This window comes from Helicoverpa armigera, chromosome 27, assembly GCF_030705265.1.
Source record: "Helicoverpa armigera isolate CAAS_96S chromosome 27, ASM3070526v1, whole genome shotgun sequence".
Taxonomy (NCBI): domain Eukaryota; kingdom Metazoa; phylum Arthropoda; class Insecta; order Lepidoptera; family Noctuidae; genus Helicoverpa; species Helicoverpa armigera.
The window spans coordinates 6,614,234-6,722,074 of record NC_087146.1 but is presented as its reverse complement, the minus strand read 5'-3'; the positions used below and the strand labels follow the sequence as shown (position 1 = coordinate 6,722,074).

Genomic DNA, 107,841 nt, shown 5'->3' with positions numbered 1-107,841 from the left:
AATTTGACAACTTTGATGAGTATGATATGTAACAGAAATGAGCAATTAAAATTAAATGTAACACTCGTTATTATAAAAACAAGCTAGTAGACGCCATATTGAAAATGAAAGACCACTAGCGCCGCGGTGGGTGAATGTTGAACTAATTAAATAAAATGGCGGCTTAACAATCAGCTGTTATGTTGAGTGCATATAAATATAGATAGATAAGTTAATGTATCATAGTTCTAAGGAAATAAACGATTTTTATACTGTATAACTGTGTTTTATTTTTCACATTTTAAGCCTAAAGTAATATGTTCCGATAGCTAATGCCAGCGATACTATCCCGTAGCGAATAGGTACACCGCGCACCCGAATAAAATGTAGCTTACAACCTCCCGCTGTACAGGCTGTATTAGGTACTAATACTGAAAAAAATCTCGAGGTTAAAATTGAAAACTAAACCTATACTTTTTACTTATCTTCTTTTACACTCTGTCTCTAATGTAAATAACCTAGGTACATATGTACCTACTAAAACCTATCTCCACAATGATTTTATCTCAATCGGTTTAACTGTATCACAGACAACGTAACAAACAAATTCACTTCTTAATGATGAAACTGCAGAAACAGCGGCGTAAGTAACAACCTTTCGGTCGACTGTCATTCGAACGAACACATCCACGAATGTATAATAGTATGTAATGATCCGTTGAAAAATAAAGAGGAGATAATACCCGTGCCGATAAAGAATGGGATTAGAAATCGCGACAGCTGTATTTACCTCTCGCTCATACACTATAGCACAAGAGCGAGAGTTGAATACAGCTGTCGCGATTTCTAATCCCATTCTTTATCGGCACGGGTTGTACATATATTCCACCAGTGTGTGTCGCGCCCAAATGTATAGAATCTTACAAATACAAATACAAATACAAATATTCTTTATTGTGGTACATAGGTAAACAGTGAGTTGTTACATGGTTTTATTAAATTGTACACAGCTATGACCCGCCATAATGGCATACAATAATTTTAAGGTAACATTTTATAACATTAGATTAGATTATAGATTAATTCACATAATGATATCAAGGCTGCAATTGAAATTATAAGCATAAATTATAAACATAAACATAAATTATAAACTCAATCAAAATTAAATAACATCATCCAAATAATCCTTTAGAGTATAGTAACATTTGTCTATTAACAATTCAAATAATTTCTTTTATAATTATGTAACTCTAAGTCTCTAATTGTATTTGGCAATTTATTATAAATGTCGGGTATAAGATAAAAACACTTTTGTGGAAAAGAGCAGTTTTGTGGGGTTCACGTGTCATTTTGTCTTCTTCTTCTTTTACTCACTAACAAACAATAACAAATTGCGTGCAGACATCTAAAACCTAAACCTATCTAATACGCTAAATTATCAAGATATCGAGTTTTAAGAAAAGTAAACAAAAGCAAATAGATACCCAGATGCGCACACGGTCGAGTAAAAACAGTAGACGACCACGATTTTACACACACCATAACGTTTGTTTGCGCGGGCCGAACTAAACTCCGTTTTTAAATTCGCTCGATTTAAATAAGCATTACCTTTGTAAATTCTTTCTTTCCTGTCATTTTTCTTTATTATTTGTGTGTACAAAAATTTGTAAATAAATAAATAAAATTCAGTTCTTAGATAATTCCTATTTAGCCCGCCCCTACCATCTTACCATCCCTCCCTACTCATTATTAACATAAAACTGAGCCCTAATACTTATCCATAAAAAACACCATCGCAAAAATATAGTGCTATAGCTTTGTTAATTACCTAGGTATTACCGCCCTACAGGAAACGTCAGGCAAACAGGTGGCTTTGTTACGTAGGTAAAGTGCTAGGGTTCCCAAACATACCTACTGATTTTCGATACATTATAGATGCTGTTAAACAAAAAAAGAATTCAAAGTCAAAATCAAAGCATTTTATTCTATGTTCATAGATTACAGAGGTAGAAAACAAAATAGTTACAAAATTGCGTTTTTATCAGTTGGTATCCGGCCCAAAGTGCAAAGCCTTCGAATATCTTAAAAGTAACACTAATTTGTTAACTTCTACAAGAACATAAAAAAAGTCTTTAAAAGTTTTCAAAATTAATAAATATAAGTACCTACTTAAGTTTTTACGTGAAATACTGTTTTATATCTTCTCCAACCCTGATACTTACACCTACATTTTTCTTGAAAACTTGGGAACCCTAGTACCTAAGTGCTTAATTGCCAGTAATAATAAGTAATTAGTGGTCAGGCGCCTCCTACAATGTGATTAGCAACACGCTAGCTGACGTCATTGGTAAATTAGTTAATACTAGCTGTTTCTTGCGGTTTCGCTCGCGTCATGAGATACTTAGATAGATACCTAATTATTTCGCGTATGCGGTTGGAAATAGGTGCCTTTATAGCTTTGTTATAGACTGCCCAGATAAATGTGCTATATTTTTTTATTTGCCTATCCTTTTCCTGACTATGGGGTTGGCTTGCCTTCCAATTGAATCGTTTGCAGATGAGTAGCTAAACCCAATTACCTTGGCTATCCAATACCCCTAGTTAAGACTGGTTTTCTAACTTAGGTACCTACGGGCTTCTGACTACTCGTAACGAATGCCAAAGATGTTCAAATGACAGCCAGGACCTACAGTTTTATCGTGCCATCCGAAAAAGTTAATTGATCCACAGTTTCATTAATGAGTCACTTTTAAGGTAATTATTACAAATGTTCCCTGTAACTTCTTTACGGGAGACATTTTCACAGGTTCTGTGGTCCCCAAACTAGGCGCTGCCTGTATCTTGGTTACATCGCAATTACCTAATCATAATAATACATAGAAGTACCTATAAACAGAAACGTGATGACTAGAAGAGAAGTGAGCTAGTTATTGTGACAATAACAAGAAATGTGGCCTAACAATAAAAATATCTCCTTCATTTTGCATTCTTCTTCTTACTGACCTGTTCTCAATTAACAAAGACCTCCATTCCCATTCCTCTGTCAGCTGTCATACTAACATTCACTGCTTCGTAGGTTCTAATTAAAATACTTATAGTATAATACTTAATTTATAAGCTATCCTAGTAATTCATCAATGGAACTAAGAACTTAGATAAGTTCATAAGCAAAACAAAATACCCACTTTACCAGGCATTTTTTATAAAGTGGTCTTGTGGGTATATTGTAAAATTGGCTTGGTTTGCATATAAAATGGAGTTTTGGTTCAAACTGCACTTAGTTGTGTTTTGCGAATGGTATGGGCTGCTTGTAAGATATTTTATGTAGCTTTCCGACAATGTTTTTCAAATTGGTTCAGTAGTTTCGGAATGTTTGGGGTACAAAAAATATATTCTTTATTATATTAGTAAGTACCTATAGGTATATGGATTTCACCAAATAAAATAACTTTATCGATGAAGCAACACTAGGTACTCGCAAACTACAATGGGTGGATAGGTATAGATATTTTCATGGTAGATTTTCCATACTTAGTGATCTTCGAGTACTTAAGTTTTTCGTAGAAAATGACATGAAGTTAAAAAACCGGCGAATCAGACTTTTCTAGTTTTGGTACCGTATATTTTTCCATACAGAAATTAAAAATGACAATAGAACAAGTTGTCTATCTTTCGATAGGAAGCATTTGCTTTCATTTTCCTCGATGAAAAATAAGGTACCTACTAAAGAATATCAGGCATGAAAAACATTGTCTCATTTTTGAGAGTAGTGTACCAATCTATATAAGTAATTAAAACACTTAGGTAACTAATATTTTTACTAGCTATTCCCCGCGGTTTCACCCGCATTCCTAAAGAACTACTGCTCGTACCGTTGTAGGTATGTCAATGCATTCTCTTTCTACCAAGACACCATAAACCTCAGATCAAAGAAATAGATCAAATAAATATATATAAAATAAATTACATAAAAAAAATATTTCTTTGATCTGAGTGATACCTAAACTATATTATAACTATATTTTTAAATATTGTGAGTAACTTTTCATTTTTTTATACTATACAAACCTCCTGACTACAACAAACACAACAAGAAAAGTGTTATCGGAATACTTAGGTAGGTCCAGCCATTCACGCGTGATTCGATAATCAGATAAATTAGGACGTGAATTATATATAAGATTAATTTATAGGAAATAAAGATGTAGGTAGAAAGGTTTATTTACATAGATATTTAAGTACATAGGTATTTACAACACATATAGAAAATATTCTAGTAAACAAAAAACACAAAGTATAAAACCTATATAAGATTAATTAATTTAATTTAAATATAGCATTGTTTGTCGCCAGGTATAGAGACAAATAGACTATATATTAATTTCGTACATTATTTACCTACCTGGCTTCATATTAACTTCATACGTGCTTACTTAACAAACCTCATTAACAGACTAAGCCAATTCGGACACAAACGTCCAGTTTATACGCAAACCAAGCTGATTTTACAATAGACCCACTACACTTTTATATGCACACGAACAGAATTTACTATTTACCCACATTTTCTACTTCATTGTTATAGGGAGATACTTTTCGTACTAAAACTTTTATTTTGCTTTTAAATTTTTACTTTTATTTTCTCCACGTTTACTTTTAAGTCTTCACTGGTAAAACCTAACTTAGTCTATTTTTTTACATAGGTACCTAAGTGAAAGAGCGAGATAGCCCCAACACAAGTATTATTACCTAATTACTTATGGGGTTGTCACATTTATAAAATTGTTCTGACTGTTTTGAGACAAATATCTACTTAAACATTTTATTCATTTAATTTTCGCCTTGTCTTGCAACGGTGTATCTCTATATATACTGTTAAAAATAAAAAATAAATGTCTAAATCTCGTAAAGTACCTACTTATAGATACAATTATTACGGGCGCCAAAATTTCAAACGTTTATTTATGACGTTTTGGTATAGCATAGGTAATAAGTACCTAATCACTTAGGAGTTAAGAATTAAGTATTTAAAATCTAACGAATCTAGAAAATGTTTAAAGTTCTAACGCTATCTTGTAAAATTAATTTAAAATGGTCGTGAAAAGGAACGTAACCAATCAAATAATTTCTCAAATCAGTTCAGTAGTTTCGGAGCCTTTAGAGTACAAAACAAACAAAAAGTTTCCTCTTTATTATATTAACACGCTTATTACTACTAAAAATATAGTAAATGTGGACGGGTGTGTCGTACCTAATCACATTAAATTAGATACGTTAGTATACTGGTTTTTATTTTGCGTATTTAATTTTGTTCTTTGTGCTAATCAAAATATACCTATTAAGGTATTTAATTTAATGTGATTAGGCATGATAGGTACACCCGATATAGATAAATACAGATTAATACTGTCGTTAGGTTGAAAAAATAATATAGGTAATAATCATGGATAAGTACTTACTCGACAAGCAGATGCATACGACTAAACGAATTTGAACACAAATTCCCATTTATACTCAAACCAAGCCGATTTTACAAAATACCCACAACACTTATTATGCACTCGGATAGAATTTACTTTTACCCAAAATTTTCAGGTCTCATAAAGTTCGTAAATGCTCTAATATTAGGTATTGGTACTTATATTTTAATTTTGTCTTAGGTAAACAATTTCCTCTCTCAATGTCGTTTTAATTTAGTTTTATCTAACAGGCAGTTAGGTACGAGCCGTTTTTCCGCGGTGTCACAAAATATAGCCTGTTTTATACGGGGACATGACGTCAAATGGAAAGAATTTTTCAAATCTGTTCAATAGTTTCTGAGGTTTTAGTGTACAAGCAAACAAAAAATCTTTTCTCTTATATTGGTAGGTAAAGAAGTAAATGTAGATACTATAGATAAAATGTCTTTAGTCAGGTTGAAGAAAACGTGTCAATAATAACTTCATAGATACTTACTAGCCAACTAGGTGCATACTACTGAACTGATTTGAATAAAACCCTCAATTATACGGAAACCAAGCAGATCTTACAATATAGCTCATAACATTGAAATATGCACATGAGCAGAATTCACTTTTACTCACAAAATCAAAAGTCAATCAAATTCAAAGTAGGCTGAAAATCAGCACTATTTAAAGGTCAAATTTACATAAGACAGCCCCCACAACGCCCGCCCTTCACCACTTCCTATGTGTTTTGCTGGGAGAAAAGTGGTGGACCGAACTCCTAGCAACTTTCACACAAATACTTAGGTAAGTATCGTCTATACTTAATACCTATTATAAAGCTGAAGGCTTTGTTTGTTTCAACGAGAACTACTGAAATAAGGCGTTTTGCTTACGTAAGTATAAGAAATTATAGTTCGGCCGTTCAGAGAATGCGTTCCTGACACCTATCAGTTAGTCAGGACTAGTGATGGGCACAACATAACACTGAGTTCGTTACCGTTCCCCAAAATAAACCGCCGCATTATTTTAAGATTATTTTCGTTTTAAATTGGCGGAATCATTTAAAATTTATATTTTAGTTATTTAAGTGGAAACCAAAAAGGTAATATTCATATAATTAAATCGTTTTATTTATTCTTTGTTACAAAGTTACAATCTGTATTTCTATGCAATAAAGTAAGTACATTGAATTGAATGTGCGTACAGAATGTTAATCAGACTCCGATTCGCTTGAGGAGGTGGTGTCTTCATCATCATCTTCGCCTACGTGTATATTACGTGTATATTAGGTATTATCAATAACAGAATCAATCCTGATATCTCGGTCAAAATCTTCCAAAATCAGGTTTTAGAGCTCTACCTCACTGGGACGCCATGGCGACGTCGCCAGCAGCACAGGTCTGGCTACTTCTGGCATCCAAATGTCGCCAAGTCGAGTTACCATGGCGTCTCGACAGTCAATTGTTTACGTCGTCGCTCAAGAAATTGCAAGCTGACTGGCGACCACATTGGCGACTGTGTGAGGGAGGTGCGCTTTACCGTATACATTATAGTGGCTACTGTGGCCACGTCGCCAAGTTGCCACGGTAGCCAGAAGCCAGAACTGTAGCTCGTGGCCACGCCTCCAATTTGGCGACGTTACCAAACCGTCGCCAAGTGAGTTAGGTTCCATACATTTCAATACTAACTGCTTGGATACGTAGCCGGCGACGTCGCCATTGGCGTCCTAATGAGGCAGGGCACTTAGTCTTAGCGCACGAAACGACAACAAATGACTATTTAGCGTCACAAAATGACGGCCCATGATGCCATTTGGGGTTACCATTTTCAACCTAAAATGCTACTTTCTTTCGCGCGTTCAGTTTGATCATAGTTTTATTTTTATATTTCATAAAAGTTATCCTATAGTCCATTATTTTCAAATTCTTAAAAGAAAAACAAAACGTATTATTTTATATTATAAGTATAACTGTATAAGAACCATCAACCAGAACAGATTACGATACTTGCCTGTTAATTTTAGCACAGCACTACAAATATAAAGCGCTGACATAACCTTGTAATAGCGCAGCATAGATTTAGAAAAATATTGTTTACCAAGTTATTTGACACTCAATTTGGGACAAAATTACAACATTCATTGATTATTATTGATATAATAATGTTGTTTTAATGCTCAACAATTGTTAAAACGATAAACAACCAGCAAAATATATTTTATCGTACTGCAACGCCATTACAAAGTTACGTCGTCAGTTCAATCGCGATGTGTCAGAAACGCATTCTCTGAGCGGCCGAACTATAAGTAGTAAATTATCCAAAGTAAGAGGATAAAAATACGCTTTATCATACAATAAATGAAATCGGACATTATAACATTTTTTCTCTCTTTTAAGTAGGTACTTAGAATATAATAGAATCTTAGGGATGATACTTTACGCATGAAACCAAATGTGTGCTAAGTATAAATGTAGATGGATGGAGAGGAAGAGGAAGACCTAAGAAAAGATGGATGGATTGCCTGAAAGATGACATGAAGAGGAAGGGAGTGAGTGTCAGTATGACGAGTGATAGGGAAAATGTAAGAGGATGACATATTGCCCCGACCCCAAATAAAATTGGGAACAGGGCAGGAGGAAGCAGAATAGAATAGAATCTTAGAATCTAATCTATATACTTAAATATAAGAATTATAATGTTGTGGCAAATGTGGCAATCATTTAGGTGCACCTAGTCGAAAAATAAACAAAAACGAAAACTAATTCAGCAAGAAAAACAAAACTGAAATAAAGTAAAATGCTATATAACCTATATATGATATGATTAAATAACTTATCTAATTTTTGCCATTTTAGAAGCACATAGTGCAGGTGCCTAAGGTCTTGTGGTGTGCGTCAAATGCTTTATATAAATCGTTTCGTTACATAACTTCATCATCATCATCATCTCAGCCATAGGACGTCCACTGCTGAACATAGGCCTCCCCTTAGATCTCCACAAATACCTGTTGGAGGCGACCTGCATCCAGCGTCTTCCGGCGACAAAAGTAGCTTACCTAAGTTAAATTGTCAAAAGTACCTTACCAACCAACGTAAAGGGATATCAAAATCAAAATCAAAATCTTTTTATTTCACATAGGCCTTTGCAGGCACCTATGAAACGTCACATTAGTTGCACGGTTCCAAAAAGTTGGTCTCATGGAGAAGAGCCGGCAAGAAACTCCATAGACACTCTTTTTAAAAAGTAATATAGTCACAGTACAAACAGTCTATTATATAACAATAGTAAGCTCACAGAATTATACAATGCAAGAAAGTTAAACTGTAAATCTATACAATGCAAAGGGAGAAGAAAAAGTCGTTTAATTGCCAGGAAGCCACACATGGAGAGATGAGTTATCGCCATATAATATCTTTATCGTCAACAAAGTCTTGAATTTTATAATAAGCTTTTAATTAGGGTGGATTTTAAAGTGTTCTTAAATTTTATATCCGTGAGATCGGTTACACACTTAGGCAGCTTGTTGTAAAAACGGACACAATTCCCTAAAAACGATTTATTTGATTTCGTTAATCTGAATCTCGGAACTACTAGCTTGTGCTTGTTTCTTGTATTAATGGAATGTAACGGGTGATTTTTAAGAGGTATAGGATTTGATTTTCAAAAAGCACAAAAGCTTGAAAAATTTGATGAAATCTTTATTGGAATCGATGGAACGATCAATATAATTTAATGTTTGAAGATGATTTCATGCAAATGCTGGCCGCGGCTCCGGTTTAGATGGCCCATTCGCAAGGCCCAATTTCGGCACTCTCTCCAACATATCAGCCGGTATATTACGAATAAATGCTTCAATATTGGCTCCCAGTGCGTCAATCGTTGCTGGCTCCACAAGAAATAGTCCAAAGGCGTTAGATCACACGATCTAGGCGGCCAATTGACGAGCCCAAAACGTGAGTTAAACTGTTCACCGAAGCCTGCTCTCAATTAGGCCATTGTTTCGCGTGCCGTGTGGCATGTGGCACCGTCTTGTTGGTACCACATGTCAGGCATGTCCAATTCTTCCATTTTGGGCAAAAAATTGCCAATCATCACACGGTAACGCCCGCCATTCACAGTAACGTTTCGGCCATTGTCGTCTTTGATAGTAAAATTCAATAATTTGCAAGCGTTGTTCGTTCGTAAGTTGATTCATGGTTAAATTATAGACCATACTGAACAAGTTTCATAATGACACAAGACACGATTCACGCGTGATCTACCAAAACAGTGTTGCCAAAAGATACCAGCTAAAAATCACCCTTTATATCACTTTTAACACTAAATTGATTTAAGTTTTGCGTACGAACATGATATTTTCTAGTATATAAAGAGAAGGTAGTGTAAGTATATCAATTTCTTTAAATAATTCTCTTAATGACTCGCGAGGGATATCATTTCTTAATAACGCAAACGCCAAAATTTACTTAACATCCTATTTATGTACTTCAAAAAAGTATCGAGATACTCTAGTAAGTTATCGAATACTAGAGCTACTTTTGAAGTACCTACGCCTGCACGAACTTAAAGTGGTCAACTAATAAAATAACATGAAAATCATTTAGTTCTACGAACATTATTATCTTCGTTAAAATCATACAACGCACCATACCAACTGAACTCATGAACCAATCACAACTAAAAAACAACAGAACACCAGTTTTATATGCAAACTAAACCAATTTTTCAACGTACCGACATTTTTAACATTTTAACATTTCCTCAAATTACGACCGCTTTGTCGCTACGGTAAAGTTTGCGTTTACTTAACCTCCTATTTACTTATGGAAAACTACTAAAATATATTTTAAAATACACAATTATTCTTCGTAATCGTCCAAAATGTCTGACGAAGGTTCAGATATCGAATTACAATCAGCTTTACCAAAAAGTCCAACAAGAAAATGCCGCCAAGTCCTTCGGATGGAATGTTAATTACAAAAGCAGAAAAGAAACTAACCACGAAGATAATGATTAATCAAGCTTTGATGGATCTTAATAGCAGGAAAGGCGTCTCTCTTTACGCAATTAAGAAGTATATACAAGAAAAATACAACGTTGATACGGAAAAGTTAAACTTTCATATGAAAAAGTACATAAAGAAGGCAGTTGAAGAGGGCAAAATCGTTCAAATGAAAGGAATCGGCGCTTCTGGGTCCTTCAAGCTAGTTCCAGTAAAGGAAAAGAAACCTAAACCCAAAAAGATGTTAAAGAGAAAAGAAAAACGAAAATCCAGAAAAAAGAAGAAAACTAAAGAAATATCTAAGACTAAGGACGAAGCAGAAAAAAGTTAAAAAAACCCGTCAAGCCAAAGAAAGTAAAGAAAATCTACTAAGACTGCCAAACCAGTGAAAAAGATGGAAAAAGATACAGAAAAGAAGACTGTCAAAGGAAAGAAAATGGCGAAGAGAAAGTGAAAAGTTAGAATTGCTAAAGGCATGCAAACTCCTTCGAAGAAAAAAGTATGATGCGAAGAAAAAGTATTGGTTCTATCATTAAACCACCAAAAATGAAGCCCAGTAAAAGCGCGAAAGCTTAAATAATGATTTTAGTGTTATTCTTAATTTCTGTTTTATACTTTTTAAAATTGTTAATTAATAATAATAGGTAATAAATGATTATGGTTTTATGTACGCTGTTTTATTTGTTAATCCCTTTAAGGGCTGCTGCCTAGTGGGTTAAACCCTATTCCAAGACTTTACTGTCCATCTATCTATCTGTCCGTCTGTCACCAGGCTGTCTCTCATAAACCGTTTTGTTATGCTATGTGTTTCTGTTGCCACTATAGATAACAACAAATGCTGTATCCATGAACCGTTATGTTGTAGGTACTAGGTTTGTGTTTCTGTTGCCGCTTTAACAAAATACTGAAACCTAGAATATAATCAATATTTTAAGGTACCTACTCCCGTACAACAAAAGTTATATTTATATCTACGGAACCCTCCGTAAAATAACTATTGCCACTTTATAAAATGTGGTCCTAAAATGTACCAGCCTCACTGTTAGGTTTACCTTTTATCGGGACGATGGCCTAATACTAAAGCTGGTACTTTTTAAAGACCACATCTTACGTAACTAGAAGTTTTCCAGTGGTTTCAGTCACGTCCCGTAGGAACCTAAAATAAGTATAGCCTATGTTACTCGGGAATAGTGTAGCTTTCCAACAGTGAAAGAATTTTCAAAATGAATTCAAGTGGTTTCGGAGCATAAACAAAGAAACAAAAATGTTTCCTCTGTATTTTACTTATTAAGTATCTATAGATAAGGTAGCTAATGTTCTGAGTAGCTGAGTAGTTATACTGATGATATACCTTTGACGAAGAAACTCAAACACAAAATCATTTATTCAAAATTGGGTTTCAAATCATTAGTTTTAGAACATCAACATTTACTAAACACAGCCCCAAAACACCAACCGTCTTACCACAAAACTTTAAACGTCAGTTTATGCCTTGTCTAAAAATGACAAAATATGACGTTGACATGGTTCATTTTGCAGCCAAAATTTTATTAGACAAGTGTAAAACAGGATTTAAAGTTTTGTAGTAAGGTCCCAATAATTACCATTCAGATGGTTTTAAGTTACCTTAGATTCCATTACATAGTTACCATACAGGTCGACCTAATAAAAACGTGTTAAAATCATACAAACACAACTTACTGAACTCATTAACCGATCATAACTAAACGAAATTCAATGGAACTCCTCTTTATATGAAAACCAATGCGAGTTTTCGTTGTACCGACATGTTTTAACATTTTTAATAAATTACAAAATGTAGGGTAATATTAATATGACAGGATTGCTTATTTTCGAGTGCAAAGCTACCATTGGTGAATAATAATTTTGTTCTGCACTACTTTGACTAACCTCATATGCTACACTATGTTTTGTAAAAGGTTTTATTTTAAGCTAAGTAGGTACTTAGCTTTCACCAGTAGTTTCTCCTTCTTCGTGAGATAAAGATATCCTTAAAACAAACAGACTCTTCAGTTTTATAGTATTATCAACATTGTGACGTAGTTACACCATCATCAGCCTTTTCTATCGTCTCTCACTGCTGGGCACAAGCGCCGTTTCAAATAGAATGAGCATTATATTTGGACTTTGTATTGTCTCGATAAGAAGATCAGAACTAAATACATAGATAGATACCTACCTACGTTCCTACTATCTTTGGAAGATTTTAGTTAACTTACATTCCATTACATAGCTACAGGTCGATCTAATAAATACGTGTTAAAAATCATACAAACACAACTTACTGAACTCATTAGCCAATCATAACTAAACGAAATCCAATAGAACTCCGCTTTTAAGCATATGCAAACCAATGAGAATTTTCATTCTACCGACATGTTTTAAATATTTTGATAAATTACAAAATGTAGGGTGATATGCAGAAGATAGGATTTTTATTTTCGAGTGCTTTGCTACCATTGGTGAATTATATTTTGTTTAACTCGAACTCTACCTAATACCGAATAGGCTATCTAATACCAGAAGAAACTAATCAAACTCTTCAGCTTTATAATATTAGATATTAAAATACAGGAAAACTTCCGCAAATTGATAAATATGACCGAAGTAAAATAATTAACTTTCGTTCTCATAATTTTCGTATGAAATTACTTACCTACCTACGTGACACCGATGGGGAGTTTTTGACACATTTGTCGCTAAAATACAGGAGATATTAATAGCTAATATATAAAAATATCATTTACGTAACAAGAAATAACAAAAGTATGGCATTTATACTTCTTAGACGTTCATTATTTTAATTTAGTTAAAACCATGATGATACGATCCTTGCAAACTTATTTAGAATTGACATGTCGAGTGAAAAGTAAAATATTGGTACTTTTTTAATAAAATAATGAACACGTATTTTTCTTTTCTCTCACAAACAAATAACACCGAAGATACACAATTGAATTTGTGTTACGAAGTTTTAGTAGAAACATAAAACAAAAAATGTAATACATACGATTGACGTCTCCAGCCCCTACTCTTAATCTTTATTGCGTTTATTTTAGTCAATATTTAATGTTGTATAAAAATAAAAAATCGTGTCAATTTTTTCCAAATACGGACTAATTTTTAACCCTGTCACGCCTATTCCACAGTCATCTATGTATTCCACACTCAAAAACATAGCTACTTTTCCCGCCTTTTACTTATAAAAAACGTCTTGTAATTTGTACTTTTTCGCAACAATTTATCGTTTAAATAGAGGGCCATTAAAGTCTCTATGGGCGTTGACGTTTGAAAGGTCAAGTCAGAGCGGCAATCAAAAGGGGAGATAGGGTCAAAATGGATACTCGTTTTGAATAATAAATAGTTTTTTGTTATTGTGGTGTTAATCAATGTGTTATATTGTTATTCGTGATCTGATAGGGGTAGAATTGAGCTTATGCTGTTTATTTTATAAATGAAGTGAATTGATTGGTAATTTTCTTAATTATATTGTCCATGACTTAAAATAGTTTTGAGGCTGTTTCTGAACTAGCAAGAATAGTAAAATCGAAATAAGTAACATTACTCATAAAAAATAAGAAAGAGAAAAACATTCACAATTACAACATTTTTAATTCTTTTTAATTTTTAATTATAACAATTTATAATAAATATTGAAAAATTGATTTTTTCTTTTTAATTATATCTTCAATGCAAATAAATTATTTTCATTTCTCTTCTACACTTAGATGCTTTCGTAGGAAATTAAATAAATGTATTAAATAAAAATAAAATGGAAATCTTCAAGTCTTGCCTAAACACGAAAACTTTTTACAGTAGAGACATTCTAGACGTAGGTATCAAAAACTGGGCCTCTTTTGTTACAAAAAATAAAACTGCAATTGATTCGATCGAGAACCATGACTCTCAAGCTTGTTATTCAAAACGAGTCTGTACGAAAAAAATACAAGAAGAAAAACATTGAACATCAAAATTAAATAGAAGGCTAACCCATCTTCGATTTCAAAATATAATTTTAGCAACCCCATTTAAATTACAAATAAGAATCCATCTTTCTGTGCGAATGTCAATCATAACTTCCCGTCGGAAAGCATCAACGGTTAGAATCCTAATAAAAACATTAAAATAACAACAAAATAAAAGACATAGATGCCACAATTGAATATATATTTAAACAATATAATGCTGGCGTATTATAAATAAAACTATAACAATGTAATGTGAGCTATAAGTCGACAAATAGGCCCAAATCGTGTGAATAATTCATTATATCGGCCATTCTACTTGAATGACATCACTGCATAGCTACACCAAACTTACAACAGGATTATCAACCTTACTCACTTAAAATAAAGCTGATTATAAATCGATTAGTTTACAAAAATAATTTCTTAAGTCGACTCTACGTTTAAATCTGAAAAAATGCATCAGACGTCTCACTCTAACATACTCCTAATCCACGTGCGTGTGAGAGAGACGTGCATACATTTGTTCAGCCTCATCGTCTCGTAGAGAGGATATTGGGGTCATGGAACGTGTTTGAATTTCGAAACACGTTCCGTCCAATGCGGTGCGTTGTTGTTCACTGTTTTATCATTGGTTGTGCGACCCTCGTACCAAAATGTCGTCGGTTTTGTAAAATCGATACGGGTTTGTATGAGACGTATCGTTTATCTGTCGTTCTCTGGTGTCGATACGGGTTTCGTGGTAGTCATGCTATACACTCTGCCTGTATCTTTTATGTTATTCGTGCAGCCATTTCGTTTCGAAAGATGTCCGGAGTGACTTTAATCGTGACGTTTTGATACGTTTTCTATAGTTTTTTGACGTTTAAGAAGACACCATTGCTGTGGATCTGTGAAGGTAAGTTGTTTGCACCGTATTTCATTTAGATATTGATATGAAATTGTATTTTAGTGGAGATTTTGAGGGAAAACGTCAAAAATTCCATTTTAGTACCAGAACTGTGTTGTAACACTGAAATAACTTCGAATTTCGTGCGTGACGTCACAGCCATTTGAAATTGGAACTCGATTACGGGTTCCGTTAACTTTTAATCGATTTGGTTTTAGTGAATTGTGTTTTAAGTGAAAAAATGTTTTTGTGAATTGTAAAATGTTTTTGAGGTTTTGTTATTGTATGTTTACATATATTTTCGTGTAGATATAGTTAGTAACATATAATTTGAGTATGTAAGATGGCTTCAAATGACAATTTGCGCTGACATATTGATAACATAGTTTCTTATTACTTCACAGTAAAGACTAAAATGCTGGTACTGCATATTTTGATTGGATTTTGTGTGGTGTCTCTTTCTGGCTTTGTTTGTTGTTGTGTTGGCGTCTCTTTCTAGTTGATGCGACTTATTTATAGAGAACTCGCCGTGTACGGTGTTCCCTGTGGCGCCCTACATTTATGCTAGTGTTGTAATTTTGTCGTCGCATTTTTATCGTCGTTATTTATGACTATCGATAACTTTGTTATTTTTATATGGAGTGCGATATTATTTTATTTTTGTGATTCTACTGTGAATAAGTTCAATGCTTATTTTGTTGGTTAATATCATTATGGTTGACAAATTGATTAGCGACTATACAAGTTAGTTTTCCTTGCTGAATATTTTATCCTATTGCAGTGGTCATAAAATTGCAACTAAGATATGAGTGAATTATGATGCCTCGTCATCAATATAGCATCTTAAAGTTAAATAAAGAAGCTATAGTTTTATATTTTGAGTGGGCCTACGAGCTGAGTTTTTAATAAAAATAAACCACTCTCACTCTTAACCTGGGTATAAAACTAGATTATTCAGGAAATAAGTATCATTAGTATCCATCTAAGTAACTGCCTCGTTAGTCTAGCTGTCGTCGCAAGCGCAGTTATGAGTGCACCTGTGTCTGCGCAAATGCTGATGGACTATGATATTTCGTGCGCAGTTGGCTGATCTTCTTATATGTATGAGTACAGCCGCCATGGCTGATAATCGAGTAGGAGAACATCATCTATCTAAGTTCTTCTTCTTGGATGCAGTCCTCATTCTGAAAACCCTGATCAGGGTTACATCTGGAGCAGATCATTTGACTCTATCAGCTGTCCTGCATATCGTATACAGTCTTGTGGAGTCTTGATGTGGTAGTTTTTACTTGATCGACCCATTTTGTTAGTGACCTTGCAATATTTAGTCGTCTAGATTTTTTTAATAATAAAACGATACCCAAGTCTGGTCATATTAACGCTTATCAAGGTTTTATACTATTTATACTATCTTTTCATTGTTATAACTTCTTGAACTGTGGTGGCAAAAGCAAAATTTGCAAATGCCTTCTAATTGTGTCCGTGGCAGTAGGATCCACTTCTATAAAAATAACAATGTTTCTAACACAGAAACTTTACAATTATGTACCTAAAATATAATATTCTCTAACGTCAGAAAACCTTTTTCCCTAGACATCTACACAAAATCTCAAAATCGATAGTCGATAAAAACCTCGCACAAAATAATAATAATAATTACGTCTATCGACTCTCACCACATCACTATCTAAGATAAAAAAAATAAAATGTCTGCCGCCATCCGCTGCGCAGGGATTATTATTACCAACCACCCTTATATACATAATAAACCTTATTTACTAAGTACTAAAGTCCATATTCTATTGGTGGCACATGAATACCTTTGTCGCCGAAGGGATATTGGGTACGACAAGGTAATTTCGACTCTGTAGCTAAGGTATAAGGTTGAAAATAGGAAGAAAATGTTAATAATAAAAGCAAATAGTGCCGATCCATTGAAATATCTTCGTTTGATTTACGAGGGGCTAAAGATGGTGGCGTAAGAAAGCTTATTTTGATGTTTTTATCCACGTTGGGGTCTGTTTGTGTGTGCCTTTCTCCGAAATAGCTGGACTGGGTTCGACAAGTCGTTAACTGCTCTATTGTGTGATTATCACTTTGTCTTAATATCTTTTGTATTTTTGTTACTAATGCATATTAGAAATGATTGAATTTTTATTTGTCATGGCGAAACGACTGAAGCGTTTGTGATGAAATTTGTAACGGAGTCAAGTAGTAACCTGAAGACAAATCTATAGGATATTTTATCCGGGTGCGGGAAATTGCGTCGGGTCGCGGGCAAAACCTTGAGAAACAACTAACATATTATATCTATGTTATTAAAACAATGACAGTTGTTTTGAGATACTCAACTATTATTCTTCATTCTGCTTCTAATTCCTTATCAGTCTTGCGGTCGTAAGCACGGCTGCCGGACGTGACGTTCTGGGTTCGATTCCCGGGACGAACTGTTATCAGATGTTGTTTGATAGATCCTAGACTGACAAATTGACTGTTCTATAATGGACATGGAAATAAGTTATTTTTGAGGCATGCAGATATGTAAAGTAGGCTTAAAATATACTATTGTAAACATAAAAATATCTAAGAATATTTCTCATCATGATAGTTAACTTTTATTTGCAGTTCATGAACACTAATTTATGTTTAATTAAATAAATAATCATAACTACAATAGTAGTACCTATGTAGTTAAAAACAATATCGACAAAAAAATATTAACATACATCACTACACTAAAAATAACACGTGACATTTTTCAAAATCTTTAAAGAAACAGCAATTCCGATTAAAAGAGATCATGATACGTTTAAAAAAATAAGCACCCTTACTTACTTAAAATTTTGCCCTCCGGCTTGACTAGCTTCGGCTTCAAATCACGACGATCCAGTTTTTTTACATCGATAAAAAATGATCATCCCTTAGCACCTGCCCTTTATATTTTGTACAACAAAATAATGTATCAGGGTATTTCATTTCGAGGGGCTCGTGGCTATATGAGTCAAATATTGATGAAGTAATGTCGTGCTTGCCGTGGCTCGTGCTTGGATGGGTGACCTAGGGTTACACCCTCAAAAACTGGAAGGAGTTTTGTATATTTGTTAAACTTTTGGTAATACGGCTGAATCAAGGAAACAGTTATACATATAGGCCTGTTTTTGTACAACCCGTATTATCAAAGCAATCCCATCGGGACGCGGATGAAACCGCGGGAAATTGAAAGTTTCTTAAAAAGTCTCTACTACTTACTACACTAAATGTGTATTAAATTCATATGTCTTAAAACTTCAAGAGTACGCAGTTATTTAATAAAAACTTTGCTCTTGCCTGTCACAAACTAGCCTAAGCAGCCCTTTGAAATGCGAGTATTCTCGGGGACCAGAAATCACCATGGTTTGAAACGCATAATGCAATATTAGTAATTACAGATAATAGAAGGGTTCGCTCTATTCTAAAACTGCCCGGAAACCGTATGGTTACATTTTGCACGCGATATTGTAAAATAATTGATAGTTCGATTTTATTGATTTTTATTGTATTAAGTTGGAGAAATAAATTCTTAAAATAATGGTGTTGTAAAAATAAGAAAAAGTATTTATAAAATACGGTGTTAAAAATGCAAGTGTCATTTTCCCCACTCTCCCTTTGTCGTTTTGTTCGAAGTGTGTTTGTGATTATTCGTAGTAGGTAATTATTATTTAATTACTACTGCTTCTAAAAGTATGACGAGATAAATATATAAATACCTATGTTTATGATAATAAAGATTGTGAATATACATTTTATGACACTTTTTTTAAACACTTAGAACATAAAAAAATCTAACAAAGAACTATTTTGCAAGTTTTCGCAAAGGGGATACACGACGAAACCTTTTACCTGGGTCATTGTTTGTTTGCTATTTTTCTTGAAAAATAACATCGAAATAAGCAGAACCCGGCTTTAATCCTTACTTAAGAGTAACTAGTCTGTCTGTGGCGGTTCTACTCCTAATCTACTAGACCGATTTACTTGAATTGTATTTAATACACATATAGTGTAGCGTCCTCAGGCACGGTGGAGTGATGACTTGCGCAAGACGGCTGGCAGGAGCTGGATGCGAGAAGCCGAAAATCGTTCTCAGTGGCGTGCACTTGGAGAGGCCTATGTCCAGCAGTGGACTGCGATAGACTGATGATGATGATGATGATAGTGTAAAGCTTGAGAAAGGACATAGGCTACTTTTATACTTATGCGGTGAAATAGTTCCCTCAGGACGCGATCGGAACCGTGGAAAAAGGTTATCTATTTTAACTAAGTGCACAAAAGTAAGTAGCAAATTATTGTAAATTGAATGATATTTGGAAAACCGATCACGTGCTAGTTGCACTCGTAAACGAAGGGTTCTGTACGGATAACGAAGTCTTAGTAAAAGTGTCCCGTTTTTCCCTTTTGTACGGAACCCTAAAAGCAAACTTCCCGTCCTAGAAAAAGGTTGGCATTTTAATTCACCGCGAAGTTACTTTCCTAAGATTTCTGTCAAAACGACAATGATTTAGAACAACTTTCATAGACAATTATGTTTTGTTTCGTGCTTCTCTATAAACCAAAGACAGTGCGAAGTGCATAGACAAGGATTTCTAGGATAAGTTGATCGTTGGTTTGCAAAATACACAACATTTTGCAGAGCATTTTTAAAGATACCTTCTACAAAATATTGAAAAAATCATTAGAACTTATTATTAGTAAGTTACCTATGATAGGTACCTCATAACATAGCACTGAGCAATGGGCGCGAAGGGACGTAAGCGCGAGGTACGGTAGACTGCACATCAGTGGTAACTGTCATGCACCTTAACTCAATAGTAATAAGTACGATTTTCCTATAAAACTGTTACCACTGACCTGAACTTGACTGTACTTTGCTCGGAAATTAGTTTCGAGACGACATAAAGTTTGGCGTGTACTTTGTGAAGAAAATAATTGATGACATTTTGACTACTGCTTAGTGTTTTTTTATATTTTTCCTTATTTATTTAACAAAAACTTATTTTAGATAAAGATACAAAATACATACCTACTTACACACATGTATTTTATATCGATAAAATAAACATTTAGGTATGTATTTTACTATTATGTCGAACATAATTATGCCTATATTAGGCTATCATTTTATTCATACCTAACTAACATTTTGATTTATTTATCCTGAAACCTATGTAATATAGGGAAAACCGTTATTTAACAAAGTACCTAGATATTCCAAGCTGTGCAAGCGATTCCAAGAAAAATACTGCACGTGAATCATAATCATAACTATGTGTGTTCAAATTTCAGTCAGTTTTACCGTTCTTCTTCCTGTCCTGTTCCCAATTTTATTTGTGATCGGCGCAAAATGTTTTCAATTCCATTCCTGTCTATATTAGGTTATATCAATAGTCACCCTACTGGCACGCACTCCTTCTTATTCATGTCATTATCAGACAATCCAACAGTCTTTTGTTCGGTCTTCTTCTCCTTCTCCACTCTCTATTTCTATCTCTAATTCCTTTTACTATTTCTATAGAAATACTATAATTATAACACATGTTTGTTATTTGTTCACAGATGCAGCAACCACTGAATCAGCCGGAGTCGATAGGGTGAGTGAATTTTTTATGTCCATAATTTTGTATCAATACTAGATGCGTAGAAGCATCTGGATTTCTCTCACACTCTGAACTGTTTTTCTCAATTAGAGTATTATAAATAGTCAAATTGTGGATTCTCCCAGGTGTCCTTTATAGGGACAGCTTTGGCTGTTTTACGGGTATTTAAAAGCCAGAAAATCGAACAACCAGCCTTACCAAAGGGTTGCCCGGGAACACTGGTACTCAACTTCATCCTATTAGACTGGATGCCGATCCCAACATAGTTGGGGTAAAGGCTCCAGTCTTCTGCATCTCTTCTCATTAACGAATTGTTCAAGACTTTACCTTTCTCGTTTGGCCATCCTGTTTCTCAGATCTTAGTTCTTCTTCCAAAATCTTCAAAAGTCTCCACAGAAGGTATCATGATATTTCTGTCTGCAGGGGTCAGCAAGGAGTTCAGCAGCAGATGGTACTATGTCCTGTCAGATTCGTCTACGAGACCCAAGTGCTGGTGCAGCCTGGTGAGTGGCTGAGCAATGTGGCTCTGTTTCTTAGATTGCTATTTTATTTTGAGCTTTAATGATGAGGAGATAAGGTTCAGTTTAGACTGCAGTTTGTTTCTCGTATTTGATTATGAGATTGGCCACTACTACATGTGGTTCATGAGGTTTCATGGCAGAATAGGCTATTAATCTAGCATTTTGTTTATTAGATGCATGTAAAGAAATGAATGTAAATGTACAGTAAGTGATAGTCCTAAATCTGTTCCAGGAGACCAGATCCAGCCAAACCAGACATTCTTCATAAACCCTCAAAATCCACCACCATGGATGCAAAACAGGCCAGCTCCCAACCCTGTGGTGTACGTCCAACAACTACCCAACAACATGGTTCAGCCAGTCCAACAGCAGATAGACCCAAACCAAATGTTCCTGCAACAGAACTTCGCCAACTTCCAACTCCAACAACACATGTTGGCGCAGAACCACCAAGAGATGAGGCCAGCCATGCAATTGGCCAACATTGTGCCAAACATGGTGCAAAACGTGCAACAGAATATACAAACGAACGACAGAAATATAAATCAGAATCCTAATACAGGACAGATGCAGACAAATGCGCAGAATATGATGCAGAATCAAATGAATGTAGCGAGACAAGTCCAAAATACTAACAACCAGGCTGTTGAGGTACAGAGACAGATGTTCATGAATGTCAGGCCACAAATGGGACAACAGATGAACATAGCTAGGCCAGTAATGTCATTAAATCAACTACAGAACATGCAAGCAATGGCGAACATGCAGAACATACAAATACAGCAAGCGAATGCTGGTCAGCAATTCGTGCAGAACATTGGACCACGACTCCCTCAGAACGTGAACGCAGTACGACCTCAGATGATGGGAAATAATGTGATAAACGTACAAAATGTTATGAAACAACCGCCACAACAAAATATTCAGAATGTGAACGTGCAAAAGCCTCCTCAAGAACCGAATAAAGTCATGAACAGTAACGTCGCATCTCCCGTGCCAAATGTTAGGAACTTCGCCCAAAATTACAACTGTAGGCCAATACAGCCTAGACGTCGAGTAGAAAATAACGCTAATGTACCAAAAATGTTACCACAAAACGTTCCTATACAACCACAACATATACCAGTCCAAACTCCGCCTACACAATATAACCAGGAGAAAGTAAATAGCCATCAAATTGTTTCAAATATAGCAGCGAACACGACCTATTTAAATAACCCTAGTATTAGTCGGAAAAGAAAGAGTGAATCGCCTGACGAAATCCAAAACAAAATGGCTGTGCCACCGGCGTCGAAGCCAATTTACAAGAATCTTCAACAGGGTATAATAATCACTAAGATATGCAATGAAATGGGTACGAACACAAGTCCGGTACATAAACCTAGTGTAAATGTAGCTAGTCCATCTATGACAATGATTCCTACTACACCTATGGCTGTTGTAGAAAGTAAAGATCAAAAGGATGTAAATGTGACAACTAATGTAACGGAATCTAGAACTGTGATAACCCTGTGATGGCACCAAGTGAACGTGATAAATTAATTAGAAACACTGTGTTCACACAAGCTCGAGGCAGAGTATTACAGGATAAAATTAGTGATTCAATACCACCCCAAGTTTTAGATGTTAAACCACCTGAAAGTGTTCAAATACCGACTGAAAATATAGTAAAACAGCCAGAAAAGGTAGTCAGTGCTGAGGTAAAGACTGTTAAAGATACTGTAATGACTGAAACGCCGACTGAAAAGCTATAATTGCTCCTGTACAGACTGAAAAGTAGCAATACCTGTGGCACAACCAGCTCCGCCTAAAATAGAAGTAGAAAAAGAAATAAAAACACAGGAAAAGCAACCAGAAATCAAAGAGAATAAAGTTCAAATTCAGCAAGTGAAAACTGAAATCAAAATAGAAGTGACTCAAGAAGAGAAAATGGAAGTTGTAGAACAAAAGCTGAGGTTAAGGATGAAAAGGTAGAAGCTACTGAGAAAGTTATAACGAAACAAGATATTTTAACTCATGTGGTCGACGGATATGTTATACAAGAATCAAATTTTGCATTCCCTGTAAGTATAACAACTTATTGAATATTCAATTATAATAAGAAATACTTAATACCTCACTTAGCTTGGAATTAACTTCAAGACTATACGTACCTTTATGTGGTCCTACAGTCGGAAGAATCTGCAAAGCTATCTTTTAACGACGTCAAAATCATCAAATGTTCCCCTCGCTGTGGGTTAGCAGCGGTGAGGGAGTGTCGAACTCTACTGACTAAAACCGTCGTGTTCCGTCGTAGACCATTTATGGACCAGGGGTCGCGGTAACTCTTTAGAATAATCCCGCAGCCCCGGACCTTTATGTGATCTTAGGATTCGAATAGAATCTCTAAAATCAATATTCTGCTCGTCACAAAATCATCTGCCTCGACTTTAAGCTTATATTTCTAAGGTCTAGCCCTGTCCTAAAATATTCAATTTGGAGACAATTGGTTAGAAGCATAATCTTTCTCTATTCGAGTACCTAAACTACTATTCTGTAACTACAGCTTATTAATATTTGAACCGTTGTCAATTATTTACAGATCCGAAAACCACTAATAGAAAAAACTCTACAAGCAAATTCTAAACCAGAAACGGAAGCCCCAGACGCTCTGAAAGAATGTATGAAAGAAGAAATGAAGAATACAGGGTAGATGTACAATTACTACCTTTCCACTACTTGCTTCTCCACTGCGAGAAGAAGAAGGAGGAAGAGGAAGAAAAGAAGATAGTAAGAAGAAGAACCCGTTCAGTGATTTGGTTCATAGTACTGTTAAATCTTGGACGGTAAGTTGAATTATTGATATTATTTTAACTGCATTCAATAGTTTACGCTTTAAATAAGATTTCTTTGGGTTCCATATTTTTGAAAATTTTGGTGATTTAACGAGTGTACAAGTTTCAAAATTGATGTCCAGAGATCATCATATACCTCTCATCATCATCATCATCATCATCTCAGCCATAGGACGTCCACTGCTGAACATAGGCCTTCCCCTTAGATCTCCACAGATACCTGTTGGAGGCGACCTGCATCCAGCGTCTTCCGGCGACCTTTATAAGGTCGTCTGTCCCTGTTGGTGGACATCCTACGCTGCGCTTGCTAGTCCGTGGTCTCCACTCCAGTACTTTTCGGCCCCATCGGCCATCTGCTCTGCGAGCAATATACCTCTACGATCTCTTAAATCTCACTCGGCTCTCGATTCTTCCAGAAATATCACTTGCACCCCGTGGGAACTACTGCGCGTACCCGGATAAATAGGCTATCTAACATTGAAATATTTTTTCAAATCGTTTCAGTAGGTTCTGGGATTAGTGTGTTCAAGCAAAACAGACTCTTCAGCTTTAAATCATCACTAAAGATTCTGATCAAAACCTATATTACAACAAAGGACCTAAAATCCTTTCTTTAATAAAATGTCCTTTTCTTATTTTCCAGGTTGAAGACTTATCAAACCACCTCCTAAAATACAACTGGGAAGAAACAGTATCAGTTTTCCAAGACCATGAGATTGATGGAGAGTCCCTATTCCTGGTCTCGAAGACACAACTCGTTAGCATAGGGGTTTCAGAAGAAAATGCCGACACCATCTGTGCATTCGTTCGGAGCTGATCATCAAAAGATTGTGAGGAACAAGACTTGGTAGACTATGATAATTTGATAAAATCAAATGTCATTAATACATCGTCCAGGTTTGGAAGTTCCTCCAATCAAGGTTTTAACGCTAAGAAGTCGTATTATAATCGGTATTCTAGACAGTTTAAAAACAAGGCTTATAATCATTGCAATATTTTACCTCCAAATAGGTCTTATTTTAACCGACATCGCCAAAATCTAAATCATGATAGGAAACTGCTTGTCAGCACGGCAGTATTCCAACTATGTAATTTAAAAGCTAAAGATAAATATCAAAGGAAATATAGCACAGCTTTTAGAAACAAAAGACGATCGTCTAATAATTGTGATTGCAAACCAATACACAAAAGAATAATGAGATATCAGTTTTACTTTAATAGTAATAATACAAAATACGGAATCAAAATATAGCAAATGATAGCACTATAAACAAGTATAAAAGAGCATTCATAAATAAAGAGATAGAAACTCCTGAAACTGATTCTGAAGATGATGAAGAAATAATCAAAATATTTGAAGGTAAATTACAAAAATTGAAGTTGAAAAGTCTGACAATCATGAAAAGACTGAAATAGAAGCAAAAGGAAATGATGAATTAGACGTTGTTAAAGATATTACTGAAATGAGTAAAGAAATTGTTGATGATGACAATAATATAACAGTTGTAGTAAACCCTGAACTGGAAAAAGAGGTCGTTAAAGGAACTAATAACTTTGAACAAATTATCAATGATAATCAAGCGATCTTAGAGGAATATACCGATAATGGCAGAGAATTAAATAACAATTCAAAACACAGCGTAACACAAAACATCGCTAATGAAAATGATAAGATTTCAGCTGAAGTAGATGACTCTATTAACGTAAATGAAAATAAGCTTGATGATTCTAAAAGTGATGAGAACAAACCATTTGATGATTTCAAAATACCTAAAGAAATACCCAGAAGGAATAAGACAAATAAGAAAATATCTTTAAAGCCAGAACCTCGGTTTGTTCTTACACATGTATTAGAAGGACACATCATTCAGGAATCAAATTATCCCTTTCCGGTAAGTACCTACTTAAAAATATAATTGACACACCTACATAATTTTTCTTTGTGGAAATCATCCCGCTGTGGGTGCAGCGTGAGGAGTGTCAGACTCTTACTGACTAAAACCCACCATGTTCGTTCTTAAACCCTTTATGTACCAGCGCCGCGGTAACTCGCGCGAACAATCCCGCAGCCTGGACTCACGCCGCTGCGTAATTTTCTCCACTTCTTCCTGCCCTATGCTCAAGTTATTTGGTATCCACGCAATAGGCTTTTCGCCTCCATTTCTCTCTGTCATCAGTCTTTCTTACTTCCATGCATTGCAAACAAGCCACTTAAATAAAATAAATAAACAATTACAGATCAGTCAAGCTAAGAAAGAAAATCCGCCAGAAAACTCTCAGACAGAAATAGCAACATCATCAACATCAGCAGTAGGGATACAAGTCCAGAATCTTCTAGAAGAAAGTGGGAACGTCAATCCGTTTGCGCGATTACAGAAGAGCACCGTCAAATCTTGGACGGTAAGACTTTGTTATATGAAACTTCGTCTTCTTCCATATTCATCTCACAATTTAAGTTACATGCATTCTTTCCTTGTCCTCTTCTGACCATCCATCATTTCTTTGGACGCCCCTGCATTTATAATTACGTTTAAAATCTTTAACATCTCGCTTTATTCACGGCATCCACGGTTTTGCTCGCGTCCGGAATGCAGATATAATTACTTTTCGCACCCGTAGGCCTTTTTCCTAGACGTGGACTTCTTATTCTTATCGGTACCTGGTACAACTGGTTATTTTTTCAAATCGGATCAGTAGTTTTCAAGACTCTGCCAAACTACCTCCTTAGCTATACACTTAGTACAAGTTTCGACATTCTCCCAAAATTAAATAATTCCCTTCACATAATAAAGAAATCTTTCTTTCACCACAGGCTGAAGACCTATCAAGCCACCTAGCACAATTCAACTGGTGTAGCACGGCCGCGATACTCAAGGACAATGAGATTGATGGACAGACCCTGCTCCTGGTCTCCAAGACTCAGCTGGTCATCATCGGAATGGATGAGGAGGAAGCTGAAGTTATCTGCGAATTCGTTCAAAGGTCCTAGCTAGACTGTCACAGATAGAGCGAAGTGGAGAAGAAAAATCGGAAACCTGACCCTACCACCATGTGGAATTCATAATAGAAAAGAGAGTCTAGCTGTACTGAAAATATTAGAAAAAACAGTCAAAAGGAAGGAACCTTTTGTATCCGAAGTCAGGGTTAAAAAGAAGTGAAGAGAGCCAGAAACTCGGTTTTACTCATATTTTTCTTGGTGGTAAATCATCAAATTACCTCTCCCGTGCAGCGTGCAGCGTGAGGGACAGACTGTTACAGACTCAAACCCATCATGTTCCTTCTGAAGCCCTTTATGTACCAGCGCCGCAGTAACTCGCGCGAACAATCCCGCAGCCCGACAGGCTTTAGTCCTGGTGGGTCTCATTCAAAGAAATTCATCGCTTCAAATGTTTGAAAAGTTATAATGTTTTGGGTAACTAGCCAGACAAAAGCATTCTTTCGCATTTATCTTCGTAGTAAGTTGAATCTGTACCAAAAGTCAAATGTACTGGACTACTTTTGTAACCAAATGTGACCATTTTGATATCTTGTGAAGCGATTTTGACGCAGACAAATTGCATGGATACCTAAGTGTATGTAATTTAATCATATAAATCAAATAGAACAATTCTTTTGTAAATAATATTTAGGCAACTAACGCTTGCCGCTTGCCACATCTCTACTAAATGGAATTTTGACAACTTTTTAAATATTTTACCCACTATTGAAGATTTTTTACAATCAGCATTTGTTTTATAACATTGAAAGAAAATACTTCACACAAGTGTTTATGTGGTGTATTTTCTTTTAATCAATTGTTAAAATACATATATTAATTGCATTTTACTCTTACCTGGCAACTTTGTACAGAGGCCAGCTGGTCAACCTACCCGAGTCTGTCAATTTTACCAATCGAACATTTACCTTCCACTATTGTGATAAGGTTGAAAATCTATTGAAGACATTTGACAGATTGAGACAGACTTTTAACGCATGTAGCCCTGTAGATATATGAACTAGTTAATGAATTGTTTTAAGTCCACTTATTAAATACTGCACAAAAATACCGATTTAGCGACAAATAGTGTAAGAACTTATAAACAAAATATTATCGAAATGTAATTAATTAAAATAGTTTTAATTTTAAACGACTGCAATTTTAGACAAAGGTATTGTTTATAATGATTTTTTGTTACTAAATTGAATAGTGGTGTCGATAAAATCGACTAAATCTCACGAATAATTGTACAGTAAGTAAGTAGTTTTAGTTAATTTAGTTATTTATACCTAAACTATCATTTTAACCTCATTGTATTTTTATATCGAATGTAAATAAAATAAAATATCGATAATTTTCCAAACTTTTATTTTAAAAACACTGTTACAAAATATATTATTTTTAACCAAAGCGGTCATTTATAATATTACATGTTAACCTTGATGTTCCATTAAACAGTAAAGACGACAATCATAATATTCTATATATTCTTTTAAGAAATAATAGTAAATAAAATGAACCTCCCCAACATGTTTACCGCTAGTCATTGTTAAAAAAACAACACTATTAGAAATACAAACAAAACTACAAAAAATATAAACGAAAAATAACTCGACTATAACGGTTCGCGTCACGTAACTTTACCGTTCTGAACTTAGTCATTTGACACCTCTATCAAGGCTGCGTTTTTGTTCACATTTTTTCCACTCGTGAGAAGTCAAAGGCAACTTCAGACCAGCAAAATCTGTACGAACAAATGCGAGTCAAACAGCCAACTTCAGAGCAGCAAAGTAATATGGCGCGAACCACAACCTACCAGTTGAAATACAATCGATTACCATAGCACAGAACTAATTTCTCCTGGTCGTCTTTCCCATAAAATTTACGACTTGTGCAAATGGCGCGAACTTGCCTCGCCTATTACGCTTTTTTAGGCCCAATTCCTGTAGCACATCGTCTGACTCGACGAGCGAAGAATCCATATGTTTGGAAGGCATGTCTTCCGAATAATCTTCGCTGTCCTTCTCTGTGTCAGATACCTCTCTATACTTCCTATATTCTATTTTACTTCTAGCTAAACTTGGGTCCCGTCGTTTCATAGACTCTGGAGAGCCGAATTTCGGATGATCAGCCTGTTGGCACATGAGGGTCTCGTAGAAGTACCTGTCGGCTCGGCCGTCGGCTTTTGTCCTAGGTTTTGGTCTTCGTCTGAGCTTTCGTTCGAGGAGTGCAGCTGAGGGGATCCGGGAACCGATTTTTGTGCAACCTTTGGCTGGAATTAGGTTAACGAATTAGTATCTAACAGCATCTAGCAGATTTAGATCCTCAAAGCATTTTTTTTACGAAAAGTTTCGAAAAGGCAAAATTCCTATCATCTAGTTAGAACCTAACAGAAAACATTTGACTCAAAGGAAGTCAAGAGCAACATAAAGCAAAGGGAACAGGGTCAGTGGGAATTGTAAAAAAAGGAAAAGAAATTAGGCATTGGTATTCTCATCTTGCCAAGCCAAGTTTCTTTCCTAATATTTTGACCATTCATTCAAGCTACATATGTAGGTACATAGAGAAAGCAATTTTACGTGTAGCAAACATTACTGTTATCAGAATCGACTACCACCGATAGCGCTGCTAGATCAGCGCCGGCTGCCAACTTTCTTTTTATATGCAGCCGTAAAGCTTATTGACAATGAAAGTTAAGAATGTGTAAGTCTCTCACCATCGTTTGATATCGCCAGCTACCATGGTGGGTCGAGGAGATTGTGGCTGATACGCGCCTGGAGCGCCACCGACGGCCTCATCGCCTAGTGCCTGAGAAATATTCAGATTTATAAATATAACTTCAAAGACAGAAGAATTAGTAAAACTTAGCTGCAAAGCAGCTTTTTGAACGTCAACGAAATTTACAAAGACAGCCAGAAAACTACCCAACTTTCAGGGCTTCCTATGTATTTTGATGGGAAGAAATGGCACAATGAACTCCCAGCAATATGCATCGCGCCAAAGTTAATGGCGGCTCGGGAATTGAATTTGATACACAAACATACATACTCTTCACGTACAAGCGGCTAAACGGATTTTTGGCAGGCATATATTCGTAGCTTATATGATATGATATTATAGCAGATACGAATTAGTGGCAAAAGCTAGCTACATAATACCAAACTAACCTTATTTGAGAAATGGAAGTAACAGTGTGTAATCCTTTCGACGTCCGCATAAGCAACGATAAAACGGGCCATAGTCAGCGGTATCTTGGGCAAGAAGTTGGAGGTGAAACTTGCCCTGACAGTAGATGGTGATCACGTCTGTATCCTTTATCTCGAATATTATGCGGAATATCGTTCCTGGGGAAGAGAATTGAGGGAAAAAGAATCATCTGCCTAACCTTCTCCGGTTAGACTGGAAGCCGACACCAATATAGTTGGGAAAAAGCTCGGAAGATGATGGTGATTTGCCTAAAATTGGCCCAACTATTATTGGGGTCGGCTTCAATTCTAAATGGATGCACCTGTGCACTGATTTGCCACATGGAGCGACTGTCTATCTGACCTTCTCAATCCGGGATACCCGAGAAACCCGATTGCCTTTGGTAAGATTGGTTGTCAGACTTTAGGTGCTTTGGACTACCCATAACGATTGGCCAAAATGTTCAAATCATAAGACTGGTTGTGTTACCAGGTACTTTCTGGCTTCTGATTTGGCAAAATGTCTTTAAAATATCTACAAATGAGAATTTAAAGCACTTTGCAACTAAAATGAAGGATCTTAGTTTAGCGTTATTCGTTAGCCTCTCATGGACCGGGCCTTCCTCGAAATGAGATGTGGTGAAAATGGGCGTGGCTAAAGTCAGCAAAAGTTGTCGAAATATTTCACAAACCTGGCACAAACATATTATAGTTGGTATCATAGTTGCCGCTGCCGATCCAGATGCCGTTCTTCCGCGACAAGGATATGATGTTGTCCCGGTGAAACCTCACGTCGAAGTGTAGCACCACGTCGCGTGGTTCCTCCCCTCCTGAGCGCATAGGTTCACCGACATTCTGGGGGTTAAGGGCATTTGTGGGCATGTATCTTTACCAGTTAGCTCTGAGGGCTCGTGGTAAGGTCCCAACGATAGATGAAGACGACCTAGTTACTACCAGATAACGTGATAATAAAGACGTCCGGGGTAAAGATCAGCCAGCTGTTTACATAGTTGCGTAGATACAGGTCCTATCCCTATTCCTTCACTCTCATAGCACATGACACGATACAGTAAACGCGTAACAACACGCTGACTCGTTACTTGGTAGTAACTAGGAGTAACATTTTTGTAAGTAGGTAACTATGGCCTCCAGAAAGTTGTTTAGTTTCCCGATTCTTAGTAGACGGTAGGTATATACTACTCCTGTGTTCTGCCAGGCATGCTTTGATCCTAGGTCAGGAAAGGGACAGGTGTCCTGGGCCCCTAGACGATAGATTTATATCAATTCAGACAAACATTAGCAGCAGACGGAAGATTAGAAAACGCATTCAGGAGACACCCTTCCCTTGACCCAGGACAACATAGTTTGTTAGTCTTCTCAAAGGTCTTGGAGGTTATTAGCTCACCACTCAATACCAACATAAAACATAACAGAAACCACATCTTACTTGCGAGCATTCTCTTTAATTTTACCACCAATTTCGATTCTGTCACCAACTTTGAGGGTACCAGGTATATTGGCAGTAAATACGGGCATTTTATCCAATTATTGTTTATTATATATCTATATATGCCTGCCCCAGTGATCGCTAAGTTAGGGCCAGTTATGAAAATGGACATTTTGAACGACAAATTTATACATTACACAATTGTTTATGTGAATGTTTTGGAAGGCTCAGATAATTTTTATGGTTATAATTGACGTATGCCAACGTGACGCAAGGTCTGCCTTCTTATAAAATCTTTTTCTTTTATTTGTTTGTTAATGGCGTCCTTAGTTTGACGGGAGACAAAGCTGCATGCTTGCGTTTATTCTCCTTTCTCATTTTTGAACTAGGTACAGTTATAAATAATCAGGTAAGAACTTTCTGCGGACAGGCTGTGAGTATTATTTCTGTAAGTTGATGAGGATTATCCTCATTTGCTACAAAATTGGGAAACTTGAAGAAAGAAGAAACAACATTTAAAACAAGGTAACAGTGATTTTGATCTTACATGCAATTTAACATGAATATGGTCAATAAATAAAATTAAAGAAGAAAAACTTGATGAAGAATGACCTCAGAACGATAGTCAGTGTGTCTGCATATTTCTTTTATAGACGAAATAAAAATCTACAAAAACTAGACAGTATGGTCGAAAGACCATAGCCAGCCCTGTTAGCAAATAAAAATAAATCGTTTGACAATTGACATTGACAGTTGTGTGGTGACCGTATTATTTGACATAACCTTATTTCTCACTATTTTTAGGTAAATATCACGTTTTTTATTATTACTAACTTATTTCACATGAATAATATCTATTAAAGTAAAGTTACTATCTCCAAGCAAGTTTAGGTGAGTTGGTTATATTTTGTGTCAACTTTTCCCGGAAGGCATGATGCAAGTTTGATTCCAGTTAATGCAATTTTAAAACTATTGTTATAGTATTTGTAGTTGTTTATCCTTATCTTGAAATACGTGTCAAGTTGCATGTTTGTTTTGCGAAAATATTGTTCTTCATTTACTTTATTTTCTCACTCAAATTCAGTGTTATTATTCCGCAAAGAAACCGGTAGGTCCACTACAAAAGAGATTTCAGTAAAAGTTTTAATACATCGTGTAAAGAGGTAAGGTTTTATACTGATAACCTCTACACGTCCGATTCGTTGCGGTTTCAGTGATAAAACAGTATAACTATGCACATAATGGATACAATTTATGTTCTTGTTAAAATGTATGATGTCAAAATTGAGGTAAATAGGTACATACATAGTGTATAAATGATGTAATTAGCAACTATATGAGAAGGACAAAAGGATCATGTTATCTTTTAACTGGAGTTTAGAGTTTATAACTGTTACAAATAGCTATTTTTGACCTGTTTGCTGCAATTTTATAAAAATATCATCATCTGCTTAGCATTTCTTCAACTATGTTAGGGTCAGCTTCCAGTCTTATCAAATGCAGCTCTCAAACTCATTAGAGTTAATTTGATTGAATGAAGTGGACTAAAATTCATAAAAGTATATAAACTAAAATAACAACTAACAAATTAATATGCCTTTGCTTAAACATTACACACATGATTAGTCATACCTTGTAGGTAATTGAATTGGTTAAAGCAATTTTCTACTCAGTCATGAGCAATAGCAGCATAGATCATAGTTTTGTCTGTTTTGACCTTTCCTTATAAATTAATTGTAATTTTACTGATTACATTATTTTAATCATATATCACATCAAAGATTTGCTTAAAACAGCATAGTTAATTTTCATATATAAAAAGTCTCTAAAGGATAAAATAAAATGATAATGATGATTCAAAAGACTTTCGTATAGAATAGACCAATCACAGATAGACATTATAACACCTAAAATCTTAGGAGCACAATTTAAAAATCCGCTCTAAAACCTAATTCTTAATTAACTCCTTGACATTTACTTTACAGTTAACCAATCAAAATGGTGGTATCTGAAGAGCAGCCCCGGTAGTGGAAGGAGGCAGCGGCCAGTAAGAAAGCGGCGAAGAAGGCAGCTAAAGCTGCTGAGAAACAACAGAAGAAGGCTGAACATAAGGTGAGAGATTATTGTAATTCATAAATATTTATAAATAATCATCTACCAAGTGTTTCCTTAAATACATATGTTGGGGTTAGCTTTCAGTCGAACCATTAAGGTATGTGTTAAATATAAGTGTCATTCAAACAGGTGTAATTGGTATTATTCTATACCAATTTAATGTTGGTATAAAATTGTGACAACAATTGTACCACCTACATAATGTACATAACATTATAGGTTGCAATAAACGAATATGAATATAAAGATCTGAGAGGGGATTTATTGTTCATTCTTTTGAAACTCATCAGGTCACCTGAAAGCTTAACTCTATAAACAATTGATCTGTGTGGCTGTCACCTATCCACAAGCTCCTTTGGCGAAGAATATAAATAAAAACGCTAAGTAAATTAGCCCACAATTAATATTATCCACATCATGTCACCAGGCAGCCTCCAACCAGCCCCAGCCTGAAGCTCCGGAGACAGATGTCTCAGTTGGTCGCTATGGTGTACTCAAGATGATCCAGTCTACGGAGAGAACCGTGACCGAGTCTACACTGATGTTAAAGACTTGAACGTCAAGCTGAACGGACAGAATGTTTGGGTTAGAGGTGAGCGGAGTTTTATAAATAGGGGAATGTGAATTTGGGTCATTTACTTATTTTCTTACATATACAAGTCCTTGCTTAACCTATTTATTCTATGTCTATTTATTATTCTAAAGGTGAAAGTTTGTATGTATGGGTGTGTCATCCCTTACACACAAAGACACTGGATGGATGTTGATGAGACTTGGCACTCTTATATATTATGTATCAAAATAACATATAGCCTACTCTGCATCCCTGTCTGGAAAGTAGTTCCTTCGGGACGCGAATGAAAACGCTTATAGAAACTACTCTAACTAAAGATCTCCTATCACCACAGATTAAAGTGGTCTAATCGCCAACATTCATTCCAGCCCGTCTCCAAACATCTCGAGCTAAAGGCAAGCAGTGCTTCGCAGTGCTGAGACAGAGCAGCAGCACTGTGCAGCTGCTCATCAGTGTGAACGAGGAGCGAGCAGTCAGCAAGCAGATGGTCAAGTTTACCGGCAAGTAAGTGTGATACAATCATCAGTCTCCAAACATCTCGAGCTAAAGGCAAGCAGTGCTTCGCAGTGCTGAGACAGAGCAGCAGCACTGTGCAGCTGCTCATCAGTGTGAACGAGGAGCGAGCAGTCAGCAAGCAGATGGTCAAGTTTACCGGCAAGTAAGTGTGATACAATCATCAGTCTCCAAACATCTCGAGCTAAAGGCAAGCAGTGCTTCGCAGTGCTGAGACAGAGCAGCAGCACTGTGCAGCTGCTCATCAGTGTGAACGAGGAGCGAGCAGTCAGCAAGCAGATGGTCAAGTTTACCGGCAAGTAAGTGTGATACAATCATCAGTCTCCAAACATCTCGAGCTAAAGGCAAGCAGTGCTTCGCAGTGCTGAGACAGAGCAGCAGCACTGTGCAGCTGCTCATCAGTGTGAACGAGGAGCGAGCAGTCAGCAAGCAGATGGTCAAGTTTACCGGCAAGTAAGTGTGATACAATCATCAGTCTCCAAACATCTCGAGCTAAAGGCAAGCAGTGCTTCGCAGTGCTGAGACAGAGCAGCAGCACTGTGCAGCTGCTCATCAGTGTGAACGAGGAGCGAGCAGTCAGCAAGCAGATGGTCAAGTTTACCGGCAAGTAAGTGTGATACAATCATCAGTCTCCAAACATCTCGAGCTAAAGGCAAGCAGTGCTTCGCAGTGCTGAGACAGAGCAGCAGCACCTGTGCAGCTGCTCATCAGTGTGAACGAGGAGCGAGCAGTCAGCAAGCAGATGGTCAAGTTTACCGGCAAGTAAGTGTGATACAATCATCAGTCTCCAAACATCTCGAGCTAAAGGCAAGCAGTGCTTCGCAGTGCTGAGACAGAGCAGCAACTGTGCAGCTGCTCATCAGTGTGAACGAGGAGCGAGCAGTCAGCAAGCAGATGGTCAAGTTTACCGGCAAGTAAGTGTGATACAATCATCAGTCTCCAAACATCTCGAGCTAAAGGCAAGCAGTGCTTCGCAGTGCTGAGACAGAGCAGCAGCACTGTGCAGCTGCTCATCAGTGTGAACGAGGCGAGCAGTCAGCAAGCAGATGGTCAAGTTTACCGGCAAGTAAGTGTGATACAATCATCAGTCTCCAAACATCTCGAGCTAAAGGCAAGCAGTGCTTCGCAGTGCTGAGACAGAGCAGCAGCACTGTGCAGCTGCTCATCAGTGTGAACGAGGAGCGAGCAGTCAGCAAGCAGATGGTCAAGTTTACCGGCAAGTAAGTGTGATACAATCATCAGTCTCCAAACATCTCGAGCTAAAGGCAAGCAGTGCTTCGCAGTGCTGAGACAGAGCAGCAGCACTGTGCAGCTGCTCATCAGTGTGAACGAGGAGCGAGCAGTCAGCAAGCAGATGGTCAAGTTTACCGGCAAGTAAGTGTGATACAATCATCAGTCTCCAAACATCTCGAGCTAAAGGCAAGCAGTGCTTCGCAGTGCTGAGACAGAGCAGCAGCACTGTGCAGCTGCTCATCAGTGTGAACGAGGAGCGAGCAGTCAGCAAGCAGATGGTCAAGTTTACCGGCAAGTAAGTGTGATACAATCATCAGTCTCCAAACATCTCGAGCTAAAGGCAAGCAGTGCTTCGCAGTGCTGAGACAGAGCAGCAGCACTGTGCAGCTGCTCATCAGTGTGAACGAGGAGCGAGCAGTCAGCAAGCAGATGGTCAAGTTTACCGGCAAGTAAGTGTGATACAATCATCAGTCTCCAAACATCTCGAGCTAAAGGCAAGCAGTGCTTCGCAGTGCTGAGACAGAGCAGCAGCACTGTGCAGCTGCTCATCAGTGTGAACGAGGAGCGAGCAGTCAGCAAGCAGATGGTCAAGTTTACCGGCAAGTAAGTGTGATACAATCATCAGTCTCCAAACATCTCGAGCTAAAGGCAAGCAGTGCTTCGCAGTGCTGAGACAGAGCAGCAGCACTGTGCAGCTGCTCATCAGTGTGAACGAGGAGCGAGCAGTCAGCAAGCAGATGGTCAAGTTTACCGGCAAGTAAGTGTGATACAATCATCAGTCTCCAAACATCTCGAGCTAAAGGCAAGCAGTGCTTCGCAGTGCTGAGACAGAGCAGCAGCACCGTGCAGCTGCTCATCAGTGTGAACGAGGAGCGAGCAGTCAGCAAGCAGATGGTCAAGTTTACCGGCAAGTAAGTGTGATACAATCATCAGTCTCAAACATCTCGAGCTAAAGGCAAGCAGTGCTTCGCAGTGCTGAGACAGAGCAGCAGCACTGTGCAGCTGCTCATCAGTGTGAACGAGGAGCGAGCAGTCAGCAAGCAGATGGTCAAGTTTACCGGCAAGTAAGTGTGATACAATCATCAGTCTCCAAACATCTCGAGCTAAAGGCAAGCAGTGCTTCGCAGTGCTGAGACAGAGCAGCAGCACTGTGCAGCTGCTCATCAGTGTGAACGAGGAGCGAGCAGTCAGCAAGCAGATGGTCAAGTTTACCGGCAAGTAAGTGTGATACAATCATCAGTCTCCAAACATCTCGAGCTAAAGGCAAGCAGTGCTTCGCAGTGCTGAGACAGAGCAGCAGCACTGTGCAGCTGCTCATCAGTGTGAACGAGGAGCGAGCAGTCAGCAAGCAGATGGTCAAGTTTACCGGCAAGTAAGTGTGATACAATCATCAGTCTCCAAACATCTCGAGCTAAAGGCAAGCAGTGCTTCGCAGTGCTGAGACAGAGCAGCAGCACTGTGCAGCTGCTCATCAGTGTGAACGAGGCGAGCAGTCAGCAAGCAGATGGTCAAGTTTACCGGCAAGTAAGTGTGATACAATCATCAGTCTCCAAACATCTCGAGCTAAAGGCAAGCAGTGCTTCGCAGTGCTGAGACAGAGCAGCAGCACTGTGCAGCTGCTCATCAGTGTGAACGAGGAGCGAGCAGTCAGCAAGCAGATGGTCAAGTTTACCGGCAAGTAAGTGTGATACAATCATCAGTCTCCAAACATCTCGAGCTAAAGGCAAGCAGTGCTTCGCAGTGCTGAGACAGAGCAGCAGCACTGTGCAGCTGCTCATCAGTGTGAACGAGGAGCGAGCAGTCAGCAAGCAGATGGTCAAGTTTACCGGCAAGTAAGTGTGATACAATCATCAGTCTCCAAACATCTCGAGCTAAAGGCAAGCAGTGCTTCGCAGTGCTGAGACAGAGCAACAGCACTGTGCAGCTGCTCATCAGTGTGAACGAGGAGCGAGCAGTCAGCAAGCAGATGGTCAAGTTTACCGGCAAGTAAGTGTGATACAATCATCAGTCTCCAAACATCTCGAGCTAAAGGCAAGCAGTGCTTCGCAGTGCTGAGACAGAGCAGCAGCACTGTGCAGCTGCTCATCAGTGTGAACGAGGAGCGAGCAGTCAGCAAGCAGATGGTCAAGTTTACCGGCAAGTAAGTGTGATACAATCATCAGTCTCCAAACATCTCGAGCTAAAGGCAAGCAGTGCTTCGCAGTGCTGAGACAGAGCAGCAGCACTGTGCAGCTGCTCATCAGTGTGAACGAGGAGCGAGCAGTCAGCAAGCAGATGGTCAAGTTTACCGGCAAGTAAGTGTGATGTATACTTTACATACAGACTCTACCAAAGTGGAGAGTCTTTATACAACCAATAGGATTTTTGATCAAAGAAATTGTCTCCCACCACATAGATCTATTTAATATCTATATTTCTTAATTCTATGTCAATATATCCAGCCGTATGTAGACTTACAAAGGCAAGCTTTGCTTGCCCCAAGATGGCTAGAGTATTTGACGATATTTGATATAGATGCTTTATCTCACAAAAGTCCGGCCACTTTTGAGCCATAATTGTATGTAAATGTATATTATTGTATATGCATATTGTCTTTGTATGTAATGCAATATACCAACCATATTCCATGTAAGTCCCTCTGTAAGCAACTTTTCATAGAGACAATCTAATACTATAAGGTCGAAATTCCCCATGCACTGTAAATGCCGTAGTCTTTATTTTTTTCAGTTTCAAACGATTTTTGACAAAATGGATTATACATGTCAATGGTTGATAGACTATATATATATATTGATCCTGGCCGATTTCGGCCACAGCGACTGGATCTGCGCTTAATTTTGAGAGCTTCGCTGGTGTGCTCTCCAGTGACTGACAAAGCCAATTTTGCAGTGAATGTCCGTCCACATTCACTGCAAGTCAGCACTCCTCCGATATAGGTGTATTGTATGGCCGCGGGTGGTCGGGCCTTCAGCTCATCTCGCCTAGCGTCGAGCTGTTCTCTCCGCCGGCTCTCAAACTTGCACACCTTGTCCTTAATAGTCCGCCTCCATTTGGTCTATCTGCCGCCATAGCCTCCCAGTGTGACGGATCTAAGTCACATCTCTTCATGTGGCGTTTCAGCACATCTTTGTACCGCAGACGTTGACCACCCTGCTTACGCTTGCCAGTCTCCAGCTCTGAGTAGAAGACGCGCTTTGCTACTCAAACTTTTGCTTTGGTTGATAGACTATTTCACACATAAGCATGGCCACTTACGCGACATAAAACCTACCTGCATAATACAGCTTTTAGCTCAATTTAATTTTACTTTTTCTTCCTCCCACAGCATAACAAAGAATCAATAATAGACGTATACGCGACCGTAGTGAAGACTGCCTCCCCTATAGAGTCGTGCACAGTGCGTGACGTGGAGCTGGCGGCCGCGGAGATCTGGCTCGTGTCTGCCGCCAGGACACAGCTGCCGCTGCAGATTGACGATGCTGCGAGGCCCGAGAAGAATGACGTGAGTAGGATTTTTAGTGAACTTTGGTATGGCGTAGATCGAGTTTAGATATGGTGTGGACCGGGTTTCGGTATGGTATAGACCGGGATTCATAATGGTTTAGACTGAGTTTTGGTTTGGTTTGGTATACACCGAGTTTCGGTATGTTACGGACCGAATTTTGGTACAGCATGGACCGAGTTTTGGTATGGTATAGACCAAGTTTAGGCACAGTACAAGCTGAGTTTCGGTATGATATAGATCGAGTATTGGCAAGGTAAGCGACCGTAGTGAAGACGGCCTCCCTATAGAGTCGTGCACAGTGCGTGACGTGGAGCTGGCGGCCGCGGAGATCTGGCTCGTGTCTGCCGCCAGGACACAGCTGCCGCTGCAGATTGAAGATGCTGCGAGGCCGGAGAAGAATGATGTAAGTACTGTAGTAGTTGGACTGGGTTTTGGAGTGGTATAGACCGAGTTTTGGTTTAATGCAGACCTAGTTTCGGTATGGTATAGACCGAGTTTAGGTATGGTATAGACCGAGTTTTGGTATAGTAAAGACCGAGTTTTGGTTTGATATTTGTTGGACCGAGTTAAGTACTAGATATGTTGAGTCCGAGTTTTGGCCTAGTATATGTTGGGCCGAGTTATGTAGTAGATATGCTGGTCCGAGTTATGTACTAGATATGCTGGTCCGAGTTATGTACTAGATATGATGGACAGAGTGTCGGCATAGTGTAATATGTTGAGCCGAGTTTTGGTAACCTATTAGATATTTTGGACCGATCAAGTGTAGTGCCAGGTATTTAATCCCGTCATCATGTCTAACAAAACTGTAACCAAATCATTTTACTTCCCCAGGACCCAGAAGCCCTTCGTATCCGCGTGAACCAAGACACTCGGTTGGACAACCGCGTGCTGGACCTGCGCACCCCCGCCAACCAGGCCATCTTCCGGATAGAGGCCGGCGTCTGTCGACTCTTCAGAGATATACTCACTAAGCAAGGTGAGATATTGAAAAACCACTAAATTTTCCACATGAAAAAACTTTCTTTGAAAAAAACTAATTGTTAAAATTGGATCAGATGGGGTCATAGGAAGTCATAGGGGTCATATGGTTGCTAATGACCCCTATCACTTTGAAATCTGATGAAGTTAATAAGTCCGATGTAAAATAAGGCATAAAACAACTCGTCTAGGCAATATTAGGTATGAGGCGTAATCATATCATTCGCCGTAATAATATACCTCAAAGTAATTTTTGGTGACTTTGTTTAACTCCAAAGTTAATTTTGATTGATATTCGACAAATAGTAAATAAATAAGTGTATGTTATTATTAAACTGATTTATTGATTAACTACATTGTTCCTAATTTGGAAAGAATTGTTTAAATTATTTTTATTGTTTTGTATTGTTTGAGCAATTTTGTATGTATAGAATTGTAGGTACCTACTATGTAAACAAATTTGCACGCTGTAAGGCAAAATGTATCAGGTAAAATATTATTATCAGCTCATTTGTATACCTAGATTTGGCAAATAAATAATTCTTATTCTTACCCTTTTACATTATTTAATAACAACACTATTATTTTTCGACAGGTTTCGTAGAAATCCACACGCCGAAGATAATCTCGGCGGCGTCAGAGGCGGCGCGAATGTGTTCACCGTGTCGTACTTCAAGTCGTCCGCCTACCTCGCGCAGAGCCCGCAGCTGTACAAGCAGATGGCCATCGCTGCTGATTTTGATAAGGTATTTATTTATTTATTTATTTACTAGAAGGAGAATCAACAGCTGTAACAAAGGGATAACAATTCTATGTTATGAATTGTTATTGATATTGTATGTTCTGAAGTATTAAGAAATGGATGGTGTAAAATAATAATGTAAGAATATCATTTTTTACCCGACTGCCAAGAAGGACTTACTACTTTATCGCCATAATTTCCTTTAAAATAATAATTGCATTGCAGTTTCAATCAGGTTCTGATGCAAATCTGGTATTGGTGTAACTTAGTACAAAATTTCTAATATAAATAAATATTACTTGCGTGTCTGTTTAACTAATATAGCATCGTTCTCCTGCCCTTGTCCTATATGCATATGGATGAAAATTTGGTGCACAGGCAAAACAACATTTTTATTAAAAATGCTTGTCGATTTACTCGGCTAATTTCTGAAAAGGCTGAGCCAATTTTGACTGGATTTTCACTGCCAAATAACTTAAATAACAAGGAATAACTAAGGCTACTTTTTATCTGAGTACGGGAAGTTCTCTTTGGTTAAAACGGCGATTAACAGTTAGTTTTCAATTAAAAGCTAAAGGTGTACTTATATACCTTGTTTCTGATTCAACAATATATTTCCCAGGTATTCACAGTAGGCGCAGTGTTCCGCGCGGAGGACTCGAACACGCACCGCCACCTCACGGAGTTCGTGGGGCTCGACCTGGAGATGTCGTTCAAGCACCACTACCACGAGGTGCTCGACACCATCGCCGGCAGCCTCACGCAGCTGTTCCGCAGCCTAGCACAAGAGTGAGTGTCATTTGGGGGTCATACGGGTGTCAATTGGGAGCCAAATCCCGCATTAAAGTGAGGTCTCGTTGAAAAGTGGGGTCAAGCTCGTAGTAACGTGGGGTCAAGCTCGTAGTAAGGTGGTGTCAGGCTCGTAGTAACGTGGGGTCAAGCTCGTAGTAAGGTGGTGTCAGGCTCGTAGTAAAGTGGGGTCCTCGGGAACGGGGTCCTGGAAAAGAGTTACAAATCCCATAATGATTGCACTCGTTGACCACTTTATGATGAAGTTTGATAAAGAATACTGCTAAAATCCAGTTCATTTCACACTTTATTCTAAAATATGATTTATTCACAAAAGAGGTTTTATATATCTTTTATATTAAAAACTTTATATGTTGGACTGGACGGTTAGACTGGAAACCGACCCCAACATAGTTGGGAAAAGGCTCGTAAGATGATGATGATTAAGCACTATATATTTTTCCAGGTACGCATCAGAGATAGCGACAGTAGGTCAGCAGTACCGCGTGGAGCCGTTCAAGTTCCTCGAGCCCCGCTCGTGCTGCAGTTCCCTCAGGCCATACAGATGCTCAGAGAAGCTGGTAGCTATCCTTATTTGGCTAGGCTTTTAGTTAAATTAGGCAGTCAGATAGTGAATTTATGAGCTCAGGCGTTATGGAGTTATTTTATTTGTGAACAAATAAAAAAATACAACAATTCTTTATCCACATACATCGTCGCGTCGGTCCAGGTTTTTAATGAATTTGAATATTTTTAATTAATTTAAAAAGGCTTTCAATTTAGATGCGGCTATTAATATATATTTCTATAGTCTTTTTCAAACATTTTAATCGAATCATATGTGAAAGTAATAATTTTGTCTACCTTTCATATAATATTATAAATGAAAGTAGATGAATGAAGAAATAAAGAGTATTACTGCCAAGTGTCATCAAAACTCACTCAGTAATTTTTGCATGAAAGAGTAACAAACTCATAAGTGATACTTTTACATAGATATTTAACGCATTTTAATATAAGTACATACTTACTTGTCAAATATGTTATGTTTGTTATAAAATACCCGTTCAATATATTATTTTTAACAATTAATTTCCCTATCCCAGGAGTGACAATCGGCGATGAAGACGATCTCTCCACTCCTGACGAAAAGCTGCTCGGCAGACTAGTGCGAGCGAAGTACGACACCGACTTCTACGTGTTAGACAAGTACCCGCTAGCTGTCAGACCTTTCTATACCATGCCTGATGCTGACAACCCGGTGAGTTCATCCTTCAAACCATTTTCCCAACTATGTTGGGGTCGGCTTCCAGTCTAACCGGATGTAGCTGAGTACCAGTGCTTTACAAGGAACGACTGCCCTATCTGACATCCTCAACCCAGTTACCCGGGCAATACAATACCCTTGGTTAGACTGGTGTCAGACTTATTGGCTTCTGACTACCAGTAACGACTGCCAAGGTGACATCCCGGTCTAACTTGATGCAGCTGATTACCAGTGTGCCACATGGAGCGACTGTCTTATAATAATAATATATTGTATATATAGAATAAGTATATTGTCTGTGAAGAAAAGTAAATCTTATTGAAGTGTTTTGGCCTTATCTTGAAAAAATTCTAGCCTGTTTTTATGCACGAAAATTCTAAGATTGGTTGTCAGACCTCTAACTTCTACCAAAGGTGCTCAAATCTCAACCGGGACCCACCAATTTAATATGCCTTCCGAAACGCGGTAGAATGCGTCATTACTAAATGGTCACGCATTCAAGAATCGACAGCATCAACTTTTCATTTCATCATCATCTGGCTGGCCTTGTCCCAACTATGTTTCGGCCGTAACTATGTATGGGTCGGCTTCCAGTCTAATCGGATGCAGCTGGGTACCAGTGCTTTCAAGAATTATTTTTTATAATTATTTTTTATTTATATTTTGTGTTACAGAAAGTATCAAACTCATACGACATGTTCATGCGCGGTGAGGAGATCCTGAGCGGAGCGCAGAGGATACACGACCCCGAGTTCCTTACCGAACGGGCTAAACATCATGGCATCGGTACGTTTTATATTGTTATACTCGTATTTATTCATTTATCAGCTTACAAGCTTCCGTCCGCAGCTTCGCACGTGAAGAGTTCGGTTATATCAAGTTTCCAAGAGAATTCTTCAAAAGTCCAGGATAAAAATTATCCTATGGTCTTTCTCAAGGTCAACTCTATCTCTGTACCAAATTTTATTAAAATCAGTGGTTTAGACGTGAAAGCATAACAGACAGACAGAGTTAAAATCAGACCAATAATTCCAGAGATTATTAACATCTTCAAGCAAACAAACATACTCTTCAGCTTTATAATATTAAGTAGTAGCTGTTCCCCGCGGTTTCACCCACCTCCTTTGAGAACTACTTTCTGATTCCAGCCATTAAAACCTTTTGCAACACACATAAAGTCCGTAAAAGCAAGAAGTTCGTTTTGCTAAAGAGTTTAATAATGTTTATTTATTATATTTCAGATATCTCGAAGATAGCGGCGTACATTGAATCATTCAGGCTGGGATGTCCTCCTCATGCGGGTAAATTATTCAACTTTCTACATATAAATTAGCCAGTACACTCTATGTACTCCCTTATGCACAGTCTATGTACTCCTTATGTATTTCCTTATGTACACTCTATGTACTACCCTATGTACACTCTATGAACACTCCTATGTATTTCCTTATGTACACTCTATGTACTCCCTTATCTACACTCTATGTACTCCTTATTTATTTCCTTATGTAATCTCATTCTTCTCTTTTTGTCAATACCTATGTTTTACAAATAAAATATTCTATTCTATTCTTAATTTACAATTCCAGGTGGTGGTATCGGTATGGAGCGAGTGGTCATGTTGTACCTGGGACTCGACAATATCCGCAAGACTTCGATGTTCCCGCGCGATCCCAAGCGAGTTACGCCTTGATTTGTATAAAAATCACAATTAAATAATATATAAAATGTGCTAAATAACTTGTTTGATTTTTATTATAAAAGTGTGAAGTCTAGGTGTAACTTTTATATGAAAAAATAATAATAATAATGTCGGGACACCTTTTTCACACACGGTCGGTTAGCTCCATGGTAAGTTATTAAATATAAAATGTTTTTAACACGTTTAACTCAAAAATGTAATGGGCAGTAAGTATAATTTTGTAATGATATTATGCATTTAATATTCGGTTGAAAGTTACGCCAAGATGGTCATACATAGGTAAATAAGAAGCTACAAAATATATTGTATACAGTTTTAAGACAACTCGATCATTATAAAAGTTTATTTAGAAGTTATGACTTTTATTTAGTAGTTTTACTAGTTTCCCGTTTTCACCTAGTATAGAAAGGAATAATATAATTATTCAATCTTACCTAATCAAACCAAAATAAAGAAAAATTATGTGAAATAATGTTGACCAGTCAGCCTATTGAGTATCACACCCCACCCTAGAGGATTAGGTAAAAATAAAACCGTTAAAAATTATGAATTTGAATTATATTTTATTACAATATATAGCAAAGTATGTCCAAGTTTCATTTTATCACACATAGCTCGCATCGCGATCACATTTTTACACATTTCCTTGATATCTTACAAAACTGAGAATCGGTCAGTTTGTCGATATTTACATTCTCATCAAACATGATTTGCAAACACCAATAAAATCAAAAATCGCTTAAAAATAACTTAAGAACGTACTTACAAACTGCTTTTCTATAGTTACTTTTGTTTTATTCAACTTTTAAATATTTGTCCATGAATATTGTTGAAAAAAGTATCTATTAGGCCATAGAACATCACTATAAATAATTATAGCATTTTTAAAATATTAATGAACAGATATTTCAAAGGAATTCCACACATACAATGGTCCATAACATTTTAAATAAGTTAGCCTCAATTATTATCGACATCGATAAATGAAAGCTAGTGATGCGACTATCATTTATCGATAATCGATATCAAAACGCAGCACTTTACAGACAAAAAGCAACTTATTTGTGTTAAATATCAACTTAACCAATTTATTTAAAAATGAAATGCATTTTAACGTTTTTCTAATAAAATTAAACGCACCTTTATTAACTTTTGTTGAGTTTTCAATTCTTTTTCCACCGTTGTATCAGATACAAAAATTATCAAAAGATGAAGCAAGAAAAAAATGTAATTATTTACAACAATTTTATTTTTGTATTTTGTATCGGATACAATGGTGGTATTTAAGTAGATATTAAGTAACACTTATTCACAATAATTCATATACGTAAGTACAAGTTTAGGAACAAAATACAAAGAAGAGTCTTTGTGATAAAATTTATTCTAGTGTTGTAGTACGGTCGATGTTTCTTGGCTAGCCTGAAGTTAGGATATTAGCTGCGCAATACAAAATTTTAATACTAAAAGAACTAGTGCGCATCCAAATATCTAAACTTTAGACTTTACCAAAGCGAAGATTTTAAATAACCAATACAATTTAGTTTTCAAACACTTAGTAGTATCCCTAAGGAATAGTGAGTGCACCTGTATCTGCGCAAATGCTCGTGCACTATAATATGTCTTGCGCAGTTAGCTGATGTCCTTACATGAGAACAGCCGCCGTAAACGATAATCAGCTAGGAGGACATCACATCAGTATACCTGAGTGGAGATATTTCATTGGTCGTAAAACTTCTCTGCTTTGGTAGATGCTAGACCAAGGATTGTCGACCGTACTTAATGAATCCCATAGAGAATTTTGAAATATAGTTTTCAAAACTTGAGTTTTAGTAAAAGCCACAATTTAACGATGATATCAATGTTTTTTGTGAAAATAAAGCCTGCTTTCTGATTGATTTTCAAGTTGAGTAGGAAAATTCTGGCTTTAACATACTAGAAACCCTTTACTAATTCCGTCTATTGTTTAAATAGAAAAAGTTTTGAAATTACAAAATCTACACATAGTGGTAATTTTATAACCATTCTGTAAGAAAAACCGAATCATTTTGAATATCTATTGCATCATGATAAAATGTAAAAAGAAAAAAAATAAAGACGGGAAAAAGAGGTAGTATAACTAATAACTATAATTTAATTTTGTTTTCAATATGGATTTTACAGAATGGTTGTAAAATACAGCTAATTAAAGCATTTACAGTAGGAAGATTCATATTTACATGTTATGTATGAAAAACTGACTTTATCAGGCTCAAGAGTTTGTTGGCTCGATTGCACTAATCTCAAGAACGGATCAGTAAGTCTGATTTAGAAAATATTTAACGAAGGCTATTTTTATCCGCATTATGAATATTATGATATTAGTAGGATGGTTTATGTACGTACAACCACAATTTAGTTTTCAATGTAATATTAATAATTTTATATTTAAAATTAAATACTGGTTTTACCCAACTTTCAAGAAGGGTAATGTGTTTTCCATGTTTATTTGATTTAATAAGCTGCAATTTGCAGGTTGGTTTTGGTCAAAAATGTATTATGTCTATTAATATTTTTGTATGTCCTATGCGTGGAATATACTAGTTAATAAAATTCCAAAGAAATCCATAGTTCAACAGTTATTTTAGTAATAATATTTAGTCGAAAAACGCATGTAGTTTATATTAACCATTTAATTAATTTAACTGTTCACTTAAACATTCTACAACCAGTTTCACAAAGTATTCGAGTGTTAAAAATAATAATATTTTAAGAAAATTTCGAAGTATAGCTTTATCACAATTTATTTATTTCTCATTTAATTTTATTTACACTATTTATAAGTACCTTGAAATCATGTTTTAAGTAGACACCATAACTTATTATTTATAATTAAAAATAAAAGTTAAATTCCATAGACAAGGGGCCAATCTTTTTCAGTTTAAATTGTACAATTCTTTCATTGGTTTTATTTTAGCAAGTCAAGTAAATCAAAATTAATTTTTGAACATTTTACAAAAAGTATTGGCCACTATTTATCCTAGTAGTCAGTGTAATTTTACAAATAAAAGGTGCAATTCACTAATGGAGAAAATTCCAAAAAATATGCTCACAAGTATTTTCGAAAAATCTCAAAATCAGGTGACAAAACATAGCACCAGAAAACGTCGACATAAAATTAATTATATTCGAGATCTAACCGTCAATTACATTTTGCAAAATTCTCATTTTCCCTTTTTACACTATGGTCATATTCTGTACACTATGGTCACAGACCATAAACCGTTTTGCTTATAGCCACTAACACTTGATAAACATGTCCCATTGGCACTTATCACTGGTTTAAACGTTTTCACAAAATTCATGATTTGCACAGGTTGGTACTATTTTGCACAGGTTGGTACTATTTTGCACAGGTTGGTACTATCTTGCACAGGATTTTCCTATTTTGACAGGAGGCTATTCTGCAGTTTAGCCGAATAGCGTTTTGAGGTCGTGCTCGTAGAGGGCAATGACCAGCATTATGCCAATGCCGGTAGCAAGCCCCATCAGCTGCAGTATGCACTGGCAGAGAGTACCCTCTTTGCTGTGCGATGTACTTAACTCTGGCATCTGTGGAAGATAATATTATTAGTAAATAGTTATAGATATAGAAAGTAGTTATATTCTTTATTATGTACAGTAAACCAATATAGATTACAATTCAAAAGGCTATGTGATGCAATGGGCTGTCTTATCGCTAAAAGCGATCTTTTATATACAACCCTTGGATGGATGTAGCAGAGAATAAATAAAAGTTTTATGATGGGTCCAAAAGGCATCGGGTTGTCCCAAGTTACTGGGTGACGAAGTCGGAAAGGCAGTCCTTCCATACTGGTTGCTTTTCTGCATCCGATTAGAAAAGGTGTTCAATCAAGTTCTAGCAAGCGTTGTAGTAAATTAATCCACCCTGTTATGCACAAAATCATTCCTACTGTGCACAAAACATACTATACCTGTTACTGGGAAGTTTATTGCTCCACTTCTTCCCAGCAAAGCACATAACCTTCACCACTTGAAGGGTAAAAGTTTTAGGTCTTTAGTAAATTTTGACATAGAAAAACTGCTGTTTCTAATATAATTAAATTTTGAATAAATAAATAAGTTTCAGCTTACCATATCAACGAGCGCAATATACAGGAACATGCCGGCAGCGGCGGCAAACAGCCAGCGAGTAGCCGACGGCGCGTGGCCGGCTAGGACGCCGCATACCATGCCGAGAAGACACAACCAGATGAGAGTATGTTGTAACAAACTGCCCGTTTGACTGACATACCCGCTTTTAGGAGGACTGCGAAGTCACCTAGGGAGGAAAAATATATTTTTAGTTGTTTTTGGAGTTAAAATACATCTTGTGTGTGTGTGTGTATGTAAAAACACAGACATATGAGGATTTTTGAGCAAAATTGTATACTGAATCTAGTCTCAGCGATTATGTGGTGTGGCGGTGTCCAATGATTAGTCAATTATTAAGTTAGTAATTTGTATTGTAAGTTATCTTGCTGACGAGGCTTTTTGGGTTCTTAATCTGCTTTAAGTCTTCTATGAGAATGTGATCGTGTAGGGAGATGCGTGGAAATCGAAGTAGGTAGTAGTAGTGTCCCAATTTTATTTGGTTAGGCAGCACAATATCGGCTTTATTGGCAAGGGTGTTATTATTTTCGTCAACTTACCCAATTCATGAGGCAGCTCGTGGCACAACACCGCGATGGCTGTTGAGAAACCGCCCGCTATGTTCGAAGCGAACGCGGCACCTGGAAAAATAAATGAATATTATAATAAATGCATCGCGAAGGAAATAAAGTAATTAGACTGTCTTTTGATTTTGCAAATCTAAAAGACAGACGAAAATTCTCTTCGGTCGTGTCCCATCGGGCTAGAACAGGAATAGTGAGTGCAAATGCTTGTGCATAATATATCCTGCGCAGCTGGCTCATCTTCGAGCCTTTTCCCAACTATGTTGGGGTCGGCTTTCAGTTTTGGCCTGCGCAACTGGCTGTCGGCCTTATGTAAAACGTACCTATAGCCATGCCATCAGTGAAGTTGTGCAGTCCGTCTCCCATGATGACCATCCAGGCGACGGACGCGATGGACGAGGGCGGCGCGTGCACATGGCCGTGCGCGTGAGAGTGCCCGTGGTGGGCGCGAGTGCTCCCTGGAAATATGAAGATATATTAGTGAAGATACATAATATACAAAAAAATGGTAACGTGTAAAAGTGGGTATTTTTGCTCTTTGGCATGGAAATAAGGACGAAGACAGATAGATTAGAAAGAAAGATAGAAGGTATGAAAATAAAAACTAATACAAATTAGGAAAAATAGAAGACGGTATTATTACTTATTATATTAGACTAGCTTCTGCCAGCGGTTCACTCGCGTCCCGTGGGAACTACTCACATACCCAGATAAAAAGTAGCCTTAGCCTTTCTCAATAGATGGTCTATCTAACACTGAAAGAAATTTTCGGACCAGCAGATCCTCAGAATAGCGCGCTAAAGAAACAAACTCTTCAGCTTTAAAACATTAGAATTTATAGATTCCTTAAAAATGCCAACTCACCTCAATATAACAGTATAACTATCACCATCCTTCAGATCCTTTCCCTCCTCTTTATGCTTAATATTATTCATCTCCACAACCGCTGGAGTCGACTCTGCCTTCAACAGCCAGTCCTTCGCTGTAGGCTCCTCCTTACCTTCCGCGTTCAGGGCATTTGAAGAAACCACACTCACTGAGTTGTTGTGTTTCTTCCCATGTTTAGGACTAGGCGGTATACCGTCCCTCAAGTGATGGTCATCATGCGTATCAGTATCAATTTCGTCATAACAGTAGGGGTATTCAGAGTACTTGTGCTTGCAAGTCTTTGTTGTAGGATCCCCTTTTCGTCTCGCTTGAAGATTTTCATGAGAGAATTTGAGGTGGAGTTTGTAATTGGGGCTTTAGCGCCTCCTGAACAGCCTCCTACAGTCTCGTCTTTTAGGACACGGACTCTTGAGGGAGTTTGTCTTCCTCCAGCTTTTGGCGACGTTTCCTCCACTCTACTACGACTGTTAAACCCTTTTCCGTGAAGTAGAAGAAGACCACACCTAACATAGCCGCAAGTCCCTTCCACATTCCATCGTCGTGGGACGCTCGAATTTCGAGTTCTGTTTCCCCATGGCTGTCGTGGTCATGAGCAGGACTCATTGCATGAGGCATGAGATGTAGTAACGCATCACCGCATAGTGTACCAACAGCTAAAGCTACTAGAAACTGCAGTAGATGATTGTAATAAGTCTTATGCATAATTGGGATCACGGCTACTCCGAGAAGACCGCAAGCACTGATTGCAAAATACACAACGATGAGTACAGCCATACGGCATACATATTTTGGAGTACGCCATTTCTGTGGGCACGTGTTTAGGAGCTACATCTGTTCTTCTGCCTATCCTAGTTTCTTTGACACATCCAGTTCTTTCTATGGAAGTGCTGGCTAGTTTTTGGTACAGGAGTATGGGGCACATGGTCTGAAGAGTGGATTCCGTGATGATCTCATCAGCTTCGTGCATGTGGTGGTCGGTGTGTTCGTGAGCGTGGTCATGTGGCGGTTTTAACCTAGTGTTCACTGTTGTGATTAGTTCTGAGCTGTTCATACACTGGAAAGAGAGAATTTTGCTGTTAATTAAATGTTCATTGTAATGATGGAACGGTCTATAATAGTTAGCATCGAAAAGTATTGCAAAAGTGAGTAACTAATAAAATGTGTTTGTGGTTATCCACTTAATTAAAAAGTTTTACGTTTTGATCAGCTGCCAAACTTTGGGTAGGTACTTTAACTGCAACTGCATATATGACCTCCACAAACTAAATACTTAGGTATATTATCTATATAAATAAAATGAATTGTTGTTCGTTAGTCGGATTAAAACTCGAGAACGGCTTTGCCGATTGAGCTGATTTTGGTTTTAAAATGTTTGTAGAGGTGCAGGGAAGGTTTGAACGATACGAAGTTCGCGGGATCAGCTAGTCTTGAATAAAACAAAACATACTCACATTAACAACATCATTTTAGCATCTTGCGCATGGTCTCCGGGGTACAGCCCCCTACCGGTACTCTCACTCTTCTGCCCTCCTTCCACCAGCTCATGCAGGTCCAACTCGACCAACATCTTATTGAACCCGGTCAAATTCATCGTCATATGCTCAGCATCACCATAAAGCCTAAAGATCTGCTGTACATATGTATCAGGGTCAACTTTACCTCCCTTTTGGACCTCCCTGTCTAATTTTCTGCAATTTCTGATGGTATCGGGCAGACCGTTTTCTTCTAAGTCTATATTTAAGTGATCTGGTTCGTTGATGCTCGCATCGTATGTGAGGATTCCGTTGCTTTGTATGTCTATGTGTGAGCCACAGGAATGGGCTGCGCAGAGCAGGCAGAACATACAAACGGTGACTATATGACGAGTCATGGTTATGCTTAGGCTAAATATGATTGGCTTATATTATAATATAAGGCTAATCCATTTGTTGTGTAGCGGCGTGTGGTTGGCTGCTGTTGATCTGTGGACAAGCAAAAGGAAAAATGAGTTACAAATCACAAATCTTGAGACAAAAGACGAAAAGTTGTACACAAAAATTGCCAAAGAACACCACTATTTTGAGTCCATTAGAATCACTGGTCACTCCCAATGGCAACTGGAAGCAACTAGGTAGCAACTCTCTATTTTGAGATATAATATGGAGAATGACTAGTGGTTCTGATGGACACTCTATTTTGCTAGTTTTCAATTTGCTTTGACTTTTCGGTTTTATTGGTCTTATATCATGTACCTTAACTCTTCTTAAGATGGATTAACCGTTTAGACTTCAGTTTGTTTTGTCAGCCATTGCAAAATACTATTGCAGCTTAATAATTGTTCTAAAGGTTTGCAGTTAAGTACCTGCATTCAAAAAACTAGTTAAGTTGACCAAAAAATTAGTTAAACGGTTTTGTCTCGGGTCAAGTCAATCTGTGAGTAATTGCAGTACAAACAAAAACTAATCTATTAGAGATGATTTTTTCGGTTAATTTGAAGACCTTGTACTAGATATTCATTTGTGGGGAGTTTGTTCCTATTGCGACTTGATGATAGCACCATTTGTAAAATTCGTTATATTTGTCTGGTGTCTGTAGTGTCTGGAGTTTAGGCAAGATTAAAATTATTATTTTTATAGATATTCCTAGAAAATCGCCTGTTATTGTCCACAAATTAAGAGAGAAATATTCATTAAGATGTTTGTTATTCTTTTAACTATGTACATTATAATAGAAAAAATAATTACACCGCATAGCGGACATAATCTATGTTTTAAGCTTTTACTTTTAAGAATTGCAGAATAAAATGAATTCAGCCAGGTTTTGACCTTATCGGTCATGGGTTCGATTCCCGGATCGGTAAGAAATCAGACGATGAATAAGACGGATTTTCTATCTACAGTAAGATAAAGTCATAAAATAACTATACTAAGATATAAGTTATGTAGACAGAACACAAAAACATTATAATATCACTAACTATATTAATAACTGTTGTAGATAACAGTTGTCTTTGTTCCTATTCGTTTATCTAACTTCCTCATTATTATTTAATTACTATTGAAAATGGTTGCATCATACTACTTAATTTACTACTCATCGTACCGGCCCCGATAAATGGTCCATTTAATACTGATTAGTTTTACGAAATTGGTTTAGTAGTTTCTGAGTTTCGAGCGTTTGGAACAGACTCTTCGATATAACGGATAAAAATAATTTAAATTGTAAAGAATTTTTGAAATCGGTCCAGCCGTTTTCGAGATTATGCATTGAAAAAAAAATGTATAGAAATATAGGTATGTGCCAAAACTGTACATTACATAATTCTGCCATTACCCACTATGCAGTCTTGACGCAGTATTGCACATACGAGTATATAACAAAACAGTCGTTATTGGCTGACTGCCAGAAATAACGGCGTAAATCACTGGCGTTGTGTGTTGATTTTCGGTCGCTTTTGATTGAGGAAAATTGTGTAATGTATATTTTATAATAATTAGTTAGGCTTAGGCAGATATGGTAAAAGGATAATTTTATTTAACTACAAATAAATCATGCTGTTATGAAATTCTTATGAATTAGTTTAAGAGCCAATTTACTGACAGACCTTTATATAACCATTTTTTACTACTAGGTTAAAAGTTTCATAAAATAAAAGATATTACAAACAATTTTCAATCACAAAAGAAGTATCAAAAAAAAGACATTTGACACGTGTTTATACAAAACCAATATAAAAATACATTTAAAACATATGTCAAACGTCACTATAAATCTCTAAATAACTAAGAAAAATAAAACAGGAACTAATCGTCTGATACTAATAAGAGTGGAACTATAATCGCCACGAATTTGACAGTGAATCAATTCGATACGGTGTCGACAGTTTACAGTATAAAAAGTTAGTAAATCTATTATTATTGAGTATAAGATTATTTTTCAGGATTAGTAGCAAATATTTTGTGAATGGAAAGTTAAATAATTTAGGTTTTATATAAAGATATTTCGTCATTAACTAGCGTCCTGGAAGCCGACCCCAACATAGTTGGGAAAAGGCTCGGAGGATGAGGATGAGGATAGCGTCCTCGGAGCTTATTCGGATAAAAAGTAGTGATATATATTTATGCTATATTACGGAGTAGCCAAGTTTTGTCAAAATACATTCGGCAGTTTTACGTGAGAGAGTAATAAATATACATAGAAACACAACACAACAAATGACGTATAGCAACCCATAGCTAACTTCAGATAGGCAACGTTATTTGACGAGAAATATAGATTTCACTTTTCTTTAGCCGTGAAAATAAAATTGTGTAATCCTATTTTATAAGCGTAGAATATTTTTGTACACGGCAGATATCTAGAACAAAATGCACATTAACGTTTGACCATCAAAACTATCTAAATATAAAGACTTTTACGTGCAAGTTCAAGGCAAAAAGCGATCTGGCCTGATTTTGCGCGAAAACATGTTTTCTTACATCATTTATTTAATACTAGCTCGCTAGCTAGCTAGCTAGCGGTTTCACCCGCGTCCTGTAGGAACTATTGCCCGTACCGGCATAAAATATAGCATATATGTCACTCGAGTGTAGCTTCTCAAATTGGTTCAGTAGTTTCAGAGCCTTTGACAGAGCCTTTTAGAAGGTACAATCAAACAAAATAACTGTGTCTCCTTTATTATATTAGTATAGACGAATAGCGTCCCCGCGGTTTCACTCGCGTCTCAATTTAATCCTTACTAATATTATGAATGCCAATTGTCTCTAAAACTATTGAACCGATTCAAATGAAATTTGGCACACAGTATAGAGAAAAAAGGCCAGGGGATACTTTTTATCCGAGTGCAGGAAGTTACTTCGGGAGTCTGACGATGTCCAATATATTATATTTAGCAAAAACGTTGTTGTCATTGTAACGTCAACTGACGGTCACCGATCCATTTCTAGACCTCGTAGGTCGTACGTGAGACTATGAGAAAGTGTTCTACATACTTATAATTTGGTAGAGGAAAAGCAACTTTAATATGCTAACTATACTACGGTTAAAATGTCGATAATTATTGTAAAAAACCATATAAATAAGGCGTTTTCATATACATTTTGTCTGAAAAATCTAATTTATTCTTAAATTTATCAAGGCTCGAAACTATAGAACCAATTTGAAAAATTCTTTCACTATTGGGAAGCTACTAAAACCCCGAGTGTCAAAGACAGTAGTTTATTAGTTTATCCATGTACGGGAAGAAGCTCCCTGGGATTAGGGTGAAAGCGCAAGAAACAGCGAGATATTTATAAAATGTAGGTACTTCCGCCCGCGGCTTCGCCCGCGTCAAGTTCAGTTATATCGCGTTTCCAAGAGAACTCTTCAAAAGTCCGGGATAAACTACTATGACTATCCTATGTTCTTTCTTAAGGTTAACTCTATCTCTTATCAAATTTTATTAAAATCAGTTCAGTGGTTTAGACGTGAAAGCGTAACAGACAGAGTTACTTTGGTATTTATAATATTAATAGTAGGGATCAACTAACGACATATATTAAGTCCAAACAAAGTCACGGGCAAAAACTAGTTCATTACATTACATAAAAGTAAGGTCATACTTTTATTACTTAAGTACTTAAAATTCTAAAAGGACTATTTACATCAACGGACACAAAAGTTCACGTTAGTAGTAGATGAATAAGAAATGTTTTAACCTTGGACTGTCCCAAAATACTTCATACATAAGTAAAAGTTATTGATTAATTTTCGGTTAAACTTTTCCATATTATGTATGTTAAAGTCATGGATAAGCTTTTATCCCTACTAATATTATAAATGCGAAAGTAACTGTCTGTCTGTCTGTTATGCTTTCACGTCTAAACTACTGAACTGATTGTAATTAAATTTGGTACAGAGATAGAGTTGACCTTGAGAAAGAACATAGGATAGTTTTATCCTGGACTTTTGAAGAATTATCTTGGAAACTCGATATAACCGAAATCTACGCGGGCGAAGCCGCGGGCGGAAGCTAGTTGATAAATAGTCGTGGTGGCCTGCTGGGTAAAGGTCCAATCTCAAGTATGAGTACACACTCAGTTTGCTTCCAGGACAGGCAAGTACCAATGCAACTTTTCTAAGTTTGTAAGTGCTTTTAAGTATGTCTTGAACACCAATGCCTGTGTTTCGGATGGCATTGAACGTCTTTGGCAGTCGCTACGGGTAGTCAGAAGCCATGTCTGACACCAGTCTAACCAAGGGGTATCAGGTTGCCCGGGTAACTGGGTTGAAGAGGTCAGATAGGGCAGTCGCTCCTTGTAAAGCACTGGTACTCAGCTACATCCGGTTAGACTGGAAGCCGACCCCAACATAGTTGGGAAAAGGCTTGGCAGATGATGACTAGGTGAAAAATGTTTTACATATTGAAGCTCTATTTCTTCGTTAGTGAATGTTTTAACTATTGAAAGACCTTGACTGTTGAACTACCCGAATACTGGGCGATATCTCTGACTTGAACTTAGTTGTTTGGGTCTATATGTAGATATTGTGGTGTTTGACTGCATAATAATAGGGTTGCTAAACATTTGTAGGTAATATTGTGCTTGCAACTTTGTATAGGTACGGAAAATACGGAATTGGGATAAAAAGTTTCTTTTTGTCGGTATTTGATTAAAATTAGCAGTTCTGTTAGTTTAATAGCTACAGAACAATACTTCCACGTTTTACTTTGTCATAATGGTTTAGAACTAAAGAAATAGAGAATTAAGAAAGGAATTTCTGTAAAACGTGGCATTCAAAGTTTCTCATGAAATCTCTCTATATTCATAAAACAAGTTAAATAAAAACAATCGAAATCAGGCAATAAATTCAAACAAAATCATCCAATCTCTTCTATTCTCCAATCAATTGACTAGGAAATGTACTTAAACTACGTTTTTACAAAAGCCACGCCTACACCACTGAAGCGTGAAGAATCGACATTTATCATCAATACTTCCTTAACAAAAAACTTCAATAGAATGTAATCAAAAGAAAAGAGATAAAAGACTTTTACCAAGTCAAAAAAATATAGACAAGCTGAAAAGCCGACTGTCACACGCTTCAACAAATAAACAAAATAAAAGTAAACTTCCTGTGCCTAAAAAATATAGCAAAAAACATCGGAAGGAAATTGATAAAATTTAATCGATGTATCGATATGAATGTTTGTTCGATTTAATCGATAAACGATTATAAGTCCACAGGTTTGTTTTGAGCACTCGAGGAGTGTCACAATGATAAGAAGAAAAAACATGTCAAAATCTTGTTGTGAAATTAAATTGATTTTACTGATAATTACTTTAAGCAGGTCAGCTACAAAAATCACACACAATATTACATTTTCTTTGGAAAACAATGCCTTGAATTAGTACTACTTATTTCATGTTCTGGTGTATTTTTATCTCCCTGAAAAACTTTAACGAGATCAAAAACTGTTTTAGAAATTTTGATGGGTGAAACCGGAGTAAGAAGCTAGTGTCAATCAAATTATCAAACATATTTTTGTAAGAACAATAAACTTAAACTCTAAATGATTATTTACCCTACTCATACGTCCTAGATAACATTTCGTTACAATAACGGGTTATCACAAATAACGTGTTATCAAGTAACGGCATCAAAACAAGGTGAAACTATTGATAACGTTACACGTTTTCCGTCTGTTTGTTCGTTCTAGATGTACTTGTTCACGTTATTCTCTGTTTGTAATACTTTGATTAAGTAAATAAACATGTCTTGTTCATAAATCAAAAGAATGTACCGCTTTTATCTGTGAACTAGTTAGCTATTTTGCTGCGGTTTCACCCGCGTCTAGGGAACTTCTGCCCGTACCGGGATAAAATATAGCCAATGTTTTCAGGAAATAGTTTAGCTTTCCAACAGTGAAAGATTTTTCAAATCGGTTCTGTGGTTTCGGAGCCTTTACATAAATATTTTTTGTTTGTCAATTTTGTGAACTTTTGGGAAGCAGTGATAAATTACAAAATTAGCCTTAAAAGCCAGCTTATCAGTCTGCAAGCCTTTCTTTAAATGTTTCTATTATTTTTATTTCTTCTGACCTGAATAATATAAAAGCTGCAACTCGAGTGCCACGCATAAAGTTGTTAAACTAAAATTTACACTCGTAATATATTAATCGATTTGATATCGAATTATCGATACAAAATATCGATAAACCTATGTTTACTGTGTTATACAATTTTCGCGTACGATGACCCAATTATGAGGCGAGGTCAACGAACTGTAATCTCATGTTGACTTAAGAGTATTAAAAGTTAATATTGGTGCGTTTAACCGATAAAAACATTGGTAAATAAGTATTTAACGATAATTATGTAGTAAGTAAAACTTCGTGGAAGAGGACGACCAAACAAGGTGATTGGATTGTGTGGAAGTCGATATAGTTAGAAAAATGTTACTTGTGAGATGACGGCAGATAGAAGAGTATGGAAGGAGAAAACATGCTGCGACGACCACATAAAATTGGGATAGGGGCAGGAGGATGATGATGAGTTAAGAATACTTCTTAATAATCATCATCATTAGCTTTATTCAAATCTGCTGGGCTGCCCTCACACAGAGAAAGATTCCAAGATTCAAGAGTCCAAGATATACTTAGAAAGTATGTATGTACAAACATAGAAAAAAGAAGTTTTTCCTATTAGTTATAACAGTTTAGAGAGAATCAAATTATAAATGAGCAAACAAACATGAATACATCTTGTGGCTTTTCCTCATACAAAAAAAACGTAATATAGGTAATAAGTAGTTAAATAATCGTAAAAATGTACAACAAAAGTACCTACGTGGTTTACAAGTATAATATACAATAAACCGCATTGTTAATTTTATCAAAAGATATTATTCATCCAAGCCGATAGCTAATTTGCGAATATAATGAGTGAGACTTAGCGCACTTAGATAAAAAGTAGGCTATAAGGCATCGTTAATAAATGGACTATCTAACAGTAAATCAAATTATTTACTTTCATGTCGGTTCAGTAGTTTCTGAGAGAAGCGCGTTCAAACAACCTCTTTAGATTAAAACCACTACGTTGCGTGGACAGTCCATAAAAAAAATAATAAGAAAAAGCACATACCTCTTCTTCCAAGTCGGCAAACTCAATCAATAAACAAGACAGAGGAACAACAATAACTATATTGAATAGATAACGCCTTATCTAACAGATAAACGTACACTTTATCAACGCTATCTGCAAGCAGCGAACGCCGCTAACGTATAACGCCCGTTACACTAAACGAAAAATGAGAACGACACAAAAGTATGCGCAAGAGCATATAAAAACTCACTATTGAAAACACACCTTAATACTGGCCACATACAGTCTAATATAACAAAAACAAAACACATTCAAATAAAGAACACATTAAAAACCGGCTAAGTGCGAGTCGGACTCGCGCACGAAGGGTTCCGTACCATCAAACTATTATTCTATATACATACATATATTTATAGATATCGAGCAAAAATGAGTATGGGCGCCCCGAAATATTTATTTTATTCTAGTATTCAGTATTTGTTGTTAGCGGCAACAGAAATACATCATCTGTGAAAATTTCAACTCTCTACCTATCACGATTCATGAGATACAGTCTGGTGACAGACCGACGGACGGACAGAGGAGCGAAAACAATAGGGTCCCGTTTTACCCTTTGGGTACGGAACCCTAAAAGAATCAAATATAAATTTCAAACGCCGAACACACATACACAGCCATATTCAAACGTGTTCAAATCATGATTTAGTTTGCGAAACTCATGCATTTGACATTGAACTGTGTTTTCAACTGAAATCCGACTTTATATTTCGTATATATAAGGTTTATTTTAGCTCGTTTTGGCTACTACAGGAAACTTGTATGGTTACGTCATATCTATTTCTGTGGTGCGCATGATTCAGTGTCGTATAACGAAATAACGAATAACGTGGATTCGTTAGGGCGGAAAGATATGTGGTATTGAAACGTGCCTTTGGCATGTGCAAATTAATGTATGGAGATTTTTGACTGTGTGAATGCCACATACTTCATACCACAAAAGAGACCCAATAAATTACTTTTGCGCAGGTGAAGGTCAGAGCTGAAGATTCGTGCCGATAACTATACTGGGGATTTTTATCCTTATTATTAAGTACGTGTTAACATTGGGTATATGAGTTTGTTTGTATCGCTTTCACGCTAGAACGGCTGAATCGGTTGAGATGGGCCTGGAGAAGTTCCCACGGGACGTGAATGAAAACACGGGCGAGAACTAGTTTTAAATAATGTTTTTTTTCAAACAAAATATTCTAAATCTATAAGCGAAGGCTAAAATCATTGTCCCATACTAATAAGGTCGAACAGCGGAAAATATATGGGTGTCTGCTAAGGGCACAGGGTCAAAACCTTACCTTTATAGACCTTAGGACGAAAATAAAACAGGCAATCTATACTAATATATGTATAAATGGTAAAGGAAAACATCTTGAGGAAACCTGGACTTTAAAGTCTGAAATCAATATGCCTTGCAAGCGTGGTGATTAACGCTCAATCCTTCTCTGTGTGAGAGGAGGCCGCAGCCCAGCAGTGGGACAGTAAAAGTCTGATGATGAAGAATATATACTAATATTATAAAGGTGAAGAGTTTGTTTGTTGTTGAAGTATTAGATAAATTATGTCAGTGTTTGATAGCCTATATGTCCTGGAAAGCAATACGCTATATGTTTAAAGAGACGCTCTGGCGCGACCGGGGTAGAAAACCAGTGATCTATGCTTATATATTAAAGAGTAAACATTTTTGGCGTCGAAGTTACTAAATCTGCCGGGGCTACGGGATTGTTCGAAAGAGTTACCGCGGTCCTGGTACATAAAAGGCCTACGACAGAACACGACGGTTTTAGTCAGTAAGAGTCTGACACTCCCTCACCACTGCTAACCCACAGCGGGAGGTGTCATTTGATGATTTTGACGTCGCTAAAAGTCACTAAATAGATTTAGAAACTACATTATTCCCGAGTAACATAGGCTATATTTTATCCCGGTACGGGCAGTAGTTCCACGGGACGCAGATGAAACTACGGGAGGAAGCTAGTTATAATATACATCATCATCATCCGAGCCTTTTCCCAACTATGTTGGGGTGGGCTTCAAGTCTAACCGGATGTAGCTGAGTACCAGTGCTTTACAAGGAGCGACTGCCCTATCTGATCCCCTCAACCCAGTTACCCGGGCAACCCGATACCCTTGGTTAGTTATGATATACATAGATATTAATACGAGACATAAACTGAAACTGTACATGACTAGGTCATTTGCTGTCTAAATATAACTGTAACACTAATGAACAAACCACGATCTTTGGCGAAAGGGAAAATGAGCACTCTTTAGAAGTACTTAATCATCTATACTAATGATATAAAGCTGAAGAATTTGGTAGTTTGCTCTTTGTGAAACATTGGTACTCAGCTGCATTCGGTTAGACTGGAAGCCGACCCCAACATAATTGGGAAAAGGCTGAATCATTAAATAACTTCAGACTACAGCGTGAGGGAGAGTCAGACTCTCACTAAAACCCATCATGTTCCTTCTTTAGCCCTTTTTGTACAAGACCGTGGTCTTTCAAACAATACCACAGCTCTGTTAGTGTATCTTCAATGAGAGTTCAAAGTCCACATACCTAAGTACTCTATAGTGGTCTCATTCAGCCACTAATGGGTCTAGATTTAACTGAATTGATTGTTCCAGTCTAGACTGTAGGTAATTAACTGAGACGGTGATGTAACCCGTCATACATAGTTTTAATGTAGGTAGGAACTTAGGAACTGCTTGTAGACAGAAGTTTGTACGATGAACCAGTGTGCAAACGGAGCCACTGCCTATCTTATGTCCTCAACCCAGTTATCTGGACAACCCGATACCCTTGGTTCTCTGATATTCTGGCTTCTCTGACTAGCCGTAACGACTGCTAAAGACGTACAAATGACAGCCGGAGTCACTACTTTAGCTCGTCATGACAAGATGGTCATCCATCCACGGACTGCCGCGACAAGCGTTGCTTAACCTTATGATTGGCTGTTATTTAGCCACAACCTGAGTTACCCGTAAATACAAAGTTCATACGAACAGGTCTTTGCAAATAGCGCATAAACATACTTTCACTTTTAATTATAAAGTGCACATTTTTGTTGCACAAGCTGACAATGATTCTCAAACTATGATCTTTAATAGCCGTTGATTTATTACAAGACAATCTAGTTTGTATGTATTGTCAAGATTTTCAACGAAAATGGGAAAATGCTTCGTATGTTTTTACAATAGATTCTGAACTACTTAAGACTCTACTTACATCTGACATTATGCCATGAAACCTATTGTCACTACAATCAAATGAATAAATATAACTTTGACAAACGCTGTCTGTCTAAAACAGTGCACTATACAAATATGTATTACGTTGTAAGTAGTTCCACGAATTGTTATTCGTTATGATAAAAATAAAATAAGATAAGTATGTTTTACGAATGATGCTGCAATAAAACTTTGACGTACAAGTTATACTTAGGTATGTAAGGCTGCTTAAATCAAATGCATATCAAATTATTTTTGAGATCTTCTCTCGAAACAATGGGTCTCATCAAGTGCATAGCCTTTTCCTAACTATGTAGGGGTCGGCTTCCAGTCTAACCAGATGCAGCTGAATACCAGTGTTTTACAAGCCCCAACATAGTTGGGAAAAGGCTCGGAGATGATGATGGTGTGCATCAAGCACCCAAAGATGGTTTCCATGAAGCGACTTGCGCAATGGCTCGTGACGACAGAAAGTTTGGCGAGGCCTATATATCTTAAGTGGACCAGCTTCCGTAACTGGGTTTAATCCCTAAGCTTATTTCAGTATTTTTATTGACAACTTCCAAGATAAGATTACACATTTAGGTTTATCGGTAGACCTACCTACCTATATGATCGTGTCCGGTTGATTTAAATACATATCATGAAAAATTACCCAAAATTGTTATGCACATGGAAATCCCAAAAAGTCATATTCAAATAAAACATTTTCTGCATGATGGAGATAACGTATTTTTAGCAAGTATAAATGCGAAAATAACTATATCTGTCTGTTGCATTTTTAGTCCAAATTAAATAAGGACTAAAAAAGCTCTGAGAAAAGATGTTAGCTACATTGTACAAAAGAGTTTAATTAAATTAAGAGACATAATATGAATAAGTATTTCAACGTCAAAGTAATATATCAAAGTTTGAGATACACATCCCATTTACTTTTAATACGAAAACATAATGACTCATAAATATTTACAACAAAACTGTCTTGTATTAACACAATGACGCTTTATATTAGATTACAGATAATGACAATAATATGATATTAATGTATGTAACATATAACTAATTAGATTTACTTATGTGCATGAAAGAGGACACTGTCATCTCTTTAGATTTTTGCGTTCTTCATGCATAATTAGGACCTGTTTTCTAAGAATTCACAAATGATGTATTATTTACTGCCTCTATACATCAAATACTGAAAACGATGTACAGTAAATAAAGATTTTATCTTCCGTACAATAAATACGTTTTTTTGTCAATTTTATAAATAAATATAATTGTACGGAACTCTTCAAGCGCAAGTACGACTCTCATTTTTTCGTTTTATTGGTCTTCATAAGATAAATATGACAAATATCTACTTGGTTTTCCCATAACGTCGCTTCCCACAACAGTGATTATAAAAAATCGTTTAGACACCAATGCACCTAAAAGTGCTTGTGTACCGGATGAACTAACATACGATATTTTTCTGATATTTATATTTAGTACAGATAAATATAAATGTATGAAGGGGAATACTATCATATATATTTTAAGCCATTGCAAATAAGTTGAAGGTTACAGAGGTTAATGCCTTGTTATTCTAAAATATACTTTAATATTTGCTTAAACTAACTGCACTTTAGATATATTTTTATCAAGCTATCTTCCGCCAGCGGTTTCTCACGCTTCCTAAGGTAACAACTTCTAGAAGACGGATAAAAAGTAGCATGTATGTTATGCTGATATGTTAGCTACATTACTTAGTTTCATTAAAATCTGTTCAGTAGTTTTGAGTTAACGAGGAACAAACATCCATACATACAAACTTTCGCGTTTATAAGTAGGATAGAATATTTAGTTTCTCGTAAGAACTAAAATAAAAATGATATTTTAGCTGGAAGTCAAAAGAATTTGACTTTCAAAGCCACAGGGTCGAACATGGTGCAAAACAACGTTTTATCTCAGCTGAGAATCGAACCCCGGACCGCTGCCAAGAACTGAGATGGCGTTTCTTTTAGTTTTTGTTTGCTTTAAAGAAACTGAGAGATTATATTATTTGAAAAGGTTATATAAGAAAATCAATATGTATTGATTCACTTTCAAAATTAATTTGTATCTATTAAAAAACCTGATATAAAATATAATAAAAATAGGATTCTTGTGCGTCATACAAAACAGTTTAAGACTATTTTCACCCGGTTGTATCTAGTTTAAAAATATATTATGGACTTATAAATATGATACTTACATAATTATTATCTGGGATCTAAGAGAAAAGACAAAAATAAATATACGACAGTACAGAAGAATTACTTCTATTTATAAAGTTTAAATTATTATGTGATATAAATCATAATGTCATATAATTCTTGTGTCATCTAAACTTCTATACTAATATAATATGGATATACATACGTAACTAGACGTTTTCCCGTGGATTCACCCGCGTCCCGTAGGAACTACTACCCGTACTGGGATAAAATATAGCCTATGTTTCTCGGGAATAGTGTAGCTTTCCAACAGGGAAAGAATTTTCCAAATCGGTTCAGTAGTTTCGGAGTCTTTAGAGGACAAACAAGAAATCCTCCTTATTTATTTATATTAGTGTTATTTACATAACTATTAAGTATTCTGTAGTGTAGATAATGTTATACATAATTAAGATTCTTGTGTCATTTAAATGACAAACCGCGTTTTCGCTGTCCTTTTGTTTATTAACGTGAAAACTGCTAATATAACTAGCCCACTTTCAATATAAAATTTTGACTTTGACTTACTCAGTTATACATGAATTTACATTTACTTAAACGTTCCGGTCATTATTTCTAAAGCAAACTAAGTATGAAGAGCAGTTAAAAATAACTTATTATATTAACGACAAGACAATGCATCGTCGATACAAAATAACCCAAAACACATTCACATACATTCAAGTAATAATTCAAGCATACATTGATAACAAAAACTATTATGAAACGGACCATATTATCGTATTATTATGTAAAATAACCTAACTGTATGACGTCATCTATGCATACGTTTAAACTAACATAACCATCGTAATAATTATTTCAAACATGGAAAGAAACTAAAACTATATAAAACCTTAAAATCAAAACCTCTATACTAAAAAAATAAAGAAAAATCACTTACGTCACAACGCAGTCGAAATTCAAAATCGAATCGCACAATTTCTAAATTCGTTTGAATTTGGAACGGTGAGCGATGTGTATGCGCGCGCAGGTACGTTCGGAAACGGCGCACAGCGATAAGCTATCGACGATAACGTGCCGTTACGTTCGTTCGCTATAACGATGTCGTTACGATGGCAAAGATTATGCGAGTTTAAAAAGAGGTCACACTCGTTTGAAATGCCTTTTGTGACGCAAGTTTGTTACCTAATATATTGTGTTGTTTTTTAGGGCTTTTGTGTATGACGAATTTAAATGGTTTAATTAGTTATTTTTACGCGTGTCAAAAATCGAAAATTATTGTTCCATGAAAATTATGATGTAAATTATGTGGAAGAAAGTTTTATGAAGAAGAATCAATTTTATTTTAATGTTCTTTTTAATAAAACTTTTGTTTAGAAATAGTAATTTAATAGTTTAAGTTAATTGAGCTTAGAAAACTTAAGTTCACAATCAGATTAAGTAAGCATTAATAACTGAAGAGTGATTTCACTATCTTTTACGCGAAAAATCTAAAATTAATCCTGTCATCTCAAGTCTCGAGGCCGTACAATTAAAATTAACTACAATTAATTACGTTTCTATTTCAAAACTCGGTGAGTGTGTCGCGAACGAAATATTTTGGCTCGCACACTGCAATTTCTTGTACTTTATTAGTCACCAATGAAGCGAGAAATCTCATAGATTATTGTGATATGACCGTTTTTCTTAGAAAGGAAAATTATAACTCATTCGGCTAAATATTGAAACGACACTCAATGCTAAAGATTTCTTAAGCATCATGTTGTCTATGTTACATTTAAAATTCTGCAGCAGAAATGCTATGAAGTAGAACTTTTAGTTAAGTAAAGGGAAGATAGGATTTAAGTATTAATAATAGTCTATAATTAAACAACATCAGAAGAATCATAAGTGCCTTGCCGGCCTTTTAAAAAGGGTACGCGAAGGTTGCATTGGTAAATATTGGTGGATAGTAATAATATTAAGCCTGTGTCGTTCTCATTTATAAGCTAATTTACTGTATTACATATCTACTTTATGAACCGATAAAAGACCTTAATAAATAATCCTTACATATCTAATATCTCGTTTCTAATATCTACAAACAGGACAATAAATTAACTCATACATATTCACATCTGTCATTGTCCTCTGTGAGGCCACGGACGTTTAATACCTACTCGCCTATCTACAGTTGTATATTCACGCCACGTGACGGTTAAGGTAAATGCGCCGGCGCAAGCCTTGCTCACAGAGGCCATGTTTAATTTTAATTTCAATGTTTTGAATCGTTTTAATTCTTTTTAATGAAAATGGACAGATTAAGGCAGTTGTTTGAACATCTTTGGCTGTCGTTACGGGTAGTCAGAAGCCAGTAAGTCTGACAACCAGTCTTATGAAGGGGTACTGGGTTCCACGGGTAACTGGGTTGAGGTCAGATAGGCAGTCGCTCCTTGTAAAAATACGGAGGTATTCGGCTGCGTCTGGTTTGACTGGAAGCCGACCCAACATTGTTGGGCTAGGCTGATGATACGACTAGACAAATTATTCAGTTTTCAACTGGAATATTTTGGTACTCCATCACATTACTTTTCACCAGCTAATATCCGCGGTGTCTCTCACGTCCCAAGGGATCTAATTCTCGCATGCGAAATAATAAGAATCCTATGACAATTCAAAGATTGTGTGGAAGAGATCGCTTTTTGGCGATAAGGCCCATTATGTGACCTACTTTAATTAGTTTTAATATCAAAATTGAAAAATTTTTATTGTGTTGTAAAGCACTGGTATTCAGCTACATCCGGTTAGACTGGAAGCCGACCCCAACATAGTTGGGAAAAGGCTCGGAGGATCATGATCAAAATTTTAAAAATTGCACCTAATAAAGTACATAAGTCTATCTAGCTATCAAAATAGGTTCAGTATTTATAGAGAATTCCCTCTACAAAGTCACAAACATTACTTCTATATAATATTGGTACGTCCTAACGATGCGGTGTTCGTGTAACCTCGTGTAATTTCGCGAGTGCTCGGGTCGTTGAACTGATCGTGAATTTTTGCACAACTGAAGGACAGACAGACCGACAGACTAGTTTTTTCTGTTTGACTAATGCTTATATGGTATAGGAATATATACTTATGTATTTACTTTTGATAATGTAGTTTGGGACGCAGGTAGAACTGATCTTTTATCGATGTTATGCTCATTTTGTTAAGGGCATTTATGCGTCTTATATTTTGCGCAATAAAACTTATTTTCTTTCTTTTTCTTTCTAACTGCGGGAATCAATTATACGTATCATTCTACCCGTTTTACCGCGGTTTCACAAGCGTATGGAGTCTCTTGTCGGCTCTTCTCCACGAGACCAACTTTTGGAACCGTGCAATTAGTGTGACGTTTCATAGGTGCCTGCAAAGCCTATGTGAAATAAAAGATTTTGATTTTGTCCCGTGGGTATTACTGCCCTTATTTACCGGGATATAATAAAGCCTATGTTACTCGGGCAAGTGTAGATTTTGAAGTACATAGCTATGGATTGAACAAGGATATTTTTAATTGATATTCTTAGTTGAAGTTCAGAGTATTTAGAAAAAGAAAATAAATCATCAGATCCATAGATCTTGGAATTTCAAACAAAAATCAAAACAAAATACGTCAGTACAATTTCTAAGAAATATTGTAAATCGATACAATAACAAAAATCGCATTGCAATAATATTATCGATATCACATTACTACTATTTCACACACATGCATATAATGCAGAATCTCATAATGAAAAATAACTCGTGCAAGTAATTTGCCTAGTCTTTTCTCAACTATGTTGGGGTCGGCTTCCAGTCTAACTGGATGCAGCTGAGTACCAGTGTGCCACGTGAAGCGACTGCTTATTTAATCTCCTCAGCCCTACCTCTATCTGATCGTCAGACTTTCTGACTACCCGTAACGACTGCCAAAATTGTTTTAATGACACCAATAAGACGTGCTTTTCGAAACAAGTAGGAACTTGTCATGACATGATCACCTAGCTACGGAACGACCGAGCCAAGCGTTGCTTAACCTTATGATCGAAGGACACGTATGTCTAGGGCTGCCATCCGTCCGGGTTTCCCGGATTTGTCCTCGTTTTGAGGCCGTCCGGGGCCGACACTTTTCATGTAAGGAAGCACCTCATTGCATTTAAGTATATGTTAATAGTAAATGGATTACAAATTAGGTATTATTTAGTTTTAAAAAATCGTACTCGTTCGGGGAAAAATGCGATTCACGCCAAATGTCCGGGTTTCTTTAATGTTTGTCCGGGTTTGGCGAAATTCGAGATGGCAGCCCTACGTATGTCTATTAATTACTGAGCCATGAGCACTATCTATTATAATATAATAAATGGGAATCAGTTTTACTATGTACCATAAAGGCTCAAAGGCTCAAACCTACAGAACCGATTTGGAAAATTCTTCCACAGTTGGAAAGCTACACTCTTCCCGAGTAACATAGGCTATATTTTATCCCGGTAATGGTAGAAGTTCCCGTGGGACGCGGGTCAAAAAGTCAATAATAAAGTCAGTATAAGAAGAGGTCACCTTGATACCATAGTATGATGCACCATGGAAGCCAAATGGTCAAATCGCCATAACGTGTACTATAACAATGGCTCGTGAATGCGGTGTCATGTGACAGACACCAGTAAAATCATTTGATGTGGTGTCATTTTAAACACGTCATATGGTTAGGGCTGTCAACACTTTTAGAAACTTAAATATTACTGATATCGTCGTGGTGGCCTCGTGGGTAAAGAATCAATCTCTTAAAGTATCAGTGTGGGTTTGATTCCACGTCAGGCAAGTACCAATACAAATTTTCTAAGTTTTATGTACTTTCTAAGTATATCTTTGACACCAATGCACGATAAACTGTAGTTCCTGGCTTTGGACATCTTTGGCAGTCGTCACGGCTAGATAAGCCAGTACATCTGACAACAATTCTTATGAAGGGGTATCGGGTTGCCGTGGTAACAGAGTTGAGGAGGTGAGATATTCAGTAGCTACATGTAGCACGCTGGTACCCAGCTGCATGCCATTAGACTGGAAGCCGACCCCAACATAGTTGGGAAAAGACTACGCAGATCATATGTAGCAGTTAACGGTATCCACTAAGATCTAGATTCTAGAATATATTGAAAAATCGTAGAATTTGGTATATTTACCAGTAGCCCAAAAAATTACTACACACTAGATTCACATTTGAACACTAACTGGTCCAATTACCATCTACAAGTTAAGATATAAACTTACTTACTGTTCCATACAGATTTAGTAACAGTTCAACGTAATCAAAACAATGGAAAACTCATTGTTTTGTCACTAAAATGATTACCATAATTGATGATGTTTCGGTCCACGGGTATAGAAATTCGTCAAACCTTCAAGGTTTAAAACCGTGAGGATAAAATTGATGATAAGATTGTTAATGGCAGGGTAGCAAGAGTCTCGTGTTTCGGAAGGCACGTGAAATTGGTACTTGGCTACCGGCTTTCATTTGGACATCTTTGGCAGTCTTTACGTAGCCAGAAAGGCTGACAATCAGTCTTACCCAGGAGTACTATCCTCTCCGGTACATAAAATACTTCAGAAGGAACAAAAGCCTTTGGCATTCGTCATGGGTAGACAGAAGCCAGAAAGTATGACAACTAGTCTTACCAAGAAGTACATCTTCGGTACTCAAAGGGTTCAGAAAGGAACATACAAGAATTTTAGCAGTAAAAGTCTGATACTCACTCTGATGTACCCACAACGGGACGGGTCCTCTGATGATTTATCAACTCAAAAAAGGAGTCATATCCCGTCATGTCTTTGTTTTGCCCGAAAATGAAATTGCCGATCAATCAATTTTCCAAATGGAGAATTTGGCCAAACTATGATAAAATTGGCAAGGACCTCGGATTTGCAAATTGCAGTGTAAGCACACTACATCCTATTTCCCATCATCTTATAAGTCTGTTTGTAGCTTTGTACGCATTTTCAATAGCCGATGAAAAGGAACCCGGATTCAAAAGATATTTTATGAAGGCCAAATATTTCGCAACCCAGAAAGCCTCATGCGAAAACATAAAAGTATTATTGATTTTAGTTATTAAGTACTAAACGATAGCCTATCATGATTGCTAGTGATGATAGCAAATTCGGTGGGCTTTCAAAACAGAACCGAATTAATTTGTGTTTTGCTGTTTTCAGTTTTTTGGGATCCATATCCCATTTGTAAATAAAAGCTGTCGAATATGATACATTCAAAATGTTCCACATTGGCTCGTCTATGTACGTTTATGCAAATCAGGTGCTCTAGTGTTCTGCCGTATCAAAATAGACGATGTGTTCTAGTTTTTGGATATTTATTTTGGCGAAATATTTTTGGCAGATTATATTGATTGATTGTTAGCCAATTTCTTATGACTAAGTTTGTCTTTCAATTATATTTGTTAATCGATAAGTAGGTCTATAGAAATGATAAAGAAAGTAAACTCACCAGATCAGTAAAAGCAATCCAATTAGCACACCACTAAACAACCTCAAGGGATGATGGTTATCCCTAGACTGACGACACTACGTCACAGACCGCCATTTTATACACAAAACACGCGGGAAAAACGAACTGGCAAATACGGAAGCAGGAAGGATGCGTTTTATCCACCACCAATTTGAAATTCGAACGGTCCATTAGGCAAATTGTTCCCTCTCTTTGTTGACTGAAGATTAACTTTTTATCAAGTTCTAATTGAAAACGAGATTGACAGAAAAAGGTTCTTTCATATTTGCATGTCTTTTTATGGTACGTTTTTGCTATAAATCTTTACTTTTAGCGGAAAACGTTGCTTTGTTATCTTGGAGGCAGTTGTCGGTTTGTCGTGCTGACGGTGACACGATCAGTGTCAGCGAACGATTGCAAATAATCGGTTGGTTTTGGCGCGATTTTCTAAGATTTGTGATCTAAATTAGATTAGAAGTGAACTAGTTATCTAGATTTTATGTGGATTAGAACGTAGATTTTTGCAAACTTTTGGAAGAAACTGCAGAAGTTTTAACCAGTTGCAAGATATTCTTAAAGTCAAAAGTGGACTGTGTAGTGTGCCATAAAAAACGTTCAAATATGACATCATTCGCGAGTCGGATCTTCAAAGTTCTGTGCAAGATCTGGACAAGGCGAGACGAAGAGGATGAGGAAGAAATTATATGGAAAATTGAGATGTGTAAGTACTTCCTGAATTTTTCTTCAGAGAGAGTTTAGAGAGCTCTAAGTCTGCCTAAAACCGTCGGAAATATTTTTGCGATTATAGGACCATATTTTTCGAAAAGCAGTGGTACTCAGCTGAATCCGGTTAGACTGGAAGCCAACCCCAACATAGTTGGGAAAAGGCTCGGAGGATGATGATGGAGGACCATATTTTCTCATGCCGTTCTCATGTCCTGTTCGTGAGAAAGGTGTTAAGCATGAATGAGGATGGATATACAAGAAGATGAAGATATAAACGATGGGTGGACTGTCTAAAATACAAATACAATGATGTCAGATAGGATGGTTTGGAAGAAGTCATGCTGCAAAATATGATAAGGGCAGCAGAATTAGAAGTTTAACAGCAATTCCAGTTTCAGTAAAATTCTGACCTTATAAAGAAATTAATGGGAGCTAAGAAAAAGGATCTACATAACATGCATAACCCACGAACTTCTCTAAAATGTTTTAAGACACTCAAAACGATTTGTTCCACTTCAACACCCGTCTTTAGGCGTAGTCCTCCCGTTATAGACAACTTAAGTTAACCATACTTGTTCGCTTGTACAACTTTATTAACTTAATCGATGTTTACGGATTAGATATAGAAAACCGTTCAATTTTAAACTAGACTTCATTGATTGACCTGGATTATAGAACGTTCCACTTTTGGGCTATTGTTTTTAGGATAGAGGCATCATTTCAACGCTCGGTGCACTCAACTTTCGACTGTCTTGTCTATCGAGAGGTTTTGAGGTGCGTTTTCAATGCCAGCTACTGACGGCGACTGCAACTGACGGCGGCCGCAGCTACACTACTGACTTGTATTTACATTTAACCGTCAGATACCTGACATCTGTTTTTAACGACTCCAAAATCATCGAATTACCCTTCCGCTGTGGGTTAGCAGCGATGTCAGACTCTTACTGACTAAAACCGTCGTGTTTCGTCGTAGGCCTTTTATGTGCCAGGGCCGCGGTAACTCTTTCGAACATATCTGACATCTGACTTCAATATCTGACAGCGACTGCACATGCTGCTGCCGCTTCTATCCAAAATGGTTTCATGTAAACACATACAAACCAGTAGTGCTGTTGCCTATTTCATGCAGTCAGCGCTTGTGCGGTCGGCAGTTGCGGTAAGCAGCTAGTGTCCAAAACGTAACTTTACGCTTTTTACTTAGAAGTGTTGATTGAGACGTCAAGTGTTCTTTGGTAAATCTTTTGTTACTCGGGAATCCCAGCGTCAACTAGGTAGTATGCAATTTGTTTTGGGTTATTGACTGATCAGTTCAAATGCTTGAACATTATGATTCACACGATTCACATTATGATTATGACTCCATTAAAGAGGAGCGGAAAAGTTTTGAAACCATAAATAGAATTTCGTACTCACTCAGTAGTATTTATCATCTCCCGAGCCTCTTTCCCAACTATGTTGGGGACGGCTTCTCAGTAGTACTGAGTCAGTACTATCCCTGAGCGAAGAAATTGTATTGGTTGTTTAACAACTTCTCTGCTCGGCTTTAGAGGAATCTACTGAAGTTGAGTGATAGAAGATGTGTTTATAGGCAACTTTTTGGAGGTGAGTTTGGAGGTAGCTGCAACGTTGAAGTGTTACCTGTAACAATAGAAAAGGAAATAATTAAAACTGTGAAAGAATATGATGGAGAGATATTATTATATTATTACCTATATTCATTCAATTCAATCATATAGAAAACGAGCTGTTTTCCCGCGGTTTCAATTGCGTCCCATGGGAACTACTGCCGGATAAAATATAGCCTATGTAACTCAGGCACTATGTAGTACCTTTCGGAGCCTTTCGGGCACAAACCATAAAATGTTTCCTGCTTTATTATATTAAAAGTTTAGAAGTTCTGGATACTTTTTCACTTAAATGACACAATCGTATATTGTGTCGATAAAAACAGGAGAAAAGCTATAGCCTTACATATACATGTAAAACTATCGATTGACTACTACAATAATAAGGTTGTTTACCAGTCTTATTTGCGTGACCAACTTGTAAACAAATTGTGCATTCGTTGCCTTTAGAAGATGTATGAAAGAGAAGTAATTGGACCCGTTATTACTTCCTAAAGGCATTTCTACATAGGCGGCAACGTTTTTAGGTAAATTCGTACATTTGACAGGAGCTGTGATTCTGCTGCCCATAAGATTCCATAGAAATACCACTACCAGTGCAGCCTAATGTGTGAACGCCCTAAGGCTTATCTAATGCTTGATACAGACAAGACAAAATCGCGCGTACAAGTAATTTCGAAGTTCTTAAAATTAAACAGACTTCAACAATTTTAATAAAACCTAAGAAAAGATGCCTGAAAGATGACATGAATAGGGAGTGAGTGTCAGTATGACGAGTGACAGGGAAAATGGAAGAGGATGACATATTGCGCCGACCCCAAATAAAATTTAGAACAGGGCAGCAGGATGAAGAATTTTAATAAAACAGTTTTATCAGACAGAACCGTTTTCCCGTGGCTTTACTTACGTCTATCGACTGCCCGTACCGGGATAAAATGTAGCCTATGTTCCCCGAGAAGAGCCTAAGCCTTCATCAAAATAATTTTTCAAATCTGTTCAGTAACTTCCGAGTCTTTCACGTAGTAACTTTTAAGTAATGTGTGGTTTAGGGTACAAACAAACAATATAATTATAACTCTTTATTATATCAATATAGATTTCAATATTATCATTAATGAAAGGTAAAATCGCGTGTTTTCAGTCAGAACCGAGCCTAATTTAATTTCATTGTGTATCATACAATCATAATTATGTAACTAATTAAGTCATTATTCCACATTATGGTTACCATATCAACTACTTATTGTTGTTATTGAGTCAAATTATCATTACCCATTGTTACTATACATATACATGGACCCACATGGACATGGACATTGTTTGATTGGTCGTGCTAATCTCAGGAACTACTGGTATGATTTGAAAAATTGTCAATTTTTTCGAAGAGGACTATAGGCGTGAAGAATTCCCCACGGGTAACATAAAAATGTGAGTTTGTGACGTTGTAGATAATCTTCTGTTCTGTTCAGCAATTATGAATATTCCTCGGGATACAATATAATGTGGAACCAACATTATGTGCGGGTCTTCTTCCTACCCTATGTCGAAGTTATTTGCAGTCAGCGCATTGTTTCTTTCTTCTATTTCTCTCTATCAGACATCATACTAACATCCACTTCCAATGTTATCTACGTATGTACTAATATAATAAACGTATTTTTGTTGTTTTAAAACTCCGAAACTACCTATTTGAAAAATTCTTCCACTGTTGGAAAGCTATACTCTTTCCGAGTAACATAGGATATATTTTATCCCGTTACGGACAGTAGTTCCCTCGGGAAGCGATGGTAAATTGCCGGCAGAAGCTACTACGTCATATTCTATCCAGGTACAAGAAAATACCCCTAGATGAGGCTTAAACCATAGAAATAACCTAGCATATTACATAGATACTTAAATAAAACCCCATGCACACATCCACAGACACGTAACATGTTGTAATTGTGGTGGCTCTCTGAATAATAACTAGCGGCATTGATTGGTCCGTGACCGCGAGGCCGCGGGTTCGATACAGCCAACAGCCATATCGATATGTAAGGATGCTATGGCCAGTTATGGGCATGTACCTACTTCATTTGTGAATGATAAGTCTAGATATTGCAAAGGTTTTAGGTTCTAAGATATAAAAGCTGAGAGAATCTCCTTTTGAGGGATCCTGTAACTAAGACCTGGTTATCCGGTATCACCGGGCTGTAACTCATGTACCGGGTTAGTTAAAATATTGGAAACTACAATGAAACAAATGTTTTATGGGACCTCCATAAATGGGCGTCCATATTTTTTGGGCGTTTTTGATAATGTTTAGAAACCCCTTCGACTTCGAGCGCGAGCCTGACAAATCAGGCTCGCACCGCTAGTGCCAAAGCACTTGGCAAAGCACTGGCCGGTTTTCTATCAGTCTACAGAAGTACAGTTACAGCAGTTAGTTACAGAGATAAGAATATCTGTGTAAAACTACCAATTTGGTAGAAATATAAATCGAACTCTGGCATGGCAACATGGACAGATTGGACCGTGTTATGTCTTAAAATAAGATAAAATATCGGTTAATTTAACGTTTCTATTTACGTGCATTAAAAGGTAAATGTCAGCGGTTTACCTTTCGGTTAAAAGCAAACGGGTATTAATTTAAACCCTGTTTTAACCATTTTATGTATTTATACCTATTTTACTACATAAAAATGGCGTCCACGGCCGATTTCGGCCCATAGATTTAATATACTAGGTTTCCGCGGTTTCACCTGCGTACCAGTAGAACTTTTTCCTGAACCTAGACAAAATATAGCCTATGTTACTCGGGAATAGTCTAGCTTCTCAACAGTAAAAGATTTTTTCAAATAGGAGTAGTAGTTTCGCAGCTTTCAGGGTTCTTTATTATATAAGTATGACTGAATTTCTACCACCAAGCGACCACCATTCGTTAGATAACTCCAATTTTCTCAATGAAACCATTTGACACACACAAATGTATATTTTTATATAGCCTCTGACGCGATATGACGTAAAACTATAAACGTTGACCTAATCTACGCACGATTCTTTCATTTAACACACACACATACACACACTTGATCAATTCCTATCTCTCTCTGTGTGTAACTGTCCTAAATATCCACCAAAATGCGATCGTGTGTTCTATGTGTGAGTCAAAATTGCTCTAATTTGCCCTTTTGGGTTATCGTACTTCCTACTAATATTCATTCATTTTTAATTTCACGGAAAAACTATTGAAAAGATTTTGATGAAACTAAGCAGTAATATAGCTTATATATCAGATACATATATAGGCTAGATTTTATCCCTGTACGGGAGGTATATCTCTAGAAACGCGGACAAAACCGCGGGTGGAAAATATACCAACGTGAACTCCCAAAAGATTAGCATTCATTACGCGTATTGTACAATGTATGACGTACATTGCTGGCCTACTGACCTACAGATATAAAAATGACACACCTACGCCTCAATGTATCGCGTATTGCGAATATATTTAACTTTCAACGTCTTTATGTGCGCCTAGTAACGTGGGAGATATTTTTAGATACGATTTTCTAGTGCAATACTGTCTGTATGATTAGGAATAATGTGTCTGCATTCATTTTACGGTAGAATCTGAGAATGATATGAAACTGAGGAGTTTGTTTGAATCTCAAGAACTATTTATTCCAATTGGAAGAATTCATCTAGTTGTGTAGCATTCATCGAGCAATGGCGGAAGATAGATAAAGAAAATACACCCACGGAATATCTAAATCTTCCGTCCCATCGCGCTATGAGAGTGAAGGAATAGTAAGTGCACCTGCTAATCTCCTTACATGAGAACAGCCGCCGTAGCCGACAATCGGCTAGGAGGACATCATCATCATCATCTCGCTAAAGATATATAGGGTTTTTCCAGAATTCTGTAGCTGACGAGTTCTTGGGTCAACTTCATCAAAAGCGTAAGAATGGGCTACCTTTTGGAGGATTTCCTGAATTCGATTTGTACCAGACGAATGAATCATTATCTTCCTTACAATCTTGTTCACAAAGACAGATCAATCGATTCATAAGGATGTTTATATTTAACAGATCATAACATTGTTTCCCAAAGATGTAGCTGGCTTTATTTGTAATTTTAGGCCTCTCTCAATTATGAAGATCATTAATGTACATGCCCTTATTACAAATCACTTGGGGTCCGCGAGGCATGTCTTCTTATTCCATAGTTCTCTGTCGGCCTTCATATCACAGTAACATCTTTTGGTATGGTGTTTCAGATAATATAATCCATTCGTGGTTTAACTTGATCTAATGTTAGGCAATAGTGTTAATAGATAACTCAGTATTCTGCAGTGCTTGCAGCACTTGTGGTCTTTCTGGTCACATCAACATCTGTCTAGCCTTTCCCCAACTATGTTGGGGTCGCCTTCCAGTCTAACCGGATGCAGCTGAGTACCAGTGTGCCACAAGGAGCGACTTCTTATCTCACCTCAACTGAGCTACTTTGGCAACTCAATACCCCTTTAGTAAGACTGGTTAGCCGACTTTCTGGCGTCTGACTACCCGTAACGACTGCCAAAGACGTTCAAATGACAGCTGGGACCCACCATTTTAACGTGCTTTCCGAAACACGGACCTAGTTCTTTCCTCTCTAGTTTTCGTCCCATCGGGCTATGAGAGTGAAGGAATAGTGAATGCACCTGTGTCTGAGCAAATGCTTGTGCACTATAATATGTCCTGGGGCATCTTATGCCTGTGACCAGGATGACGAATCAAGAATTTCAACCAAGGTTTTATACTGTAACAGACATGTCAGACTAATTAAGATAACAAGATGTACTTAACAGTCAAATTAAGTTCATCATTTAACTGATAACAATATGTTATGTCATTTCGTATCGCTGCGAACGTCGTTATTAAAGGCTCGAGCAGACCGGATGCGTATGCGTAACCACGTAGACGTGCGCGTCGTTACGCAAGCGGTGTGGCCTGTCTCATACATTTCCATACATTACAACTCATGGTTACGCCGTAACTACGCGCGTGACTACGCGCGTGACTACGCATACGCATCCGGTCTGCTGGAGCCTTAAACCGTCGTTGGACAGCGTCGCCTCTAAAGATATAGAATAGAATAGTAGATAGATTGGCAGTCGAGGGATTTTAGTAAAGCCAAAAATGAAATACATCAGTTGAGTGATTTTTTATGTGTGAGTAAATATGTGCTGCTTTTTGAAGTTAAAATCGGTATTGGTCGTGTTTCTTGATTTTGAAAATCTTTTCAGAATATCGTGGATTTTCTTGCCATAGTTTGCGTTTGATAAGTTTGAGGGTTCGCTACAGGCCTCTACGGCGGCCATTTTTGGGCTCATACCACAAATAGTTATGTGTTACGCATTGCCGGTCTATCAAACGGTAGTGAATTTATCTATACTAAATATACTACATCGACAAAAATCGTTTTATGGTATTATCACGTTGCAATCTGCGCACAATTTATTACAATGTTGCATGTACATGTAAAACACATTATTTTCATAGGCTTCTAAAAACAGTTTATAGGTATGCCAAAATTCTAGGCGTAAACCGGGAATCAAACTCGGAACTGTTAACAAGGCATGTCTATCAGTATTGATTGATTAGTCATACAAGCACATAATTATACATAGATTTACAAACACACATACATAAGTATTATTTATTAGATACACGTGCCAGCCAGTTTCAACATATTGCTGACTATAATTAGTTTTCAAGTAGTAAAAGTAATTATGAATGTAAGCAATAAAATGTAAATCATCATATAAGTATATCTATATTTATGTACAGCATAATTATAAGTAGCATGAGTAATCATTCAAACTTGGCTGCAAAACAGCACTTTTGAACGTCAATATTTATAAAAGACGGATCTCAAAACGCCCACCCTTCCCCACTTCCTATGTGTTCTTGCTGGGTAGAAGAAATGGTGGAACAAACTTCCCAACAGATTGAAATGGGTTAAGAAATAATGGCACCCAAGGCCGGTTCATTAGGCCACGGCGGCTATTCTCGTATAAGGAGATCAGCCAGCTGCGCAGGACATGTTATAGTGCACGAGTATTTGCGCAGACACGGGTGCTTACACTATTCCTTCATTCTCATAACCCGATGCGACGGCAATCCGACACCACCGAGAGAGATCAGGCGCAGGACCGACATTTACGTGCCCTCCTATGCACGAGGGTTAGGAAATACTAATTAGGCTACTTTTATGTACTTGAAAGAGTAAAAACACGGATGATACTACAGGAAACAGCTACTATTAAATAACTAGTACACCACGATATACAGTACAATTTCTCTGCTAATAAATCATTCAAAGGTTGTCCGCAAAAGATCTCTTTTAGCGATAGGACCACACATTATGTCACCGAACGTAACTTATTGTGTATCAATGTTTACATAGTTAAACATTTTATATGACATGTGTTCTAACCTTCCTTTTAGTATAGAGAAAAACCTGCCTTTACCTGCCCTGTTCCGAATTCTATCTGGGGTCGGCACAATATGTTTTCCGCTTACATGCCTCTCTGCCACAGGACATATTAACATCCACTCTCTTCTTATTCAAGTCCTCTCTCAGATAATCAATCCATAAGGTAAGAGGAAGACTTTATTGTCTTTCTCTTACTCTCTCTCTCTCAGGGTGGAAAAATAACACTTTTTCTACCACTATGGGTGCTAGAGTGCCAGAATTATACTCAATGCCATGTACCATTATGGAGCCCTTTGTGTTCCAGGGCCGCCGACATTTCAAACAAGTGCAGCCCTGACAGGATAATCTCCTATATCAAGAAAATTCCTTCAGAACGATCTCAAAACCCTCTATCATACAAAGTACTTCGCAATAGCTCTCAGAGCAAAATCTATAAAGGTACAACTAAAATAGATACCCTATTTTTAGCTAGAACAGTCAATGATCTTAGACTGAGTCTCAGACGTTTTTAAACAAATGAATAATTGTCAAAGTATGACATGTCGTATGCGCTTCGAATGCCAAGTAGATGCTCAAGGATAGTTTATGCCGTGGGCTGAATTAGTAATTTGTTAATATGGTAATTAGCGCTTGGGAAAGAGGATAAGGACGATTATAAATTAGGTATTTATAATATAAAATAAAGAATTGATTCATAACGTAATGAAGAAAGAGCAGATGGCCGATGGGGCCGAAAAGTGCTGGAGTGGAGACCACGGACTAGCAAGCGCAGCGTAGGTCGACCAACAAGGTGGACAGACAACCTTATAAAGGTTATAAAGGCCGGAAGATGCTGGATGCAGGTATCTGTGGAGATCTAAGGGGAGGCCTATGTTCAGCAGTGGACACTAGAACACCAACGACAAAATTTGAGTCAGTAAAAATACCAAAGAAAAGAAAAATAAAACCTCATCATTACAAAATTCTGAAACACTCGAAGTCCATCATAAAACTAAGACTGCAATCCACTATCTTCCAGCGCGGTTCATAATAAAAGATGCCAAAATACCAGTAAGTTGTCGTCGTGTTGTAACTGGTCTATTTCTGCGCGCGCGCACGTGACGAACGCGTGGATCCAAATCACCGGCGGGTTTTACTGACTAGACTTCGCGCCACCTGCTTGGTTTAAGATAGTTTTTGGAGTTAATAATATTATAGCTACTAATTTTGTGTATTTTAAATAGTGTGTCTTTGTTAATTTGTTGAATGGGACAGAAAATTGAATGAGGGAATCAATCCATAGTAAGTATATTATAAATGCGAAACACAGTTAGTCTTGCTATATCTTAGGAAAGGTAACTTAAGAAAAAAAGGTAAAGAAAGGTAACTTGTTTATCCGGGTGCAGTAAGTATGTTTTCCGAACGCAGGTGGAAAAGCTATTAATCTTAATTATTTCGAATTAGCTATTAAAACTGACATTCGAACGGTTTACTAAGATATTAATAAAAATACATACTATTTCCTATTACACATTTATCGAATATCTATCAGACATATAGCGTGTTAGAACTCGATCTATCAAAGCATGAAAAATTAGAGCAATCTCGTAATAATAATAATATAGAAGTCAGCAGGTCAGCGTGTCTGTTTGTGCTATTATTTATTGACTGTGTCCAACCACACTATATTCGTAATATTGCATCATCATCTGCCTAGCCTTTTCCCATCTATGTTGGGGTCGGCTTCCAGTCTAACTGGATGCAGCTGAGTACCAGTGTGTCATATGGAGCGACTGCCTACCTGACCATCTCAACCTAGTTACCCGCGCAACTCCATGGTAAGCGCAATCCTTAATTAAGGCTTGCAAAGGGCAGCTATCCCTATTGCCAACCTCACTTGCCCATGGTGCTTAATGCTGAAAAACAAATGAGGCTCTGGTGACTGGTGGCGGTATAACCACCTCACAGCACTTAGTAGGATATAAAATTATAGAGGAGATGGGCAGCAGCATCTCCGAAGCTAAACATATCCTACACTGCGCTTACCAACACGCATACCATTACCCAGAGCTGCGAGTATGGGCTCCTAACTTGGGGAGGCAGCAATCCAGCAGTGGACGTTCCTTGGCTCATCATCTCCCGAGCCTTTTCCCAACTATGTTGGGGTCGGCTTCCAGTCTAACTGGATGCAGCTGAGTACCAGTGTTTTACGAGAAGCGACTGTTTATAATACCTCAACCCAGTTACCCGGGCAACCCGACACCTTGGTTAGACTGGCGTCAGACTTACTGGCTTCTGACTACCCGTAACGACTGCCAAGGATGTTCAATGACAGCCGGGACCTACAGTTGCTACAGTTTAACGTGCCATCCGAAACACAGTCAATGGTGTCTAAGTATCAATGGTTCCAGTAGTCGGTACAAAGGAGTTACCAACCTTCTTGGTAAGTTAATCTTGCAAACGACCAAATTAACCTTCATGATCTTCATACAAACTCGTAAACAAACGAACTAAACAATGCCGCGCCTCCTACAATCAATTGACACGAATCAGTATAAATTGACAGACGTTTAAGAGGTTACAAATGTATTGTTTTTATGTGTATACTAGCTCCTGCCCGCGGTTGCACCCGCGTCCCGGGAGGAATACTTACTTTCCGTACGCGGATAGAAAGTAGCCACGACTGACTAACCTTTAGAGATCTTTAAAATATATTATTAAAAAGGATTTCGGGTCGCAGTATTATGCTGAGCGAGGGCCGTATTCCGCGGTTTAAGACGCATATTTTCCTTTAAATTTTATGTTCTTATTATCTTTTTCTGTGTTATGCTCCTTTTGTTAAGGGCATTTATGCGTCTTATATTTTGCGCAATTAAAACTCATTTTCTTCTTTCTTTTCTAAGTCCGGCCGCAACCCTGAGCAGAGTCCAAAATCCTGAGATTTGTAACCCTAATTAGAACTTTACCTCTACGTAATAAATAATAATATCACTGCAAGACATTAGCGAAGCAATTTGTGGCTAATGACGTGCGCAGTGGCACATGATTTATATAGTACCTGCTGCCGTGCATTTCAACTAAAACTAATATTATTATAAGCGGAAATAGATCCACGGTAATTTTCCAGTGGCAAAATAATGGCCCTGGAGATGGCGAGGCAAACTGAACTCCTCATCATCTCCCGATCCTTTTCCCAACTATGTTAGGGTCGGCTTCCAGTCTAACCAGATGCAGAGTACCCGTAACGACTGCCAAGGATGTTAAAGGACAGATTCATAATTGGTTATAGATGTTGTATCTCACGAAAGCGGATAAGCAATACTTGGTTCCGTGTAAATGTACATGCACATTGTCTTTGTATGCGTAAGCTCGGAAGCGCTCCGTATTGGCCGATCCGTTGACTCGTACAACGACAACGTGTATGTACATTCACACACACATGTAAGGGTCAACCGCTTTCGTGACACAATATCTATACTTAGTATACGATAAAAGTAGTTAAAGTAGTTTTAATAGTAAACATGTATATTTTGTTTTACATTGACGTAAAGATAAGCAGATATTATTTCTACAAAGTAATATTATGTACGAGTGAATATCGATTCGTCATACAGTAGTAAATAATCGAATAGAAACGGCATATGTTTACTTAATAGTATACATTCCTATAATATGCAAAGTACCGTGGTCATTACTTGATCGATAAGGGTTTCATGTATATTAAGTTCTTGAAAAATTCTACCTTATTTTTGGTATGGAAACTCTTTAAATGGCCTAATCCTACTGCAGGAAAACTTCTCGTATAATCCCCATGCAATATAAATGCAGTGGGCATTGTGGAATATTAAAAATTCCTGAAAATCTCCCTTCAGGATTTTTTTCAGGGTTTTGTTAACAATTTTGGTCAATTCTGTCGTCGCCAAACGTTTGAGAACGCTTCTGGTTACGTCAAAAGGCAGCATATTTTGTCAGTTTGTCGGTAGGAATAACTTCTAACAGTGCCAATACTTAGTAGGTTAAATAAACCAGTAAATTACCTAGAGGACAACTGAAAATCCTACGAGAATTTTCGTAAATTCTCACAAATTCACGCGCATTCTTTATCAATGATGCTAAATTGAATACTCTTTTGCAAAAGTGCTCGATGCAACTGGACAGTCGCATGAAGCATTTGTGTGGGCTGCTATAAAATGTAATATTCCACAGTATTTTCAAAATAACTCAATGCGTCTTAAATTGCTCTCTTCGGGACTTCCGCACGGCTGAAAAATGTGATCGTGCAAAATTTTATTCTATTTTCTTGATTTGCAATACAGTATGCTGCAAATACTGTTGATTTAGGAGGAAAAACCTGGACCGAAAGTATGTACATATATATATAACCTCGAGCAGGTGGCTTCTGTGGCATATAAGAACATGGATACCGGTATATATAAATTTCTTCAGGGTTTATCCATGAATATGTCAGAAATAAATTTATTTTCGCATCATCCCATCCTCTGAAGTCGGTCATTTGACACCTCGTTTGAACTGAGACCAAGGGCAAGAAAACCCATCGGATACGACTGCTGCTACTAAGGTCCAGGTTAACCCACAACAAAACGGCCGTTTTCTTAAAACTTCAGTAAATAGTTGTTTTAAGAAAACGGACGTTTATATAGTCGGTGAACTGGGGCTTTAGGATGTTTACACACTGGTGTAGGGTTATAGTACATTTGATATTTGTTGAGCTTTATGACAGCTGATACCGGTGTCAACTCGGGTGGTCTCCTATCCTTATTTAAGTGTGTGACGAAGAAATTGACTGTCCAACTTAGTGGTTCGATTCTCAGAATAGAATAAATATCTCTGGAAATTAATTCGTTCTTTTTATTATACGTAGATGAAAAACCGGCCAAGTGCGAGTCCGACTCGCGCACGAAGGGTTCCGTACCGATTTATAAAACGGACAAAAAATCATGTTTGTTGTATGGGAGCCCCCAAAATATTTATTTAATCCTATTTGTTGTTATAGCGGCAACAATAATACATCATATGTAAAATTTCAGCTCTTTAACTATCACGGTTCATGAGATACAGCTTGGTGACAGACGGTCGGACGGACGGACGGACGGAGGAGCAAAACAATAGGGTTCCGTTTTACCCTTTGGGTACGGAACCCTAAAACGAAGTGTAGGTTTGCAAACAGTTATCCTTCTCATGAGGTCCTATGATGGAGAATCTAAACACACCGTAAAATTGTCTACGATATACGGTTATGATTGGCGAAGTATAAAATTCTTGTCAGTCATCTCAAAATTATAAATTTAAAAACCCCGACCCAAAAAGTAAGCAATAATTATGACAAAAGGTTAAAACGCTAAACCCTATAAAAGCAAAAATAACTTTTAACACTACGTAAACTAAATTTTGTCGTGTCGGGGACCGCTCTAATTCATTACTTTAGATACGTGTTTTTTTAAACGAATGTTGTAATTAGGTAGGTATCATTTGATTTATGTAAGTATTTATGAAGGTAAAAGCGGTCCCCGACACGTCAAAATTTAGTTTACGTAGTGTTAAAAGTTATTTTTGCTTTTATAGGGTTTAGCGTTTTAACCTTTTGTCATAATTATTGCTTACTTTTTGGGTCGGGGTTTTTAAATTTATAATTTAATTTTATTTCATGCTTTTAAAGGAGCTCCTTAATTTTTCCTTCTTTCATTTAATTTATTTTATCTTAAGATGGGGTCGCTATATGCGATCTCGGCCAAAGGAAGCTGTTTAACAATCCTCATGACAAATTGGCTCTGGGAGAATTGCACAGATTGAGAAACAATAAAGATTAACCTTTAGACATTCTAGATTTTCAGCAAAATATAAATCGGTTTATCCGTTTCATTCCGGCATTTCAGGGTTTCATCCGCCACATCCCATTTCCAGCATCAGGTTCTCGTCAATCAGAAACATGAAGAGAACTCGTCAAGACAAATTAAACGAGCCCAAACTCGATGGGTTTACTAAAAGGCAGTTCAGGGTTACGTCTCCTACCTTCGTGCCCTAACAGCAGACCAGCTCAGTGGTTCCAAAAGACATTAGTGTTTCAAATTTCAGATCCACATATACTTGAAAGTAAACTGAGCGTGTAACATTCCTATCACATCTAGCAAACGAGCTGATGACCTTGAAGACCTGAACCGATTTCCACCAAACATAGCTAAGAACACTCCCGACTGACATACCTTTTAAACAAAAAACCGCATTACAATCGGATCATCCGTTTGGGAGCTACGATGCACACACACACACACACACACACACATACACACACACACAGACACGTCAAACTTATAACACCCGTCGTTTTGCGTCGGGGTTAATAAAAAGATAGCTAAGTAAATAAAACTTAATACTGACTTTCTAGTATAAAGTTGCTGGAAAACAAGTATCTATTCGTTTCAATAGGCTTAAAACCGGATATCTGTGCGATAGATAGACGGAAAGCGGAATCTAAGCAATATTTTTACACATTAGCTACGAAATACTAATGGGTCATACAAAAATTACGAAGTTTTGATCTGCCTATACTCCATTCAAAATAACATTAGAAATTTAAGTAAACCTTTTTTACTGTTTGTTCAACCGATTTTGACTTCTATTGCGTTAGTAGTATGATTAATGGTGGCTGCAGTAAATACTTGGTATTGTAACCACTATTTTGCTTTCAATTCCGTTCTTTTGTCTACGGAATAGAAGTCAAAATCGGTTGAACAAACAGTAAAAAGGTTTACTTAAATTTCTAATGTTATTTTGAATAGAGTATAGGCCCTTATTGTTGTGTCCACGTCCTTAGAACAGAAACAGATGATTGCATGGTAAACCTCAGATTGACCTGAAACTGGTTCATTGGCATGCCAAGCTGGTCGGAACTGACCTTTGCTAATGTTAACCTCAGTGCCATAGGACTGTAACGGAGCTCGGTGAAGAGGTAGAAAAACTGTTGGCAGTTGTCGTGACAAAAATGTAGAATATGATTTAGAGTAATCGACGCTTATTTGCATAAATTCGAGAAAATACATGAGAATTTAATTATTTTAGCAAATAAAATGACGAAGACGAGTTCTGGGAAATTCAACTATAAAGTTTTTCTGAGACACATTATTATCGCCTAAGATTACCGGTTCATACAAACAAACCAACTCTTTCATTTTGCACCAGTTGGAATCCCAACCTTAAATCTTCCCTAAAACGCCAACATTCCACATAACAACCCATTACCATTGTAATTACCATCAATCAAACTCAATCAATCATATTCATTGAAAGTACTGAGTCAATATTTATGCAATGTAGTGTACAAAATGTACTACTCTCATCTGACTAGCCTTTACCCAACTATGTTGGGGTCGGCTTCCAGTCTAACCGGATGCAGCTGAGTACCAGTGTTTTACAGGAAGGGACTGCCTATCTGTCCTCCTCAACCCAGTTACCCGGGCAACCCAATACCCTTAAAACTGCCAAAGATGTTCAATGATAGCCAGGACCTACAGTTTAACATACCCTCCAAAACACATTAATGGTGGCCAAGTTAAACTTAGAAAATACAAACAAACTTAGAAAAGTTGCATTGGTACTTGCCTGACCTGGAATTGAACCCACACACTCATACTCGAGAGGTTGATTCTTTACAGGCCACCGTAATTACTATCAATCGAACTCAATCAATCATACTGACTGATACTGAGTCAATATTGATGACATACAGTGTACAATATGTTTACTACAATGTGAATGAAATGTTATTGAAGAGAGACAATACAACATTTATAAATAAATACATTTTAATATAGTTCTTTTGTATTAGAGGACGGTATAAGACATTGATGGCGTACAAAGATTTTCTTTGTAATGAAAACTATAAATAGATTTGTATGTGCTACATGTTTTCTGCAATTTTGTCTGTCTGGATATGTGGATATTAGGTTGTCACAAATCATAACTAATGATACTTATATAATAACTAGCTTCTGCCAGCGGTTTCACCGGCATCGCGTGGGCACCCACAGTTTTGGGATGAAACGTCGAGAAAACAGTTAGTTACTTGTAGAACTTAAAAGATAAAATCACAATATTGTAATAAGGTATCAGGAAAAGTGATAGTTGGAAAATAAAATTGCATTAAATCCTTCCTATAGTATAAATTTATTTATTTATAAATAAATAAATAAATGAATAATTAACTCTGGCTGTGTGTCACACGTTCAAAGAAAACTGTAGAACCAAGTTAAATGAAATGAAATGCATGAGAAAGGGTGTAATACAACTCTCTCAATGTTTAAAAATTTTTTTTTAAGAGATTATGAATTTTTATCCAGGTGCCAGGAATAGTTTGTTTGAAAAACCATGGGGAGCAGCTAGAACATTATATAAAATAGGTACCATAGTGTTTCCACAATTTATTGCAGTAATCAAGATTGATAACAATTATTGTTGTTAATGAATACTAGAGTCGCTACATTGGATAATAATCTTAATGATAGTGTATAGAAGTTTATGTTTATGTAGAAAAACCATTAAATTTTATTGTAGCTATAAATCAGAAAATTGTACGAGTCTTAGGTTGCCCATGTAACTGGGTTGATTAGGCCAGATAGGCAGTCGCTCTTTGTAAAACACTGGTACTCTGCTGCATCGGTTAGACTGGCAGCGAATACGAACATAATCATGGTAAGGCTAGGCAGATGATTTCTAAGTATATCTTAGACACTAATGACTGTGTTTCAGATGGCAAGTTAAAATGTAGGTCCGGTTGTCATTGAACATCCTCGGCGGTTGTTACGGGTAGTCAGAAGCCAGTAAGTCTGACACCAGTCTAACCAAGGGGTATTGGGTTGCCGGGTAACTGGGTTGAGGAGGTCAGATAGGCTGTTGCTCCTTGTAATACACTGCTACTCAGCTGCATCCGGTTAGACTGGCAGTGGATATCAATATAATCGCTATGCAGATGATGTTGGTGGGTATCTGCTCAGTCTTTACTCAACTATATTAGAGTCAAGTTAGTGTCACTAGTTACAGCTAACTGGTTTATGAGAATATAATTTATGTCAATATTTACACAGGTTTTCATGTGTACAAATTCTTCAATAGTTTTAAATTATTACATTAATTCATATACAGTCCACTCCAATGCAGTTCCCAAAATTCAATATTCTTTCAATACTGGAAATTAGTTCATTAATAACTAGTAAAACAGTAAGGAGAAGATATTAAAAAATATATTATAGCAGTATTCAAGGCCAGAAAATCCGAAATATTTTGTGTCTGAAATCAGTAACATATTTCAGTACATTCATAACAACTGATATAGCCTGTAGTTGTACGAAAACGCACATTTTCAGCGTCCTAACCTTCTACTAGCTTTCAAATTGATAGCGGTAACGAAATAGCAACAATTAGTTTTATGTCGGTCTCTGTATAAGCCGACCGCTTCTCGCACGCTTTCCAAATTTCCTCCCGACTCAACAAGACGCCGTATATTCGTAACCCCGTTATTGTTCACACGCAGCTCAGTTTCGAGCTCACTTACAGACTCAAGATGAGTCTCAAAGACGTATAGAATCATAATAGGCCATACGACACCGCGAGAAACCTACGAACATCCAAATAAAGACAACAAAATATAACATGTTCATCTTTTGTTACACTGACCTGTATCTCCTTATTAAAGCATCAGCGGCTCGCAAATAGGCTTCCATCAAACATTTAACACTGTACAGAACTTGAAAATTAACAATAAATGTTTATTTCACACAATAATCATTCAGTTTTTGCGATTTTTTTTATTGTGACACTCGCGGTTACAGCAGACAGCACAACGCGTTCGCGAGATTTAAGTGTTGCCTGATTTTGGTTTGACAAGCTACTATACTGTTTCTACTATTAGGAAGTGTACACAATTAATTAATTTCAACTAAATATAATAGAAACTTTTTTGTTTATACCCTGAATGCTCCGAAACTACTGCAGTGATTTGATATTGTATTTCATTGCTGGGAAGCTACATTTTCCCGAGCGAGTAACATGGGCTATACTTTATCCGGTACTGGCAGTAGTTCCCACGGAACGCGAGTAAATCATTACTACAAAAGATTTATATCATTACATTTTATATGAAAACAACGCACAAAAAAGTTAATTAGCAACAAGTGTGAAGTTTTAGCACTGGAACGCGCTAATATATTTTACCTGTGAAATCACATTGACATTGACGCGTGTTTTGTTTCAATTTTCGAACGTAATTGTTAAAGTCACTGTCTAAACAGAATCGATATTTTTCGTTCTTGATTGGATTACAATAGATCTATCACTTAAATAAATGAAAGTATAATAAGCATTAGTTAAGTTTTTAGTTAATCAACACAATGATTAAGGCCATCTTGGTATTTAATAACCATGGGAAGCCGCGGTTATCGAAATTCTACCAATACTTTGTGAGTGAAAGTTTTTCTTTATTTTGTCTACAAAGGCATGCGATAGCTATAGGTATTCCCTATTTTATGTCAAGCCTTCTTAAAGAACCGGTTATTTATCAAGCATTCTGTTAGAATTTTGAACTCTGAATATTCCTGACTCCATAAATTCCTATTCGATATATTTGTTACCCTACATACTTTTCCTGTTTTATAGTCTAAGTAAATACCTAATTTTATTACTTTATTAAACCGCTTCCTTCTTCCCTCAGCTAGGTCAGCTAGGTATGAACTAAGTAGCTGTACCTATAGTCTATTCATCATCATCATATCAGTCATTGTGATCATCCATCATTGGATGTACATCTGAGTAAGAGCACTGACTATTAATTCAGCTCTCCTCGAGCCCCTAGGGCTACCTGTGGAAGTATTATTGCCCCTCACAGCTTAAGTCTATCCATGTGAATATGTATATAACACAGATTTTACATGGTTTCACCTGTACATTATGGGAACTACTCTGCCCGACTGGATAAAAGAACCATATAGCCTTTCTTGATTTAGTGGGCTATTTATCAATAAAATAAATTTTAAAATCAGTCCATTTCTAAGATTAGCATATTCAAGCAAACTCTTCGGCTTTATATGGAGGGAAATTCTTCCAGAGTCGAGAGCCTATGATACTTAGTGTTACTTTTCAAATTGTTTCAGTATTTGGGCCCTTCTGGGTTAAACTAAAAATGTTTCCTCTTTATTATATTACAATAAACTAGTTGTTTTATAACAATGCTTTTGCACACCTGGGAAAAGATTATTCAACAAGTGTCTAAATATTAACTTAAGAAAACTGTGTCACACATTTAGGACCATAAAAACCAGCTAACCAGAATTATTTCAATAAATTAACATAATTATGTAAAATGTTTAAATATCAACCAGTTAATATGTAACCTTGATAAGTTATCATTCATTTACATTAAATATAATATTTGAAACATGACAGCTTTATTATCTAGTTGGTAAAATTACTTCTACATTGACTACCTACTAACTGTTTGAAAAATGCTAGTTTATCTATGTGTGTCTAGGATGTGATGGTTATTCATTAATTAAGTCTGAATATACCAAAAGTGGCAGACTAAACCCTGAAAGCCAAGTTTAACATACAGTCTATTATGGTGGTGTTGGATTGCCATCCCATTGAACTATGAGAGTGAAGGAATAGAGAGTGCTCTACGTCTCTGCACAAATACTTGTGCACTATAATATGTCCTGTGCAGCAGGCTGATTTCTTTGGAGCAGCCTCCATAGGCGACAATCAGCTATGAAGGAGGCCATATTATTATTTGAAATAAACAGTTCTTCTTCCTGTCCTGTTCCCATTAATTTATTATTATTCCCTGTTCAATTTATTTGGGGTTGGTACAATATAATTTCTCTGTGCCATAAATCCCTTCTATTTGAAATAAACACATTTTGTTAATAATAATGTTGGAAAACGGCCTGACATGTATGATATTAACAAAGGCTTATATCTGGTACAAAACACATTTGTTTTCAAAAAATCTTGATTGTGTCATAAATAAAAATCCTACTTGTTCCAGAATGAAGATATGCAGCAACAGATAATCAAGGAGACGTTCCAACTGGTCTCCAAGAGAGATGACAATGTATGCAATTTCTTGGAAGGAGGAAGGTGCGTTGATCTTGTATGTTGTATGTAGTCTCATCTTTATATCTGCAGTATTTTAGGGTCTTGCTTAAAAGCCTTAGTAAATGTACACTATGATAATATTAGAAAGAGGAAACATATTTTGTTTGCTTGTACGCTAAAGTCTCTGAAACTACTACCTATTTGATAAATTCTTTCACCGTTGAAAAGTTACACTCTCCCTGAGTTGTAAGGACATGCCTTTGCTGATCCACATTAAGACCGTCGTCGATACAATAACATGTCACGTTCCGCAAGTAAAGCATTAATATTCTAGAAACTACGTAATCTGATTAAGCAATATGTATTGTATGTTATAATTTTGTTTAATAAAAATCTGACTTCGGACTGAACGCTTGTTTCCATCTGCCACCTGTTCTCCTGGATATACTTCAGAGTAACATAGGCTATATTTTGTCCAGGTATATTCTAGTTCCCAGGACCAGGTACTAGTTCCCAGGAAACGCGGCTGAAACCGTGTGAAAACGGCTGGTACAGTGCCGAAACTAATGCCATGACGACTAGTGTTCTTTTGAATGAATGGTTATATTAGCATTAAGATTGTTGAAAAATATACTCTAGGATGTTTTACTACCACTAATAACCTCCTCCTTTTGGGAAGTCGGTTAATAAACGAGGAAAAGCTCACGTTGCTTTCGACAAGTACCCTTCCAAAAGAATCGGCCCAATTGTTTTCTAGTTCATTCTAATTGGTGTATTATTTCAGTTTAATAGGAGGTTCAGACTACAAGCTGATCTACAGACACTACGCCACGCTATACTTTGTGTTCTGTGTGGACTCTTCTGAGAGTGAGCTCGGTATACTAGACTTGATTCAGGTAAGAACCATTACTTCCTAACCAGTCTTTTGTAAAATTTATTTGTATGACTGTTAAAATAACAAGGTAAAAGATGTATTTAAAATGTGCTTTGAATTCTAAACTCATTCTTTCTAATATTATAAATGCGAAAGTAACTCAGTCTTTCGCTCTTTCACGCTAAAAGTTCTGAACCGATTTAAATGAAAAGTACATAGACTTAGATTATCATTATCATTAGATTATCAAGGGGTAGGCAAGCAGTTCCCTCGGGACGCTGGTGTCTTGATAGCTTGAAATCTGAAGAAAAACAAAATATGTACTTCAAATGTGCTGAAAAATAATCGATCCTATTTCTTGCCACTCATAAACTCAAACTCAGACAGGTCCCGCCTTCAAGTTATCTTCCCATCTCCCGATTAAACTTTGGTATTATAAAAAATATATATGTAAATATTTCTACACTGAAATACTTAACCAGCTACCTCATTCCAGGTGTTCGTAGAAACTCTAGACAAATGCTTCGAGAACGTCTGCGAGTTGGACCTGATCTTCCACGCGGATGCTGCTCATCAGGTCTTGGATGAGCTGGTCATGGGGATGGTACTTCAGACCAACATGGCGGATATCCTGTGCAGGCTTCAGGAACAGAATAAGATGCAGAAAGCTGAGGTTAGTAGGCGATATTATAAAGAGGATGTTTAGGTGGTGGTGAAATTTATTATAGGGCGTTTAGGGGATATTAATCCTGTTACAAAGTTCAGTGAAATGTGAATATCAGTGTAGTATTCATATAATATAAATTTTATTACATGTATTAGAATTTTAAATAAGGGATATATTAAAAGTAAGAATTATATCGAATATCATGTAATGATAATAAAAAGTTTTTGTACCAGTTTATAAAGCACTTTTGTGTAGAAATATGTTACTGTAGTAAAACATTTTATTTAGTTATAGAATTTAAGTAGCGTTATTTGTTACAAAATAGTTTTACTGATAAATAATAAAACAATTAAATAGTTGTAGTATATAATTGGCATAATAGTAGATACATATCAAAACACTTGCCATAAGTGCCTTTTTAGTTCTTATAAAATAAACAGATGTTAAAACTTTTCGATATTTTTATATTCTAAAACCTTTTATCCTGTAGAAGGTTTTGAAGTCGGTATATTTGACAGAAAAGTAAATTCTAATTTTATGTCTAAAATCCCTGCCACTGTCAAAATAACAGCTAATAACTTAAAAATTCCTGAGCCATTGGAAAACGAGCTTTCAACTGAATAAAACTTCATCCAAATCGGTTCATCCATTTACAGTGCTACAGACAGACACATAAGAGGTCCAATTTACTAACATCATCCCTCTTTGCGTCGTTGGCTTAAAGTATTGGACCCTGTGCGTTAAGCCTCCTAAAATATGCATCAGTAAAAATATTATCAAACCAATTGTATGCTCATTTATAATTTGCATGTATACCATTGAGTTGTTATAGTGGATGTCGCAGCCAACTGGTTTAAAAGCCATTCAATCAAACGTTAGTGAGTCAAAGGGCTACCTGTTTCATTGAATAGCTATTTCAACCGTTTTGCTTTGACGTAGATACTATTTTCATTCAAAAGTTGTTTGTAACATTTGTGGTTACATTTCATTGCCCAGAAACCTTTATTTTAACCATTGGTTAAGGAAAAGTAGCCTGCGTAATAAATAACTAAATAAGCTATATTTATTAGTGTCGGTTTATTTTATCCACATTTATTAATGAGAGCAACCAAATAACATATTTGTTCTGTCCACAGGCGGGTATTTCGGCAGCACCAGCCCGCGCCGTCTCCGCCGTCAAGAGTATGAACCTTCCGCAACAGCTCCGCGACATGAAGCTCCCCGACCTCCCGCAGGCTATTAAGGTGAGATTGTTGTAGCCTGTAGTGAAATAGCCAGTAATAGCCACTAATACCCAGTTATAGCCACTTATAGCCAGTAATAGCCAGTAGTAGCCCCTTATAGCCAGTAATAGCCAGTTGACCATAAGTGGTGATTGGGAAGTAAGTAGTTGTATAGCATGTTGAATAACCAGCAATAGCCAGTTATAGCTATCAGGAGAATAGCTACTAATACCCATCAGCGGGTAGCCACTATTGGCGATTGTGAACTTACGTAGTTCAAGGTGTTTAGCCACTAACAGCCAGCAGATTTTATGTGGATAATTGGCTAAATTTTAGATTACATAATACATATTTTAAGTGTACGTAGAACAAGGAGAATAAAACAGTATTTATTTATGTATTGATGCATGGTTAAATTAAAAATAATCTAATAATGAAGACAGTTTATAAAGAGTAAAATAATGAATACTTTTATGTTATTCCTTAATCCAACAAGTCCCAAATTATTTTTTACCCTTTATTGATTTTTTGTTATTTATTCCTATTAAACCCCGCGTTTCAGGATTATCCCGTGTCGCTGCGTTAATAGCTAGAATTTACACAATATGGCTGCCAAAATTTGAAAATACTACTAAATACATAAACGTCTTAAATAAAAGCCTGAAAAAACACGTCATACGTATTAAAATAACGTAATTATAATATAAGATTTCTAGTTCTCATATAACTCGAATCCTGAGCGATTATAGCCAAGTGGCTAAATGGATAGCCACTTGGCTCAATAACCACAAACTGACAAAGACAGTTGTTACCTATGAGATTCACCGCCGTGACCGTTATTCGGTATTATTGATATTCTCAGAAAATCGCTATTTTTAACATAAATACAAAGAAAGTATTATTTTTATACCTACTTTATACAATTGTTGAAATAATGTTAAAATATTTTTGAAAATAAATAATTATATTCAAATATCAATAACTACGTTCCTATTATTTTACCTGTCCTATGGTTTCCTACAGAGAAAAATATAAATTAAATAATTATAAATGGGTTGAGATCAGATAGACTCGCTCCTTGTAAAGCGCTGGTACTCAGCTGCATCCTGTTAGACTGAAGCTGACCCCAACATAGTTGGGAAAAGGCTCGGAGATGATGATGTTTAATTTCTATATTGGCACACCAACCTATTAATGCCAAATGAACAATATATATATATACTATAATAAAATTCTAGTTTTCTACGCCTATTATACAGGTATAGTGTAGACATCAAATAAAATAATAATTAAAATTTAACACCAAGCCTAAAATAAAGTTTCCTCAAAATGTTTTCCTTTACCCTCAAATCAGTATATAAAATACACTTTGAAAGTAAAATGTTTCTGATAAAGCCACAATTATTAGTAAAAAGTTAACAAATATTTAAAAATATACTTATTTCTTGAATCTTTTAACGTGATTTTGACTAGCTCGGAACACTTCTAAAGTGGTACTGGTTTAATTTAACTAGCTAATTAGTTTCTAGAGATAACAGGCTATGTTTAATTTGTACAAGAATTTAGATAAAGTCGTTATAAACTGTTGTGTTGTAAATCATAGAAGTTATTTGTGTTAGATGAGATAGGCTTAGATAGTATAAATCTTCAAACGGGCTAGACATTTTAATTTAAAAATTAAGTAAAAAGTTTTAAATAACAAAAATAATTCATTATACTATTTAACTTTACATTTATTTAAATAGATATTAACTTATATTTACAATACATATTTTTATATGTAGTAAAAAATGTATCGCGGCCCGAATAAACTTCGTCGTTGGTTTCTTCCGTGGAAATTACCTACTTTGCGCACCCGGCTAAAGAGCCCTTGCTCATAAAGTGAGCTATCTATCACCGAAAATACTTTTGAAATCGGACCTGATCCTGAGTGCGTTCAATAAACAAACTTTTTTAACGACGTCAAAATCATCAAATGACCCTCCCGCTGGTTCGTATCTCTGTCGAACAACCCGCAGCCCAAACAAACTCTTCAGCTTTAGAATATAAGTGTTGATACCTACATTTTCTGGGAGTTATATCCAGTGCTGAATGATTCCTTGATGTTTGTTTGACATACATATTTGCAATTAGTATTTACAATAAATGTCTGATAATATTGTTACTGATAGATAAACAGTCTATGCACTGTTGTTATCAATATTAATGTTATAAAGTTAAACAGTTAGTCTGTTTGAACTTTAATCTAAAAATTGTAGCACCGATTTGATATATTTTCTGGTTTTAGATAACCCATTTACCGAAGAAAGGTTGTAGGATTTTAGCCGGATACTGACGCTGGTGAAATCGCTGGCAAAAGCTAGTTAGATATAACCGTTTCTCATACGTTTTATTTAATTTTTTCAATGTTATAACAGTGACTGTTCTTTTACATGGACTATATGTATAAACTTACATAACTAAATACAAAATTAAAGACTATTTCTTATTGTTTTCAGGACCTGAAGTTCTGACCGACGCAGCAGGAGTTACCCCGCCACGCCGGTTGCCATAGCAACGAACATTCTAAACACCATATACCCACACAACGAGAAATATCAAAATCTTCAACGCCCTACAGAAAACTACACGACAAAATTCTTTGGCTCCGAAACTCTGAGTACTAAATTCTCTGAGACTTTTTCGGAAAACTACCAGCAAACGGAAGGAGTGAATTTTCCCAATTACGAAAGTCAGAAATCGGATGGGTATCAAGATTTGAGCGGACGACCGTGGAGTATGACTATAGTGAGGTTAGGAAGAGAAAGAAGAAAAAGAAAGCTGGGAAAAAGTAGGTAGAAATGGCAGAAAATACGTTTTTAATGGCAATGTTGTTTGTAAACTGTAATTGAACGTGTTTTATTTAAAATGATTAAGTAATAAATAAGTGGATCTAACTAAAAATAATGTTAGAATGGATATAACAAAAATCATAACATTAAAAAAATGAAATGATTTCTATGAGATTTTAACACTGAACGGTAAATATTAGTTTAAAAAGGCATGCTGTTAATTTATATTGGAGATACTCATATTATACTGTAAATCATAGAAAACCCACCAAAAATCATTTTCAATATCAAAAACTCCATTGAAATAAAATATCTTGCTCTCTTTTTCAAAATGTGTGTGAATTGTCAACAAACAAAAATTTTACAATTAGGTAAATGTATGTTGTACTTATGTCTTAATTTTGACAAAATATGGATGTCATATGAAATTAGCTATTCGACTGCGCAGTAGATATTTGAGGAACGAAAATTTGTAACTGCGCAGCTAATTTCAAACTAACTTCGGACTTATCAAGACGAATTGACCGTAGTATACAATGTGTAATATTGAATGCGTAAAACCTGAAAATAATTATTTGATCAGAACAACTTTCTAATATAGGTTATATTTTCATAAAATCTTTATTGAAAATATTGCCCTCTCTTTATAATCATTAATAGGTCAAGCCATGGCTTGCGCAAAAGCACGAACTCGCCAAAAACGTCGCTTCGTCACACATGCTAGATGCTAGAAATGATCAGATTTTGCCAGTGTTACTTACCAGTAGACCTTACCAGTAAAACTTACCAGTGTAACTTACCATAATGGATTTAAAAATCGTTTGGGGTGTCCGAGTTTTTCGCATCGAACATTGCACGTTGTACCAATATTATGAAACTTAAAAATATGGTGAAATGTAGTTTTCTATAATTCAGCCTGTAGTTAAATAAAATAATATTCGTTATGTTATATACTTAGATAATCAGCTTATAAAAATATCATAGATGCATTGATTATTGTGATTTTAAATTAAAATTAAGTGTTTTAATCATTCCTTTTACCTATCACTGTAGATTTGTGTAAATTTTGTTTCTAGGTATGGTGCCAGCGTGGCGTTAGACTTAATATAGCTTATTATCATAAAATTATGTATTTAGGAGATAAGAAATATATATTTTATGTTACATGTTTGGTTGTTTTATTTGCACAAAAATAACGATTTTTATACTCTCGCCCATATCCGGGTAGCCAATGTCTATCTGTGAACTTTCTGAATACCACATTTCATTCAAATCGGTTCAGTAGTTTTGTCGTGAAAGCGCGACGAAAGAAGTATAGGTGATTCAACACAGTGGTTGTCGCGTACCAGGCTAGGCATAGTTTCCTCTCGTGTTGTTCTATTAAAACAATGGAAATATAATAGTACACCTACATTATTATATAGATAGATTGACGATCGAGCGATTTTAGAGCGAAAATGAAATACGTCTGTTGAGGAACTTTTTGTTTCTTTCTTTCCTCAATTTTTGTGGTTCGTGTGTAGGTCTCATCCTTCAAAAATATAATTAAAAAGTAATAGCATAAAGTGTCAGCGCCATCTGTAGGCTTTTAAATAAAGCAGCAGCAAACATAGGGGATAAGCTAGTTTGTATATAAAATAATAGATGGCGCTTAACATTGAAAACAGCGCCATCTCTGAAATTTTTAGGTAATCACTTTCACCTTTGAACTTTACGTTGATTTATTAGTACAGCTACTAGATACGAGATGGCGCTGTACGAGGTCATAATATTTACTATTCGATACTAGATGGCGCTGTGTGTATCATTCTAAATAATCGCAAACAAGTTATTGTCATGAAATGAATGGTTATTTAATACAGTGTACTGTATTCTATACTAATTGTTGCCGATATAAATTACTATGATTAAACGTAGGTATATATCATGTGTTAATTGAAGAGTAACATATCGTGCTAAAATACTTTAAGACACTAGGTACCTAGTTACAAAAATAATTAAGTAGGTATTATTTTGTGCAAGCCCGTGACAAAACCCTGTGTAAGTATGTTGAGAAGTTTAATTTATTTAATACTCAAAAGTTCCAACGCGTTGTTAGTTACACATAGCTTTTGTTTCTTTTTACCTATATTTGGCCTGTTTTCAATAAAATGACTGATTAGATACTGTTTTAATTGATTTTATTTAACGTAGGTACCTACAAGTAGAAAATAGATGGCGGGATATAGTGGCAATAGATACCATGGAGGAATACCACGTGTCCGATAGTGATGTCATAGAAAGAGCAAAATCGAGAAGAAAATTAAGAAAGCTGACCCCACCACCATGTGGGATACACAGCAGGAATGAAAGGGATAAGTCGAAACTAAGGCAGTCCGTTAAAAACAAATAAGAACCTACGGTCAACTTTCAAAAAGTGACCACAATTATTGACCACAAGAAAAACTCTCAAATAGTAATTGTGTTTAATTTCAATATAATTTGAACTTCCTTCGTCCTTTTATATGAAAGACTTGTATTTATTTAACAATGAGTTCAGACAACTGCAGGTATGTAAAGTCAATAATTTCTGTTGTGGTCAAGACAACATATGGACTTAAGAATTAGGTCAGTTCTTCCGCAAAAGATTGTTTTGTGGTCAAACTGGAGAAATTTGTGTGAGGTTCCGTATAAAATTATTATCCTGGCTAATTCTTTCTGTACTTACTGTTTATAGGAACTTTATAAATGCGTACCAATACTGCTGAACCGATTAAAAAAAAAAATTACACAGTCTGAAAAGCCTGAGAAAAGACATAGCTTTTATCTGGGTGTAAGTAGTTAGCTCAAGACACTGTCTGGTGGAACACAGGCTTAGAACAGCTTATTCCTACATTTATATTATATAAAGTCATATCTATCAAAAACAAATGTATTCTCTTTCACTTCAATTTTCAATATATCCAAAATATTTTATACAGACGATGCAATGGAAAACTAGAGCTACCTACCGACATCTTATCCGTCACATTTCTCAAATACATCTCTAAAACTCATCTGCTATACATTATCTTAATGACCACGTTATAATGGTTCAAGTGACCATAATTTCGTGACCACCGGACTCCGGATGACAGATGTCAATGTGGTCATCACAATCTGTCGCAGGATAAATACTTCGGTCACGCATTTTGAGGTTTCTTGGACATAAGATGGACCTCTATTAGCTCCTAAAATCATTATTAGATAGGATGTGAGCTGTATTTTTCTGTATACCTACTTACTACTTATTGGGTCTGCAGTATATAATATATCCCATGCATTGAACAGCACGTAAATGTCGGTCCTACTTGCAATCTCTCACCGGTGGTGTCGGATTGCTGTCCTATCGCGCTATGAGAGTGAAGGAATAGTGAGTGCATCTGTGTCCAAGCAAGTGCTTGTGCACTATAATATGTCCTGCGCAGATGGCCAATCTCCTTCTATGAGAACTGCCACCGCAGCCGATAATCGGCTAGGAGGACATCATCATTAGATAAATATAGGGTCTTAACTGTATCTTGCAGTATAGGTACTAACTGCCTCTACTATGTGTAGATGTATGTACTAGTGTAATCATCATAGCTTTTCCGGACTAGGTAGGGTCGGCTTCCAGTCTACTTAATCTTATGTAGCTGAGTACCAGTGTGTCATATGGATCGACTGCCTGTTTGAGCTCCTCGATCTAGTTACCCCGAAACCTTTACTTACGTTTGGCAACCAGTCTTACCAAAGGGTAAGGCTTAAGGGTAAGGGCAAACTTTCTGGCTCCTGACGACTATAACTACTGCCAAGATGTACAAATGACAGTCGGGACTCAATAATTGAATGTGCTTTCCAATACACGGAGGAATTGGTCATGATAAGACGGTCCATTCATGGATCTAACACGCCAAGCGTTTTTAGCCTTATGATTGATTGGCATATGTGGCTTAGCAACTATTCCTACTAACTTAAAACCATTGTCTGTAAAGTCGTTTTACTGACGATAGTTGAACGTGACAACGTGAGTAGCTGCCGATTGTGCCTCTTTGTCGCTCGTTGCGTGCTCTCGCTTGCACTTCAAGCCTTAAACGGAACGCCTCAGAGCGAGGTAACGCCTCAGAGCGAGGTAACGCCGCACAGCGTGCAGCCGGCTCCATCGATTTATAAGACGTTGTCACGTCAAAATAATATGTATCTGGACGTTAACGATATAGGTATATCTGGACACCTTCACACACGGTCGATTAACCCCACTGAAAACTATTTTTATTAGCTTATGTTATGGATGCCAGCACAGCTGATAAACTACCTATATATTTATTTATAAGTACATATTATAACACCCAGACCACAGCCAACACACATTTATTGACTACTGAGTAAATTAATTTCTTAACACGCGATATTTTGTTGCTCTGGGTTGATGAGTTCATAGATACCTACTAGTAGTCGATCCATATAGCACACTGGTACTCAGCTGAAAAAGTATTAAAACCAAATAAGCATTTACCTCAAAAATATCAAGCAAAACAACCCGCCCCCAAAACGCCGCACACAATTAATTTATCAAAATAATTGCCTTCAAAACGGACCAAAACTACACGAAAAAGGCCGTAATATATGTCTTTTGTAAAAATCTTCGTCATTGTAGTATTTTGTCACTTCGGCCACCCAGGTATAAAGCTGCCGCGTTTTGTTCGTGATATACGACTCCAAGCCACAGGTAGACTATCCGCGTTAGACTTTGCCGCCAAAAGTCACCGAAAACTATAAATTCAATGCTTTTGTGTAAAACTGTCAAAATATTTGAATAGACCGATTGTTAGAGTGTGTTAATGCGATTATTTTTGGCTGTGAAGAGCGGAAAGTGGGTAAAATTTTGACTTTTGAGGTGGTATTAAACGTGTAATGTACCCTAGTGGTTGCGCAAATTGTTTGCTTATGAAAATACAGTTTTATTTAAATAACAGCAACTCTGAAATCAGCCCCACATACCATGGTTCCCCGGCGTCCTCAAGATTTTTTGCAATTTGAAATACATAAGTATAGCACCATATTTAATTTACCTTATAGAATATATGCATTTTAAAACAAAACTACAATATTATATACTTAGTTCTTCCCAGCGATTGCAGCTTGCACCGCGTCCTGAAGGAATTACTTCCCGCAACCAGGTAAGAAGTAGCCGTAGTAAGTTTCACAGGCTACCTGTGCACCCAATTTGAAACCTTTCAGTAGTTCTGCCCTGAATGTCGAAAAGAGTTACCGTTGTTTCACATGCATTCATCGGCATTATTAAGATTGAAAAAAATATGTACTAAACTTTGTTTTCATGTACAAAAGCTTTTTAGTTTGTTAAGAACAAAAATAGATAGAGTCCATATAAAATACATTTCTATTCTTATTACAAACCAACAACACAGTGCTGACAACAACACACATTCCTCATCTTTCTATAATTCCCACCAAAAATTATTACCTAACAATTTCATGGCGGGGAAAAAATATAAAAAGCAATAGATAATATAGAGTCATCGGGCCGACCATAGATTATATGAAGTCATCCCGAGGCTACAGATTGCCGCCGCCATTAATATTTGAGGAAAAATCCAATATGGCTGACAAGCTGAAGTTGTGGTGACCATAAGTCGTATGTAGGGCATTTTAATTTTTTCAATCATAATCGGCTTTCATTTGTAGATAAACTGCCTCGTTGTTCTAGTAGTCGCAAGCGCGACTGCTGTTGCATGAGGTCATCGGTTCGATTTCCGAACAGGCCGAAATTGCTTTGTAGGTTCCAGAAACTTTCACAAAGCAGCCCCTGCGCCCGCGAGGGCAAGAAAAGCGTCCCCGAGTTCAACTCAGCAGCAGACATGAGAGTGTAGACAAATAAAATGGAATAAGGGCAGGAGTATGATGATGATGAAAGTTTAAATAAATAAGTTTGCTATTATGATGTTAGCCATTTGACTCCTTACGCATTTGTTCGCACAGATATTGTCGACAAGCTTTGCTTGTCCAAAAGTTGGCTACTATAATTGACTACACGACCGTAAAAATATTTTACCGGAACATCAGTAAAAGGAAAACAACACGTGTATAAAAATCGCTTCAGCCAAACAAGAAATAATCGCGCACAAACATACATATGTACTTACATACATATCATACTGAGAAGCTCCTTTTTAAGTGTAAAATGCATTTTTCCTTTAACTCCTACTTACTACTCCATATCCCAAAATTAACCCACAAACGAGTCACCCTACACTTAATTTCGAATCCAAAAGGTCAAAATGACTCCCAAAGATAATTATTATTTCACCCACTCCGAGTAAATTATATATAACGTTCCGAACCTAGAAAATAGACCAAAACCAACATAATTTGACTTCTAGAACGAACCACTTAGTTTGAACTCACGGTTCAAGCAACACTGGTTCATATCTTTCTAATTTCTTTACCATTTTGGGTTAGAAAGAGAAAACTATAGTTATTAGTATAAGTTAGAAAGAGATGAAGATAGTTTTTTATAATATTGGAGTGCATGGGCGGTGTGCTTTGGTGATTATTGTTTTTATATACATGGTGTTGTTTTACGTTTGACGTTAGTGTAAAGGGTGTTCGTAAGTGGAATTCCAGTTAACGCTTAACTGTTAAGGTTAAAAGTGCTAGTACTAGGAATAGGTTAATTAACTGTTGGTGGAAAGAAAACTGTTTGGTTAGTAGTGTTTAATGTGGTGTAGTTAAGTTAGGTTTTCATTTCTGAAGCATTATTACGTACATAAGTATGAAACTGTCGCTCCCCGCTGTCAGTCCCTATGTATGCTTATAATCTTGAAAACTAAGCAACGTATTCTGATGCGGGTATTTGAAATAGATAGAGTGATTCAAGAGGAAGTTTTAAGCATATAATTTACTCGCTGTTTTCCAGAGGTTTCACCCGCGTCCAAAGGAGCTACTGCCCGTACCGGGATAAAATATAGCCTATGTTACTCGGGAAGAGTGTAGCTTTCAACAATGAAAGAATTTTAAAATCGATTCTGTAGTTTCGAGCATTTATAAACAAAGAAAAAATGTTTTCTCTTTATTATCTAAATTATAGTAATAGTATAATATATATAAGTACATAGTGTATTAGAGTGTTTCTTAGCCTTCTTAATATAATTTACAAAATTCAATCACCCTGTACTCAAGTTTGAAGTTCTAACAAATGTGATAATTTAGTTTCTGAGATCACGCACACAGCCGCACAGACAGACGGTATAATGATTTTATTTATAGTCCGTGTACGTTATTAGGGACCCACAGAATGAGTACATTATTTAAAACCTCGGCGCAGCGGCGGTTTTGAAAAACGTTTAGGAGTCCATGTGATTTTTTGGGAATTGTAGATAAGTTTTTTGTTTTTCATTTACATGAAAAAATATTTTAAGGACTTCGTCAGAAAGTAAATCTTTTAGTTTAAGGAAATATTAATTGGACTTACTAATTACCTACCTACAGTTTTTATTTCTCATTAGCTCTTAACCGTAATTGCACCCGCTTCCTGAAATAATTCTTCCGACATCTGGATATGCAGCATATGACCTTTTCAGGCTTTACACTATTTGTGTATCAAATCTTATTTAAATCGCTTCAGTAGTTTTCACATGAAAGCGATTCACAGACAGAGATTAGTATTTATAAAACCTATTTAATTTAACATTATCATTTAGGTACCTATAAGCGCTTTTCGTGAAGAATCATTTAAATCCTAAGTATTGGCATTGACATCATAATAACATTGATTTTCATACATGTATCTAACTATGAAAATCCTATTTTTATATAGGTAAGTGAGATTTTGAACTTAAAATACTACGGAACCACACTACACACAGTTTATCTAAACCCCGAGGGATTTCCATAAAACTGTTCACTGAGACTAATCTGTTTCACAGAAGGCTTTTATCTATATTTTGTTTATATCATTAAGTTTTTCTCCTGCCTAGACCAGGTAGCGTGAGATTGAAAATGAGGGATAAGCTACCACATCTTTTATTTAGTCTGTGTAATAGTACGTCCAAAGCCGATTTCGGCCACGGCGGCTGTTGTCATGTAAGGAGATCAGCCAGCTGCGCTGAACATATTATAGTGCACAAACATTTGCTTGGACACAGGTGCACTCACTATTCCTTCACTCATAGCGCGATGGGACGTCAATCCGACACCACCGGACAGAGATCAAAACTTTAGATCATCACCATTTCTGCCTACCCTTTTCTTAAATATGTTGGGGTCGGCTTCCAGTCTAACTAGATGCAGCTGAGTACCAGTGTGCCACATAGAGTGTCTGCCTATCTGATCTCCTCAACCCAGTTACCCAGGCAGTCCGATACCCCAAAGACTGGTTGTTAGGTTTTCTAGCTTTTGACTACCAACCCATAACGACTAAAAAGATTTTCAAAAGACAGCCAGGAAACTATGACCCTGAAAGTAAGTACCGAATTGATGTAATATTTACATAATTATTGAGCAAAAACAATATGGCCGAACTTTATATTACCACCGATTTATCTTTGTAAGATTTTGTTCCTGAAAAATCTACTGCGCAGGCAAATAGTTAACTTCAGAATTTTCGAAAACCTAACGGCCTTTAAAAATTGATTATCTTCCAAAATTACAGTTCTCAAAATGCACTAAAACGGTAGTCCACCATCATGAAAATGTCCACAATTTCACTTAAAATAACCAAAGTTTTCACTTAATTCGTTCAGTATTTTACTGATTACAGTTAGGTACCAAGATTACGCAGATCCAAAGATAACTGCGACCGTAAAATATTTCACAAAATTAAGTTTCAAATGCTGTTGCCACCTTAACACACACTGCAGACGAAACAGTCGGCCGATAGTGGCCCGATGGTTCTTCTTCCTCCTGCCCTGTTCCCAATTTTATTTGGGGTCGGCGCAATATGTCATCCTCTTCCATTTTCCCCTGTCACTCGTCATACTGACACTCACTCCTTCCTATTCATGTCATCTTTCAGGCAATCTTTCAGGAAACTGGCGGTAGTCCCCGCTGGTTGGCAAAAATATTTCTTAAAGAAAATTGAGAATTCAATCAAAGTTTTCAGTCGGTCTAATGCCGGCCAAATACCAGATCTTTGTAATGTGCGTACTACCATTCATCTTCATACTGACTTATTATCGTTTCCAATATGTGTGTTAATTTGTTTACCACACAAGTAATGTTAAATTCCTATCTGTAGTAAATAATGTAATTAAGGTGTTTAAAAAATAAGTAAGTCAATAATCAAAATAAGTTTATTTCAAACTAGTTGGTGCCCGCGACTTCGTCTGCGCAGGTTTAGTATTTCGAACAATATGTTTACAAATTGTAGCCGTAAC

The 107,841-nt window shown here is 36.7% G+C and overlaps 4 protein-coding genes and 1 pseudogene across 5 annotated transcripts; 3 read left to right on the top strand and 2 right to left on the bottom strand.

Moving 5' to 3' along the window:
- The first annotated feature begins 10,372 nt into the window (after positions 1-10,372).
- Positions 10,373-10,762, top strand: LOC135118868 (histone H1-like). The gene has a single exon (XM_064041935.1). The coding sequence runs from the start codon at positions 10,373-10,375 to the stop codon at positions 10,760-10,762; it is 390 nt and encodes a 129-aa protein (XP_063898005.1).
- Positions 10,763-15,032: 4,270 nt separating this feature from the next.
- LOC110384688 (uncharacterized) lies at positions 15,033-28,376 on the top strand. The gene is given in 12 exon segments (XM_064041934.1): positions 15,033-15,315; positions 20,896-20,930; positions 21,360-21,439; positions 21,690-22,964; positions 22,967-23,204; positions 23,367-23,520; positions 24,039-24,129; positions 24,132-24,218; positions 24,221-24,282; positions 24,935-26,183; positions 26,530-26,691; positions 27,104-28,376. Coding segments are annotated over 9 exon segments (2,196 nt in total). The 5' UTR covers positions 15,033-15,315; the 3' UTR covers positions 25,109-26,183; positions 26,530-26,691; positions 27,104-28,376.
- A 308-nt stretch (positions 28,377-28,684) lies between these two features.
- Positions 28,685-32,216, bottom strand: LOC135118954 (uncharacterized; annotated as a pseudogene).
- A 13,648-nt stretch (positions 32,217-45,864) lies between these two features.
- Positions 45,865-90,682, bottom strand: LOC110384620 (zinc transporter foi). Its single transcript, XM_064041933.1, is given in 12 exon segments — positions 45,865-48,909; positions 49,453-49,568; positions 49,571-49,639; positions 50,010-50,090; positions 50,357-50,487; positions 50,898-51,222; positions 51,225-51,332; positions 51,335-51,670; positions 51,673-51,736; positions 51,739-51,994; positions 52,382-52,882; positions 90,440-90,682. Coding segments are annotated over 11 exon segments (2,037 nt in total). The 5' UTR covers positions 52,792-52,882; positions 90,440-90,682; the 3' UTR covers positions 45,865-48,768.
- A 323-nt stretch (positions 90,683-91,005) lies between these two features.
- Positions 91,006-99,617, top strand: LOC110384680 (AP-3 complex subunit sigma-2). 2 transcript variants are annotated; one of them, XM_064042171.1, is made up of 6 exons: positions 91,006-91,221; positions 92,805-92,896; positions 93,639-93,750; positions 94,225-94,401; positions 95,532-95,639; positions 98,117-99,617. In XM_064042171.1, the coding sequence occupies exons 1-6, from the start codon at positions 91,153-91,155 to the stop codon at positions 98,129-98,131; spliced, it is 573 nt and encodes a 190-aa protein (XP_063898241.1). In that variant the 5' UTR covers positions 91,006-91,152; the 3' UTR covers positions 98,132-99,617. The 2 variants fall into 2 exon arrangements, with proteins under 2 accessions (XP_063898241.1, XP_063898240.1); XM_064042170.1 differs by lacking the exon at positions 98,117-99,617 and adding an exon at positions 96,181-96,225.
- The last annotated feature ends 8,224 nt before the right edge of the window (positions 99,618-107,841 follow it).

Coding starts and splice junctions, on each gene's coding strand:
- LOC135118868 (XM_064041935.1), top strand. CDS start 10,373: ATGCCGCCAAGTCCTTCGGATGGAATGTTAATTACAAAAGCAGAAAAG.
- LOC110384680 (XM_064042170.1), top strand. CDS start 91,153: ATGATTAAGGCCATCTTGGTATTTAATAACCATGGGAAGCCGCGGTTA. Junction 92,897..93,638: donor AATTTCTTGGAAGGAGGAAG/GTGCGTTGATCT, acceptor GTATTATTTCAG/TTTAATAGGAGGTTCAGACT. Junction 95,640..96,180: donor ACCTCCCGCAGGCTATTAAG/GTGAGATTGTTG, acceptor CCCGCGTTTCAG/GATTATCCCGTGTCGCTGCG.